We start from the raw sequence: 144,179 nt of genomic DNA on the forward strand, positions 1-144,179 counted from the left end.
AAGCATCCCAGAACAGCAGTTATTTGCATATTCTTGTATTATATTGTTATCTGTGGGTGACTTCTGGAAATAAAAATAAACAGAAGTTGATCCCAAAGGCCCAATGTGTCATGATAAAGGGGGCTAATGTTATTATTAGGTAGGATTACATCTTTTGCAAGTGACAAAATACATAGAAAGCTTAAGTTAAAATGACACTTAATGGCTACCATAACTGAGAAGTCCAAGGGATGATTTTATTATAAGGGTATTTACTTCAATGTTTGAATGACGCTGTTTTTAATTTCTTTGTCTCCATCTCCCTGCTTCGTCTATTGATGACTCCTCAAATGGTCTTATGTTTCATGATGATAAGATGGTTGGAGGCTCACAAGCTCAAGTGTAATGAGAGAGAGTGTGAATTTGTTCTACAGAAGTCTCAGCAAACTCACTCACTGGCTCTGATTGTGTCACCTGAGCCAACTATTTTGGTGAGTGGAATGCTATGCTCTGACTAATCAGGTCAGAGGTTTACCTCTTGGGAGAGTCATTTCCACTGAGAAGCTCAAAGACTTATCATATAAAGATAATGAAAGATGAGCCTTCAGAAGGAAGTCAGGTATAGATCTCAGGAAAAAGACATAGAACACATAGCTAATAGCAAAATTCATAGAGGCTCAAGACTTTTTTGTTTTATTTCGAGATTAGAAGGGCCATTGTTTGTTTTTAAGCTGCATAGTGACATGAACAGGTTTGAATTTTAAAAAACCAGGGAACAGGAGGGTGGAATAGGTCCTGCCTAGTGGGTTGGTACCAGTGGGAGGGGGGAGGAGTGGGAAAAGGGCATGAGAGGGTGAATATGGTGCAAATACTGTGAACACATTTATGTAAGTGGAAAATTGATACCTGTTAAAACTACTCCAGGAGGGGATGAAGGGAATGATGGAGGAGGTGAATTCAACTATGACATATTTGATATGTTATAAGAGCTTTTGTAAATGCCACAATGTACCCCCACCCAGCACAACAATAAAAAAATAAAATAAAGAAAATTTTTTTCTTTATTATTTGTTTCTCCCCCCTGCCCCCACCCCCTCCCTTACCACCCACTCCACCCCTTCCCTCTCCCCCCCACCCCCACAATATCCAGCAGAAACTATTTTGCCCTTATTTCTAATTTTGTTGTAGAGAGAGTATAAGCAATAATAGGAAGGAACAAGGGTTTTTGCTGGTTGAGATAAGGATAGCTATACAGGGAGTTGACTCACATTAATTTCCTGTGTGTGTGTGTTACCTTCTAGGTTAATTCTTTTTGATCTCACCTTTTCTCTAGTTCCTGGTCCCCTTTTCCTATTGGCCTCAGTTGCTTTAAGGTATCTGCTTTAGTTTCTCTGCGTTAAGGGCAACAAATGCTAGCTAATTTTTTAGGTGTCTTACCTATCCTCACCCCTCCCTTGTGTGCTCTCGCTTTTATCATGTGCTCATAGTCTAATCCCATTGTTGTGTTTGCCCTTGATCTAATGTCCACATATGAGGGAGAACATACGATTTTTGGTCTTTTGGGCCAGGCTAACCTCACTCAGAATGATGTTCTCCAATTCCATCCATTTACCAGCGAATAATAACATTTCGTTCTTCTTCATGGCTGCATACAATTCCATTGTGTATAGATACCACATTTTCTTAATTTTTAAAAAGGAAGTATTCAGCCCAGTGTGGAGGATGGATTGAAAGGGTGTGGCTAGAGGCAATGGGTCAGCTATAAAGTTTGTTTTTTTTAACTGATCTAGGGGAGTGATGATGAATATATGGATCAAGCTTTGGCATTGCGAGTGCAGAGATATAACGAATTAGAGATGCAATTAGGGGATAGAACCGTAGGAATTTTATGCTGAGAAGAATTTGGTAGGGAGAGGAAAGAGGACATCTAGAGTGCACCTTAGACTTTGGGCTACAGTGGCAGCATGGGTAGTGTTGCCACTTACTGCATGTGGAGCAACGAAAGGAAAGGGAGGAAGATAAAAAACAAAAAGAGAGCTTATAGCTAGAATTTATTTATGTTCATGATCTTTTTCACAGAGTGGTACAGAAAAAGTATATTTAGGGTTCATAGGATCTATTTTGTCCATAAGCAACACTATTCACAGTGATAAAAGATGCGGATCCCCTGGTGCCTGAGTGGACCCAGAAAGCCTGTGTGGTGAATGTGTAGCTCAGGCACACACGATTTTGTATTTACCTCACCCTTGCCCTTTTTGTTTGTTTTGCCATTTTCTTCTCACCTGATTCTTATTGTTTCATTCTGTATTCTGTGTATCTTTATAAGATGCTTTAAATTCTTCTACAACAAGATGATTCATAGTCAATAAATATCACTTAATACATATTCATTATAAGTGCATCCTTATAAAGAGGGATTAGAATGAGACTAATTGGATTTTTTAAAACAAAATTGGTCTTCCATTTTCTTTATACAAATATCCATATAAGTTCCATCAATTATTCCTGCTACTTTTTTAAAGAATAAAAGACACCAGCATTTGCTTAAGATTTTCTTTTTAATATCCAAACTGCTTTTCATTTCCTTCCAGCTGTGTAGTCTCCATCACTACCTCACCAGATATTTCAAAAGTAAATTTATCTCTTGGCCTAAGACCAATGGACAAACCTTCAGTTTAAAAACTACTCAAAACAGGCTTTGTACTGAAGAAACATTTAAAAGAAAAGCAAATTCTGTGCAAAAAAATGAATTCATTATAGCTCACAATCAGAAAATTTTAGTTACACGATAACCGTGTTGGTCATGATTGTCTACATAACTTCTCATTCCAATTCCTCTAACAAATTCCATTGCTCCAAAGGGCCTATATTTTCATATATCTCAGATTAGCTGCTGGTGTTGGCTGTATAATGTGGAAGTCTACCTTCCGCTGTTATCTGTAGGCGGGTGACTATTTCAGATCACCTCTGTGCTCTCATCTTGGTCTAATCTAATCCTCATTGCTTTTGGTTTGCTAGACCCATGACCTGACTCAGGAGAGCAACAAGTAGACAGAGTATGGCAGGCAGAAGACGACAGTGGAGCAAGGTCGGTCTGAAAGTCAGGAGAGTCACTGCAAATGTCACCTCTAATAATAGTAGCATCCAGTCCTGGAAACTCAAGAGCTCCACACTTTATTGTCAAGAAGGTCCCCACTCCTCAGGCTGGCCTTTATGGCTTTTACAAATTCGGTCCATTGATTCCTGTCCTGAGTCTCTGTTTGCACTTTCCATACCTTGTCTACATTGTTACCTCTGACTCTATGTCCTTTCCCCAACTTGGGCCACTCTAAGTCTCATCGCTTAAGGCCCAGAGGACAGAGATTTCCCTAACCTTTCTCTGTCACTTCAGAATTTGGAAGCAAACATTTCCTCTTCTTTCATAGCATTTTGTCTGGTTTTGTTAGTTTAGCATTTGGCATATTTTAGCATGTTCTTTTCCATAATGTCAGTAATTTTATATGTGTGCGTGTCATTTCTTGTATCCTTAGAAATTTGGTGGCAGAGGCTATGCCACATTCATCTTGATGTTACTCTATCTTCACAGAATACAGCGTGATGTTTTACACATAGCAAACATTAAAATAATTATTAAATTAATGTGTAAAGAGAGGGATACATAGAAGGAGCATAGGAAGATACCAAAAGAGAAAGACAGTGGAATGACTACCATGAACCAAGGGAATGGTAGAAGAGACAGAATCCTGGGTGAGGTTAATGGAGGAAGTTCAGTTCAGTGGATAACAAAGTGACAACATAGATGAGAGAGCAGATTAGGGAGGTGTAAGACTTGGAAGGAACAACTATTTACCCAGATTTTTGGCCTCTCTCCCTTCTGCTGTTCAGCTCACTCATAGAACAGTGGATATGTGCTTTGCTTCATTTGAATTTAAGATCAGGAATTCATGAGAAACAATGTCTTACAATTTTAAAATAGTGCCCTTTTTCTGTGAGAAAGCTGTTAGGACAAATATTTGTCCTGGAAAACCATCAAGCCAAATAATTTAGGAGAATGATCCATTGGCCATTTCTTTCCATTTCCATCACCCCTCCCAGGTCTCCTCTCTCTCTGTTTTTTTTTTTTTTTTTACCTCCTAAATGGAAATAACAGTGATATGTTGAAGGTGGGAATAGGAGAATGCAGAAGTTGAATTCCTTCTTGGCTTTGTATCTATCACACCCACTTTAACACACACTCCTAGGTATGCCTATGTGTAAATCCCTTCTGATCCCAAGTCCATACAGGTCCTGTGTGCCCCTAGCATGGAATCAATTTTTTTTTTTTTGCCATCGTGTTTTGTCACATTGATTGGTGGCTGTGTTCACCACACTGGTTTGTATGAAGGTAAGGTGTGTGTCTTAACTCATTATTCAATCTGACTCAGTGCCATAGTGTCTAGTCCATGCAGTCCTTTAAAGAGTTTTTGAGTGAATATACATAAGCAGGAAGGAATGAATAATAAAACAAAGAAATTTATCACTTTATTTTAATTTGTTTAAAAATATTCAGCATCTTATACCTGTTTTTTGAATTATATATAGCCTTTTGAGAATTGTCAAAGACTTTGTCTGGGATTTTATGATTCTCTTAAATAACAAACAAAAATATAATTTTATGAAGATTTAATGAGGCATTATCATGGCCAGCTGGTATTATCACTAAGGGCATTTAGTAAAAAATTGTTAACACTGTCTTTAATTTGTTTAAATATTTATAAACATTATTTTCAAGAGAATGCATATCTGGAGTTACTTTATATTGTTCATTTTGGTGTAGCTTCAACTGCTTGGTGGCTTATCTTGTTTTGATAAATTCTTCCATAACTGTCTGTAAATGATCGGGAATCTGAGTAGGAGTCTCTTTGGATCTCCTTCCTACTTGATCCACCTTCCAGCACCCCAGATGAAATTAAAGTGTTAGAACATTACAGAGGTCTTGGAACATTTAGGTCCACCGTCTGATCACAGTTCATCATCTTCTGATATGGAGTCTAGGTAATCCGTGTCAACATAGAGGAGAAATCCAGAGAATAAGCTGTCTGCCCAACCTGGGTCTGAGAAGAGGCCATTCTGGTCATTGAAGAAGATCTCCAGCCAGACTTCATCTTCTGGCTGCAGGTAGATGACTGTGGACCCAGAAGCCACATCATGGTTCCCCGTGTTGGCATCGAAGGTCCTTATCCGGTATTGTCCATTGTGGACCAGCCCTATTGCAAGGTGCTTATTGGCCAATGTGATATCATAAGAAAAGTAATAAATGCCTGGGAAAGCACAGATGAACTTCCCCGTGGCAGGGTTGTAGTGCTCCCCCTCGTTGAAGAGGACCTTGTTAAATATTATTGGTAGTCTTTCTTCTGGGTAGCTGGTTGTGATGCCAACAGAAAAGGCTGATTTGAGAACGATGCTTCCACATCTGCACATTCCAGGCAGTCCTGGGTCCCCTTGGTCTCCTCGGTCTCCCTTTGGTCCAGGAGGCCCAACTGGACCTACTTCTCCTTTCTCTCCCTCTGGTCCCATGGGTCCTTTCTTCCCAGTCTCTCCTTGATCCCCTTTCTCTCCAGCAAGACCCAAGGGTCCAGTCTTACCTCTTAGACCTTCAAAAAGAGATTATAGTTGAATGAATAGCTTCTTGAAAGAATCACAATCAGCATACTTACACAGTCTCAGCACACCCAAGCTTTGTCTTTCCATCAACCTTGAGAACATACTACTAAATGATAAATCCTTTTAAAAAATCAATGATGTAGTAAAGATGAAAATAGATTATTTTAAATCAGAATTTCATTAGGTCCTGACTAATTAAAATAATTAACTATCATTTTGACGATGGATTATCTGCTGCTCAATTATGCACATCCAGGTACTGGTCACTATGGGAATAATTCAATGAGAAGGATGATTTTGTTCCCCACAGTGGATTCATAAGGACAAATACACCAAACAAATCTTTAGAGACTATTTAGTTTCATGCCCCATTCTATTTCTGTTAGTATAAAACACACAATTAGGTGTGCTTACATTTATCAACAATTTTCTATGTACCAGGAATACCATTAACTCTTTTATTTGCATGTGTTCCTTATTTAAATCTCACAATGACTTTATGAACTAAGAGTTACCATTACTTCCTTGCAGATGAGGAAATTGAACCAAGGAGAAGTTATTTTGTTTAAGAGGACAGGATGAAGGCTGGAGGCATGGCTCAAGTGGCAGAGTGCCTACCTAACAAGCATGAGGCCCTGAGTTCAACCCTCAGTACCACCCCCCCAAAAAAAAAAAAACAAGAGGACGATGATTAGTGAGTGATGGAGCTGCAATCTGAACTTATGCCTCCCTTACTTGGTTGCCTTCCTTGCCATATTGATGGCTTAATATGCTATAATAAAAAAATGATGATTGCCAGCACCATGCAGTAATTTATTTTTTGGAAGAGTAAACCTCATTCTAGATAGGTGAAGAAACATGCTTCTGTAGTAAGGTTAGGACTAAAATCCAATCCTTCCTAGTCTAATTTTATGGTAAGAGGCCATAAAAATGCCTCTTACCTTTGGGGCTGGACTCAAAAATCCCAGTTCTGGTGGGGTCTGCACTATATGGTTTTATCCTTTTAGGAAAGGCCATTAATTTCTCTGGGTTTCCTTATATACAGAAAAGACATAGTAACTGTGAAAGGATTTCAGCAAATTTGGTCACCACACAGGATTATTTTTGGATGTCCAAATCTTATTTTTGCAGATCAACTAGACGCCAAATGCAGAGAAAAGGTGAGTTTGGTGAGAGTAATAAACAAAATATGCTTATTTTTAAGCAGCAATGACTGAGTATCATAAAAAGGATGTTTCATTTTTTATGACTAAATCCATTTAATAAATAGTACTTGTATAAAGATACTTTCCCAAAGGTATCTAAATTATTAGTAACCTGTAATGTACTAATTACTAATGTAATTTGTAGTCAGGGAAATATACTGCTGATGCATAGCTTCACTTTTAACTATGTTTTTGTTCTCAAGAAATTTTATTAAGCTAAGTCTTTTTATCTTTAGATTGCTTTGATATTATTTATTTAAAAGTTGCACGTAAGTCAATGTGTGAATGTGATAATTTGACCCTTTTTTCAGTTAATTGGCAAAGTAATCATGGAGAGTTCTGGGTCATGTAAATTTTAGGAGAATTGAAGCTTTACTGTTAAAATATCAGCACTATGTTTTGATAATTTTGGAAAGTAGTTGTTTAATAATTTATGACACATACTGATCACTAATAGTGAATGTCACCCTTTCTTGGTGAGCTAGGATCAGTGTTCTTACTGATCTCTGTCCTGTCCTCTAGCTGCAGATGTTTTTTTGCTGCTAAATTGAAACTCTACTAGTCCCAGCAAGAACACATTCTGATACTTATTTCTTGAAATAAGGTCAAAAGAGTCTGAAATTTCCTTTTTTTGGGTAGAAATAGCATATGAATACTATTTGTTGTTAAATTTACTGCAGAATCAAAGACTGCAATTCCTAAATTGGTATTTTATCTTCAGTAGGAGCTTAACTTTTCTGTCTTCTTTTTTTCTTTTTTGACTGCACTGGGGTTTGAACTCAGGACTTTGCACTTTCTAGGCAGGCACTCTACCACTTGAGCTACTCCGCCAGCCTTTTCTGTCTTCTTCATTGATCTTTGACACATTAATAAAGTCATTTTGGTCTCAGTAACTATAAATAAGACTCAAGTCTTACTGCCTCTGTGATTTTGGGGAAGGCATTCCTTGCCTGGTTTCAAATGCTCCATTTGGAGTGTGGAGAAATTGGACTTAATCTACTCCAAACTTAGTGTCAAAGAAGTCAACAGTGACTCTGCAGTCTAGGATAAAACCTGTTTCAGCCATGGATTAGTTACTGAATCTGAAGAAGAAGCTTGATCTCTCTGGCTTTAGCTTCCCAGACCTTGAAGTGAAGATTTGGACTAGATTGCTTGAGGGCACAAAAAAAATTCATTGAGACCAAATAAGAAGCACAGGAATGCAAATTAAAAAAAACCAGGGATAATCACAACACATTGATTTTTTATGATAATACTTACTTAATGTGCTGAACTGCTGAGTGATAGATAGTCATGGACTAATCATTTATATTAATTCTTCCTTTGTGCATAAAGAATTTGTCCATAAGCTAAGGGCCTACACATTAAGACTAGGACGAAGGAACGAATCATTCTCCATCTCCTTAGTCAGATATACGCTTGAATAGAGAATTAAGGGTCAGTCTATGATTAAGTAGTACAGCTTTGACAGAATTTTCCATGAACTGTATTTACCCAGGTTACCTGTTCAGTGTCATTGTACCCTTCCTTCCTTCCTTCCCTTCTTCCTTCCTTCCTTCCTTCCCTCCCTCCTTCCTTCCTTCCTTCCCTTCCCCCTTCCTTTCTTCCCTCTCTCCTTCCTTCCTCCCTTTGTTCTCTCCCTCCCTCCTTCCTTCCTTACTTCCTTCCTCCCTCCCTCCTTCCTTCCTTCCCTCCTTCCCTTCCCCCTTCCTTCCTTCCCTCCCTCCTTCCTTCCTTCCCTCCTTCCCTTCCCCCTTCCTTCCTTCCCTCCCTCCTTCCTTCCTTCCCTCCTTCCCTTCCCCCTTCCTTCCGTCCCTCCCTCCTTCCTTCCTTTCCTCCTTCCCTTCCCCCTTCCTTTCTTCCCTCTCTCCTTCCTTCCTCCCTTTGTTCTCTCCCTCCCTCCCTCCTTCCTTCCTTCCTTCCTTCCCTTCTTCCTTCCTTCCTTCCCTCCCTCCTTCCTTCCTTCCTCCTTCCCTTCCCCCTTCCTTTCTTCCCTCTCTCCTTCCTTCCTGCCTTTGTTCTCTCCCTCCCTCCTTCCTTCCTTCCTCCCTTCCTCCCTCCCTCCTTCCTTCCTTCCTCCTTCCCTCCCTTCTTTCTTCCTCCCTCCTTCTTTCCTTCCTTCCTTCCTTCCTCCACCCATCCACCTATGGATTTATGCATGCATGCATGTGTAGACCATTTAATATTTAGTGACCATCCACTATATGCCAGCCACTGTAGTAGGGACTAAGAGTGACATTGGCTTGCATGACAACTTCCTCCTCTTCAAGTTTGCTGTTACTACTTATTGCTTTGTGCTCTGTAAATATTGGTCACAGCTATACTCATTAATACCTACATCTATATATTAAACTGAAGTGAGGAATCATTTTATGAGATAGTTCTAGTGATATTTAAGATATTTATGGGGACACACATTCAGATTTAATTAAATGTCAATAATATGCTATAATAATAATTACTACAGAGCAGTGAGAGTGATATTTTTATGGAAAATTGATAATTTGGTGTAATGAACTCTACATATCAAGTTTAGGGCAGGGAAGATGATTCTTCCTGGACTTGGTTGGGATGGCTATGGTGGGTGGGTTCACTAAGGGCACACAAGTGAAAAGATCAATGCCATTAAAGGGAAAACAGACCAGAGGCTCCAAGTCCTGGTGTGCTCACTTGCAGCCGCACTGAAAACGTGTCCCCAGAGCCCAAGGGAATAGTTCCTGCAAGTTTCTGTGTTAGGTTTGCTTCTCCTCACTGATCCCGTAGTCATTCTACCCTTTTCTTTCTGAGCTGTTATATATCTTGATATATATGTGTATATAGGATTTAAATAATTTCAAGTTGGGAAATTCACTTTAATTTTGGATCTCATTTTTTTACCCATAGCTTTATTCTTATTGCTAATTGAAATTATTGCTAATTATAATGGTATATATTAAATATTTTATAAATATTACAAATATTATAAGGTTCCTGGACTGGGGCTGTGTCTGAAGTGGCAAGAATGCCTGCCTGCTAAGTACAAAGCTCCAAATTCAAACCCCAGGACTGCCAAAATAAAATGAAATAGAATAAAGTAAAACAAAACAAAACGAAGAATAAAACAGAAGTGCCTGATGTGTAGCAATAGCTTTCACTGGGGGCTGTGAACTCAGCCACTCTACTTGGGCCACAGCCTTACTCCTTTTGCTTTTTCAGATAGGGTCTTGTGTTTTTGCGTGGACCGACCTCGAACCTTGACTCTCTTTTCTCTGTCTCTGGGATTATATAGAAGCACCCAGCAATGATCTAAACAGACGTCATCATTATGCCATACACATGACCTCCCCTGCACAAATGTCTCATTCTCAAGGCAAGCAGTGTCTTGTTGATGATTGTGTTTACAGTGTCTAGGGCGTGTTCTCAAGCAGGGACAATTTTGCACTGCCTACTTCCTGTGCAAGGGACAGACAGCAATGCTGAAGACATTTTTGGATGTCACAGTGGAGAGGGGTGCCACTGATGTCTAGGGTGATGCACCAAACATCTTTTAGGGCACAGAATATCCACTCCACAGTAAATAACTATCCAGCCCCAATGGTCTTTAGTGAGAAGTTAAGACGCGTTGGCGCAGAACAAAACAGCTCTGAATGACTATTGCTTGGATGTGTGGGGTAGAGTTGGCCCCACATGAGGTTAAAACCATAGCAATTCTGAACAACTAATTCAATCTGAAGTGACACTAGAATTATCTCATGAAAAGGATTAATAATTTTTAGTTTACTATATGGCTTTGGGTAGTCAAATTTTATCTGTGACCCATATTTGCAGATCAAAATATAAGGACCACTAATATTTGTGAAGTGCTTACTATATGGCAGTTATACTTGGAGTATAACTCCAAGTTATACTTGGAGTGTTTTGCATGCCTTATTGCTCTTACACCTCACAATTGCCCTTACTATCACCAATTTACAAATGAGGAAACTGAGGCTTAAAAAGGCTATTTGCTTAAGGATACTAAGTTAAGTAATTGGAGTCAAAACTTCATCCTAAATCTTTCTGACTCCAGTGCTTGCTATATTGTTACTTCCAGACACTGTAAATTAAAAGTGTCGGTAATATATAACTGCAATCCTGGTGTTGTTACCAAATTTCAAGGATATTCAATAATTGTGGCTCAGTGATAACTTGTATTCATAAACAGATGCCTTTGAAAAATGATGATTATGCTCTGAATTCAAGGGTCTTTATCTGATGCTGAACCTGGAGGCTCTTTATCTAATACAGAGCAACGTTCATAGATCCAGCAGCTATTGACTTGCCAAATGTTTTCTGCATGGGAAATTCGTATCTGATTAACATCTGATGATCTGAATATTTATTATAATATTGTCCCACAGTAAATCAGGTGTGATGACTAGATAGAGGCACAGTTCTTAGATCTATTGATTTGTTTCCTTCCTGTCTTTTGTCTCAAGTTTTGCACTTAGAAACTTGTTTTCAAAGATTGATTCCAAATTCCTTCCTCTTTTAGAGTTAACACAGCCGCTGTAGAATTTCAATTCGGTTTACTCTAAAGGACTTGCAGAGTCTGGCAACCTTCCCGGGCCAACTTATATGTTGGAGAGCAAGTGAAAATTACCAGAGGTTTAGGGGATAATTGTGTTATTGTAAAGGCCTATGAGAAATCTAAGTTTTGGCTGCTACAGGACAGGTAGGAAAGTGGTGAGCCAGAAAAGCTCATCACTGTACCCTGCTATTTTCATTTCATCTGAGAAAAATAAAATCTAGGAGCCCCTCAGTATCTTCATGCAGGATATCTGCTCCGAGCAGGATGAAACTGGACATCAGGTTTCCCATTCCTGCCTCTGCTCAGTCAGCACATCTTTCCTCCTGTCCATCTGCCCATTTGTCTCTCCATGCACGCACACACCCAGCCATTGTCTGGAGCTGGAAGAACCCAGTGGTTCTAAACATTGGATGTTTGATTCTAGCTCTGGCAGTCAGGAGCAGTGCACGTCCATCCAGGACCGTCTCCAGTAATCCATTTAATCACAGCATGGTTCATTCTTCTCGCCTTCCTTATGTAATAACGTCCACCCGAAAGGGCTGTCACTACAGTGGAGTGAAGATAGAGGCAGTGTCTGAAGATAGTAAGGGCTCAATAAATTGTTATGATTAATGGTGAAGTAGAGAAGGGATTTACAGAGCAATTCGCAGTAGAAGAAGAAACAAAGAAGGGAGTGGTTTTTAAGGTGGGGGAGGAAGCAGGGATGCTTTATGGAACTTCAGTCATTACCTGCAGTGCCCTTTTCACCCTTTTCTCCTTTCCTGCCGTCTCTACCGTCTCTTCCTGGAAAGCCGATGCGACCATGGGGTCCAGGGGAACCGTTTGCTCCAGGGGGTCCTGGAGGTCCAGGTAAGCCAGGGATGCTACAGATATACCTCGGGGAGTAGTTCTCTCCTTTGGCCTGATTGCCTCGCGGTTGTCCACTTGCACAAATGGCGAAACTTGTAACATAGAGCAAGACAAACATCTTTGGTTCTGGAAGAGAAACACATAGACATAAATGCATCCTCTCAGGGTGGGGGGTGTCATGATTTGTTCAGTCTAAACATGAAGATGGTCATTTATACAAGTCACTTCAGTGTTTCCCCTCAAAATCCCATTGACATCTATTAATGCAGTATTGATACAGCGTCTTCAGTGTCCTACCCAGGGATTGATGTAGAGGACTGATGAAAGCAATTTCAAAATAAATCTGTTGCATTCATTCTGCAAGAATCAATGATAGACTTTGAAAAAGGACCATTTCTTTTTGCAAAAGTAATGCGTTTTTAAAAAAAAATTGAAGATTAGAGATGCAAGTGAATAAGATAAATATTGGTGCTATGGTCACCACCCAGAGATAATTGCAGCTGAATATATACATCCTTTCAGTCTTTTTTGTTTATGTTATTGAGAAAAGTTATATCATGCCATGCTTACATTTTTTCCTTAATTTTTTTCACTTAGCATTACATTATAAATGTTTTGTTATGTTAAAAATCATTCATACTACTAAAATTATTGCATTCTTTGTGTATGTAATCACCCATTATAGACATTTATTTCCAGTGTTCTGCAACATAAATACCATGCTTGATAGACATCATTGTAACTAATCCTTGTATGCTCCCATGATCACTTTTTAAAAGTTCATGGGCTTTTTGAAACTGGAAAAAGGGAGAGGCATTTTTAGGAAAGCCATGTTTTTCACTTGATAACTATGTGTGATGCCAATTAGTGTTAAGTGGAGTACCGTGCATGTCCAGAGGGGAATCTCAAACTTTAATTTAAAATCTGCAGGATATAATGCCGTGGTGTCCCATTAAGCCACTAGCACTGGGGGTCAATTAAAGAGCCGTATGACATTCAGCCATGTATGGCGCCACATACTCTGAGAGAAGCAGGCAGCAGTCCTCTTCAGCTCTCATCTAATAGAATGGGTTCTCCCTCCACAGAGCCCAGCAGTCGCCAATACTGGGTCATCAATTTATTAGCATGACATCCTGGCACATAGGCAGAGGGTGGAGGAGGTCTGGCATAGGCTGGAGATACCTCATTTTTTTTTTTTTTTTAGGGTAATGGACCTTAGGATAAACAGCTCCTTGAATGGAAGCACATGTACAAGTGGTTCTGTGGTTGTGTAAATGAGTAGTTTTTGGATGGTTGGACCTATGTTTTAATAAGAAATCTGTACAATGCTGATCTGGACTATATACTCCCAAGGGAAATATTTATAAAATATGTGAAAAGCAATCAGATAGAATTTCTTTTTTTTTGACAACCACTGCAGAAAATTAAACAGGTACACTACACTGCTTTTATGATTCCCAAGAAGAAATTGCAAAATGTTGAAGTTAGACTTAGAATTGTGCCAGAGCATAGGAATGACAAACTGAGGAAAATGCAGAGTGCTCATGAGATTTTGAAATAAGTCTGATTCCTAGAAATCTTATTAGTGAAAAGTTAAAGCAACTTATCCAAATAGAGGCTCTAAATCCTTGACCAAATCTCAGTTACTAGTACCCTACAAATTAACAAGAAGCATCAGGGTCTGTCTGCTGGACTGGACATATAACACTATACTAGTCTAGTTTTTTCTACTATAATGAAATATTTGAGGCAAGGTACTTAAAAGAAAAGAGGTTTATTTAACTCACAGTTTTGGAGGCTGAGAATCCAAACCATATGCCGCTGACTCTGGCAAGGGCCCCTTTGTCTGCAACATGTGGCAAGAGAGAAAGCAGAGCAAAAAAAAAGTGGCCTGTCTTGCTACTTTCTAGTAGACTCTATCCCCTAAAGCTCCCACCACCTCTTAATACACCCAAACTGGGGACCAAGCTTCTAAGTGTATCCCTTGGGGGATACACTTAATCCCTAACCAAACCAGGGCAAACCCAATCTCAAAATTATTGATCCTATTATTCACGTGGGATTCAGGTACTTTCTGACAAGCACCATGGCTCTTATAATGCTACTAACCCTTCCAAAGAAGCCTCAGATGAAAGAAAATGGCAAGAATATTCTATCACACTCCTTGCCACAGTTAAAACTGGATGCATTGATTAAATTGCTAGTTCCTCTTTCTCAGAAAAGGCTGATTGGGGGAGACTTTGAGAAGGGTTGCAAAAGTGGAGACATGCTCAGAGAAGCTACTCAGAAGGAGATGTTTAGCTCACATGGGATAGAAGGCTGTGGGCAGAGGACAGGAGGTGTTTCTGTGAGGGCCATGAAATTATCTGGAGAGAAAGAAGTTTGGGCTGTGTCAGCTGGAGGAGGTGTGAGGGCACAACAATGCCAGACGTCAGGGGAACAGTCTGGAAGAAGAGTGTGGTAAGGGTCTATCTGAGGGTGGACAGAGGAAGCAGAAGTTTTAATGATGTGATTGGAAGAAAGTATGTAACAGGGGCCCAAGGAAGGAATAAATTAAAACTGAGAGGATTTGTCATGAATGAATGGATTGCTTTTTTGTTGATGAATGCATAAGAACATTGTCTGTATGATGGTCTAAATGCTGCAAGCATCCTCAATTGGAACTTTTTGAAAGGCACACAGAATTATTGTCCATTACCATTCCTCACCACACAGAACAACGTGTGGTGATATTGGGTGCTGTTATGTTGTATGGTAGTGATTGCTCAAGCCTGGGACTCAGTTCAGTAGACAGGGGCGTGTGGTGTACAATGGAAAACCACAGCGGCTCCCTCCCCAAATGGTTCTCATTTCACTTAAGAGCCTAAATCTTCTCGTTACTTGGTACCATGGCCCTCCTTACTTTCCTGACTTCATCTTCTATCTTCCCATCTTCTTGCTGCCAGTCACATTCCTTGGTTTTCCTCAAGACACTGGGTGTGCTCTGCCTTAGGGTCTTCACACATCTAAAACACTCTTCACCAACATGACCATCTGATTCCCTTTCTCCCCTCCCTTTCTTTTGTTAATTTATTTTTGGTGGTACTGGAATTTGAACTCAGGGCTTGATAGGCAAGCACTTTACCACTTATGCCACACCCTCAGCCTTTTTTTTGCCCCAGTTATTTTTCATATAGGGTCTCGAGCTTTTTGCCTCATACTGGCTTCAGATTGTGATCCTCACACCTCTGCCTCCTACATAGCTGGGATTGCATATCAACACACCTGGCTTTTTTTGAGATACGGTCTTGGTAACTTTTGCTCAGGCTGCCTCAAACTATGATCCTCCTTTGTCTACCTTCTGCATAACTGGAGGTGCCAGCATGCCCTGCCTCCTCCCTTCTTTCTTGAAGACTGCTCAAATGACATCTTGTCATTGATTCCAATCTGCCTTTTCCATCCTCTGACTATCCCCTTCCTGCTCCATTTTTCTCAGACATCCCTAACTCACTAGATTATCCCAGCTATGATAATTTTTAATAGCTATAAAAGATACAATTTGCACACTATAAAATTAACCAAAGTATGCAATTCAATGCGTGCAACTATAGAATATTTTAAAACCCCCCCAAAGAAAACTTACATCCATTAGCAGTCACTTCTCACACAATATGCTTTAAAGCATGGAATTGAATTATGCAAATTTATGTAGAATATGTTCTAAAAGGTACTTTTTCCATTTCTGTGCTTCTTCAGAGTTAGAAAACCAAAGCTTTTGCCCGGAATTCCAAGATGGCGGCTAGAGGTAGGAAGCAGAAAGCGACCCTCCTATAGTGAAATCTTGGAGAGACGCTGGAGACACACTTTGCAGGCATAATCACCGAGAAAAGGCATAACTTTGACTCCTCCACATCTCCAGCCGGCGCAGAGAATCTCCACTTCACGTTAAACGGAGAACCGAGGAGGCCCCCGGGGCCGCCAGTGGCCGGCGCCCATACGGCTTGGGAAGACGCGGACCAGGTGAGCTTCGCGGTACCGCGGTTCCCCCACAGACAAGCCTGGGCCAGAGCAGCATAGCCCCCTGGACAGACTGACCTCCACCCGGGAAAAAAAGAGAAACTGAGTACTAAGCAATAAGAACAGTTAAGACACGCTGGAAAGAGGGTGGGGCGCCCTGAGCGCTGAAGATTGGGGGAAGGGAATCCTTCCCGGGACTGTAAATAAACGAGCCTGGCGGGCCGGAGAGGCTCTGGCGGGAGTGGGGCGCGCCCAGCAACCAGGAGCGGGGACGCTTGTGAGAGGAGGGAAGACCCACTTCCCACGTGAACTGTAAATAAACACGCAGGCCTGACAACGCGGGGCAGTGTCGCCTTTCCCAGTGCTTGGAAAGGGAAAAGCCTGTAGCAGAGGCCACCCTCCCCCGCACAGGAGAACTCTGAGCAAACAAAGCCTGTGGGACCAGGTGAGTGCTAATCTCACCCCAGAGATCTGCATAAATAACGCCGCCAGCTACAGGCTGAGAGCAGCAGGCAGGCAAGCCACAGTTGCAGACACCACTCTCAGAACTGCCTCCAGACGCTTTTTTTTTTCTTTTTCTCCCTACCTTTGATGAGAGAACAACCGAATTACACCTGCAAGCCGAAAAACTTACTGAAACTGTATTGCATTTGAACTGGGGACACTTGGTGGGGCTTTTTTTTTTTTTTTCTTCTGTGTGTGTGTGAGTGTAGTTTTGTTCTACTTTATGCATCCCCTTTGATGAGACAACTACAGAACAACATCTGAGGCACCAACTCCAGGACTGGAGATTGAGACGGACATCCAAATTATTAAGACTGAAATTGCATTGCATATAAACTTGGAAGTTTTTTGGTTTTTTGGTTTTTTTTGTTTTTTTTAATTTTCTATTTTCCATTTTATTTTAATTCATTTTTATAAATAGATATTACTTTCATATACTTATTTTTTATTTTTTTTATCTTTGATTTTCAATCCTCTCTCTGTCACTCTATTGTCTGTTCAGCTTACTGTCCATTAGTACACTAACACTCCCTGTTTATACCTTTGAAACTCTCTTGTCTGATACCTTGTTCTGCTTTCTCCCTCTTGTCTGTATATTTGTTTTCCCCTTTTCTTTAACTTCTTGCTTTCCATCTCAGCTCACTCTTCCATTCTCAATATTACCATTGTTATTATTACAAGCTAGAAAATACTTAATTACACACAGTACAGGGACAGTAACAACACCAAGGACAATGACAGGAAGACAGAAAAAACAAGGAAACCAGTTTCCCCACAGCAAAAAATTAGTACAGGAACCAGAGGGGAATGAAGAGAACAGAAACTCAGAGCCAGACTCCAATAAAATGAAGATAAACTATGCCAAAGGACCCAATGAAGCCTACAAGAATAATTTAAAAGAAGACATACTACAAGTACTCAATGAGAATTTTATAGAGATGATACTGGATAGGGTCAACCAAAATGTACAGGAGACACTCAAGAAATTCCAAGACAATAAAAATAGAGAATTTGAAAAAGCAAAAGAAGAAATAAAGGAAACCATAGAAGCACTGTATAAACACCAAAATGAAAGAGAGAACACAATGAATAAATGGATAAATGAACTCAGGACAAAAATAGACAACAATAAAGAAGAAAACAGCCAGGATATGGAAAACCTCAGAAAAAAGAACGAAACAGAACTGCAAAACAAAACGGAAGGCCAATCCAGCAGAATAGAACAAACAGAAGACAGAATCTCAGAACTTGAAGATGAAATGGTAATTAAAGGAAAAACTGAAGAACTACTAATTAAACAACTCAAGACCTGTGAAAAGAAAATGCAAGAACTCACCGACTCCATCAAAAGATCAAACTTGAGAATCATGGGCATCGAAGAAGGAGAAGAGGTGCAAGCGAAGGGAATGCGTAATATATTCAACAAAATAATAACGGAAAATTTCCCAAATCTAGAGAAAGATATTCCCATACAAATGCAAGAGGCCTCCAGGACACCAAACAGACCAGATCAAAATAGAACTACTCCACGACATATCATCATTAAAACAACAAGTTCAGAAACTAAGGAAAGAATATTGAAGGCTGCAAGAGAGAAAAAACAAATAACATACAAAGGTAAACCCATCAAAATCACAGCAGACTTCTCAACAGAAACATTAAAAGCAAGAAGAGCGTGGGGTGAGATCTTCCGGGCACTGAATGAAAATAACTTCAACCCCAGGATACTCTACCCAGCAAAGCTATCATTCAAAATAGATGGAGCAATAAAAGTCTTCCATGATAAGCAGAAACTAAAACAATATGTGACCACAAAGCCACCGTTACAAAAGATTCTGCAAGGGATCCTGCACACAGAAAGTGACACCCAACTTAACCATGAAAAGGCAGGCAGCACCAAACCACAGGATAAGAAAAAGCAAGACAGTAGAGAGTAACATCAAGTTAGGTACACACAATCAAACCTTCAAACAACTAAGATAACTAAATGGCAGGAATCACCACATACCTATCAGTACTAACACTTAATGTTAATGGACTTAATTCACCCATCAAAAGACACCGTTTGACAAAATGGATTAAAAAAGAAGATCCAACAATTTGTTGCTTACAGGAGACTCATCTCACCGACAGAAATAAGCATATGCTTAGGATGAAAGGCTGGAAGAAGATTTACCAAGCCAATGGCCCCCGAAAACAAGCAGGAGTAGCAATACTTATCTCTGACAAAGTAGACTTCAAACCTACATTGATCAAACGAGATAAAGAAGGACATTCCATACTAATAAAAGGGGAAATAGACCAAAAGGAAATAATAATCATCAATCTGTACGCACCCAATGTCAACGCACCCAATTTCATCAAACATACCCTGAAAGACCTAAAAGCATATATAAACGCCAACACAGTGGTTGTGGGAGACTTTAACACTCCATTATCATCAATAGATAGGTCATCCAAACAAAAACTCAATAAAGAAATCCAAGATCTAAAATATGCAATAGATCAAGTGGACCTAGTAGATGTCTACAGAACATGTCATCCAACCTCTACACAATATACATTCTTCTCAGCAGCCCATGGAACCTTCTCCAAAATAGATCATATCCTAGGGCACAAAGCAAGCCTCAGCAAATATAAGAAAATAGAAATAATACCATGCATACTATCTGACCACAATGAAGTAAAAGTAGAACTCAACAACAAAAGTAAAGACAAAAAACATGCAAACAGCTGGAAACTAAATAACTCATTACTTAATGAAGAATGGATCATCGATGCAATAAAAGAGGAAATTAAAAAGTTCCTAGAAGTCAATGAAAATGAAAACACAACCTACCAGAACCTATGGGACACAGCTAAGGCAGTCTTGAGAGGAAAGTTTATAGCCATGAGTGCATATATTAAAAAGATTGAAAGATCCCAAATCAATGACCTAATGATACATCTCAAACTCCTAGAAAAACAAGAACAAGCAAATCCCAAAACAAATAGAAGGAGAGAAATAATAAAAATAAGAGCTGAAATCAACGAAATAGAAACCAAAAAAACCATACAAAGAATTAATGAAACAAAAAGTTGGTTCTTTGAAAAAATAAACAAGATCGATAGACCCCTGGCAAACCTGACTAAAATGAGGAGAGAAAAAACCCAAATTAGTAGAATCAGGAATGCAAAAGGGGAGATAACAACAAACACCATGGAAGTCCAGGAAATCATCAGAGACTACTTTGAGAACCTATATTCAAATAAATTTGAAAATCTAAAAGAAATGGACAGATTTCTAGATACATATGATCATCCAAAACTGAACCAAGAGGAAATTAATCACCTGAATAGACCTATAACACAAAATGAAATTGAAGCAGCAATCAAGAGTCTCCCCAAAAAGAAAAGTCCAGGACCTGATGGATTCTCTGCTGAATTCTATCAGACCTTTAAAGAAGAACTGATACCAACCCTCCTTAAACTGTTCCATGAAATAGAAAGGGAAGGAAAACTGCCAAACACGTTTTATGAAGCCACTATTACACTTATCCCAAAACCAGGCAAAGACACCTCCAAAAAGGAGAACTATAGGCCAATCTCCTTAATGAACATTGATGCAAAAATCCTCAACAAAATAATGGCAAATCGAATTCAGCAACACATCAAAAAGATTATTCACCACGACCAGGTAGGCTTCATCCCAGGGATGCAGGGGTGGTTCAACATATGAAAATCAATAAACGTAATAAGCCACATTAACAGAAGCAAAGACAAAAACCACTTGATCATCTCAATAGATGCAGAAAAAGCCTTTGATAAGATCCAACACCACTTCATGATAAAAGCTCTAAGAAAACTAGGAATAGAAGGAAAGTTCCTCAACATTATAAAAGCTATATATGACAAACCTACAGCCAGCATTATACTTAACGGAGAAAAATTAAAACCATTCCCTCTAAAATCAGGAACCAGACAAGGATGCCCACTATCTCCACTCCCATTCAACATAGTACTGGAATTCCTAGCCAGAGCAATTAGGCAAGAAGAAGGAATAAAAGGAATACAAATAGGTAAAGAAACTGTCAAAATATCCCTATTTGCAGACGACATGATCCTATACCTTAAAGACCCAAAAAACTCTACTCAGAAGCTTCTAGACATCATCAATAGCTATAGCAAGGTAGCAGGATATAAAATCAACATAGAAAAATCATTAGCATTTCTATACACTAACAATGAGCAAACGGAAAAAGAATGTATGAAAACAATTCCATTTACAATAGCCTCAAAAAAAATCAAATACCTAGGTGTAAACCTAACAAAAGATGTGAAAGACCGCTACAAGGAAAACTATACACTTCTGAAGAAAGAGATTGAGGAAGACTATAGAAAGTGGAGAGATCTCCCATGCTCATGGATTGGTAGAATCAACATAGTAAAAATGTCTATACTCCCAAAAGTAATGTACATGTTTAATGCAATTCCCATCAAAATTCCAATGACATTCATCAAAGAGATTGAAAAATCTACTGTTAAATTTATATGGAAACACAAGAGGCCACGAATAGCCAAGGCAATACTCAGTCAAAAGAACAATGCAGGAGGTATCACAATACCTGACTTCAAACTATATTACAAAGCAATAATAATAAAAACAGCATGGTACTGGCACAAAAACAGACATGAAGACCAGTGGAACAGAATAGAGGATCCAGATATGAAGCCACACAACTATAAGCAACTTATCTTTGACAAAGGAGCTAAAAATATACGATGGAGAAATAGCAGCCTCTTCAACAAAAACTGCTGGGAAAACTGGTTAGCAGTCTGCAAAAAACTGAAACTAGATCCATGTATATCACCCTATACCAAGATTAACTCAAAATGGATCAAGGATCTGAATATCAGACCCCAAACTCTTAAGTTGATACAAGAAAGAGTAGGAAATACTCTGGAGTTAGTAGGTATAGGTAAGAACTTTCTCAATGAAACCCCAGCAGCACAGCAACTAAGAGATAGCATAGATAAATGGGACCTCATAAAACTAAAAAGCTTCTGTTCATCAAAAGAAATGGTCTCTAAACTGAAGAGAACACCCACAGAGTGGGAGAAAATATTTGCCAACTATACATCAGACAAAGGACTGATAACCAGAATATACAGGGAACTTAAAAAACTAAATTCTCCCAAAACTAATGAACCAATAAAGAAATGGGCAGGTGAACTAAACAGAACTTTCTCAAAAGAAGAAATTCAAATGGCCAGAAAACACATGAAAAAATGCTCACCATCTCTAGCAATAAAGGAAATGCAAATTAAAACCACGCTAAGATTCCACCTCACCCCTGTTAGAATAGCCATCATCAGCAACACCACCAACAACAGGTGTTGGCGAGGATGCGGGGAAAAAGGAACCCTCTTACACTGTTGGTGGGAATGTAGACTAGTACAACCACTCTGGAAAAAAATTTGGAGGCTACTTAAAAAGCTGGACATCAATCTCCCATTTGATCCAGCAATACCACTCTTGGGGATATACCCAAAAGACTGTTACTCCAGAGGCACCTGCACATCCATGTTTATTGCGGCACTATTCACAATAGCCAAGTTACGGAAACAGCCAAGATGCCGAGCACTGACGAATGGATTAAGAAAATGTGGTATCTATACACAATGGAATTTTATGCAGCCATGAAGAAGAACGAAATGCTATCAATCGCTGGTAAATGGATGGAATTGGAGCACATCATTCTGAGTGAGGTTAGCCTGGCTCAAAAAACTAAAAATCGTATGTTCTCCCTCATATGTGGACATTAGATCAAGAGCAAACACAACAAGGGGATTGGACTATGAGCACATGATAAAAGCGAGAGCACACAAGGGAGGAGTGAGGATAGGTAAGACACCTAAAAAACTAGCTAGCATTTGTTGCCCTTAACGCAGAGAAACTAAAGCAGATACCTTAAAGCAACTGAGGCCAATAGGAAAAGGGGAACAGGTACTAGAGAAAAGGTTAGATCAAAAAGAATTAACCTAGAAGGTAACACCCACGCACAGGAAATCAATGTGAGTCAATGCCCTGTATAGCTATCCTTATCTCAACCAGCAAAAACCCTTGTTCCTTCCTATTATTGCTTATACTCTCTACAACAAAATTAGAAATAAGGGCAAAATAGTTTCTGCTGGGTATTGGGGGGGGAGAGGAAGGGGGCAGAGTGGGTGGTAAGGGAGGGGGTGGGGGCAGGGGGGAGAAATGAACCAAGCCTTGTATGCACATATGAATAATAAAAGAAAAATGAAAAAAAAAAGTTGACAGCCTAAAAAAAAAAAAAAAAAAAAAAAAAAGAAAACCAAAGCTTTGGAAACAATGCTAATCTTAAAACAAGTCTATCATGGATGTTAATTGTAAATGACTTTCTATTCTACTTTTCTGTAGGGATAACAATATAGCAGATTTTTAGCTTTTAAAAACACATATTTAAAAAATATATGTATATACCAGAGCATTCATGTTAATGTGTGATTTGAAGATTTAAGGCAGGGATGTAGTATATAATATTTTGTAATTTTTTTGGCCATTGACTGTTTTATTCTTGCTATACCAACCATGGAAAACACTTGAAGAAGTACTGATTAAGAAATACTGAGTAAGCCAAAGCAAAGATTAAACTCCTAGAAAATGTTTTCATAGGTTGAGATCCCTTTAAAATAGTTAAAAACATAGAAATATGTTTTTTCTTCTAAAAATAAAAGATGTTGATGGGAATGTAAAATGATGCAACCTCTGTGGAAAACATTACAGTGATTCCTCAAAAAAATTGACTTTAGAATTACCATGTGATCTAGCAAACAGATGCTTGCACACCCATGCCCACAGTGTTATTCACAATAGCTGAGAGATAGAAGTAACTCAAGTGTTCGTTGACAGGTAAGTAGATAAACAAAGCATGATATATCTCCACAATGGAGTATTATTGAGTGCAAACAGGAAGCATATTTTGTTTCATGCTACAACATGGATGAACCTTCAAGGCATTATGCTATATAAATCAGTCAGTTACAAAAGGTCAATATGTGTGATTCCTCTTATCTGACATTCCTAGACTAGCCACATTCATAGAGGCAGAAATTCTATAGTTTTCTGTGGACTCATCCAAACAGTCATAAAATGGCATAGCCAGGATTTGAACTGACTTATTTTATTTTATTTTATTTTTTTTGTCTCCAAACACTAGAGTTTTCCCCTGCATCATGTCAGGGAAACTATCACATATTACCTCATGACAAAGAGCTGTACTTGATTATTAATTCAAGTTGAAAATGTACTTTGCCTGGAAATCATTAAGAAGTGGATAGGTGACCAGGGAGAGCCAAAACAAGACATCTCCTTGGCCTCTAATGTGGAGATTTCACAATAGCAGGCTTTGTTCTCTGGCTGCACCAAGAGGGGCACTGAGCTTGGAGCATGATGCAGATCTCAGCTGTCCACACCCCAGTTCCTTCTGTGATGCTGCTTCTCAGTTCCTTGCCTTTGGGGTTTCCCTTGTCTTCTGCAGAACTGATTTTCCTGTTTGAACTACCTCCCTTCTTCTGGCATACACAGGTCACCTCAAGGCCACACGTTCACCTGATGGCTATTTGCCTGTTCATTTCCCCAGAAGAATGTAAGCTCTGTATCACTGACGTATAGGAAAGAGAATGGGCTATGGCAGAGACCCAAGAAAGGTCAAATGAGGACAAATACATGTTCATCCGTATCTGTTATTATCAACAGTTCAAGATTTATATAGGTTTGGCTTTTTTTATGTAAAGTACTATGATAGAACAACAGTAAAAAAAATTCTGACATTTGCAAAACATTTTCTAGTCTACAGAGCAATGCTAAGTCCATATCATCCTCCTAAAAACTCTTTCATGGTAGATTATGCAGGAAACCAAGGTCTAGGGACCAGAGTCCATGGTTGACAACTAGTAGCAGACCAGAGTCTTGGACCCAGGCCTTCCATTTCCTGGGTTCTTCCTATAAAACCACCTGTTTAGTAAGCTAAAAATCCACACGATGGAAGACAGGCCATTGCCTCTATATTTGCCAAAATTTTTAAAAAGAGAGTAAACACCATACCGTGCTCTGGGACAGTGCGTGGCTGCAGGATTCTCAATGCACAAGACACTGAGGAACTTTCATAAGCGCTCAGAGAAAAACTTGCTTTGGTACCAGAGAGAATAGCAGGTCCAAGTTCTCAAAGATTTCCAAGTAGTTGTGCTAAAAATAATCTTCTCATTTGTCCCCAAAGAGCCAGAGGCCCTGGAAGTTACTCATCCCGTGCGACTCCACTCAGTAGACCAGTAAAAATGATGGTTTTGTTTGGGATACACTTTAAGTGCTTGCTTTCCTTGCCTGGTAAGTTTAGAAACTTCTCCATCTCTGCGTGCCGTGGCCTCTTCTTCAGATTTGTTTATTTAATTTTTTCACTCTTCATTTGTTTTTCCATTGTGTGGATGGATCAGGAAAAAAATTGCTCACTGAGTAGAAATTAGTTGTTTAACTTGGAGAAAAGAATAGTTTCCTATTCTTGAATTTTTGAGGTAGAATCTTTAGATTCTAGACATAGGATGGTGTTTCATGGATTAACAAAGAACTCTGTCTTGATTTTTACTAAATGTGGCAGGAAAATGGCCCTTCATGCTATGTGCTGCAAGAAGAAAGAAGGCTATGAGTACTGTCCTGATGCTTTCTTTGTTCTTTGCTGAATGGGTAAATGATTGAGTACTTTTAGACTAATATGCCTTTGTTCCAATAGAGATCTGATCGTAACAACTCAAAAGGCAGAATGATTATCCAAACCCATCTTTGATGCAATCAATTTCTTTGTTTCCTTCTGATATGTGTTTCTTATATCTCCTTGGCAACAGCAATATATAATTCATGATGTCACTTATGAAGATTAAGTGACTGAAAAAAATCTTGTTTTTAATCTTACTTTTCCCCTCATTCTTCTCTAATTGAAAGAACTGTTCTCTGAGTTGGGAGTGTGAATGCTGTCTGCGCGTAGGACCAAAGATTTCAGTGGGCTCCCCATTCTGATAAGCTTTATTGTCTGATCTGGAGAAAATGATCTTTTGAATTTTTTGCTTTTCAAAATCCGAATGCTATCCTGGCACGGTGAAACAATGTCTTAAGCGTAGAAGCTAATCACTTTCTCTTTCTAAGTGAGAATAGAATTTTACCATGTAGAGTTTCACAACTGATGGATTCTTCTTTTCCTCCCCCCCACTTCTCCTCCTCTTCTTCCTACATTTTCCTCTTTTGGTGGTGCTGGGGTCTGAACTCAGGGCCTCATTCTTGCTAGACAGGTGCCCAACTGCTTGAGTCATGCTCTCAGCAGTTTTGAACTTTAGCAATTCTTTGTCTAGAGTCTCCTGTTTTGTGCCCAGGGCCTCAGACTCTGATCCTTCTGCCTATGCCTCCCTTGTACTAGGATTGCAGGTGTGAATCCACTGCCTGCAGCTTGCTTGTTGAGATGGATGTCACTAACTTTTTGCTCAGGTTGGCCTCCAACTTCAATCCTCCCAATCTCCACCTCCCAAGTAGCTGAGATTACAGGTGTGAGGTACCATGTCCTGTATGCTGACTTTTGTCATTAAAAGGACTTCTCTTATTTTTTCTTTGGAATAGAAAAATGTCGCCAGGGAACTTGGGTGAATTTTTTTGATCAATAACAGGATAGGTGTGTTCTCTTCCTTCTGCCTTCATTTGGCCAAGGGTTGGTATAAATTATGGATACTCATATTTATGTCCTTGTGTCATTCATACCTCCTCTAATTTCCTTTTAATATTGTTTACTGAATTAAAAATAAAAAATTTAAAAATTTAAAAATATTTTTTGATTAACATGTAGTAATTAATGAAGTATTGGGGTACAATGTGATATACAGTGAGCACTGATTAAATCCAACCTTCCTTTGTCCACCCTCCCCTTGTTCTAACATGTGCCAACCTCTATTATCATGATTCCATATTTGTGTTTACTACACTTTTGGCAATAAGATTTCTTGTATCATTAAAGTATTACAGTTATTTTTTCTGTTCTACAATATTCAATTTTTCCCTTTTTAAAAACTGGTTTTCATTTCAGATAACAATACAATCTGTGTCTTCCTGGATTTACTTTTTCTATACACAGGGAATGAATTTTTGAAACCGTATTGTAAAACATTCAGACCTCAGATGTGGATAAAATTCTTCAATGTCTATTTCCCTCAGTTATTTTCACACTTACTTTAGAAGCAGTGATGAAAATTGGTGGGTAGAACAACATGCTGAAGGGAGCATTGGTTTAGTGCCAAAGGTCAGATTCTCATTTTTACTGCCAATCACTACAAGGCCAAGGTCTTATGCTGTCTTTCCTACGCTGGTGGTTTCCCTCTCAGCATGTGTTTTTGTTTTCCTGTAGTTTTCACTCACTTTTCAACTGAAGTGAACTCAGTCAAATCTGCTCAGTGATCTCAGAACAACTAACAGTGTACTAGTAAGCTAGCTTTCAAAAAGTAAAAAATAAAGTTTAGAATTGTAGCTTTTGTAGGTTCTTGTTTGTAATAATTCACTATGGCCAATTTCAAGGTACCAACCTGACATTTACTGAATGCAATGTTGTGAAGCTATGTGTAGAATTGGCCCTTGCTGGCTGTTATAAACTGGCTCAGCATATAACTGATCTCTCTCTTTCTCTCTCTCTCTCTCTCTCTCACGCGCACACACACACACACACACACACACACACACACACACGGGCATGCACCATTTTTCTAGAGTTATTTTTAAGAAGACGGCTCTCGCTTCTCTATACTGAGCACAAACAGTGGGTTAAGACATTACAAGCATTGCTTCTTCAATCCACACACCCTGCGGAGGAGGGTGATTTTCTTTTCCTCCTTTTGTAGATAAGCAATGTAGGCAACTAGATGCATGGTTAGCATATCTCACACCTCACCTCTATCCATGTATTTCCTTCCTAGGTTGTTGCTAACTTTAGGAGACCAGGTTTCTGCATCCAGACAATTTGCAACTAGGCAGACTGCACAGCACTTTCTTCCTCCTCTTCCATACAGGTGCACTGAGTTCTCTTAGGAATCCAATCTTTTCTTTGTAGCCCCAGAGCCTTGCTTATGTCATGTCTTGTGGCTTCAAGTCCCAGCTAATCACATCCTCCCCATGCCTATCTCTCCATCAGTTTGCCTATATCTTCCTTATGCATGAGTTTCTCCAGAAAGTCTCTTCCTGGTTCTCTCAGTCAGGTACAAGTCTCCCCTGGAACACTCCTAACATGTTATGCACTGTAGCTCACTGATTCTGAACTGGATCTGCTGAATTAGCACACTAGGGGATTGAGACCAGGCATCTGTATATTTTCAAAGCTCTGTGGGTGATTCTGATGCAGCTAGGCTTTGGGGATTTTTGCTCTGTCTACAAATGATGTCCTCTCAGTATTTCTAGACAAGAGAGTTTCAATGGTGCACAACTGGTTTCTCTGTTACTCATCTTGTTCTTTTATTAATTACTTCATCATGTATTTGTTGAGTTGTTACTTTATGACAGATGCAGAATGCTTGATTTTAGAGCAAACATAAAGAGATTCCTTCTAGGTGCAAAAATCTAGTGGGAAAGATAGACATCCATTAAATAGTCACAGAGCTGTGTTTGATAGGATGTTAACTGGGAATTCCCATCATCTTGGAATTTCAGTTGAGGAACCAAAGCAGAGAAAAATGGGTGATCAGTGCCCACACATCTGCTCAGGACTTGTTAAGAATTAGCCGGATCTTACAGTAACAATCATTCATTTTCAATCCATGTAACAAAAAGCTAGAAATTCAAAAGAGATTAATTCTTGAGGAGAGCCATTGAGATGGAGAATTGCTAGCTGATAGGGAATGCTGAAGTGTCTCTCTCTTCCTTCCTATGAGTTGAGGGAAAGGAGGAGTGTCCCTCTCCTACCCAAGTGACAAGGACCCCAAGAGAAATCACTGAAAAGATCAGAAGTGCCTTCGAGAGGAAATGCCTTTCCATGGAATGTTACTGAGCTGTGAGCTGAGAGCTGTGAGGTTGTCCTAGGATGAGAGAGAGAGATGATAAAAAGGCGGTGGGGGAGCTTGACCCTTGCTGTGGATGTGATGGTAGACACTAAGGAACTCTGAAGGTGGAGGCTGACTAGAGACAAGAGACAGGGCATGGGTAGCCATGGAGAGGCAAGTGTCCTAGGGAATCGATGGCACTGAGGAAGGCTGCTGGGACTGGGCCATTCAGATAGGGTCTTTTGAGTCAACATGGAGTCCTTCCAGGGTGAGGAAGCCAGTGAAATGTCACCGAACACAGAAGTTGAGCGAGTATGGGGGTCATGCAAGCTATCATCTGGGTTGTGGATCACCTACACCAGAAAACAGGGCAGCATGGGAGCCCACAAGCCACTGGAGACAGCTAGCACTTGATACCTAGGACCCACAGCAGGCTTTGGCAGGCAAGAAAGAATCATACAGGTGGCACTTGTTAAATATTTGATCACTTTTTTCTAATTCTCTTACCCTCTGACCTGACTCTAGAGGTGCCAAGAGTGGAAGGGTACAATATGTCTGGAACTGAAGCCATAGAGAGTGGACAGACTTTAGATTAGATGTGAAATATCTAAAAATGAGTCACATGAACTGATGAAATTGTTCATGAAGTCACTAGAAGCTAAAGAATTTGCCTGAGATGTCATGAAAGGGCAGGGAAGAAAGATCCAACAAAATTTGAGTGGAATGATTGATGGGAGAAAAATGAAGTTGTTTCTTATGTGAAAGACAGATTCATTTGTTTAATCAACTGAATAAACTAATTTAGAGTGTTTTGAAGGAACAGATAGAGTGCTATGGTGTGTTTCATAGGAAGGCCAGTTGGTCAGAGAATACTTGCCTAAAGAATGACATCTGACCTGAAATAGAGACAAGAGTGGGCATTGATCAGGCAGAGGAGCTGGAAACACTTCCAGCCTGACAGAATGCCATGTGCAAAGGCCCTAAGGTAGAAGAGGATGATGCAGAATAAGGCTACTGAGAAGAATCAAAGAAGAACATAAGCTTGGAGGGAAGATGTGCGTGGATCAAGCAGGGCTCTGTGAGCCATGGAAGGTTCTAGTCTTTATTTTTGGGCAGGTAGGAGCCCCCCAAGGGCTTTGAGCAGTGTGTCTACACTGTTGACTCTCCTTCGACCCTGATTTACAATTACCTGATGTGAGTAGAGGTGGTGCCTGCTGCCACTTTCCTGGTTTTTCAAGGTAACTTCAATAAGTGAAAGGATTCAGTTTGGCTTCTGAACTGACCCTGCCTTTATTGTAGGGAAAGAGGTAGGCTCTCATGAGAAAAGGGGTTTGCATATTTTTTAAAAAGGCAATGTACCCACTCATCGAATGACAAATGTTATTGACTCTTGCTATGTGTCAGGAATTGCCCCAGGCCTTGGAGTCACAGACTTGAGAGAGGAAGATAGGATCCCACTTTTGAATCCACTGGGGAAGTCATCTGCCTGATTTCTCCGGTCTATAAATGAGGAAGCAGATGGAGTGAGAATTGACTTGCTCATATTTATCATGCTTCGATGGTAAGCTGGAACCAGAACTCATGATGCCCAGGTTCTCTTTCCATTCAGAATGGCCTCTCACCAAGACCTGACTCCTAACTTCACACTTTGGCATTTCTGATATACCCTTTTACCTATTATTGTGAATAATGGAGAACTAACACTATAGCATTATTCTAGATCCTTGTCCAAAGCATCACTTTTTATATTTTAAGGAAGAATAAAATAAAGAAACTTTAAATAAAATAAAGCCGGACACCGGTGACTCACTCCTGTAATCCTAGCTATTCAGGAGGCAGAGATTGGGAGGATCGTGGTTTGAAGCCAGCCAGGGCAAATAATTCACAAGACCCTATCTTGAAAAAACCCACCACAAAGAAGCACTGGTGGAGTGGCTCAAGGTGTAGGCCCTGAGTTCAAACCCCAGTACTGCAAAATAATAATAATAATAATAATAATAAAATAGAGTAAGAAACTTTAAAGTAAGACACTTAAAAAGGCCATGTGTGGCCATGTGTGGCTGAAGACTGCACTCCTAGCTACTTAGAAGGAGATAAGAAAGATCACAATTTGAGGCCAGCATGGGTAAAAAGTTCATGAGACCAAATTTCAACCAGTGGCTGGGCTTGGTGGTACACACCTGTTATCCTAGCTATGCAGGGAAGCACAAATAGGAGAATCTCAGTCTAAGCTGGCCCCAGCATAAAGTAAGACAATATATCAAAAATAACTACAACAAAAAGGGCTGACAGGGTGACTCAAGGGGTAGACTGCCTGTCTAGCAAGCACAAGGCCCTGATTTCAAACCCCGCCCCCCAGTTCCTCAAAAACAAAGACAAAACTTAAAAAAGAATTATAGAAAAATTCAAGCATACACAAAGGTAGAGATAAACAGACGATGAGTGCATGTACCCACCCACCAGCTTCAATGGTTACCCAAGGGCACCTCCATTCTTTTGGTCTCCTTTTCTCCCCACCCTTGTATATTTCCAAGAAAATTTCAGACATCATATCATGTAGTCCACAACTACTTTTATAAAACCTAGGGATTTTTATCATCTTGGATAATAATAAAAGTGATTGATACCGTGTCACTCCCTTGGCCCTTGAGACTTTTTAACCAAAAACTTTTACATAGGTCAAAAATATCTTTAAAATGTTCCTTGCAAACCATGGCTTTGTGCACTGAAAATTCTGAAATGTGACTTTATGGGGCCGTCAAGATTTTTCAGTGAAATTTTCTGATTGCATGAAGAACTTTCTGATGATTTAATATAGAAATTCCAAGGAGATTTGGTTTCATTCCAGGCCTATCAGTGGGCCATGGATTCTGGGAAGGAATGTGGTGCAGAGCTTGTCTTCAGTTCCCCAACATGTTGAGGATGGGTGATGCTACCGTCGAGTGTTTTAATTTTTTACTTTACTAACAAAACCCATCATACTCTTTCAAGATCATTTAGGAGACTCTAGAGAACTGACAGTATTTTTAAAATGCTAGATTATCTTGGAATCCTAGAAGGCAAAGGCTAACAGGGTAATCTTTGGGAGCCAAATGGTTGATGGTCACAGAATTGAGCATATCAGCTCTAGAGTGTGTCTTAGAAGGCTGGGCATTGTGACTCCCATCCTCACTTCTGTACACAAAGAAAATAGAGACAGGGTGAAAACTTGTACAGAATAAAAGTCAGGAGGACAGAGCACAAGAAATTAACTCTTTATTTATTCTTCCCCAAGGATGGTGGGATGAACTATATGTTAGGCGAAATTGAGAAGCATAAGTAGGCATATTCAGCTCAATTGACTGGAGATAAAAATCTTCCCAATTCCAGGAAATCTGCATTTAAGAATTCCTTTGTCATTACATCTAAGCAAATAGTAAGTTTATTCAGATACAATTTACAAAATGTGAAATTTACTCTTTTTATGTGTATGGTTTGAGTTTTGCTTGATGCATACAGTTGTATAATCACTAAAATAAATGGAATCATCCAGTATGTGTGCTTTTGAAACTGTCTTCATTACTGCTTTTGAGTATCATTCTCTCATTGTTGAGTGGTATTCCACTATATGGTTGCACCACAGTTGGCTTAGTCTCTCATTGGATGGACCTTTGGTTTGTTTCCAATTTTTGATTATTCTGAATTAAAATTGAAATAAACATTCATGGGTAGGTTTTTGTGTGACCCTTATGATTCCATTTCTGTTGAGTAAATACCTAAGAGTGGAGTCTCTAGGTAATATTTTGTTTACTTAACTTTATCTTGAGCTTATTTACTGTTACAGGAAACTGCTAAACTTTTAAAAAAGAAACTGCCATTGTGAATTTTCAGCAGCAATGTGTGACATCTTAGTTACACCACATCCTTGTCATTCCCTGGTGTTATCAGTTTTGTTTTCAAAGTTCTGCCCTTCGTGTTGGTGTGATGTGGTATCACATGTGATTTTTAATCTGTACTTACCTAAACACCTTGAGGATCTCTTCATGCGATTATTTTCTACAAATTGATCTTTTTTGGTAAAGTATCAGTTCACATCTCTTGCACATATTCAGTTGTTTATGTAAGAATTCTTTACATACTGTAGATACATTTCAGATACGTGTTTTGCAAATATTTCCCTAGGCCTAAAACTTGACTTTTTAGTTTCTCAACAATATCTTTTTAAGAGAAGTGTTTACTTTAAGTGTAATTCATTAACTTTTTTCTTTTATAGTTAGTGATTTTGTATTCAACCTAGGACATTTTTGCCAAACCAAGGCCACCAGTGCTTCCTCTGAGAAGATTTTTTACTTTGAAGTTTTAAAATTGAGGTCTACAATCATTTAAAGTTGAGTTTTTTTTTTTCCATATTGGGAAGTTGCCTATACAAATGGACAGTGGTCAGCCACATAAAAATGGGACTCTGACTCATGACCTTTCCAGGAAACTAATGCTTCTCTTCAACAACTAACCCCAAAAGCCATCCTGCTTTAAGTCCTGCTTATAGAAAGTCAGGCTGCTACCTATGGTAATGATCCAAGAAGCCAAATAATAACATCTGTAACAATCATCCCCAAATAGTCAGGACTTGATTAAGAACTGACAGCCTCCTTAGTTTTTGTCCCCACTTCCAATGTAAGTCCAACCAGAGAAAACCAGATCTGTGCCTCAGAATGCCTCACCTCTAGTCAGCTGCCTCCAGCTTCCCAACACCCATAGCCTCCATCGGATACAACTCAAGTCTTCTCATTTTCCTTGACATGTTCATTCTCCTCCGTCACCTTTGAGGTTCTGACCAAACACACATGAGGCCTGTGCTCCCTTCCACAGCAAGCTCTGAATAAAGAGCCGTTCCTTGTTTGCATTTGGTGGGTCTTTCTTTATCTCCCAGACAAGATGTCAATATGTCCTTTGTTTCATTTCTGTTTGTGTAAATCTCTATTAAGAAGATGAATACAATTTATTGGGGCCCCTGATACATGTGAGAAAGTCAACCTCTACTTTTAAAGGTTTTGCAGCCAAGCAGGGGAAGCCAGATTTTTGCATGAGTTACATCTGCTCAGACCTACATACAGGAATGTACACCTTGTAAAGAGCACCTTTGAGCAATAATCCTGCCTTATTCATCTGTATATCACTCATAGGCAGCCAAGGAATTGAATCCAGAAGTGTTCAATATATGCTGGTTGAGTTAATGAATAATTTTAATTAAATGCCAAGATACAAACAGGAAAATTAGTCTTTAATGTATGTTGATTGGGCTCTGGAGGCAAGCACGGGTGAATATGTACTAACAGTCAAGGAAATACCTCTTTCTGCTTCCCTGAAGAATCTTCCTGACTTTCTACTATGTTGTCTCCTACCTCTTAACCATTCTGTCCTCTTGCAGGCTTTTGCTTTCAAGTCCAACCTTTAGTCTCTCGCTAAAGTGTACCTAAATAGCAGATGTTTAATAAATGAATTAATCATACCACTTTCCTGTGTAAAATCATTCTAATATTTAAAATATGCTCTGCTTTCATTTGATCCTAAGGAAAAACAAATCCACGATCACAAAAAAAAAAATGTGCAAAGGTGTTGAGAATCTACTTGCTGGCACTTGCCAAATTTTATAAATATACTCATTGTACATATAAATTTAGACCTTATTCATAGGCAGTGCCTATGTTAAAGTGTTGATTGAAACTAGATGCCTGACTTGAAAATATTTTGACTGAATTTTCAGTTGGATTTTAATTGAATAAAATCATTCACAACAACGATCATAGTCATAATGATAATGAAGATGGTAGCTAACTTATATTTAATGCTCATATGTGCCAGACACTCTGTCAGCACCTGACATTTGTTTTTATTTTCCCAACAGTTCCATGAAGTATGCCACATCTTAATCTATATGAGGACAAGGAACAAGGACTTGTTCAGCATTAGATCAGTGTGTTGATCATCACGTGACCATTTTGGGAATATTATTACCATTGCACATTTACATAAACTACAGCTTCAGGAGGGTAAGAACCTTGTCCCAAGATACATAGTTGGTAATTGTTGGTGCAAAAGATGAGAAAATGTGGTTTCAAGTGGAACATTCTAAGGTCCCAAGTTTCCATGACAATTGCTTTTCCTAAAATGTCCAGCTAGACTGTGGGTAGAACACAAACAGCCAAAAAACCTTGCTGGGATTTTCATTCTGGCCAGGACCCAGTGGATTCATGGGAGATGAGGCAAAGAGAAAGGAGGAGGCCAGCCGGGCAAGTCTGGTTTTAGCTTGGCACCTGTGGGTAATACCTCCCATGAAGGAAACACGAGAAGCTAAAAGGGAGTTGGGACCTGAGATCTCATCTGTAGCTGAGAGAGGAAATAGGCAACTCCTGACAGCTAGCTAACAATAACCTTCAGCTTGTTAAGAATGAAAAGGACCTGGCTCTAGGGCCCCTCATTACACAGAACTTGGCCAAAGGGCTGATACACAAGGAAAACTCAAGATGGTGCAAACGGAAAGAAGGATTGTTTGTGGCATTGGTTGGAATGGTGAGACCCACCTTAGTCTTGGACTCCCAGAGTACACTGGCAGCCAGAAACCTGCTCTCACTTCCAGCTGGCAATGGGCTGCTTATCCGTTGGTGGGCAGGCATGGTCACTGCAGTGTCCACATGTGGCCTCTTGGACACTGGCCAGTGGATCAAGACAGGGGTCTATCTGAAGGGCTGAAGCTGCAGCCAAGAAGTCTTTGAGAGACTAATTGGGACTCCTTATTAGAAGGCAGCATAATAAATAACATCCATTTAACAAGTACTTCTATATGCTAGCTACATACAGGTAATCCTGACCACATAACGAGATAGGTCTTATCAACTTTTTATTGTAGATGTGGAAACTGAGGCCTCCAAGTGGAAGAATTTGCCCAAGAGTGATAGATTTGGCATTCAAACCCAGACTTGTCTGAGCTCCCAAAATGAGCCCTTAGTTTAAAATGAGGATAGTGATAGTGCATAGATCCTTAGACTGTTGAAAAGACTAATTGAAATAATTTACAGAAAGTGGGTCACATGTGTCCTAGCACCTAGTAGGTGCTTAATAAATCTTAGGTGGGCTAATATTGTTAGCATTATTACACTGCAGCTCTGACTGCTTTCTCTGCTACTTGCCATTGTCTGTCCTGTGTTTTTTTGTGTCTCATTTTTGCAACTGAAAATCATTTAGAGGACCATCAGTGGTACCAGGGAGACCAGAGGCCCAGTGGCAACAAGACCATTCAATGATGCAAACTTCCTCACCTGACAGTTTTGTGACCTTACAATGATAGTGATAACAAGACTAGCAATACTGATTGATTACATTTATTGATTAGTAGGTACTCAACCTAAACTTACTTCTTTCTAGGCATCTCAGGTCTATTCCAGTGTTTTGGTGTGTTTCAATGTCTATTCAGACAGAGGAAGACCCATGTTCCCTGTTTTGATTCTTGATGAAAACATGTGAGGCATTCTGGGGAGGAAGCCTGTGGATAGGAGCCAACTGTAGTGTCAAGAGCTACCTTGGGGGAGGGGCAAGATGGTGGATTGTTGATATCATTATATCAGCAGTGATTAACTACCCTGAAAAAGGAGGATCTGAGGATCCCAAAAGGCACCCATAGGGTCCATAACCAGTAAGAAGCAAAGCCCTCTCCAAATCCACAAATAGTGAAGCAACTAACCCTGGGAAGAACAACTCGCAGCTCAACACTGCTGATCCCATGCCCCTGAAGTTTCTGTGCAGTTCCAGGCTCCATTTCTCAGAGTGCTTTGTGGTAACTCCTATTTCCCAGTACACACAGGAACTCATAACTCCATGCTCCCCTTTACTACATGATCTGCTGCCTTCACCCTGAAACACCCGGGAAACTGGCACCCCTGGGTAAGCAGGACCCATGGTTCTGCTGCTCCGTGGGTAACAGAAGGTGCAAGCCAGCAGACTTGGTTCCCTGAGCTGGCAGCAGCACCACTGTACTGTGCTCCCTGAAGCCCATGCAGCAATCAGGCCCCAGAACTCCTGCTGCCCACAAGCTTGGTTCTTCTGAGCCAGCAATCCTGCCCCAGAACTCCTGCCACCTGCAGGCTTGGCTCTCCCAAGCTGGCAGCAGCACCACTGTACTGTGCGCCTGGAAGCCCTGACCAGCAATCATGTCCCAGAACTCCTTCTGCCCTCAGGCTTGATTTCCCTGAGCTGGGAGCAGCTATCATGGCTCCTGGTAGCATTCACTTGCAAGTAGGCCCCTGGGCTCCCACTACCCAAAGGCTTGGTTCCCCCCTGCCTACAGCATTACTGCACTGCTCTCCTGGAGCCCAAGCCTGGAAAGCAGGCTCCAGAATGCCCACTGCCTGAAGGCTTGATTCCCCCATGCCTGCCGTAGCTTCCATGGTTCCTGGAAACCCATACCCCATTGCAAGTAGACCCTAGGGCTTCTGCTGCCTGTGGGCACCATACAATTCAAGCCTGCTGCCTTTACTGCCCCATGGGTACACTCAACTTGCTACTCAGTGCCAGGAGCTTGTTACCACACACATAAATGAACTCCAGCCTTGAGGCTTTGCTATTCTGCTGATGCCAGGGGGCTTCCCTCCTCACAGAGCATTGGAGCCTGGCTCTCCCTTCTGTCCCTGACAGCAAGAGAGCCCTTTTTCCTTCTTCACAGAGCAAGAACACCAGATTACCCACTGAGGGGAGGAAAACTATAACCTGCTACTCTGCAGATGGTACCAGTAGCCCTGTTTGACAAGGTACACAGACATCCAGTGTTTCACACTGTGCCTCCCTTCAGTAGAGCCAAGTCTCTCCTGTCCAAGAGCTGGAATTCTAGCTCCTCCATTGAGTGGCAATGTTGGTGCTAGGAGGCCTACTCCCCACAGTGTACAGAGACCCAGCGCGCCCCACTGTGACTGCAGGAGAGCCCCCATGTCCCAACAAAGAGCAGGAACTCCAACCACATCACTGAGGAAAGAGAAGAAGTAATCAACACCACAAGAACCCTGCAAGGGGTAACATATCAAGCATACACCTCTCTGAGGAACACTGCTGAGAAGCACCAGGAGAAAAAAATTCAAAACCTCAACTACAGGGGCATAAGGGATCAAAACCCTAAGCAAAAAGAACTCCACATGCGTAAATCTCAATGCAGAATGAAACAGCAAGACAACCACTCTCCATCAAAACCCAATTCCACCACTAAGGATCCAAACACCTGTGTAGAGAAACAACTAAAAAACAATGAATTTCAAAAAACAATAGTAAAAAATGATTAATGACCACAAAGAAGAAGCACAAAAGTTAGTATTTGACTTCACAGAGAACGTTAATAAATAATTAAATGAGCTCAAAGAGAATACAGACAAACTGATGAATAAAATTAAGAAGACTATCCAGGATATAAAAGAGGAAATCAATAAAGATATGGAAACCCTGAAAAATAATCAGTCTGAAATAGACAACTCAATATCCCAAATAAATATCACAACTGAAAGCTTGGCCAACAGATTGGAGCAAGTTGAAAATAGAGTATCATGAATGGAAGACAAAATAGAGGATTTAGACCAAACACTAAATGATCATAAAAGAATCCTAAGAAAATACGAATGGAACATGCAAGATATCTGGGACACCATGAAAAGACCAAGCCCATGAATCATGGGTGCAGAAGAAGGAGAGAATGTACAAACTAAAGGCACTGACAATCTATTCAATAGAATAATAGCTGAAAACTTCCCTAACCTTGAGAAAGAAATTCCAGGTGCAGGAAGCTTACAGTACACCAAACCATCTGGACCAAAAAAGAAACACCCCCAGACACATCATAGTCAAAACCCTCAGCACATAGAACAAAGAAAGAATTCTGAAAGCTGCAAAAGAGAGAAGACAAGTCATATATAAAGGCAAACCCGTTAGAATAGCAGCAGATTTCTCAACTCAAACTCTAAATGCAAGAAGGTCATAGAAAGACATAATTCAGGCCTTGAAAGAAAGCAACTGTCAAACTAGATTTGTCTATCCAGCAAAACTATCCTCCCTATTTGAAGGAGAAGTTAAAACTTCCCACAACAAGGAAAAAACTAAAGGAATTTGTGACCACTAAGCCAGCACTACAGAAGACACTTAAAGGACTTTTACATATGGAAGAAGAAATTAGAGTGAGACATGAAGACTCAAGAAAGAATAAACCCTTTTGAGCAAGCAGACAAATAGACAAGGAATAAGTATAACTAAACAACAGTGTAATAAAACTGACTGGAAACATGCAACTCTGAGTATTAACACTGAATATAAATGGCCTCTGCCCCAATCAAAAGACACGGCATCTAATACCCAACTAATACCCAACTATCATTAATAGATAGTGTTGGGTCTGGGGGATCAGAAGACAAAAATGAGCCAGTTCCTCCACCCCCAAGAGAACTGTGAGCCCTACATCCTGTAAAGGGAAATGCAGTTTCATAAGTTATAGCCCCCGGGGATGCCTCAAAATGCCACAAGATTGATAAGCAGGAGGCACAGAACTGTGTATATGTTCCTGCAAAGATATGTTAAGAGTCCACTTCACTCCTGACTCCTGCCACCTCCCCTCCCCAACAGAGTGTGTTCCTACAAAGATATATCAAAAGGCCACTCCACCCCTGACTCCTAACTCCCCTCCCCAACAAAAAGGACCAAATAGAAAACTCTCCCTCCGTGAATGATGGGGAGCTACCAATTTTCTGGGCTCCCTATCTGCCTGGAAGGGCAGCTTTTCCTTCTTTTCTAATAAATTCTACTTGTGTGCTGACCTTGTTGTCTTGCGAGTCAATTCACTGCCTCACTGGCCAATTGTTTGGCTAGTAAAGGCAAGGACCTTCGACACTGGCCTGCAATAATAGGTCATCCAGACAAAAGATTAGCAAAAAACTTCAGAGTTACTCCACACATTAGACCAAATAGACATGGTTGATATCTACAGAGTATTTCACTCAACAAGTAGGCAATACACCTTCTTTTCTGCAGCTCATGGAACTTTCTCCAAAATAGATCATATCACAGGGCACAAATTCAAGAAAATTGAAATAACCCCCTGCATCATATCAGACCACAACGGAATAAAGATAGACCTCAAGGACAAAAGAAACCCCAGAAAATATTCAAACACCTGGAGACTGAACAAGCCAGTGCTAAAAAACCAATGGGTGACTGAAGTAATAAGAGAAGAAATCAAAAAGTTCCTAGAATCCAGTGTAAATGAAAATACAACCTATCAGAATCTGTGGGACACAGAAAAAGGCTAAACTAAGGGGAAAGTTTACAGCAATAAGTACCTACATTAAAAAAACAGAGACCTCTCAAATAAACTGTCTAATGATGTACCTTAAGCTCCTAGAAAAACAAGAAGAAACCAAACCCAGGACCAGCAGATGGAGAGAAATAATAAAGATCGGGGCCAAGATCAATCAGATCGAAACCAAACATACTATACAAAGAGTCAATGAGACAAAAAGTTGTTTCTTTGAAAAGATGAATAAGATTGACAAACCCTCGGCCAAAATGACAAAAATGGAGGAGGAAGAAGACCCAAATTAATAAAATCAGAGATGAAAAAGGAGGCATAACCAACAACACTAATGAAATTCAAAGAATCACTAGAGAGTTCTTTGAAAACTTATATTCAAGTGAACGGGAAAATCTAGATAAAATGGATAAATTCCTAGACATACATATCCAACAAAAATTGAACCAAGAAGATATTAACCACCTAAATAGTCTTATTACATGCAATGAAATTGAAGCAGTAATAGAGTCTCCCTACAAAGAAGAGCCCAGGACCTGATGGATTCATGGCTAATTTTACCAAACCTTTAAAGAACTAACATCAATACTCCTCAAGCTTTTCCAGGAAATAGAAAGGGAAGGAACACTACTAAACTCATTCTGTGAAGCCAGCATTACATGCATTCCAAAACCTGGTAAAGTCATAACCGGAAAAGAGAATTATAGACCAATATCTTTAATGAATATAGATGCAAAGATTCTCAACAAAGTACTGGCAAACAGCATCCAACAACACGTCAAAAAGATCATACACCATGACCAAGTTGGTTTCATTCCAGGCATGCAAGGATGACTCAACATACATAAATCCATAAACATAATACAGCTTATAAACAGAAGCAAGAACAAAAACCACACGATCCACTCAATACATGCAAAAAAAGCCTTTGACAAAATCCAACATCCTTTCATGATAAATGTTCTGAAGAAACTGGAAATAGAAGGAATGTTCCTCAACATAATAAAGGCTATATATGACACACCTAGAGCCAACATCCTGTTAAATGGAGAACAACTGAAACTGTTCCCATTAAAGTCAGGAAAGAGACAGGGCTGTCTGCTTTCTCCACTCCTATTCAGTAGGAATTCTTAGCCAGACTCATAAGACAAGAGTAAGAAATAAAAGGGATTCAAATAGGGAAGGAAAAAGTCAAACTAGCCATATTTGCAGATGACATGGCCCCATACCTAAAGTACCCAAAAAACTCTACCAAAAAACTACTAGAAATCATAAACTCTTTTGGCAAAGTTGCAGGATACAAAATTAACATACAGAAATCAGTAGCTTTTCTATGTCCCAACAATGCACACACTGAGAAAGAAATCAGGGAAACAATCCCATTTACAATAGCCTCAAAAACAATACAGTATCTTGGAATAAATTTAATGAAAGAAACCAAAGACCTTTGTTTAAGGAAAACTATAAACCACTGATGGAGAAATCGAAGAAGGCATCAGAAGATGGAAAGACCTTCCATGCTGTGGATCAGTAGACTCAGCATTGTGAAAATGGCCATATTACCAAAAGCAATCTACATGTTCATCGCATTTCCTATCCAAATTCCAATGACATTCTGCACAGAAATAGAAAAAATAGTAGTGAATACATATGGAAACACAAAAGACCTCAATTAGCTAAAGCAATTCTGAGCAAGAAGTCCAATGCTGGAGGCATCACAGTACCTGACTTCAAACTATACTACAGAGCCATACCAATAAAAACAGCACAGTATTGGCACAAAACAGACAGGAAAACCAATGGATCAGAATAGACGATCCAGACATAAACCCACTTATCTATAGCCAACTGCTCTTTGACAAAGTTGCCCAAAACCCATGGTGGAGAAAAGACAGCCTCTTCAACAAATGCTGCTGGGAAAACTGGATATCCACATGCAGAAGACTGAAACTAGATCCCTTTCTTTCACTATGTACCAAAATAAACTCAAAATGGATCAAAGACCTTAACATAAGGCCTGAAACTTTGAAACAACTCCAAGAAGCAGTAGGAAATACACTGGAACAGATAGGTATAGGGAACAACTTCCTAAGTAGAATTCAAAAGGCTCAGCATCTAAGAGAAACAATGAACAAGTGGGACTGCATCAAACTAAGGAGCTTCTGCACAGCAAAGGAAACAGTCACCACACTCAAGAGACTGCCCACAGAATGGGAGAAAATCTTTGCCAGATACTCATCCAATAAGGGACTAATATCCAGAATCTACAAGGGAAATCAAAAAACTCATCCCTCCAAAGAATCAACACCCAAATGAAGAAATGGGCACATGAATGAAACATGGAATTCTCAAAGGAAGAGGTACAAATGGCCAGTAAATGCATGAAGAAGTGTTTTAAAAGAGATGCAAATCAAAACAACACTTACATTTCATCTCACCCCAGTTAGAATGGCTAGAATCAAGAGCAATAATAACAACAAATACTGGCAAGGCTGTGGTGAAATAGGAACCCTTATACACTGCTTGTGGGAATGCAAGTTAGTACAACCACTATGGAGAGTAGTATGGAAATTCCTCAAAAAAACAGAGATAGAGCTGCCATTTGATCCAGTGATGCCACTCCTGGGCATCTACCCAAAAGAACATAAGACAGGATTCAATAGATACATCTGTATACCGATGGTCATTACAGCACTATTCACAATAGCCAAGTCCTAGAAACAACCTAGATGCTCCACAATTGATGAATGGATTAAAAAATTGTGGTATATATACACAATGAAGTATTATTCAGCCACAAGGAATAATGACATGCTGTTTGAAAATAAATGGATGCAGTTGGAGAACATCATATTAAATAAAGTTAACCAGGATCAGAAACACAAAAGTTACATGATTTCTCTCATATGTGGAAAACAGATCCAAAGATAAACATGCACACAAAAACAAGCATGATCATATACAAACTCAGAAGTAGGACATGGAACTCAGAGAAAGAGGAAAATGAAAAGAAAATGATAGAGCATCAGTAATATCACATAACATAAGATGTGAAGGTAGACGATATAAGAATGTGTATTGAAAGATGGTGGGCAGAAAGTAAAGGGGTAAGGGAGAGCAATCAAAGGGATTAAACAGCCCAAAGTAAAGCACATCCATACTGGGCATACATTGAGACACTCCTTTGAGCATTAACTTAAATATTGATAATGAAAACCAGGACTGTAAAATAGGTACAGTGTGTGTGGGGTGTGGGAGCCATACTAGTAGGGGAGTGTGAAGGAAGAGATTAAGGTGACAGTATATGGTTGATGGACTTCATATACCTATAAGAAATAGAACTCAAAAACCTCTTGTAATTGCTTTGGGTGGGGTGGGGAGGGGGCTGAAGGGAAAAGACAATGGGGGAAATGTAAATAATATACAATATAAGTCTGATTGGAATTGTCACTTCAGATCCCCTCCCTGTATAATAATATATCCTAATAAAAATTATAACAATAAAAAACAGAACTACCTTAGACCCAATCAATGGAAACATTTAGCAGCAGGTGTTATCTCTTACATAAACATATTCTTACAGTCAAAACAATGTCCTCCACAAACTGTCTTATTGGAGAGAGAGCTGGAAATCCAGCAGTGACCCCCAGTCACAGTGTTGGGGAAGAAGTCTGAGCACTGCTGCTTGGCAAAAGAAGACAAATGCAATGCCTTCTCTCTTCTGTCTCTTGTGGTGGCTGGTGGAGTAAGAATACTGGCTTTGAAGGTCAACGTTATCATTGTCTAGCCATGTAGCCTTGGGCAAATGACTCTGGTCATCACCCCTTTGGAATCATAATATTCTCTTTCATAAATTGAAATTTAAAAATTCTCAAACCAAGTGAAATCTCATTGGCTGATACATTTGTGCTACACAAGAAATGTCAGTTTCTGTTGGTGAGGGGAAGGAATGTTTTTCATTGTTGTTGAGGTGTTGGAGACCAAACCTAGGGCCTTGTGCATGCTAGGCAAGTGCACCACCCCAGATATCAAGGAGCAGCTTTAATTCAGAGACACTCATCTATGCTCTTATTAAGAAATGTGCCTTTGTAGGCATTTTAATTGGGCCCCAGATGTATACTTTTAGGACAGTTGCATCCATGTAGTCAGGAAAACTCTCCCTAAGAAAATGACATCTAAGCAATTCCTGGGAACCTGAAAGATGACTTTTGAGGTGTCTAAGAAGATGACTTTTGAGGTCGTTCAGAATGGGCTTTCCAGGTAGAGAATAAGAGCCTGGCATTGGAAGGAAACCAGGTACCTTGGGGAAAGTGAGAGGAAGCTGGTGAGGCAGAGGGAGAAGGGAGAAATGGTGAGAGATGGTAGAGGGTAGAGGTCATGACAGAAACGGACTCAGAATGTGCTGAAAGCCCATTGGGAATCTTGGATTTGATCTTAATGAAAATAAGGAGCCAGCGAAGAGTATGTTTGTGAGTAAGGAGGTCATACATGGATTTTTGGAAAGATCTTGGACTGCTATTTGGAGAAAGGACTGGAGGAAGCAAGGATGAAGGGATTCTGGTAAATAGCCCTTTTGGGCAAGGATTGGTAAGAAAACCACCCAACCACTGGCCATGCTTCTACTATCACAGATCTGCATCGGACAGTCACAGGCTTGGTTTGCTTGATTGTGTGTGTGTGTGTGTGTGCGTGCGTGTTTGTGTTTCTTCCTAATGTTTTATTTTTCCTATTAGTAAGTTTTTTGATTAGAATACACATGCTAATTTCACCCCAGCACTTACCTTCACGCTCAGCATGCCCAGTATAATTGTCTTAGAGAATTACAGTTGAAATGTAAGCTCATTAAAGAAAATTCATAAAGTAGAAAAGGTAGAAAAATAAAAGTCAAATTATTTATAGTTTTATCTTTCAATAACCACTGTTACCATTTTAGTTTATTTCTCTTTGTTATTTTTGTCGTGTGTGTATACATACATCTTTTATTCAAAGACTTTTAATATTACCTGTGTACGGTTGCTGCTTGACTTTCCTTTTGTCTAATATTTGATCATAAACATTTTTCCTTATTATTATTTGGAACCATTACTGGCCAAATGATATCCATGAAATAGTTGTTCTGTAATTAATGTAATCCTTTCTCCTTCTATTACTGGACCATGAAGCTTTTTCCATTTTCTCCTGTTCTAAATGAGATTACACTGACTTTTTGTACATAAGCCCTTCTCCTTATTTAGGATTATTTCTTTAGGATAGATTCCCGGAAATGGAATTACTGGGTCAAAAGGTTTGTATTTTTTATGTCTCTTTTGGTATGTTGTCAAGCTTCTTTCCAGAAGGCTGTGTGAATTTACACTGCCCCAACCCTGAGTAAAAACAACATTCAGGGAATGTGCATCCTCAAGGCTCCCTTTGTTTCTGGCACACAGACACAGCCACATAATTGATTTGAAAGGCACTTTAAAGGCCAGTGAAGCTGATTCCCACTGTGGAGAGAGCATCAAACCTTATCCCACAGCGGGGTTGGGTGACTTCTCACAAGTCATCTTATACAAGTGACCCAAAAGCTGCACAACCTCCGCCGGGGGCTAAGCTTTCGTCATTGTTAGTCTTCCGGAACTCATACCCTGCCTGACTCATTGTAAATGCTCAGTTTGCATTGCCGAAATTGGATATAGGTGATGAAACATACCGCCTGGAGTGATGTAATTATTTCATTGCCTTCATGATTGACAGCTCTGTGGGACACTGGGTGGCTTCGTGCTGGAATGGAACAGTCACTCTCTGATATGGCCAGGGCTCAAGGGCAAAAGAAGCACGCGCGCGCGTGCGCGCACACACACACACACACACACACACACACACACACTTCCCTGTGGTCAAGGAGTTAGGAGACCAGGGGAGAAGTCACTTGACCAGGGAGTAGTCATATGACTAGGGAGGAGTGACATGATCAGGAAGACGGAATTTATTTCATCTTTCTCATTCAGGACGTTAGGCCCTCCTGCCCTTCCTCTCCTCGCTCTACCCTGATCCAGACCTATTTGTGGCCTTAATTTGGCTGTTTGTGCACTCTGGCCTTCCCTTGCCCATAGGCTATCTAAAACCTACTTTTCTAGGCTTTTAACTTCAGGGAGTTTAGTCATTCCACCGAAGTTTATCTAGTATCTCCTAAGTCCCAGTGACTGGCCATTTGCTGAGGGTGAGAGTTGACCATATCAATCCTGGTGCGTATACACACTTAGTTCTCTCTGGGATTTGCTTGTGTTGCTCTCTTTCAACCTGCAAGGTCTCCCTTTCTAATTCTTCCCCTGGCCCAACCTCTTACTCATTCAATCTTTATTAATTTTCAAGTACACGCCTAGGCATTGGTCAGTATGTTGAATAGACCTGATGAGGCCTGTAGTCTGAGGTGGACTAGGGGCTGGACAGCAGTAGAGACTTCTGCTGGTTTGCTGTGGGCAAGGCTCTAAGCTGAGTGCTTTATCCACATTGACTCACTCAATTTTCCTTTAACCATAGAAGGAAGTTGCTATTACAGCATTATTCCCATTGTTTAGATGGAAAAACTGAGCAAGAGAGGTAAGTCAGTTGCTTGAGGTCAAACAGTCTGAGTGCTCTCACCCTTTGTATTTCACCATCTCTTTTCAGGAAGCAACCATACAAACTAAAGAGGGAGAAATGCTATGAAGGAAAAGAAAGGGGGGGATGACTTCAGCCTGGGGGGCTTGAGGAGGGTCACTTTAAGGAAGGGACATTTAGGAGATACTTGAGGAAGACTTAGCCACAGAAAGGCAGAAGATGAGCCTTCCAGAAAAGGAGGTCAGCATGTGAGTGGGACCTGGGACCGGAGAGGATGCTGGGAATTCTAGGAACTGAAGAGGCAGAAGGTTGGAGTGTATTGGACAAAGTAGCCTAGAAGAGGCTTTTCTCTAGACTATGAACTGCCTATTCTTTTTAAATTGTTTTACTCTCTCTTGTACCTTTACCCCTACCATGGTGATTGTCATATAGTATGTGCTTGATAAACAGTTCAAAAATTTGTTGACTCAGTCACTTGCTGTGGACCAGTCACCGCACACAGTTTTCTTTAATGTGTGCACTAGCTTATGAACTGTGCTTCAAGTCCATATGAGGTGGTTACTGCTCCCCCCCCATTTTATAGATAAGGAATCAAGGGCATAACAAGGTCAACTGCTTTAGCACACTCATTAAGCTATGAAATGCGATAGCCATGGCTTGAATCCAGGTGTGCTGGCAATGAAGACTGTGTGTGAGCATCTGGCTGTATTGCATAGTACCTGTACCTCCCAGTGGGCTGGTGCATTAGAGGAGCAGGGTCCTGAGTTAGAAACCAGAGCACAAGCAAGTATGCGCAGAACTCAGTCCATCTTGGTAGATATGTACAATGGAATAATATTTAGCTGCAGAAAAGAATGGGCTAGAGATATGTGGTACAAGTAACATGGAAGCATCTCAAAAGCATGATGCTAAGTAAAAGACAAGAAATGCCACGAGCTAGATGTGTCTTTTTATATGAAATGTCTCTAGGTCCATCCTAGAGACAGAAAGTGAATTAGTAGGTGTCAAGGACTGGCTGGAGTGTGACATAGTACCTATAATAAGTATGGGGTTTTCTGTTAGGAGGATGAAAGTACTTTGGAACTTGTATAGGTGGTAGCCACACAACATTGTTAAAATATTAAAATCCACTGAATTGTACACTTTAAGATGGTTCATTCTCCACTATGTGACTTTCACATCAATAAAAAGAAAACAATAAAGAATGCATAGGAATGAAATACTCTAGATTCAGGCTAATGGTTAACTAAGTGTCAAAAAGGGTGAAATATGGGGCTTTAGCTAACCCTGTAATTTAAAAAAATAATTGTAGCATAAAACATCTGAAGCACAAAACATAGGTGGGCTTGATTTGGGAGGCTCAGGTGAAGACCACACCCAAGATTACAGAGGGAGCAAAGCAGAGCTGAGATTCTAACACTGTCTTACCTGGCACAGAGCCTGTACTTACTCCAGTGCCTCTAACCCTGGACAAAGCTTAGCTTGTAGAAGGTGCTGGATAAATACTTATTCAATTAAGTAATGAGTGATAGCAAAATGAAATAATTTAAGTGACTTATTATTTTGGTTAAGATGTTTTGAATTGAAAGCCATGGGGAAATACAGATTGATTGAGGAAATATAAAGTGGTGCTGTGAAAAATATTGATAGCTATTTGCAAAGAGTCTGAAAATTGAGCAAGTCCTTTGTCCTGACACTTTCAGTCTTAGGATTTAATTTTTAGAAAACAATTAAAAGTCAAAGTGTATATATAAGGATGTTGATCATGTGAAACTCCATCTTTTGATTGTTAGAAATTATTTCTTCTAAATTAGTGATTATGTCAATGGCACATCAACAAATGGATTGTTTACAGTCATTAAATATCTATGTGCTGTAAGGACATTTAATGGCAAAAGCAAATACTTATACTGCTTAAGAGAAAATGTAAACTACCAAATGGTATCTCTAGTTTGGAAAATTCATTCTGGTTTAAAAATAATACATGCATCAGATAAAAGGTAGTGTGTCTATTTTGCTGTGTGGAGGAGTTAAGGATAGTATGTATTTGCAATTTTCATTTCTATTGTGTTTCCCTTTTCCTGCAAGGAGCAATGGTAAACACATTCTTGTTAGTCTTAGAAGTCAATCAATGTTGCATGAAAACAGAACAAATCCACTCTACCCACTCTATAGATAAAATCCTCGGCAAGTGAAAAGAAATGTGCACTTCCTCAAAGAAATAAAGATCCAGTAATATAAAAGACTATTTTGGGACATTTTTTCATGATGTGTTTCCTCTTCCTCTTCCTTCCCTTTTTTCTCTTTTGATCCTTCAGTGTACAATTCTAGCATCTTCTCTGGCTGGAATCAGACTTAGATATTTGGTTAATGTCCCAAATACTCTTTTTCTATGCTTTCTCAATGAGAAATTTGAAAGCAAGGATGCTTGGATTTTAGACATCTGGGAGTGGCCAAGATTTTGGACTGTTTTGTGAAAAGATGTATTTGTTAAGTTGAGCAAGTGTGAAACAAATGCTTTCAGCGTGTCAATTAATCTAAGTGGCCTGAGTGCTGTAAAGGTTCTCTCACTCGTGTTTTATGATGTTTGGTTTCATAAAAATATATTTGGTTTCAAGGCATTGGCTCCTGTTCTCTGTTGACTAGGAACAAATTTGGAGCATGGAAGGCATTTTGAATTTTATCCCAAACCTAGCTTGTTTTTTAATCATCATTTGGAACTCTATGATGACTATGACTAAAACATTTTGTGAGTTCATGAAAACATTTATTTTGTCGGACAAAAATAAAACCACTAGAATCAGGAGTAAATGACACCTTGTTTTGTCAAAGGAGTCCTGGTGGAGGGTATCAATGATGCATTTAGAAGACTCTGACCCTTATCACAATGAGGAGAAATGGAGATACTCTAAATTTAGGTCACAGATTATAAAATGCAAAGGAGGCAAAACAAAAGGATTTTCTAGTTAAGTTGGGGAACTTCAGCCTGATTTATAACAGCTGTGATGCAGGCAGAGTTCTCTTTTGAACACACTGGAGTTGAAGTTACTAATGTGCTCAATGGCATAAATTTTGTATGTACCCCCAAAAGCCACATTAGAACATTCCTTAGCTTTAATCATGGGGCAAGCTTGTGTTATAATGCTTAGTGCAAAAGCCTTCCACAAAAATATGTGTGTATGATTTTGTAAGGGGAAAGATAAGAAGTAAGAAAAAAACCCTCCTATATTAAAGACAAAAATATAAACCAGAGAGAAATATATGAAAATGTTAATTGTGTTTTGTTATGATCCTGAAACTAGGTTTGTTACTTTCTCCTTTTCTCTGTTTTTGAAAATTTTAATGATTGTGCATTATTTTTTATAATAAAAGATTCACTCGCTCAACCAATACCAATTATGAAGTTTACAGATTTAAAGATGATTAAATCACTTCTCTGCCTCAAAGGAGCTTGTGGCGCTCTAGGAGAGAGACAAGTAGGTTAAGAAGCATGTAGTTGTTTTGAGAGAGCTATACTTGAGGTCCAGATGTGAGCTGAAAAGCCAGTGGCCATTATCTTTGTGTGCAGAGAGTCAAAATTTAGAACAATGAAATTCATATTATTATATTGACAATATTCCATGTGCCTGAAAGGAAGTATCATCTCTTGAACTCTAGCCTGTTTTCTTTAGCTACATGTGTGTTTGAGAGGATGGGGCCTAAAAAACTGAGACACCCACTTTGTAGGGGCTGAATTAGGAGCACAGAATTAGGGTTGTCACTTTGCAATTTGTCAATTTGAGAAATGTAACAAATGTCTCTGAACCTTATCTCTACAGAGACTGTAACTTGGTGCTGTTTTGAATTCTACTGTACTAATATGCAGTTACCTTGTTCCCTCACTTACTTTAAACAGATAATTGTCCTTTTTAACTTTAACTGAAGCATAATCCTTTTAAGAGATGCTGAGCAGTAAAAAGCTCAACAAATAAGTTAGCAATCAGATTTTAAAAACAACACAAGCTCTAGATTAGGTCTCAAGGGATTTTCCAAAGAGGTTGTGCATACACTTGGATTCAGTGCTGTTTATTTTGGCTGTTGAGACATTTTCTCGGAGTGTTTGTTAATTTTTAGCATCCATCCTATCCATGATGCAAATGCTTTGGCTTGCTCAGGTTGGTGACTTCTGGGTCAGGAGAGTGTTATTCACTTGTTACACAAACATTTATTCAATGCTGCTCTGTGCCTGTCCTCCACTCAGAGCTGGTGTGACCAGAGTCACTAGCATGTGAGATCCTTACCTGTGTGGGGAGGTAGATGATAAATGCACAGACTGCCAGGTAACCATGGAGATGGGTGACAGAGGCACATGTTGTGATGGACATGTGCATGCAGTGGACAGCCTCCTGTTGATGTACATGTCCTTGGCTTGGTTTCTTTCCTTTGTTTCCCTTTCCTCTCCTTTTTTCTCCTTCCTTCCCTCACTTCCTCCCCGTCCCTCTGCCTCCCTCCCTCCCTGCCTTTCTGCCTCCCTCCTTCATTTATTAATTTATGAGGCAGAGTCTCACTGTGTAGCCCAGGCCTGGCCTCTGATTGCTATCCTCCTGCCTGTGGCTCCTGACTGCTGGGATGACAGGCATGTGCCTCCCATACCTGGCTGCTTGGTGTCTTTAGAAGATACTGTTCCTTTTGATCAAATTCGGTGTCAGTGGTCTTGACAGGGTGGACAATTCCTAGGCTTTGGAGTCAGAGCTGCCCAGGTCTTGGTCACAGGCCTGGTTAAGTTACATAACTAGCCTGCATTGCATTTTTCTCCTCTGTTTTGGGGAAAAGGCTGCTCCCTGCTAGGGTTGTCAAGAGAAGGAAATGGATTAAGGTATGTGAAATGGCACCCTTTAGAAGTTCAAACACTGAGAGGGCTGACACATGTCTTCTTTATTCTCTCTGTGCCTCCTCTGTTGACTCTTCTGGGACTACTGGAATGCTAACTTTACAATTTTCCCTTCCTGCAAAGTCTCCAGGAAAGTAGCTCTGCATGCATATTTCTGTCTTTTCAGGCTATCTTTAACTTTATTCACTCCTTGGGTGTAATAGGCTGCATAATTGCCTCCCAAAGATGTCACATCCAATCCCCAGCATATGACCTTACATGACAAAGAGGATTGCAGGTGTGGTTAAGATAAGAATCTTAACAAGGGGAGGCCATCCTGGATGGTTCAGGTGGTCTCAGTGATCACAGGGGTTCTTGTGAGAAGGAGGCAGGAGAGTCAGAGTTGCAGAAAGAAGGTGACATGAAGATGAAGTGGAGAAAGGATGAGAGACAGATGCAGCACTGATGGCTTTGAAGATGGATGGGGGAGTCATATATCAAGAAGGGTGGGCAGCCTGTGGAATATGAAAGACTTCTCCCCAAGAGCCTTTAACAAGGACAGAGCCCCAGGAACCCATTTCAGACCTCTGACCTCTAGCATTGTTGGATAATAATGGTGTTGTTTTAAGTCACTAAGTTTGTGTTAATTTGTTACGGCAGCAATAGAAAACCAATATATCAGGTGAAACCACACACCCTGCCTGAGCAAGGTATCTGCAGGCAATGGCAAGGACAGGGTTTCTGGCACTGGTTAAGATGATTTCTGAAGCCACCATAGGTGGGTTTGAAGACCACCTCCTACTGTGTGATTGTGAGAAAACAACATGCCTCAGTGTGCTTGCTATTAAATGGGCTGAAAGTTAATACATGCTCAGAATTTCTAAGAACATTGGCACATTGTAGACCATTAACAAATGTCAATGGTTCTTAATATAAATAAGTTCTTATTGAAATGAATTTACTATCTCTCTGGAATAATGGAAGATGAACAATCACTATCAAGTAATGGGTAGAAACTCAGTAGATACTTGTTGAATGAGTCAAAGGATCATTTTAGTTGTATACATATTCATTTGCACTGTGGGAATTTCCTTCGCTGGTGTGTGTTGGGGGGGCAATTGCTATTTATTTTTCTTCCTGTTCACATGTGGAACAAGGCATGCAATATGGATGACAGGAACTGGATGCTTTTCAAACTCTGTTTTGTCTCTTGGTTGTAATTCACAATTGATATTGAAGCTTTCGCAGCCAAATAAAGTGTCGGTCTGTGACCCTTTGCAATTCTGTTTGTCTTTAAGAGATCACAGGCTGCCTTGTTGCTGCTTTGTGAAAAGTTATTCCACTGACAGCTCTGAAAACCAAGAAGAAAGTGCATTTATATGAAATATTTTTGATTTATCTAGTTATGGTAATACTGTTCTCTAACGTAGTTTTTAGAAGACTTGCCATTTGTCTTCTAAAAGTTCCTTCTTGCCTAAGGAACTGATTTGTGATTCAATAAAAACATCCACATACAAAGATATTAGGTGCAGCATTACTAAAAATAGAATTTGGGATAAATTCTAACGTTAAGGAATAGTAGAATGGCTAAGTGTGTGGTGACAGAGTCACTCAGTGGAGCAATATGGAGCTAGTTCCAAGTGTAGTTACAATGACTGCTCATAATAAGAAAGATATTTGCAATATGCCATTAGGAGAAAAATTCAGAGACAAAATTGTGTTCAGAGCTATGATAATTAAAGTTCACATATTAACAACTTAGCAGAAAATATGCCAAAGTACTGACATCCACTGTGTTAAGGTGGCAGAATTGTGAATTATCTTTTCCTTCTCTCTATTTTCCAAATATTTTGCAATATAGTTATTTACATCTCTAAGGGAAAATTAGTTAAATGAAAACATAAAGTAATAAGCCAAACCTTCAAAACAGTGTGGAAGACATCCAAGAAAATTACGAATGTGCACATTTATAACTCTAAATTAAAATGCCTAAGGAATTCTAATTTCCTTGATGGCTCTGATGGCAGGAAAGTTGGGGCGAGAAATTCTGGCCATTAGCACTTAGCAGGGCATGTGGAAACTATTTTAACACATGTGCTTTCTGCTGTTAAGCCAACTGATTTTGTTTCAGTGAAATAAAAGAGAGTTTGGCATTATGATCACTTCAGTAACCTCCACCCTAGAACTAGGGCATGGAGGGAAAAAAGTAATCCTGTCTATAATTTATTGAGAGCTTGCTATGTGTCACACTCTGTGTGGAATGTTTGCACATATCATGTTAATTTAGCCTTGCAACTCTGTTAAGTAGCTCTTATTATATGGATTTTATAGAGAACATGCCCCTGAAAGTAAACAGAACATGCATAGGGTCTTGTGCTCATTGAGGAAGAAGCAGGTTCAAACCCTGGGATGCTGGGGTCTACAGCTCTCTATCTCACCCAGAAAGTCCAGCTGCCCAGCCTGTCTGAGTCCCAGGTTGATTCTGTATGATGTTCTGTTCTGAAGAGGTCTAAGAGCGTCTCACTGGACTTATGTTCCCAACCATGGTTATGCAGTGCAAAATGATTTCTGAAAAATTTATACAACAAAAAGTATATATAGTGAAACTAGTTCTTTCTTCCACATCATCTCTCACCTCCCAGCTTTCCTTCCCCGAGAACACCAGTATAAATGGGGGGTGGAGATTAGATAAATACAGACAGGTACAAGGGACCTATTCCCAACATCTAATGACTTAGAATCTCCTAATCCATCTAGGAGCGCAGATTTTCAACAAGCTTCCCAGATAATTTGGACAAGGGACCATTGCTCTGGTGATATGGTGAGGCCCCAATGAATAAAACAAATGAACAAAAAGCAAATTCACTTCATTTATGGCAACAGTATTTCAGTTACATATAGCTTTTCAGGGATATAAATGTTGGATAAAAGGAGATGATTGTTTTCTAGTTTTTGCCAAATCCAACAATTTTAGAGAGTTCGACATTTTAATTGGAGACGTCTCTGAGCAGAAGTAGAATTGGAACCTGATCCGGGCAGTCCACCTATCTTTGAACCCTAATAGGAGTATCGGAGGGAGCATTGGCAGGGAAAGGCTGGGTGTCTTTGTCTGCTCAGATTGCTATAACACCCTCATGACCTCATCTAACTCTAGTCATTTTTCAAAGGCCGCTTCTCCCAATGCCATCATATTGAGGGTTCACACTTTAACATATGCACTTTGGGGAATGCAGACATTCAGTTTATAACACTGGATTTCTACTTCACTCTGCTAAGGACTCTGCGTGCACTTGGACTATTTAACTTCCCTTCTGGGGATATGACATAAACTGTTTGGACCAGCCCAGCAGTATTCAAAGTGCTCCCTTTGGGAGGCCAGAGCCTTCTTTGGGGTTCAGATGGAGGGGGTGTGGATTGCTGAGCAGACAGATTTCTAGCTCAATAATAGTTTAGCCTCCCCATAATTCCATAAGAGCATCTGCACAGACACACCCACACACATACACACCCAATTTATTTATTTATATGTAGTTTTAATTAAACTACAGACTGTTGAGCTTTCACCAGTTTTTCCACTAACACTCCTTGTCTTTTTCAAGATCCAATTCAGGGTCCCACATTGCACTTTGTGTCTTATTTGATTTTGCCCCTGATTACAACTTTTAGTCAAAGCAATGGCTTCTAAACAATGGCAAAAGGAGATGTTTGCTGCAAGGGCTCAAGGCTGACACTGCAGAAGAGGATTATCTATAGACCAGGTGAACTACAAGGTCTTTGAAGTCAAGCTGAGTGGGTCTTTTAGCCACTTGAGGATATCAGACCAGTCCCAGAGCCTCCCTGAACCTCAGGATTCTCATCTGTAAAGTGGAAGAATTACACCTAATTTGCAAATTCTGAGGATGAAGTGAGTTTGTCACAGGGCACAATTCTTAGGAGTATTCTGGGTACAGTAGCTGGTTCCCAGGTCCATCTGTGCTCCTGTCTCTCAAGTTAAGGGATGCCCAGACCTCATCATGGCTGTATTGTTGGTGCTACCCTTGTGATATTCTTGTCCCATGCTTGACTGAGCCTTTTGAACACTTGCATGTGTCTGGAATAATATTTAATAGCAGCTTGTTCTCCTGTTCTAAGCAGAGATTGTCCGATATATAGTGTTTGATCATACTGTTAACATTTAAAACACGTACCCTAATTCAGTTCTTCCAAATTGGAGAAAATTTGCACAATTAAAATATGCTAATCAGAGCAAAATTAGACTGTGTGAGTAATAAAAGAAAGAAAATAGAACTCAGCTGTAATCAGACCACCCAGAAACAACCTTGTTATCATTTCAGGATCTACATCTGCAAAGATACATATTTTCTCTCCTTTTTAAAAAATGTTGCACTGTTCCATATATTGCCTTTTGTGCATCCTATTGTCCCTTAATACATCTGATCAATTTTCATTTAAGAGCATGTAATTTTGCAACATAATTTAAAAATTATATCAGATGGATATATTGGAATTGTTTTCACTAGTTCCCCATTGTTGGATGGTATGGTTGTTTTTAATTTTTGTTTTTGCCAATAAAATTGCACTAAGCATCCCTCTAGTGAAATCTCTGTGCACTGTTTTCCAATTAGGAAGTTTGAAGCTGGCAGCTGTCATGGTAGCCCCACCCTCTTTTCTTCTAACTTTCCTTTCCAGAATCCCTTGCTCAGTTTGTGCCTGTGTGTCTTCTAGGTGTGTTGGATGCTCCCCTGAGGACATCAAGCACATGTAGTTCACTTTCATTTCCTCCTCTGTGGGGAGCCCTCAGTGTGTTTCTGCCCCCAGTCGGTTACCCAGAATTTGTGCCTCGATTTCTGGTTCTGTTTGAATATTTGCTATCTGTCTTCTTAGTACTGGTCTGTCCCTCAGTCATTCAACAGAGAGCCACTGAACACCTGCTATGTTGCAAAGAATAGATCTGAATGCTGGGAAAACAGTGAAAAATAGCACACATAGAAGTCCTGCTCTCAGATAGCCTGACACCAGTGGCTCATGGCTATAATCCTAGCCACTTGAAGGCTGAGATCAAGAGGATCATGGTTTGAAGCCAGCCTGGGGAACTGTGAGGGGAATTTGTGAGACCCCCATCTCAACCAGTAACTAGACTAGGTGCTCGCCTGTTATCGCAAGCTACTTGGAAGGCTAAGGTCAGGAACATCACATTGTGAGGCCAACCTAGGCACAAAGAATTGTGAGACTCCATCTCAATGGAAGAAAGCTGGGTGTGGTGGTGTGCACCTGTCATCCCAGTGATGGTGGGAAGCATAAAATAGGAAGACTGAAGTTCTGGACAAAAAGCAAGACCCTATCTCCCAAAAAACCAGGGCAAAAAGGGCTGGAGTGTGGCTTACGTGATAGAGTACCTGCCTCTTAAGCTTGAAGCTCTGAGTTCAAACACCAGTACTGCCCTCCCCACCCTCCCCAAAAAAGTCCTGCCTTCAGAGAGTGGCATTGTGGAGTGGTGGGTAGACAGCTAACAAGAGCAAACACAGTGACAATTTTTGAGTAGCATAAGTGCTATAAAGACTAGAAAGCCGTTAGCAGGGCAGTGAAGCCTGGGGAGAGAATGGATGGCTAGTTAAGAGGGGATCAGAGGTTTCTTTGAGGAAGCGACCTTTGAGTAGACATCTAAAGGCTGCACAGGTGAGACAGTGAATGTGGGGGGATGAGAGGTCTCTGCAGAGGCTGACAGCTGAAGGGCACAAGCAGGAACAGTCACAGCAGCAAAGAGAACAAGATAGCAGAAGTGAGGCTGTCAGAGACCAGAGGGGCTGGACAGGGACCAGGGAGAAGTTTAAATTTTATTTGAAGGTCAGTGGGAGCATCTTGAAGGAAGTAAGTCAGGGGTATGGCCTGATTTTTATTTTTAAGAGATTATGCTGCTCAATTTTAATTTCAACTAAATTACTCAGATTGCAAATCCTCAGCAGGGAGAATGACAACTCTTCAACAGACATTGGTGGGGAGGAAGCATCAGGGTTTTCTGAATTTGAGTTTTCTGAGCTTTCCAGATCTCTTTCTGTGGCACATACTCTATTAAATTGATGGCTATTCCCCACCACCACCTTTGCTACCAGAATCCTGAATTTGTTGGGTAGCAATATATACCTGTCTTTATCTTCACTTAGCAGCATCCTTCCTACTTGGGAGGCATCTATTTGACAGGAGTCTAGCCAATCGGTTTTGAGCAGACACTTTGTGGGGAATTCTAAAAGGACTTTGCTTTCTTGATGAAAAGACACAGACCCATTTAGCACATCCTGTCTCCTCCTCTGCTCTATCTCGTACAGATGTGCTGTCTGAAGTGCAGAGCCCTGTTGATGTCAGGGGATGACAAGCGTGAGCATAAACAACTTGCTGAGGATGAGACAGGGGGAAGAGAGAAGCAGGCAGTGTCCCTAATGCTTTAACCATCAGCTGAACAAATGCTGGCGACCACCTGGCTTTTGTTACATGAAGAAATAAAAATGCTATGAGTTTTAGGCTCTGTGACTCAGAGCCTTACTCTTTTGTTTGCAAGTCACAGCGTTCCTAACCGACACACTTATCCATGAGGGAAAGTGGGAACTAGCTCCATTAGTAATTCTATGAAAGATTATGCAAATCCTTGAAGTTCTGAATATCTCAGTGTGCATTAAAATTGAACAATTACTGAACCCAACTGGAGAAGCCTGTGGGTTGTGGAGCGAGGATTCAAGATTTCCGATGCTATGGGGATGTGCCATTAAATCGCCACCTAATATAACAGTGGTTTCCATAGTGCTGTGTGGATATCCTTCACTAGGGATGAGCCACCCTGAAGGCCTTGGTGCACAGATTGCTTGGCTCCCATGACCTTGTTCTGACTAAGAATGCTAAGTACACTCTCCTCTGATTATGAAGTTCAAAGTCCAAAGAATACATCAAAAATCAAAGAACCTATTATTTAAGTGATCCTGGTCATTAACTCATGCAAATACCTTTGGGTTTGAAATTACTGAGGTGGGTTTCCCTGCCATAATCTCTCTGAAATATAATCTATCCCAGCAGCATAATAGACACCGCCTATATTCTAGGCACTTTATGAAGAACTTTATAAACATTAGTCATTTAATCTTCATGATTTACAGACAAGATTATTTTCTTAGTGAAAAAAAGATCCAGAATATTTAAATGATTTTCCCAAAGTTATAAAGCTAGGTAAGAACTGGTTCTCGGGTACAGCTGGTTCAAGAACTCTTGAGCTTTTTTGGGCTCCTTGGGCCCTCTGTGTTACATGAAACCATCTAGCAGACTGCTTGCTGCTTCTATAAATTGCTCCAAAAGAGCTACACACAGTTTGAGTTTTTGTACCATCCAGAAAGCACTTGAATGGTCACCTTCCAAAAGACATGTCCACCCCAAATCTGTGAATGTGACCTTTGGAAATAGCACCTATGCGCAAGCAATTAAGGATGTTGAGATGAGTTTGCCCAGGATTAGAACACATCCTAAACCCAATGTGTCCCCAGAGAGAAGAAAAGGGGAAAAGTCACAGAAAAGAAGTCAACGTGAAGATGAGGCAGAGAGTGGTGTGAGGCACCCACAGTCTAAGGACCTCCATGATTGCTGGCAGCCACCAGAAGCTGGGAGGCAGGCAGAGGAGGAATTGCTTCCTCACAGTCCCCAGAAGGAACCAACCTTGCCAAAACCTTGGTTGTGAACTTTAGCCTCCAGAACTGTGAGAGTATAAATTTCTGGTCTGGCAATTTGTTCTGGCAGCCCTAGGACACTAATACAGAATTCCTAGTGTAAGAGGAGGAGCTAGGATGACAGCATCACTCAGGTTTGAGTTTTGTTTTGTTTTGTTGGTGGCAGTGCAGGTTGAACTCAGGGCCTCACACTTGCTAGGCAGGCGCTCTACCACGTGAGCCCCTCCACCAACCCAGCGCTCAGGTTTGGGATGTAGGGCTTGTGGGGCGAGCCAAGAGCTCGGACAGGCCGATTTTCAAGGGCTGATATTATCTGTAGGAGAGTGTTTACTCCAGTGAGACTGTGTTGACTATTTGTGGAAATGTAGCTGCTTATAAAAATTTTAGAGTTTCAGGAAAAAAGCCAAGTAAAAATAAAACAAACTTCCACCTCTTAAAAACCATTTTGTCCATATTTGAAGAATATCAGTCAAGAGTCTCTCTAGGCACATATTTAGCTAAAAGTCTTGGTGGGTACGATTTTACAAAAATAGTTTCAAAGATATGCGTGTTATTTTTATGAAGATTATTAAATGTAAGTCTACTTGAATTTACCAGAAGAAAAACAATCTAGAAAAAGGCAGAAGGAATTGCTGAACTTCTGATCACTATTTGTGCCTGACAAGAGATACTGGTTCCTGAAAGATAACTCCTAGATCAATATGCGATCATAAAAAAAATTTAAGGATTTAAAAAAAAAGAATTTTGCTCTTTAAAAACATTACACTTATAGCAAAAAGAATCTACAAATAGCTCACCCAATGATCTAAGTAAAATATAATAACAGAACTGTTCACCCAAAGATTACAGATACAGCCCTCAAACATAGTGTAACTTCAGGGTCATGCCTACCACACCCAATTCATCCCTTTCCCCCCACAGGCAGACTCTCTCAACCAAAGACAAACAACATTTATGTTTCCTAAACAACAAAAATGTCATCTTTTCCTTGTTCATCCTCATTTGTTTGCCACTGCCTTCCCCTCCCCATGGCTAGGAGGGGAAACAGATTTTTATAGGAATATTCTGATTGCTTCTGTGTGTGGTATGGAGCACTGTGTATATGCCCACCATGCATTTCTGGTTCTTTCCTCTTCTGAGCCATAGGGAAGACTCACTTTTTATTTTCTCCTTCCCCTCAATTAGGCCTGGTTTGGCCGATGAACTACTTGGATGGTAAAAAGTGGGTAAAGGTAACATGAATCACTGACATCCTCTTCGTTCCTGCCACAGTGAGCTCTGAAGCCTCATGCTGTGATGGTGACATTGGAAGACAGTAAAGGAGGCTGACCTTGATACCCAGGGGATACAGGTCCCAGCTGGTTCACCATGAGCATGTGACATCAATATGTAAACCTTTGTTGTTTGAAGCCACTGGGATTTGGATTTGTTGGTCATTGTTGTTTAACCCAGCCTTCTTCACTAACACAGGGTAAGAAAAGCCAATCGTTCCTGGAACAACCACAAGGAAGCCTGGGAATGGAGGTGCTAGTGAGGGCTGGCTGGAAGGTATGGATCAGAGCAGGCTGTTCATCACTTATGCAGGACATGGACTGGATCCTATTGTTTCCTCAAATGCTGGAGGGGAAGTGTTGTCTCCACAATTAGGGTCTCATTGCAGAAGGCCTCAGATTTCTTGTGTTTACCAGAAGGAAAAAAAAAAAAACAATTGTACCTAATTATTTTCTGCTTCTCCCTCTGCTTCTTTTCCTACAAATATATCTTCTTGTGCACTAAATTGAATGCTGTTGACAGCATTATTTATTACCTCTAAACAAACTTGGCTGATTTATAATAGATTACACTGATGATCTATATCCCTCAAAGAGTCAAGGGAGCTGCTATCTTCCGGTCTCATTGCACTTTATAGTTCATAAATGTTTTCTCTTTTTCATTCTTCAGTCAAGGTTTTTTTCCTCTTTACAGATAAAAAAAAAAGTGAGTACAATCCAAAGCATTCTTGAAAAATAAAACCTTGAATCTCTGATATTTTATAGCACTAGTGACAAAGGAATATGTCTTAGCTCCAGTCCCCTTTTCCTAAAATGCAGTCTGCATATTAGAGCCACAGTGATATCCCCTTTCAGAACCACACAAAGTAGGCTTAAGTCCTGCCCTGCCATTCATAATGGTGTGATCTCGGAAAGTCACATAGAAAATGTGAAAATAGCAGTAGCCTTTTTAATCCCATAAAGCTATTGGGAAGAGCGGAGGAGATAACGTGTGAGAAAGACTCTGGGACAGGGCCTCGTCCAAGTGGGCACTCAGTACACCATACTTGAGAGCACCTCGTGAATTCTGCTGAATGTGCTCATTCATGAACTCAATGTCTACATACCAACCATTCTGCACACACTGTGGTTTACGGTTATGCAAAACATAGGAAAGGAGGTGACAGTTGAGTTAAACAATTAAAGTGAGATTTACCTCTGTGATTACCAGAGTCTGAGATTACAGTAGCTGACATGTGGGGCTTACTATGAGTTCAAGCATTGGGCTTGGTCTTCATGTGGGTCACATTCTTTAATCCAAACAACTCCACACATTACTGTTATCATTCACATTCCAGGCAGGGGGCAACCAAGGCTTAGATCTACGAAGGAACTGGCCCAGGCCACAAAGCAGTAGAGTTGGACTAAGCCCTGCAGGCAGGATGACTCGAATGCAAGGTTTATTCAGGTTCTGTTGGATTCCCAGACATACACAACACTGTTGGAAGCCTGCTGCTGCCTCAGGATGGATGGTTGTGAAAGGCACTTCAGAGAAAGGCATGCCTGAGTTCAGCTTTGTGGTTTGAGTAGGGACATCCACTCAGAGAGTTCTGAGTAGTAAAGAAAGACCTATGCTGGGTAACTGCACAGTTGATGATGGAACACAGAATTTCTGAAGGTCATTGTTAGAGGACACAACTTGAATAGTGGGCAGGAATCTGATCAAGATGCTTATATTTGGTCTGAGTGTGGTTGTATATGCCTATAATCCCAGCACCTGGGAAGTAGGAGGATCACATTTTGAGGCCAACTGGTCAAAGTTAGCTACAGAATCTATCTGACAAACAAACTAAAAACAAAAAGACTGGGTGTATGGCTCAAATGGTAGAGCACTTGCCTAGCAAACACCAGTCCCTGAGTCCAATACCCAGTAGTACTTTAAGAAAGGACTCTTGGCAGAGTTCACAGCCTAGCACATATTGAGATCTTCTTGTCTTCAGATACTAAGTCCTTGGAGATGAGATTCAAGGTACTGTGTTCAAGCCTTGTGTGACCCAGACCATTTGTGCCCAGTCACTGTGGCTCCTGTGGAGATATCCCTAGCTGCTGGAAGCAGTTGCCTCAGGTTAGATTGTTACGAAGGCCATATCAGAGGAAGTTTGCCTGTGATTAGCCCTTAATTTGAGTCACAGATTTATACAAAGAGGAGCCTTGAACCTGGGCCCAGAAGGTTGCAGAGCATGCAGGTATCTGAGAAGAGTTCACTGGGGAAGAACAGCCTGCAAGGGCTCTTTGTGCCTCCGGGTCTGTAGCCACCCTGATCTATGGCCTTAGAGCCACCTCTGAACCCATTCCTGGCTGCAACGGGAAGTTCTCATCCACACTGACTGCTGTCCCTGGTTGCCTGAGTCCCTTCCTTCCTTGTCTAGGAGCCTGTCCTGGGTTCCTACATGTGTGGGCTTCCACAAGACCCAGAGATGGAAAGCCCCAGGAGCAATCCCAAACAATGAGGGACACAGCTCTCACTCTGAGAGGGACTGAGCCCCAGTTACTCACAGTGTTGATCTGTGCAACGACACATCCTTGTTTGGCCTATTAACCCTTCTCTGTTTCACTTTTTACTCCCTGCTTTATGCTCACAGATAATCTGCCTCCAAGTCTCTGTCTTAGGCCTTGCGTTGGGAAAAAGAAAACGCGATACTCTGGTTGGTGCTCAGTAAATACTGGCTAAACACATGCAATTTACTCACCTTTCCCAGATCACGATTGCTCTGGGACTTCTAAGAAAAGGTAGTGCACAACTGAGTCACCTCCCCCCACTTGGCCTTCAGATGGGGGTTCTGCTGTCCTCTCTGATGCTTTTCATGGTCCACTGTGTCAGTTGCTGTCAAACCCCTGCCCCTGTCATTCAGAGGCACTGTTCCCCTGCCATCTGCACACAGCCAGCCCATCTCCAACTCCATGCCCATCCCTGTCCCCATCTCCATCATCTCCATCCCCTCATCTCCACCATCTCCACCCCCATCACCCCCATCTGCATCACCTCCTCTCCATCATCTCCATCTCCATCCCCATCCACACTTCCATCTCCATTTGTATCATTGTCATCTCCATCCCCACCTCTATTGGCATCATCTCCATCTCTGTCCCTGTCCCCACCTGCATCATCTCCTCTCCATCATCTCCATCTATGTCATCTCCATCTCCATCCCAATCCACATCTCCATCTCCAACCATATCATTGCCATTTCCATCCCCATCTCCACTTATATCATCTGCATCTCTGTCCCTGTCCCCATCTCCATCATTCCCATCTGCATCATCTCCATCTGTGTCATCTCCATCTCCATCCCTATCACCCCCATCTGCATCACCTCCTCTGCATCATCTCCATATCCATCTCCATCCCCATCCACTCCTCCATCTCCATCCATATCATTATCATCTCCATCCCCATCTCCATTTGTATAATCTCCATCTCTGTCCCTGTCCCCATCCCCATCCTTCCATCTGCCTCAACTCCATCACCACCATCTCCATCATCTCCATCGCCATCCTTGTCTCCATCTCCATCATCTCCATCTCCATCATCCCCATTAGCATGATCTCCATCTCCATTGCTATACCCATCTCCATCCTCTCCATCGTCTCCATCAGCATCACCTCCATCTCTATCTCAATTGTTTGCAACTCTGTTTCTGTCTCCATCTCCATACTCAACTCCATTTTGCCTTATCTCTGTCTCCCTCCATCTGCATCTCCACCATCTCTTCTCCATCTCACCCACCTCCATCTCCATCCCCATCCCCATTTCCATCTCTATCCCTGTCATTGGGTATCAATGTCATTGGATATCTCCAGGGGGGAAATTCAAGCATGATATATTTGATACACTGTAAGAACCTTTGTAAATGCCACACTGTATCCCCCAGCATAGCAATAAAAAAGAAAAAAAAAAGAACATTAACTTACAAAAATAAATAAATAATAAATAATTTCCATCTCTCTCCATCTCCATCTTTGTTTCCATCTCTGTCTCTACCCCATCCCAACTCCATCCACATCTCCCCCATCTCCACCATCCCTTTTCCATTCTCACCCCATCTCTATATCCCCCATCTCTACCATCCCAACTCCCTTCCATCTCAATCCTCACCCCCATCTCCATCTCTTTTCATCTGCATCTCTGTATCCCTCTCTCCCTCTGCCTCCCTCTCCATTTCCATCTCCACCATCTTCTAGCTAGTCCTGACCCAGGCCGCTTAGAGAAGGCACAGAGAAGTGAGCTCCTTTACCCCAGGTTGCACAGCAAGGAAGTTACCTGGAGCAGTGGTTCTCAAATTCATGCGTTCTCAGAATTCTCAGGGAGCCTCTTGAAGCCAGAGATGCCTACCCATCTCTGACATATTCAGAATCAGGATCTTTTCTTGGATTGGGGCTCAGGTGTGTGGATGTGTGCATTTAACACTCTCCCATGTGATCCTGAGATAGGCAAGGGTTGGGAACTTCTGGTCTAGAATGTTTCAATTTGAGTTTTCCCAGGGAGCTTGTTTGTGTCATCCTGCTGAGATTGGCAGCTCAGGGCCTCTGGTCCTGACCGCATGGGAGGGTCCTGTTGAATGGCCTCTGGGGAGAAGTGTTGGATCCAGTTGCTCCAAGTGAGAGGGACTGTGAACCAGCTTGTCTATTTCTAGCCTTTTACTGAAAGTGTGTGATGACTTCCTTGTGGGGGACAGTACCCCATGCTCTCTTCTGTTCTTTCCACCTGGAAATTCCTCTTGGAATTTCACCTTTGCTTCTTTTTACGTTGTAATTACTGGTGTGTATGGGCTGGAGGTGGGGAAGGAAATAGGACTACAGAGAGGCAAAGCAGATTCACATGAAATGCAGTCTAATGCCTTCTGCCACACTCCCTATTCCGGTACTACAGGTGTCCCCAGAGGGGCTGAACTGGGGTCCAGAAGGATGTGGGAAGGTGTGTCCATTCACTCTTGAAGCACGGAGGATAGCAAGTGAGGCAATGCAGTCAGTGTCTCCTAGATGTGCAGAGGCATCAGACCATGGATCCAGTGACCACTAATCTCAATCCTAACAGGAAACAGAACAATGTTGTCTGATGTCTAGGTAAGTGAAGGGGGGGTGGGCAGGGATTCAAGAGAAGAGCATTTTCATCTGACTTGTTCTCTATGGCACATTCCTAAGATTATCTGTTCTCTCTCTCTCTCTTTCTCTCTCTTTAAATTGAGACAGGGTCTCACTATGTAGCCCAGGCTGGTCCCAACACTTGATTCTCCTGCTTCGACCTGTCCATTGCTGGGATCACGGGTGTGCACCACCATGCCTGGCTCAGATTTTCCATTCTTTTTGGCCTTACTAATATATTCTCTAACAAATACATTCAAATAGTATCAGACAGTCCAAGGCTAAAGGAATATTCTAGAACACCTGATTAAGTCCTACTGAAAGTAAATCCAGACTAAGGACTTAGACACTCACGAAGCTTTCGCTCCCTCCCTTGGCTGTTCCTCCCTCCTTCCTGCCCAGATCCATGAGACCCAGATTGCAATGTCAATGGAAAGAACACAGGTTCTAGAGTCAGCCAGACCCGATTTCAAATTTCGTATTTTCTCCTCATGCATCAGCTTTTTGATCCAGAAAATGGGAATAAGAATACCTTCCACTCCAGGTGGCTTTGAGGCCAGTAACAATGCTTATGGAACATTTAGAATCCCCCAGTGCTGGATCTTTATCAACCATTCAATTCTCACAGTAACCCTGTGGGATAAGGACTATCATTATTCACTATGCAGATGAGGAAAACTGAGGAAGCCAGAGGCTCAATAACTCGCCCAAAGTCACACAGCTAGGAAGGGACAAATCTGTAACTCTCAGTACTACTGTTTTAATTCGTTCTTGCAAATGGCAACTCTGAATACAGAGGGTCACTTGTACTGGTGATGTTAACAAAACAGAACAAATCCCTTTTTATCCTGTGGTGTCAGCTACCCAAATAGGAGTACATCTTCCCTCTTACTCTCTTTCCTCTTGATTCCCGCTTTCAGCCCAAGCTAGAGTCCCTCATCATCCATAAAAGCTTTTATGATATTTGTATAAATGTTTATTATTCATAAGGCATATTTGCATGCTACCTCATTTGATTTTTAATAATGCTCCCTAGACGTATGAGATTGAGCAAATGTTTCATTACTTCCCCTTAGAGATGGGGACAGTCCCATAGTTAGGACAGATGTTCAGTTCTCTTCTGATTGGTGTGAGTTGCTGGGACTCGAGTTACTATGACTGGGTGCAGGTACTGGCTTTTGCTATTTATTTCCTTTCTTGGAAGAGCCTCATGGTTTTCCCTTTGGGGACCTTTGTTTCTTCTCTTCTCTCAGAATTTATGGTTCAGGCAGGGTCCCACCTCCAGTGTTTCCAGGCTTTTCCACTGTCTGGCCATAATGATGAATTTAGGAGGGCTAGTGACTGAGGGAGGCCACTGAGACTGGGCCCTTGAGGTCTACTCAACTCCAGGAGCCAGTGTTCTTCTCTAGTGAGATTGCCAAGCTATGAGATGCAGACCTGGAGTTGCTAGTCTCACTGCAAGGAGGGACTTGAATAAGACTGAAGCCAACTTAGAGAAAAGTAGAACCACAGGATAGGAAAATCAGTGTTCAGAGTGCGTGCTTAGAGTGCCTGGATTTAACTGAACCTGCACCCATATGTTAGTCCTATGCAGAACTTCCTGAAGAAGTTCTCCCCCTTCCTTGCTTTGAGACATTTTGAATTGGGTACTCTGTCACTTTTAATGGAAACAGTGCTAACCAGGGGAGTCCCCAGATGAATTGCCTCTTGAAGAGGGGTGGTAAGAAATGGCTAATTGTTTTCCTATTTTCATGAGAGTTCTGGGCACTGAATAGGTACCCATAAATACTTGTCAAGTCCTTATTCACAAATTCAATGGAATATTGGGTAGTCATTGGGAATTTTGATCTATTGGTGAAAAATTCTTACAAACTGGAAAAATAATTTTTTTTGATATGTCCAAGGAAATTCGGAATAACTTTTCTCCAGTTCTTCCCAGAAGAAACCAAGAAAGCAAGAAAATTTCCCACTGAGACCAACTATAATTTACATGGATTTGCACTGGAGAAAGTCATATTTTATTTTTAGTACTGTTTATTCAAATTCTTTACTAAGACTCTTACGTAATCATGAAGATCTAATCTTTCTGAACTGTAAGGGAGACCATACTTCTTCCCATACTGCTTCATGAACTCCTTCCTGCTCACAAAAATGGATCTATAAGTTTTAGGGAAATCACTGATGTCATGGCCAGTTTATATATTTACTTGGTAGGCTTCATTCCCCGACCATCCGTCAAACTCTTAAGTTTTGCTGGGATGGCATTTTGCACCTGTGACTAATTTCTATAATCCATTAACATAAAGTGAAGTCTTCCTAGGGTGGCTTGATTTAATTAGTTGAAAGAACTTAAGAGTAGAACTGAGATTGAAGAAGAAATTCCATTATTAACCACAGCACCGTCTTTTGTCTGACAGTCCCATCCTACCCTTCCTGGAAGCTCCCCTACATATTTCCAATTTCTAGCTAGCCCAACATTAGCAAAATCCAAATTGCTGCCATTTGTCTCTTTATTTGTCTTCCACTGGTTCTGTTCCTCTGGTTGAGCAGTGTTGTATACAATTGACCCACTGTCATGTTTGTGAAACTGTAGGCAGAACCGATGTGTAGGGTTATATAGGGGGAGAAGAAATTCTATAATCTTCATAGTCCCAAAGGACTGCTGGCACATCACAAAGAATAGCACTGTGGATGAAGGATGAAGATGCTAATATAACACTTCAGGTTCTCCATAACCTTCCTCTACCTCAGCCTCACTTTCTGCCTCCTCCTCACATTTTATGGGGTGAGATCACCAGTGCACCTGTGCCTCTTAAGATAGTGCATAGAAATCTCTAAGAGCAAAGATGACACCCTAGATATTTCTGGGTTCTCCAGATAAGACTCCTCATTTCCCTACCTCCAATCCTCCATGGACAGGAGTGAAGAGACACTGTGGATTTGTGATTTCCACCTCACTTTTTCCTCTCACAGCCTCACCAGCACCCCCTGCTGTGATACCATCAGGGCTGTCTTACCACACCTTGAATCTGGCACATGTCCTTTAAGGCTCCCCAGGTCATTGCTCATCCTGTGGACTGTCATGCCCTGTGGCCATTTTCCTGACACCAGAGATTCCTTCTGATTGCCCCTTAGGACTCAGAGCCACTCATCACGAAGTCCCCTGTATCCCCGCCCTCTCTTGGCATGTCCTTTACCTTCTGGTTCTGACTGAAGCTGGTTCTTCCATCTTCTCCTGCAGCCCACTTAGCTGGTGGCTGTTTTCTACTCCTCACTCCTCATTCCACCAAGTAGGTGATCGTGCTCCTTTTTGCAATTTTTGAACCATCTGTCTTCCATTATCAAAATACCTACTGTCATAGATAGAGCTTCCATTTTGTGGATGTAGACAGATAATACAAAGAGAAACAAGCAAAACAAGAAGCACGATGGATGATGATACATGTGATGGAGAAAATAAAGAGAGGAAGGGGTGAGTGGACTAGTAGATGACTTCAACCAGGAGTGGCGAATGGTATAGATGGATGACATGAGATTTGATAATTAACCTAATGGCTACAAAGGTTGGTATTTGATTGGGACATGTAGTTCCTTTTGCATTGATGTGACAAATATATAAGTAAAACAACTTCAAGAGAAGAATTACTTCTTTTGGCTCATGATTTCAGAAGGTTTGGTCTATGTTCACTTGGCTCCATATGCATGGGTAGAACATCATGAAGTGTGTTGAAGTTGTCCCCCTTTTGGGGACAGAAAGCAGAGGGTGACAGGAAGGGGCTATGGCAAGATATACCCTTTAAAGACATGCCCCTGGTCACCCACTTCCTCCAACCAGGCCCCACCTCTCAAAATAATGTTGCCCAGCTGAGGAACAAGCATTTGACACATAAGCCTGTGAGGCACACTTCATATTCAAACCGTAAAAGGACCCAAGATCTCTTACCTCTAGGTATTCCATTAGCTAGTTTCTATATAAGCCCCTGCCATAAGGTCCTTAAAAAGTACCATGATCAAGAGACAAGGCCTAGCAGAGAAACATCTTTTAGCATATGAAGCTTTGGCCACAAACTCCTGAGTAGGACCCCAGAATCCTAGTGAGCCAACCTGGGACAAGGATGCTCTCCTGGCTCCCTGGGTGACACTCCTCTGATTGCCAGGAAAGGCAAGTTCAGGGAAAAGAAGGCAAATAGACAACTTTTTCCTTGGCCTTGCAGATTTGGTTTGGATCATAACAGTCTGGCTGGTAAAATAAAATGACATAATTTGAATAGTCTTTAGTCAAATTAATTTCATTTTATTACCATGCTGTGATATAATTTGTCAGTCTTCAATCAAAACAATTTAATGTAAGATATAAGCTGTAAGGTAGATGTTTGTCATGCTGTTCATGTATGTCCATTTGATCTGGGGCTGTGAATTCTTCATCATCTGAACCCACTATTGCTGAAATTGCCTAGCTGGTCTGCTAAGAATGGGAGCAAGACAATGGACTCCACCTACCCCGGTTTCCCCAGTTATTTTCTAAATAGTCAAAATGGACTTTAAGAGTTCATTTTAGAACCTGTCAGTCACCTTCTTGCTGAAAACCCTGCAACAGTGTCCCTTCTGTCTACAGATGAAGGTCAAACTCTTTCCAAGACCATAGATGATCTTCTCCCATTTACTTCTGACCTCATGTCTGTGCCTCAGGTGACCCATGCCAGACACTGGTATCCTTGTGGTTTCTAGAACAAGCAAAGCACAGTCCATCCATCCTGCCTTCTCTCCTGCTTGTTATTCCTCAGCCCAGAACACTCTGTTCCAGTTGCTGAACACAGAAGCTCATTCCTTTCTGCTTGATGCTGCCCTTCTGTGGCTCCAGCCTTTTGTGATCCACCTGTCTAAAGCAGCATGCCTGCCCGTTTCTATTCCTTAGGCCACTTCCTTCTTCATGGTCCTTCTGTAATATATATCTTTGTGCTTTGTTTGCCTGTTTACCCCTCAACTGGACTCTAAGGGCCTGGAAGGAGGAACTTGTTGGTTTTGATCACAGCTCTGTGCCAGGTGCCTACTATTGTAAGCATTTAATCCCTTAATCCTGGCTTCCCGTTATTGTTTTGGTCTTGTGGGTGACCAGAATTTCTAAAATATAAGCCAAAGAGAAAGGAGATCAGTCCTTAGTTTTAAGAGATGGGATGGAAGTGTTGGGGGCGGGGAGAGATAGCACAAAAGAGAGAGGGAGAGAGACACAAAGAGAGAGACACAGAGACAGAGAGAGAGAGAGAGAGAGAGAGAGAGAGAGAGAGAGAGAGAGAGAGAGAACCAGTGTGCAGTGTTCATGGTACTTCAAGCTCTAACCCATGTTTGCACAAGAGAATTCTTCTCTCAGAAGCCTTGAAAGAGTAGCTGAATCTGAGCCTGGTCCACCTGCATTCTTGCTCCTCCCCTTTGTGTTTAGGTGAGGGGTTGTAAGGCAAAGGCAAGGAAAATCTTGAGGCTCCCACTCTGGAGGCCACTACCTGCTGTGGTCTGTCTGCCAGCTGCCCTCAAGCTTGACCTTGAAATGCCCCTAAACCAGCCCTATGGTTTCAAATAATCAAAGGAAGACAGTGTAAATCTGAAACATTTGAAGCCAAGAAACCTGATTTGGCTCAGGAAAACCATCCTTATTAAAATCTTCAAAGGCCTAACATAAAAATGGTCCATGTTTTAGATTATGTCCCTCTCATTTGTCATGTCTGGGGCCATTTTTACAACACTGAGCACAAAAACTCTGGAGTTTTGTTTTCTTTCTACATACACCTCTTGCTGGTGAGGCTCCAGAACTCTCCAGGCTATAGGGCATGAAATGTGTGTGTGGCCAAAGGGCTTCTCTGAGAGTATGTGTCTGGGCCAGGTTATTTTCAAAGCAGAGCTGAGTTTGGAGAGGTTCTTATAGTTCAGAGTTTAAAAATAAAAATTTCATAAAGGCTCATGTGTTTCACTTAAAAGGCAAAATATGTGGGTGGTGTCCTGTGCTATTTTTTTATGAGTTTTTTGTAGATAAACATTTGCTATAAATTTCAATCTGTCAAGAGGGAAAGATGTGAAAGCACTGGACTGGATCCTCTCAGTACACATTTAATCAGCTCACTGTCCTTATCTTAAGCAACCACTCCATTTCCAACCTCCTAGAGAAAAAAAAAGCACTCTCACAGTTCCCTCAATTTCCCTACAAACCCTAATTTAGTCACATCCCTATTCATCCTCACTTGCTTCTCCATTGTGTCAGAAGACACAGGTTATCAGTCAAGACGTGTGATGGTCCAATACCAAGTGCTCTACCTGGGTGGCCTTTTTGACTTACCTTTTGCCTCTCCAAGATAGCTAGACCAATCACTTTCCCTCATTCTTTGACATCTTTAAGTTCTACTATAGGCTCAGTGTTTCCAACCAACACAAATGCTCAAGGTTATTTCCTTGACTTGGCTCCCTTGACACATCTATAACATCCATTCCTCTTTGTCTTTTGAAAGGAAGCAGATCTGGCTTGTTAAAGACCCTTGTCCCTTCCTGTCATTGCCTATACTCTCTCTACAACAAAATTAGAGATAAGGGCAAAATAGTTTCTGCTGGGTATTGAGGGAGGGGGAGGAGTGCGTGGTAAGGGAGGGGGTGGGGGCGGGGGGAGAAATGAACCAAGCCTTGTATGCACATATGAATAATAAATGAAAAAAAAATTATAAACTATAATGCTTCTCTATATCCTTAGCCACTTCCTCATTATTGAAGCAAGTAATTTCCAAATTTTCATTAAAAAATGAACTGTGGTAGATGACTTTTGCATATTTTTCTCCATGACAGCAAGTTATGATGTCAAATGATAGAAAATTTAGCATCCTGAAAAAGAGGTGTTTATTTATCAAGATTGAGACTACTTGGAGGTGTGACTCAAGCAGAAGAGTGCCTGCTTTATGAGTACGTGCTTTGCAAGTGGGAAGCCCTGAGTTCAAACCCTAGTCCTACCCCCAAAAAATAGATAAATAAAATTTTTTTAAAAAAGAAAAAAATAAAAAAGACACCTTGCAGGATCAGTAAGGGGCAAAGAAAGCAAATCGGCTCCTTCCAAAGTTACTACAGAGCTTGTTACCTAAAAGCATTCAAATGTACCTGGTCAACAATGTTTGCCTTCAATTTGTGCCACCAATTTGTGTCATCTATTTTCTTTGGAGTAGGTGGTAATGACTATTTCCAAACTATACCATTGAAGGCACAAATCTAGATAGATTTTCCAGTTTTCTTTGGTTTCCCAAATGTTCTAGCTAAGACCAAGTAGATGTTGGAGATTGACCATTGAGGGTGAGAGGCATGAGGCATATGTATTGCACAAGTACCCGAATGGGAGGGGTTAAATAAGGGTAATGGAGGATATAAATTGTTTCTGTTTTCTTCCCAGTGACTGGTTTTGAGGATTTATGGAGAAAACTGTTAATGTTGGACAATGAGAGCAATATTTCCGGGAAAACTTTTTAGATATTCCAGTAAAAACCTGAGTCTCTGGGTACAAACACAATACTTTGGGAGCCAGATGCTCAACCTGGGGAGACATCTTTCTTTCCATCTCTGCCCCAAAGTTAACAAGTCTGGCTGCATGAAGACAATGAACTTTGGGGAAGATGGGCAACTGCATCCTTTACGTGCAGTTTTCATTGAAGATGGACACCTTTAGGGTCCACGATTTGCACCATTGGCTATGACTCAGACTATAATTTGGGTAGTGAATGTAGTGAATGCAGTTTTGTATTTCATGAACACGTGTAGGCACAATACAGAGACAGTGAGAAATACTTGAGAGAGGTTGCTAAGTGACAGGTGAGAATGTGATATTGAATTGCTGTGATTTCCTGACAAGCCCGAGGAATTGCATGTTTTCTTTTGGAGATTTTTGTCCGTTTTGATCACCCCTGACTTTGTAGGTATGAATAATATTTTTCAGTGAACATGAAAAGTGAATTTGGCTGCATTCTGTACAGAGCGCAGCCTGTGCAAAGCAGGATGCTTCATTTGAGCAGATGAAAAGTAGAATCCAAGCAAGATTCCACTAAGGCCAGACTGAGGGCATGGAAGGGCCCTCACAAGAAAGCTTGTCTATAAAAATAAGGTCAGAAATCAGATGGGAGTTAGAGAAAAGTACGGGATTCATTATGAGGAACAGCATGTCACAAACTACTCTAATAGATGGGAAATCCCAAAATAACCATGAATATATTATGCTTTGCTTTGGATGAGGCTTCTACTTATAACAGATTCATATCTCAATGATTTTCACATCAACAGGTGAGATGGGTTCCCACCAAAAGGAATGAACAGGTATGTTTGTTCCTTTTTTTATTTAAGAAAAGAAAGAAATCATCTGTGAACAAGAGCTTGTGACCTTCACTTGTGTTGTAGATATTTTTCACTTTACCATATATTGCAAAAATGAGATTTTGGCTAATGGATAGATTTTTGAGTATGTGAATCTATGTGCCGCTTTTGGTTTGTTTGTTTCCCCTCTTTTAAATTTTGCAGTGGAGACGATGAGGTGATAAGCTTTAAGCATCCATCTTTGACTAGAAAGGTCGGAGTGACATGAGGAGGTAATTAAAATGGAAGGAAACCCAATTGAAAACCTTGATTCACGGGTTAAGACGAGGAAAATGTTTTGAAACAGCTGAGTGCCTCTGTGAAGGTTTTATTTCACATCCCAGCAACACAGAACAAATTACACAAATTCTGGGAATTATATCCATTGGTAACAAACATTGAAGTCACTTTTTAAAATGTCACCAAATGGCTCTGTTGACTCTGTTTTGTAACAGGTCACAAGCAGATGGCATTCTGAAGCACATGATACATCTTGGAAAACAAAATCACTTAGACATTTTTGTCTGGTTTGCTAAGATAAAGTGATGAAGCCCCAAATGAAAGGAGCTAGGCGTGCAATGACAGAAAGCTATGCACCATTCAGTGGATTTGCTTTAATTTCTAGTAAAGAGTTGATTCTTCAACTGTGAACTCTGCTTGATTTGGGTTTCAGGAAAGTTTATAAACCTGCTGAATAAAAGGTACAAAGAAAGGGAGAACTACCATTTCTTGAGTACCTACTATGCGCAAGACTTCATACAGTATCCAGAAAATTTGTATAGTTGATTTAATTCTAAAGCATACGATGGGTAATACTGTTGCTGTCATTTAAAATATTTAGTAATATTAAGAAGTTAAGGTCCAGCGGTACCTCATACCTTGTTAGATACACAGCTAGAATTCAGACCTTGTTTTGACACCTGAATCTATGTTTTTCTTCCCATTTTATCTTTAAGTAGGATCCTAAACCTACTCACTCTTATTGCTTATTCTAAAAATGTTTTTGTGTTTATAAGAGTGGTTAAATATTAAAATAGTGCACCTAGTAAATGTTTATGTAATGCAGTTTTATTTATGTTTCAAATAAATTAATTGTTTTTAGAAATAGGAATTCCTGGCACATTTTGACAAGGGCTCACTCAAAACCCATTCCAACTCACATCTCCCTTGCCTCTTTTTCTATATCAAAGATGGGAAAGCAAAATCTATAGATTTCCAGATTCCCTTTAAGTTAGGGATGGCCATGTTACATACACCATTCAACAGACAGGATGCTGCTGTCCTGGAAGAGACAAATTATAGGGCAAAGTTTGACAAGGAAAAGGCTTTTTCTTTCCTTCATGGAATATGAACTTAGCACTGGAGGTGCAGCAGCTATATTGACACCATGAAAATGAAAGCCACATGCTAACATTGGTAGAGCAAGAATAGACAAGGAGACTGGTTTCCTGATGACATCTTTGAACAGCTGCACCATCTCTGGACCACCTACCTCTCAGCAACTTGTTATGTGAGAAAAATAAACCCCTTGGCTATTAAAGGAACTGGGTTTTCTGATACTTATGGGCAAATACGATCCCATAATAGAACTTTCAAAGACATTTCTGTTTTCTAACACAGTCCTACTTTCATATCAGTTTTTGTCCTAATTTGTATTTCCAAACATTGGAAATTTGACAATAGGTTCTTTGGAATGGTGCTCATTTTGTTGGGCACGACTAGGACAGAGTTGTGTCCCCTCCTTGGTTGTGGGAAAACAGTCAGAATAGTTGTTATTTAAGAGACTGTGACCCACCCAGAGGTCTAGAGAGAAAGAGGACATCACTTCAGCTGAAGATATTGGCCTGAGGATAGTGGCAGTGAGGATAGGAGGGCTGGGCTGCATGTGTCCCACCATTTTGATTTGCATGATGTAAACTGGCCTTTGATTGAAAAGACAAGAAAGGAACTTGGGGAATCATTTCATCTATCTTTTTACCTTGGGGAAGGACCACACTGAAGTGATACCAGGCGGATATGATAACCAGTCTGGTTTTAATAGACCTCCAAGGAACACAATTCCTCAGCTTCTTTCCTCGAGAGGCCATTACAACATCTAAAAATTTGAAGTAAATTCTTTGTTTACTAAAATAGAATGTGTATTGCATGTGAAAAACAAGACCCTTTATTTTTGTAAGGCAGATGGTAGAGCAGAAAGTAAGCAGGTTGTCGAGTTGGATAGTCCTAGGTTAAGTTTTAGTTTTGCTACTTATCAGCTAGCAAACTTTCTGTGATTTAACTTCCGTGAGCCTTCATCCTTCATCTATACAGGAAGCAGGGAAATAGCTCCTCCACTCTCTAAGGTCCTGGTGAGGACCTAATGTCCATAAAATGCTGGGAAGAGCATTTGCCATAAAAGTGCATAGTAGCAATTCCCTTCCCTCTCCCTGCCTACTGGACAGCAGCTCACCACCAGTCTGTGGTTGAAATCTTAGTAGAACTCTAAGGAACACCACAGAATTGCTCTGTAACTTTCTGTACTACAGGCTAACTTACTCCAATCTCCTAACAGCATCCTCTTTACTCTTAGTTTTCAGTCTTTGAATTTTAATTTAGGAACTTGTTTGCAAAATAATTTTAAAAAAATCTATTTTGCCATTTGGGGATGTTACATTTTTATAAAGAAAATCAGTACTCAAAAATCAAAAAACATTGAGCTGTACATTTTAGAATTCTCATTCTAGGCTGTGGATCTATAAATGAAGTTTACATTATGGTGACAAAGGCAAAATGCAGCACTAAGATAATCATCTGGGTCCTCACAGCCAAGAATATCCTGGCTGCAATAGTTGGTTAATTAAAAGACAAAGACTCCTCTGGTGCAGGTTTTCTGTCTTATGATCTTCACTTTGGTAGACTCTGTCTCAGACCCAAGTGAGGTCTGCTGCACCATTTTCAAAAAGGAAACATTCCAGACCATGGATTGTTTTTAAAAGCTGTATACACGACTCTTGGCTAAGAGTATTGGATCTCTGACTTCTGGCAACTTTGCATGTTGGCTCCACTAACATATGCACAATTTTAGACTTGAAGCCACACATGAAGTCATTGTGAAGCCACACAACTCATCCCTAAATATCTGCCATGTGGTTCTTCTTGTTTTCTCCAACAATGTAATTGTGATGATTAAAGTTTTTAAGAAAAATCATTAATGAATCTTCATTTACTTAGGACCAAATAATGTATCTTCGATGAGGAAGAACATTTCTTAAAAGCCCAGAAAATGCAATGAAAGAAGGAAACCACTACTGTAGTAGATCTTGGTTCAGAGACTTTTTTTTTCTTCTTTTCATACAATTGCTCACCACACATGATACTAAGAAAGAGAAAGAAAATTCCAAAATGAATTTCAGGGTTGAAAGTAGTCCTATAGATTTGCTCTGGCTCTGCAGTCTGCAGCTGATGAGACAGGTCTAGAAAAAGCTTCAATGACTGGTTTAGTGTCACATGACTAATTAGTTAGTGGTATATGTTCTTCATAGTACTTAGTCTCTGAAGTTAAATTCTGGTTTATGATTCTGTGGTTTATGAGTTCTTTGAAAGTGCAAAATCCAAGAGACTTCAGCTCTTATTCACTGTTATATCTGGAAGAATGATCGGTACATGGTACCTGTTCAGTGAATACTTGTGGATTGAATAGACCAGACATGAAGAGGGCAGGAACTCATCTTTATTAGTCACCCATCATGCTAGGGTACTGTAATACATTGTTTATGTCTGTTACACAAACTAAGGAGGTAAGTTATCTGCTTGGAGTCTTGAAGCCAAAAAAGTTGTGAAGTTGCCGGCTATACATCAGACAAGGGACTAATAGCCAGAAAATACAGGGATCTCAAAAAAACAACTCTCAGAAAAATCAATGACCTAATGAAGAAATAGGTAAATGAATTGAACAGAGCCTTTTGAAAGGAAGATGTCCAAATGGCTAAAAAGCACATGAAAAAAATGTTTACCATCCCTGGCCATAAAGGAAATGCAAATCAAAACCATGTTAAGATTCCACCTCACTCTTGTCAGAATAGCTACCACCAAGAAAACAAACAACAAATGTTGGTGAGGAGGCAGGGAAAAAGGGACCCTCATCAATGCTGGTGGAAAAGTAAATTAGTACAACCACTATGGAAAACAGTATGGAGGCTCTTCAAAAAACAAAAAATAGAGCTGCCATATGATTCAGCAATACCATTTCTAGTGATATGTCTGAGGGAATGTGAGTTGGATTTCAACAAAGGCACCTGCATACCCCTGTTTATTGCAGCACTGTTCATAATAGCTAAGCTATGGAAACAGCCAAGATGCCCCACTACTGATGAATGGATTAACAAATGTGGTATTTATATACAATGGAATTTTACTCAGCCACAAAGAAGAATGAAATTTTGTTATTTGCAAGTAAATGGATGGAACTGAAGAACATCTTAAGTGAAGTTAGTCAGACTCAGAAGGTCAAAAGCCACGTTCTTTCTCATATGTAGAATATAGACCTAATACAAATATAGCAATATTATGAAAAACTGGTCACACTAAGGGGAAGTCACATACAAGAGGGGAAGGGTAAAATAAGGAAACTAAGAAGATGAATATGGTTGATACACTCTCTCTATACAAGAATGAATATAAAATTCTTAAACTGGCTGAAACCACCATAAGGGACTAAGGTAGAATGAAGAAAAATAAAGGAAATGAACCAACTGTGGTTATAATCCATATATGTATGGAAAGATTACAAGGAAACTATCTGTGCAGTTATCTTTTTCTCAAACAAGCAAAAATGTCATTTTTTCCCTTTTTTCTTTTACAAAATTGGAGAACAGGGGGGCAGAACAGGTCCTGCTCAGGGAGGTGGTTGGTACCAGTAGGAGGGGTTAGGTGGTGGGAAAAGGGGGTAGGAAGGTGAATATGATACAAAAACGTGTTCACATGTATGTGCAATGCAAAAATGATACCTTTATTGAAACCATTCCAGGAACAGGGGATAGGGAGGTGGAAGAGGTGAGTTCAAGTATGATATATTTGATACATCATAAGAACTTTTGTAAATGCTACCATATACCCCCATCTAGCACAACAGCACCAAAAATAATAAAAGAAAAACATAAAAATTAAAAAAGTGAAGAGATAATTCATGGATTCCCTTCAGATCCTGCTGTTGGTTACCCCAGATATTTACAGTGCCCAATGGTTCCTGTTCTGTGACACCCTCCATGACCTCTTTCCTAGACATCAACACTTCCCAGATTTTAAGCATATGTTTTGGCATCCTTTATTTTGGATTTTCTCCCTCTGCACCACAGTAGTCTGCAGAGAAGTCACCCTGAGTACATTTTATTCAGCACAGTAAAGATCATCTGTTGCTGGCTTCTCTGTATAAAGCTTATTGAGTAAATTTTTCAAACTATAGCTACTGTATCTTACATTCTTCTAATATGTTGACAAACTCTATTGAGTTGCACTGATTTGCAATAAAAAGCCTAGAAGACAAAGAAAGCTACTCATCTGTGGATCATTGAAGCCTGATGCAATCAAAAAGATTGATGACAAAAACTTCAGATAGTCACAGAGATTAGAAGGTGACGTGTCAAAAGATGAAGAAGGTACTGAGCTATAAATAGGACAGTAAATAACCCTGAAATACTATAGTTTCTGATATAGGACAAGGCACAGATTTACATGAAGAGAAAATGTTAAATCTCTTGTCCTTCTCAAAGCTTTTTCACCTTCTTCAGGTGAAGGTCCTACTGGATACAGCAGTCTTCACTTTTTCCCAGATTGTAGAACTGGCTAAGGACAGTGACAGTCAAACTTTGGCACACATTAGCGTATCTGGAGAATTTACTAACAAGGGGGCCCAGGTACCTGCTTTAGGTAATGAGGTGCTCTGGCAGGCATGGAGTTGGGTCCTTGCCAATAGTGACTTTGTCAGCACTGGCAACCTCACATTTCCTCATTCACAGATTGACAAGAGAAGGAAAGGACATGGGTCATGGAGAGGGCAAAGGATTTGGAATTTGAAAACCTGTGGTTGGAACCCAGCCCTGTTAATTTCTAAGTGTGTGGCTTTGGGTGAGTTTCCTTATGTCTTTGAGTTTTCAGTTTCTTTGTCCTGAAATAATCGAAGGTGATAATGTTTATCTAGAAGCTGTGAGTTCTGGGTAAAGGAATGCACGTGAAAGAATCCAACAACAAAAGAGAAGGAGGCCCTGATTAAAAAGTGGACTTTCTCCATTCTGATCAAAGCAGACATTTTCTTCCAAATCCCAAGCTTCCCTGCTGTATACCTGTGTGGCCACGGCTGGCCACCTCGCTGGTCTTATTTTTCTCATATATGAAAGAGAAAAAGCAATGCTTACATGAACTCTCAATCTTTACTTGAATGCTGCTGCCACAGCCTCTATTTTATAGTGAGGACACTGAGCAAAGAGGACTTAAGTTACCAATCCAGGACCACATAGGCACTCTGGTTTCAGACACTCTAGTCCTTGGCAATGACTCTTGCTCTCCACAGAGCAGGTGAGACATAGGCAGCCAAGGGCCCAGAACTTGGCAAATGCACAGTAAATATTTCCCAATACATGAACAATGTCCTTTCACATTCCAAACTTATCTCCGTCTATTTTATGAGATGCCACACTGCACATCTCAAGCAGAGCAGTCAGCATTTAACACTATTGCTCATGAAAACGAAAGCTTGCTGAGGCTGCTCAAAAACTACATGTTTACCCTAAAAGGGAGCATTTGGTTTGTTTTGCTGTCAGCACATTCGGCATACAAGATCTATTTATGAGGGAAAGGTGAAAGGCTAGAGATCACCTCAGTCTAAAACAGAGATGATTTGCTCACTGGAGGGCTGCATGGGAACTGGACTGTGATGAATTCCCAAATAACTAAAACCCCTTCCCACCCAGAGCCTTTTGAACCTTGAAAGAGCCTTAAATGTGTGCTGACAATTACTGATGCATTAAGAATGAGAATGGTCTCATTGTCACGGGATATCCTTGTGTGAGCCAAAATTACTCAGAGAGAAAAAAGGAAGTCAGATACTATCAACTAGAGTGAAAAGCAGCCATTTCTGTTCATTTGGGAGCATTTCAGGGAGTCTGAGGCATACAATTTAGGCCGAGGGTGTGGGACCTTGTTATTTAAATCACATGTGAGGCCACATTAGGAGGTACATAGTCTGGTGATGGGACAAGGGGTGAAATCTTGGGATATATGCCCCTTGCAACCATAGAATGCATGATGAAGGAGTCTGAGAAAGGACAATTGGATTCTGGGGAAGCTGTAGGGTCTTAGTTAATCAAAAACAGTGTCATTTCCTTTAAATTTGTTAAATTCCTTCAATTACTTCCCAGTCATTAACCAAAATCTGATTTAAAACATCTGTAGAAAAACATGCTATTATAGCTCACTGTTTATGAAATTATACAATCTGTTCCCATAATTACTAAGAACTCATAGTTTTGGCACCAAAGTTTAGATACTAATAGTCCTATACCAGTAGGTTCTATATTGTAATGATTGTATTGTGCCCAACAGCCATGTGAGGTGGTGAGCACATTTGTTTAATCATAAAATAGACAATAAATAAATCAGCACCCTTAACTAAAAATAAATTGAGCACAGGATTTATACCACCACAAAGAAATCGCAACAAACAGTATTGTCTTCTAATAAAATCCTACAATGTATCAAAATGAAGGCAGCATCTTAAACTTGAGTTATGTAAGGTGCAGACTCAATGACAATTCTGTTTTGCAGTGGGACGGCAAGGAGCCAGCTCTGCTTGCGCCCCTCTGGTCGGTGCTATGCTGCTCTCCTGCACCAATCTATAGCTCGAAAGCAGCAGCATCGCCAAGTCAGGGGCTTTTCTAAACAAATCCTGCCCAAGGAAAGGCAAGTCTGAGGACTTTTACTTTCTCTCTTCAGCAGATGCGTACCCCAGAGATGTTTTACTGACTAAGCCTCAGTCAGTAAACACCTCCAAACATCAGAGAAACACACACTGAGAAACACCACCAAGAGCCAAAGGACTCATCTCTAGGAGGAAAAAAGCAAGACGATGGCAGGGATCAGAGAGAGAGTTGTTTACTTACAGTGCCCGAAAGACTTTCCAACAGCTGGGCTCTTTGAACTCAGTGCGTGCAGATGTGGAGCTTTTGCTTGAAATCCCCTTTCCTTTGGCAGCAAGGAGCACTCATAACTCTTTGTGGCTTTAGATTGATAAGTAATTTCCTGATTTGCTTTCAAAGGCGTACTCCCAGACTGTGCACGGTGGTAACAGAGAGAGTGTGCAATGAGCCGTGGCCTCCCCAGATCTGATGGTCTGTTCAAGCCTCACAAACAAAATGAAATATCCTTCTTTATCTGTTGGCTTGGTTCCAAATCATATTTGGGAAATGGCACATAGAACTTGACAGCGTTCTAAAAGTGTACTAATCTCATCTTTCCTACTAGGGAAAAGAGGGCACCTTTGACTGAGGTTTTCCAAGATAAGTTGTAATCATTTCTTACCAGCTACTTAAGAGGATGCTCTTTCATAATAATAGTGATCCTTGCTTGGTAATCATAGCTGGGTGAGCACAGTGAAATGGATGCAATTGAACTATATGATGGAGTTCGTCAGCCTGGCCTTGTTTACATGTTTCTTTTCTCCTTTTCATTCTTGTATTCCATTCAATATTATTTTCTTTACTCAAAAAGCCACCGAGCAACTTTTGGGTTGAGATGGAGAGTGCTGGTCAGGGAATGGGACAGGAGGTGGAGAAAATGTTTGATCTTGCAAACCCAGGTCAGGTCAGATGAAAGGATCTAGGGCATGTCTGGGAATTTGCTGCAGAATCTGGATCTGGAACCAGATAAATCAAAGCTTGGCCACTGCCTAGAATACTTATTGGCCAAGGAGTCCTGTGGAGTCAATTAAACATTCCAAATCAGTTTCCGTCCTCGGGATGAATCCCTCATTTTGCTGTGGTGAAGGTCTTTGGGGGTGATGAAGTCATGAGGATGGAGCTCACATGAATGGGATTAGTGACTTACATGATATCACTTTTGCTCCTCTGTCATTTGAGGACGTGGTGTTTGTGTTCTCTGAAGATGCAGCAACAAGGTGATACCTTGGAAGCAAAGACCAGATCTCACCAGCCACTGAACCTACTTTCACCTTGTTCTTGGACCTCCTAGCCTACAGAACTGAGAAATGGATTTCTATTGTTTCTAAATTCCCAGTTCTGTAACATTTTGCAAATCATTGCTATTGGACTAAGACAGTGATGTTTTCCAGCACCTAACACAGAAAATACCACTGGTGGGTATTTTCCATATCCCATTACATCCATGGCTTTGGCTCACATCTCTTAGAGCCAGGGCTCCTGAATTCTGCATAACCTTTTCCTTTTAAAGAGCACATTTTGCCTTTCTTCCTCTGTCATCCACATCTTGGGTCTTCTTTCCCCATGTTTGCCATTATTACTTTTCTTTGCTACAGTTCAAGTTGTCCTTCTATTTCTCATATAACAGTAAAAATTAAAAAAAAATTGCTTGACCACATAGAAAAACATCCAGAGTTTTGACACTGATGGAGCCATCACTATCCTTGAAGTTGTGACAAATACCTTTAATAAATTCATTGTTTAAATGTCATTTCAGTTAAGATTTTTACGCTATCATCTATAAGAACAGTTTCCTAATTAAGCTTTGTCTTAGTCAGCTTAGGCTGCCACAAGAATTTTTGGGGTAAGTAATTCAGTTCGTAAGCCAGCCAAGAGAAAATGAGAAAAGAAAGCTCACATTGGCTAAACCTACTAGGTTCTTTTCTCACTGAGTCCTTAAAATGACTTTGAGAGGTTAGTAGCAATGTTTTCACAGTCACGAGGCTATGTGAGTTGTGATGACCAGAATCCCATTCTTTGCACGACATACTCTGCCCCCATCTTTCCTTCTCTCTTAGTCTCTCATCTACGACTCTCTATTTCCCCTTCACTAATTCCCAACTCAGTTGCCTTGAGGGGTTCATTGCTATGCTGTGGTGACATGTACCATGAGAAGGAAAAGGGAGTAGAAAGAAGCCCTGTGGATTTCCTCAGAGTCCCCACTGAGCTGAAGCTGACAGCCATTGAAAGTCTGCCTGGAATGTCCCCTCCTTGCTCTCTTCCCCATCCTCCCTCAGATAAATCCTTTCCATTGGTTTGAATGCAACTCACCTGATTCTTCTCTAGGAAATCTTTCTTTGACTTGTCTTCACTCTTCCTTGTGATATTTTCTTTTACTACCTATACTTTTTCTTCATAAAATTTCTCCTTTTATAAAACTTCAGACTGTTGCTTCATCATTATAGCAGTTATAACAGTACTGATATATTTCCAAGCAAATGTGCACAATGTGTCTCTCCTCACTGGTCTGTGAGCTCCCCGAAGGCAGAGATGTTTTGTTCACTGAGTCTGTCAACCATCAGAACACTAACATGAGTGCTGAGAGGGGAGACAGGGAGGATTAGGTAAGGACAAACCAGAGAAGACAGATAGTAGAAAGGTAATGTAATTCACCAGTAGCAGTGGGACTAGCAAACATACCTGAGAGCAAGGTCTGATTGGGCCCTTTTATTGAGTCCTCTGAATACCACCTAATGTAGTCATCCCATTCTACTTTGCACAGGGATGATAGAGCTGGCTAATCAAGGATGAATCTTTTCAAGTACATAGAGGCAAATGAAGGACTATTCTTGGGCCTCATCTTCTGGCCTGTGGTCAACCTCCAGATGCCTACAAGGGCAGCACAGCCCAGCCTCTACACAATGGGGCTGCCTTATTTTTATCTCATCAGCCTCAGTCTCCTAGAAAGAGAGGAAGTAATACTGTGATGGAAGAGGGTGTAAAGAAGAAGAGGAGCCTGCCAGGAGAAATTCCTACCAGGGAGTGACATTTTCAGCTGAAGACTCCGTGTACAAAGACATGGAATGAGAGTATACTGGGCTTGCCATGCCAAAGAGCACAAAGTTTTGGTAGACTGCAGGGAAATGTGGTAAATGAAGTGAAAGTACGAGACAAATGTAAGTGTTTTCATCCTTGTTGGGAGGACTGGCAAGAAAGTGCACGTGCAATTGGTTAATAAACTGAGAAAAATCTTTTAAAATATTTTTATTATAGATTTTTTTGGATGAAGGTAATGAGAATATTAGACTAAGGAAATATTCTGGGAAATTGAATTATATAAATTTCTTTAATTTATAAACTGAAAAAAATTAATTTTCTTCTAATCTCATTTTAAGGTCTACATTATAAATTTACAGAGTCTGTTAAATATCAGTGAGTTAGGATATATGTTTTCAACTTAGCAACATCCCTGGCCTGTCTCTCTCTCTCTCTCTCTCTCTTTCTCTCTCTCTCTGACTGGAAAAGCCTCTACATTTCTTAGAATCCTTTGAAGGCAGAATTTACAAGGATGTAAAAGACAGACAGGAAATGGAGGGAATTCTTAAAAAAACATTTTCATTAGTATATGATAGTTATACAGGGGGTCTTGTGACATTCCCACCTGTGCCTATATTGTACCCCGGTTTGGTTCATCCCTTCCATTATTCTCCTTTCTTTCCCCACTTCTCTTCTTTAAAAGACTTTGACAGGTTTCAATGTTCTATGTTCATGCATGTGTAGAAAATACCTCAACCTTATTCACCCTCATTCATTCTCTTCATTTACTTTCCTCCTCCCACTATTACCCTCCTGTTAAAATGAGCTGTTTTACACTCCTGTCCTTCATTGTTTAAGTGTCTGTTCATTGTTCAGTGGAGTTTTGCCTTGGTAGGACATTGGTTTTTGATGGCTGCTGCAGACAAAAGTGTTTTCAGTTAGCTGATGAGAGGTTTGCAGGAGCTTCAGGGTGGGGTTCTTGAATCACACTGTTCAGTGTGTGTTCCTAGCAACTTTATGCTTCTGGGCTTATAACAAAACACTGTTTTTTTCTCCCATTGTTGTTCCATGGTTCCCTTAAAACAAACTTCTTATTTAAAAACAATTACAGATTCCTGGGAAGTTGCAAAAAACAAAAACAAACATATTGCAACAAAAAGTCTAATTAGCTTCCCTCAGTGATGACACCTTCTATCTCTGTAACACAATAGCAAAAGTAGAAGTTGATAACAGTACAACTGTTAACTAAACTACATTTTAAATTCAGTTTTCATACCAATTGATTTGTGTGTGTATAGCTCAATACAATTTGATCCCACTTATAGATTCTCCACAGTTCTTTCAGTATTTCTTTCTTAAGGCTTTTATTTCTTGTCTCAAATTCCTACCTAGAGTGATGTTTGTTATCCTATGTGAATACTAACTGATTTTCTTGTGTGTCTCACATTTGAAACCTTCCAGTCCAGTTTTGTTGCTTATATTCCATTTCATTTACTCATTTACTCAACTAAAATATTTCTCACTGATATTTTTCCTTATCTTCCTCCATTTTCTTTGTTCAAGGCATCCTGAAATTATATGTAAATCACCACAACAAATTTTTAACATGTCTTGGTCTTTTAGGTGCTCCACCTAAAAGCCATCTGCTATGGTTTGAAACTTATGTTAAAATTTGACAGTCATTGTGGCAGTGTTGGGTCTTTAAGATGTGATCATGCCATTAAGATTGATTAGTGCACTTCTTGTGGGTCTGGATTAGTTACTTCCAGTTGCTACAAAGGAGCCCAGCTCCTTGTCTCCATCCTTTACCAACCCACTTGCCCTCTCAACTTCTGCCATGTTATGCAAAAACAGCATGAAGCCCTAACCATATGGAATCACCAGAAATTGAACTTCTCAGCCTCTACAACTGTGAGCCTAATAAACTTCTTTTCTTTATGAATTACTTAGTCTTAGATATTTTATTATAGCAAGAGAAAATGGATTAGGTCATTGCACTAATTGTAGTGTAGTAAGAAAGGGGAGGCCAGAAAAGAAACAGACAGGCTGGTGTTCTGACAACGAGACAAGGGGAGGGGATGGCAAAGCAGAGACAGAAAACTTAAAGAATTGAAACATGAAGGTCACATAGCACTACGGAAATGAAATAGCCAATAAAGTCACATGCAGCCATGTGTGGATTGAGTTTTGCCTTTTGCTTCTGTAACTTGCTTGCAAGGGTATATAAGGTAAGACCCTTTTGTTCTCGGGGCTCAGCCTTTGGACACGAGTCCGCTGGGTCTGTGTGTCCAATAAACGTTGCTTCCTGTTAATCTGACTCAGAGACTCCTATCTCAGCTCATAATTTCCCGCAACAGTAGTAGATTAAAAATACAATACTATCTTAATAATTCTTAAATAATGGCAAGATATTAATAGCTAATGATAATAGGAAACAAAAAATAACAAGCATGGCTATTATATTAGAGAAGAAAAATTATCATTATTGACAGATAATAAAATTGTATACCTAAACAATGCAAGGAATTATTTTTGAATATTAGGGATCAAATCTAGGGCCTTCAGCATGCTAAGCAAGACCTCTACCAGTGACCTATGGCCTAAGTTTAATGCAAGCAAATTTAAAAATAGCTATAAGGAATAATATATGTTCAGGAAGAAATACAAGGAACCCACTAAAATCAGGCATAATCCAATTAACACAACAAAATTCACCACTATAAAATACATATATGAAAATACTTTTCTTGTATAACAAACAAGCAAACAAAAAACATCTAAAATCCAAAATGATAGTGTTTCCTCTGCAGAGGAAGGAAGTTCTCCTCTTCCTAAGTCTATTTTTTGCCCCCATCACTGAACCCTTAATTAGCTTAACTTGTGTGCAGAAATTGACAAAATTTTGGGAACAGACTTTTTTCCCTTCTTAGAAGTTTCCAGCCACAAGTGATTCTTTGTCCCTTCCAAATTAAGACACATTTCTTCTCAAAGTGCACTAGGCTGCAGAGATGCCTCCTGGCTCCTACTTTTTAATCCCAGGATGGAATCCAGCACCATGCACATGTTAGAGTATTCTCTCCCTGAGTTACAACCCAAGCCCCTCCCCGTTCCTTTGTTATTACCTCTAAAGCAGTGCAACAACCTGAAATCATGTATTTCAGAAGGTGATCTTGGCTGTACATTCCTTATTTAGTTGGCTTTCCCAGAATAATAAACTGTCTTCTCTAAAGAACTATACAAGTCTCCCCTCTCTTAAACAATGGAACTAAGAACAGAATCATGGTTGACATTTGGATGTCAGAGCACATATTGATTCTTCTGAGCATTATCTTAATGGGTCCTTACCATTGTGTCAGTGGAAAAGTCATTTATCCAAAATCTCAAGGATACTAAACAGTATTAACAAGATGCAAACCACATGGTGAGGCTCCAAGTCCTTCCTCACTGCTGCTCCAGTATACTGCTTTTCTTGTGGCAGCAATAGATTTCTTCCTAATAAGATTTTATAAACATTAGTGTCTGAAAATCAGCTTGACCCTCAGGACACTGATATGCATGAGTCTCTATGAGCTGCATTGGCTACTCCAGCTCAGTTTGTCTAATTTAAAAAAGTCAAAAATACCAGGTAAATAAATGGTGTGGGTGGTGCTATGCAATTACAGAACTTGTGAAAATGAAATGGGAAGACCAATTTTTTGGAAACCCCAATTCAGTGAAAGTCCCACATATATGAACCTGACTTGTTGGAAAACCTTGTCATGAGGGGATATTTGGATATGCTTCCAAAGTGGAGTTAATTCTTTAAAACTTTACACTTTACTAAGGGCAACAAAATACTTGCCATTTTCAAGAGTATAATTTAGTAGACTGATTTCTCCAATAATAGTTCTCTTTTGAAGACTGAAAATTCCTTTCTAATTTTAAGACTTTGACTGAAGACATTTAAACACAGGGCTGGCTTCAAAGCATAGTTTGTGACCAAGAAGCACTTCCTGGTTCACAGGGCTTAATTCATGATAATATTGATTCAGTAGAAGAAAGGGGTCCCAAATCTCAGTAGTTTGCATTATTAATAGAGCTATCTCCTATGTAAATATTTAAACCAAAATGTCCCTTAACCAATTCCCAATCCCCCATCTCATAGTCATTGCTGTTTTTTTTTTTTAATTTTTGCCCTTCCTCTTCAGATTTTCCATTCTTCACATTCAGCATCATGACCAAATTGCCTCCGCAAACCCACAGTAACTGCACATGCACTTCTTGTCCTAATCGACAATTTAGCTGTCACACGGTAGATTATTCAGGATAAGCACATTTACTGAGGCCAGCTTGTTTGAGTTAAACAACACATAACAGCTACGTTGGAGATTGCAAACAAAATCTAATTCACATGTTATCTGAAAGGTAAATATGTAGCCAAAAAACGAAAATAAAAGAGAAAGAAGACACACTAGAGAGGGAAGGAAGAATGATCAGAAAAAATGGAGGAGTGAGGAAGGAGAGAAGGAAAAAAGAGAAGAAAGAAAAGGGGAGTAAAAGAGACAGTGAAAGAAAAAGAAAAAGCCTGGCATGGTGGTGCATGTCTATAATCCCAGCTATTTGGGTAGTAGAGGCAGCAGGATCATGAGTTCAAGGCCAGCTCTAGCAAAATTAGCAAAAACCCTGTCTAAAACACAAAACCGAAGAAACCTTGAATGGTTGGAGGCATGGCTTAAGTGGTAGAGTCGTTGCCTAGCAAGCACAAGGCCCTAGGTTCAATCCCCAGCACTACAAAGAAAGAAAGAAAGAAAAGAGAGAGGGAGGGAAGAAAGGAAGAGAGAGAGAAAGAGAGAGAGAAAGCTGAGGGTGTAGACAAAGTGAAGGGATAGGTAGGTCCTGAAACTCCAAACAAAAAAGACATTTTCCCAGTGGGACTCCACAGGATTGGATGTACCACATCGCACATTACTCTATAGATGTTGCAACCAATAAACTGAAGTAAGACTTCAACTGTCACAAAGATTTACATTTGTAAGTGCCAGTTTGGGGCAGGGTGCCTAGTTTTCCTGGTTTGTCTGGGACTGAGAAGCCTCCCCAAACCTCGGGGCATCTTATCTCTGGGTAAAGTAATAAGTCTTATGTCATATGTCCTTTGAGCATGTACAGGAAAGTCTAACTCGTGTTAGCCCATCTTTCATGTGCTAACACTACAGTGGTGGACATTTTTTTCTGTCTCCCCAGCACCCCAATATGCTTTGTGTAGCTCCTTCCTTATCCTATGTGGTTCAAGCTCGACTGACGTGTAGTAATCTTCACAACTGCTGCCTCCTCCAAGGCGAGCAAGACGAGCAGGCTAGGTTAGTCCCTATGAGGCTGTGAGAAACATCTGACAACAATGGTTAGTGGAGTTACAACAATGTAACACAAGAAAGGCAGCCTTTGGCAGTCAAATTAAGACTATCATTGGTCATTTACTCCACTAGGTATGACAAAGTCAACAATCACAGAAAGAAGTAGGGAGGGAGGGAAGAGAGACTGGGGGTGGGGTGGGGGGGGGAGGAATCTGTGGATCTGCCATCCAGGAAGGTAGCTCTACTCCAAGATTGCTCAATTCCATGAACTAGAAGAGCGTTCTCTTTTATCTTAAGTTAGTTTACGCTGGGTGCCTGTCGTGTGCAACCAAAATAGTTGTGACTATTAGAAATACAAGAACTCTTTTATTCTGGACCCCATCCTGTGAGATACATGTGGGTTCAACCATATGAAATTGCCAATATTGAACTTACTTTAGCTGTAAATTTGGAAATTTCACTTGGCTCAATTTATTTGTTTCCATTTCACAGGCCAGGAAAAAATGTGGTGATAAGTACTAGACCTAATTTTATACATTTATTATATGGAAGACCTGGGAATAAAATCCTGACCTGTTTAATTTTAAGGTACACAAGTATATTTCTAGAATTTATGATGCCTTAAAAAGAAATCTCTTGAGATATTTTAGCTAATATTAGATTTTTGAGTCTTACTTTACATATATACTTATACATGGTACCAAAACATGTTTGCTGCCTAAATTCATGTTTCACAGGCTGTTTTGTGAAGTCAGATACCTGAGCATGTAAACAAGATAGAAAATGATATTCTGCTCTGGTGTGAAGTGTACATTTTGGCAGAGATGAAGTTCCAGACAATGATATGTCAGATTTCCAAATTTACTCCAACTCAGGTTTTCACAGACAACCAAGAGGCATTAGTCTTGCCTCACAAAGGTGAGATCTTCGTCCATCCTACTTGCCATGCAGAGAGACTCTTTAGCCATTTTCCATTACTGAAGCCCTACGCATTTATGATGGAGGGGTCAGTGAGACAGCATTCTGGAATTTTCTTTCGTCATCCTCCTCCCCCATACGCTCAGCTACTGATCCATGAAAGGGTGCTTGCCCAGGAAATACTTCTTTTTCATGATGCTGCTCTATACAAGTTATAAAAATCTCAGATTATGATTTTAGGCAGTTTGCAGATCACTTTTAAGCATTTTTTTTTTTTTGGTGGCATGGGGTCTCATGCTTGCAAGACACTTGCTCTACCACGTGAGCCCTATTTTTAAGCATCTTGTATGTGAGGTTATTATAATTCAGGGTGGTCTGTTAATTTTAACTAATTCTAGGAACAAGTCTTGTTACAATATTAATAATACTGCAATGTAAGTGCTTTGGGATAATTTCGTGAGCATTTTTTTCCCATGAATTTCATTCCATGGCTAAATGGTGGCAGACTCTAGCTATCAACTATCACTGCAATAATGCTGAAGCATAGTAAAAAAATTCTGAGATTCCAGCAGCTCATAAAACACACATTTCTTTTCTTGCTTATTGTAGATATGAAACTTACATACACAAGTTGTACAACTGGTAAATGATACAGTTGAAATTCATTCATTTAACAGGTATCATTGAGTTCCCACAACTGCCAAGTATAATGACTGATAAACTACCAAAGCAAACACCACTGGTGTCTTAGATGATGATGTAAAAAGTGAATATAATGTCAGTATGGCTTGGGAGACTCAACCAAAGGACAGAACGCAGAAGGAAAGATTTTATATGCTTCAGTTAGCAAGTGGTGCCATGCTTACCCAGCTAGGATTGAGGGACATGGGTAACACTGGCCAGAGCAGTAGCCATAGCTGGATCACAACAAGATCGATTAGACAATGCAAATGAAAGATTTCAAGTAGAGACCAGTTCTGCCCTTCTAATTTCATTTGAAAGTGAGGAGAAAGAGAAGGAAACATTTGAAACCATTTTTGAATGTCTACTCTGTGCCAGGCATTGTCTTATAAGAAAAATCCACATAGCAATCTTCTGAGAAAAGTGCATCTTATTTCATATTTTACAGCTCTCTAGACATCACTTTTTAAGTTGAATGCAAGAAGAGGGTTATTTCACAGCAATGTCTTGGGTTCTGCCTAACAGAGAATGGCTTTCAGAAATGGTAGTTTTCCTGGCAGATTCTGTTAGTTGCTGCTCTATGTCCATTCCCTCACTCTTTATTACTAACAGAGAGTCTGTTTGCATGGGGAAGTGATATCATTAGGTAAATGTACACCTTCCCAGAGTCCCCTGCATCCATGTGACCTACCCAGTGTGGAAAATGCTGGAAGAGGTTGCTGGGAAAAGAGAAACCATTGATGCCACCTGTTTAGGTTTCATTCTTTGTAGTTTGTCATGGATTCAGAATGATATTTAGGGAGAGTAGACATTTTGTGGTAGCATTGGAGAGTACTGTATATCGAGGTGCAGATGGGTACAAAGTTTGGGTCTCTGGTGACAATGTGAAGTTACCTGGGGCTGAGTGTTTGTGTTCCCCCGCCATTTGTTTTTTGGATCCCTCATCCCCCAAATCATGATAACTGAGGTGGGGCCTTTGGGTGGCACCTTCATGAGTAGAATTTGTGTCCTTATAAGAAGAAATGTGAGAGAGATTTTCTCTGTCTGTCTCTCTCTCTCTCTCTGCCATGTGAGAATATTGCAAGAAGGTGGCTGTCTGCAACCAGGAGGTGGGCCTTGCCAGACATGAGATCTGTTGGTGCCTTGATCTCAGACTCTCCATTTTCTAAAGCTGAGAAATAAACCAAGAATAAGCTGAGAAGTTGGTTTAGGTCACCAATTTCATGATCTCTTGTTATAGTATTTCAAACTAAGACAGAATCCATGGCACCAACCCTTGACTCCATATCTCCACAATTATTTATCTTTATGAGTGAAAAGCAAACTCCTATTTGGCCAGACCATTGAAGCATGAAACCAAACACATTCCTTACTGACACTCCTTTGTGATTCTGTGCTAGACTCACTATGTAATACCACCAGACTTGTGTATAATACTTCATGTTGCAAAAGTGTTGGCATCTTTTTAAAACAAATTTTCTGGAATAGTTCATTTCATTTTTCTTTTTAGATGAGGCATCATTTAGCTATAGTATAATAAAATTCTGATTGAACCAAGCACCAATTAAAGATTTTTTTTTTTTTGTGGTTGTACTGGGGCTTGAACTCAGGGCTTTATGCTTGCTAGGTAGGCACTCCACCACTTGAGGCACTATACCAGCCCTGATTAAACATTTTTTTAAAAAACCAATCCTCCATTGGTTTGCATTCTTTAGTCCTGTAACTTTAGCAGTGAAGTTTGGTAGGAAAAAAAAGTACAAAGTTCAAAGCAGGCGATCAGGTTCAAATTCCCACTAAATCACTTCCTATCTGAGTGGTTTTGGTCAAGTCTGTATCTTTCCATGTTTTGGGTTTCTACAAACATAAGGAAGATGACAGTGATGTTAATGATTAAAAACAGTACCTACTTACAGAGTCGATGTGAAGAGTAAGCTAGGTGATATGTGTGAAAGCATTCTGTAAACAACAAAATACTGTGCAAGTTTTGTTACTCTTTAAAGGTGAAGAGATGCCAAGTGTGAAAGAACTTCAAGCTCGTTCAGTGCCTTTTGGCATTGATGCATGGTCTGGAGGTGTGATGCTGACCTGCTGAATCACATGTGGGCTATAAATGCTTTGTTGAAAGTTAGTAATAAAGTGATTCATGGTTATAATTGTTTTTTGCAAACATAGGTGCCAATCACTAATGGGAGTGTGAAGGTGAGAAGGAAGGAAATTATTTTTGGATCATTGCTATGAACAAGACAGCATTTGTGTTTTCATGACTAGAGTTATATTGCATACAAAGGGTAGCATGGCTTAGGCACGTGGACTAGGGTAAGGGAAGCTGGGGTCTGACTAGGCTTGAAGGAGCGATCTGGGATTTGAAATTAGTTGATTAGTTCTTCAAAAAAGGAGAGTCTTTATAATCAAAAGTTAAGGAGTCCTAGGCCTATTTATCTACAGGGAAAGAGGGACCAGGACTTCCCTGTCATTGAAAGCTCTTATGTCACCCATTTGTCAGATAATATAGTAAGTGTAGGCATTTTGCTGGCACTGTGCTAAACAATTTAAACTAGTCACTCTTGAATACCTGCAATAGCCCTATGAAGTGTAGGCATTACACTTATTGTCATTTTACAGATAAGAAGACTGAGTCATAGAGAGGTTTATTGTCATTTTACAGATAAGAAGACTGAGTCATAGAGAGGTTAAGTGACTTCTTCAAAGTTATTCAACAGGATTAGAAATCAGGGCAGATTGGCCCCCATTCTTGCACTTTACCAAGGTGCAAGACACCTTGAGGGAAGAAATAAAGCAAAACATGTGTCGGATGGTTGGGTGGTGAATCTGGAGAAATCAGCTTCTTAAGAAACTAAAAGAGTGCACCTATTTTCTTGGGGGATGGCTGAACTGCTGAAGATCTTCTTGGCTTTTTAGGGAACTAAATGTAACCATCTACTCATACAGCAAGGTCTCTCTTTAGTCTAATGTGAGATTTAGGGACTTAGGAGGACATCTGGAATTTATTTATGTCATTTGGGTCTTGAAATTCAATATTAAATTCTTATAATGAAAGAGACAGAAAAGTCAGACTAGACCATATTCTTGAAATCAGACTACATGGGCACATGTTTGCAAACTGGGCTCTAATGTCTGGCTAAAATATTGCTCTAAATTGCCAGGGTTATTCCTCTCCAAGGGAAAACACATATCTGGAATCATTTTTGTCCTCTGCATACAAGGCAATGGAAGGGATTATATTTCAGGTTTTTAAAAAAACCCCCAGATAAACGTGCTGTTTACGATTGTCATAAACAACATAAGTGATTAATTTGAGATGTCAGCACAATGACAATTAGAGAAACATCACCTTGAAAATCCTGGGTGTTTGTCATTTAAAGTGCAATAGATAAATTATAATTTTTTTTGTTGTATATTTTATTTATTCCTAATTCTCAATAAATGTGTAGAATTTAACTGGATATCTGGTTGTCTTTAACAATTCAATGTTTTATGGGAAAAATATTAATGATTAAACCTTTAGGTTCTGTCTGGATTCAGGAATAGGTATGATATGTAAAAGCCTTAACATTTGTGTTACAGTTAAATTCAACGTAATAATGACTAAGACTAAGAATAACTGTAATGATCTTAAAATATTTAAGAAAGACTGGGGCTGCGGCATGTTTTATTTTTGAGCAATGACTCACAATTAAAACATTTTATATTTCCATCCAGGGTTTTTGTAAGTACGTGTGTATTTATATGCATGCATGTATACTTACAAATCATCTCAAAACAATATTTATCTTTACTACATTTAGTATTTTCTAGTATATTCTTTTATATTATATTCTGTTGTTCACTTATTTTAATGCTGTTCTCCAACTATTAAACTGATTTCACAACTAAAAAAAAAAGAAAATTCTGATCCTGGGAGATGGAATGGACTTCAGAAACAAGCAACCTGGGGCTAGTTTTGTTATTTTGTTGCTTGTATTAATTTGGACAATCTCCCTAAGCCAGTTTCTTACTCTAGAGGATATTGTAAGGGAAGATATCAGGTAGAAAACAGTGGTACAAATTTGGGGAATTTTAGGTGGTTTATTGTGGCTAAAGCAGAAGGACTTGTAAAGGCTTTAGGAAATGATACCCAAGAGGTAAGATCACAGACAGTCTGTGTCCTAAGCCAGGTATCCCCGAGAGCGATAGGGAGCTACCAAAAATTGTTTCAATCTTCATCTTTTTAAACACTAAACAGAGTTGTTCTTTTTTATTACAAATGTAATAGCTTATTGTAGAAAACAACAGATATGGAGAAATACTTTAAATTGAATCAACCTTAGAGAGTGTCATGGCTTTACTATAAACTGTCCTCTTCCAGCTCTTGTGTTGAAGACTTGGTCCCCAGCTGGTTGTGCTACTTTGGAGGTGGTAGATGATAGGAAGTGGGGCTTAGCTGGAGGAAGTAGGTCACTGGAGGTGTGTCCTGGAAAGGTACACCTTGTTCCAGGCCCTTCCCTGTCTTTCTGCTTCCATGCTGTCATGAGGACACTTTCTTCTACCATGCCCTGTCACCATGATGCTCTGCCTCATCACGTCAGGCCCATAGCAATGGGGTCAGCCAATCATGCACTGAAATCTCTAGAGCTGTCAGCCAAAATAATTATTTTCTTCCATAAGCTGTTTTTCCCAGGTATTTGTCATAGAACTAAAAACTGATTAACATAGAGAATTAGTCTCAGAGAAGTGGGGTCATTGTTGTGACTACTTGAGAGTGTGGTTTGGAAGCCTTTGTTGTTTTGTGGGAGGAATTTGGAAAAGTTTGAAGAAACAGGCGAGAGCTTAATGGGTGATTCTGGTGGGAGTTCAGACCAGATTGCCAAAAGGAGAGTGGAGAGTAAAAGTGCATGTGACATTTTTGATGCAAATGAAGCCATTCGTGTTACATTGTGGCAAAGAACTTACCTACATTTCACCTTTGTGGGAGGCTGTGTCTAAAGTTGATGGACTAGTTAAACTGGCAGAGGGAGGAAATTTAGACAGTCCTGCATTCAGATTATTGACTTGATTATTGCTAACTGCTATTAGCCAGATTTATAGTATGAAGGGAGTAAAAACCACATTAAAAATGTGCAATTTTGGCAGAAAAGAAGTGTGTATAAAATTCAGGCTAAGGAAAGTGGCTGCTAAAGACACTAGCACCACAAGAAAGAAGCCAAATACTTTGTACCAGGTCAATAGGAAAGGTGAAAGCAACTCGTGCAAAGGACTGATATCATTTGAAAGACTGCTGTGAGAAGAGGGCTCTTGGACTCTCCATTTGCACAGGGCCATCTAGGAAAAATTTTCCCCAGGTTTGGCCACTTAGGCACTCAGAGGCTACTGTGACTGTGGTCTATGGTGGCCTGGATATTGCTCAAGCTGGTTGAAGACCTTGGGGTTATCCATGTGTTACTAATTTTATAGATATGTGAATGCAAGAGTTAGGGGTCATGGAGGTTTCCACCCAGATTTCAAAGGAAACCCTGCTGTGGCGGGGCAGGCAATGTGTAATAGGGAAGTTGCTGAAAGGGCAATGCTTTGAGCTGTGAGGGTGAAACCTAAGGTGCAATGAAGATCCCAGAAAGTTGGAGATGCCAGGCAAGTGGAACACCTGCCAAGAAAAGCTGTAGGCATTGAGCGAAGCCAGCCCAAGACAGGGCTGCAGCTGGACACACACTCGGGGCGGGGCTGCTAGAGCTCTTAGGAGCTCACATCATGCCACCATATGCTCTAGATAATGGAAATAGAGCTAGAGGATTTAGTGTTTGTCTTGCTGCTTTCCAGCCTCACTTTCTTTGGATCCTTCTCCTTCATTTTTGTTTTTTGGCAGTACCGGGGCCTTATACATGAGAGGCAGGTACTTTACCACTCGAGCCACACCCCCAGCTCTGCTCCTCCCTTTTGAAATGGGAATGTCTACTCTGTGCCATTACATGTTGCTATGAAATTTGTTTTTGATTTTACAGGGTCTTGCAGCTAACAGTTCGCCTTGAGTCTTAGAGGAGTCTTTGGACTTGGACTGTTGAACAACATTATAACTGTCAAGATTTTGGGGACTCTTGGAGATGGACTAATAGATTTTGTATTATGAGATTGAAATGAAGCATTGGGGAGGACCAAGAACAGAATATTATAGTTCAAATATTATCCCCCACAAGTGCATGGCTGGTGGGAGGAAGTGGTAGAGAGTAGGAAGTGGCACCTCGTTGGAGGAAGTAAGTCATTGGGGATGTTCCCTGGAAAGCTATACCTTGTCTCAGGCTCCTTCTTGTCTCTCTGCCAAGATGTGAGTAGTTTTCCTCTACTATGTCCTGTAACCATGATATCAGGTCTGCCTCACCATCTCAGGCCCATACCAATGGAGCTAGTTGACCATGGACTGAAATCTCTGAGACCATGAGCCAAAGTAAATATTTCCTCCTTTAAACAATTTCCTCAGATATTTTTCACAGTGATGAAAGTGACTAATATATACCCTCTGGGGATTTTTGTACCATAGATGAATATTTTAATGACAATATAACCAGATTGTACTGATTCTTCTATAATCTTTTTCTGTTATGGTTAAATAAATATCTTCTTAAGTCAATACAGGACTGCTTACACTGTTATTTTTAATGGCTACATAGTATTCAGTGGCTTTACAGATGTGCCATAATTTCTTTAGCGTTGTTCTAATTTTCAATTTAAATTCTTCCCACATGTTAAAACAATAAATAACCTCACAGGAAACATGTTTGTAACTAAGTTTCAACTCAGGTGTGTGATTATTTCCTTATAAATATTAAGACATGGAAAAAGATTGTCTTAAAGAATTCATAATCTGTGCAGGCAAATTACTGTGCAGAAAGATTGTGTGAATTAGTTGTCCTGCCTGCAGAGTTTGAAGTACTCATTTTAACGTAGAGCCTAAGCAGGATATGACAGTCAACTTTGACAGATTAGAGCATACCTCAAGCAAGTGACCAAGATGTTGAAATTGGGGCAATTATGAGGAAAAATCAGAGAGTAGAATGTCAAAGGTGGGAAGTTGGTGTCTTGGAAGAGGGAACTGGCAGGATCTTCAAATATTTGAAAGACTACCCTGTGGAAGAAGGGTGACTAAGTTCTGTGTAGTTCAGAAGGACATAGCTAAGATCAATTTATAGAAGTTCCAGAAAGTCTGACTTGCCTGAGTGAATCTGGAGGACATTATAGTGTATAAAATAAACCAGAAACAGAAAGACAAAACCCACATGTTCTCACTCATATGTAGAAGATAAAAAGTTGATTTCATAGAAGAGGAGAGCAAAATATTGATTACCAGAGACTGAGAAGGATAGAAAGGAGAGGGGGAGACAGAATGGTATTGAGCAGGGTAGGTTAATAGGTAAAAAATATGATTACACAAAAGGATTACATCCTAGTATTCTATAGCACAGCGGAGTGACAATAGTTAATAATTTATTGTATATTTCAAATAACTAGAAAAGAGAACTTTGAATATTCCTAACACAAGAAGATGATAAACGTTTGAAGTCAGGAATATGCTAATTAACCAAATTTGATCAATGCCCATTGTTGCTCTGTATTGAAATATTACACTGCACCCCATGGATATGTATAATTTTTACTTGTCAGTTAAAAATAACAAAAGAAAAAATTTTAAATCCTATTAAGAAAGGAAGTCTACTTTAATCAGAAGACTTTTTCAATTTAACACTGAAATATGCAAGTGGCTTGTGTAGTATCTCAGAAAAGCATCTCAGGAATAGCACCATTCAGAATATTGTCCTTCCAAAGTAAAATAAAAACAGCAACTTTGCAGTTGAATATATTATTTTCTTTTGACACCATTGGTGTCCTTTAGGCTACTCAATACTTACAGATCTTGGATAAAAATCTAGCTATGACTTCATTGGAGACCAGGAAGTGTGTGAATGTCTTTTAGACTGAGTCTTCATTATTCACTGATTTCATAATTGCAAATTCACCTATTGGTTAAAATGTATTTGTGATTTCCAAATCAGTACTCGTGCTCTTTGATGCTTATTTGCAGGTATGCAAAGCTGAGGTTAAAGATGACGGTGTTTGGCCTTTTGCTTTTAGTCTACAAGTGTTCTTTTTTGAAGTGAATTTGGTGTCATGCCTCTGGCATTTTTTGTGCTTTTCTTGGTGATTTTACTGTTTAAAATGTCCATCCCTTAGCATGGAAGTGCTCTTTGGTGTTCAGGAGGGCAAGAAGGCCAGCTAGCTGGCTCACCAAATGGAAGCCTTTGAAGGCCATTGCTAAAGGCCTCTCAATGGATGAGGCCAAATCCAAGCATGGCAGGGCCCCTGGACTGCAGAGATAAAGCCTCTTTCCATTTCTAACCCTGACTGAACAAGTGAGAGACTATCAACATGCCTCCCTGCTCTGGCTAGGGAGCCTCTCCTTTTCTTTTCACTGTGCTGGTTGAGACTGGGAATAGGTACTAGTACTTGCTTGTGTTTATCATACACTATGAAGATGTGCTTTTGGGCAAAGAGCCATTCTTCAGAAGGCAAAGAAGCTCACTGTACCTGTGTCTCTGGGCCTAAAAACTCTCCTTGACAATGGAGATTCTCCTTGACAATGCTGGGAGTGGACTGTTCACCAGAAGTTTTCTATGGTCCCTTCAATGCTGACATATACATATATACATACACACATCTCTGTGTGTGTGTGTGCTCACCTTTCTATTTCTTATATTAGCATTTCCTTTGCCCATTCCTTTTTGTGGGCTTAGTGCATAGATGTGTGGGGTTATGGTATCACACCCTGTTGAGAGTAGTTAGGATAAGCACCTCTAGTTGCAAGGCAAGAAGGGACTGGGGTGCCACATGTCCCACAACTTCCTAGACAGTTCTATATTATGTCAACCCAAATGTTGGAGGCATGAAGCAATGTTCATCCCTCCACACTCAACTAATTCCCAAAGATTCTTCTAGGGCCAAAAACATAATTTATGGGCTCAGTACAAAATTTAAAAATGTGAGAACCCTTTGTTTGAAAAGCAAGAGAAAATTCTTTTCCTTTTTTGTTGTAGTGTTTTCTAGTTGTTATTTTATGTGGCTCCCTTAGTCATGGGGAAGCTGGGTGGAGCTGAGTAGCTGGTGTTCTTTTTGGGGGAGGCACATGAACTCTTATTTCTGGATTCAATTGCACCCCCTGCTTGGCTCCATTCTTACTGATTTATGACCCTGTTCACTGCTGTGTCAACTCCTTGTTTTAAGTAAGGTACTGTCATATCTACTATTTCATCAGCTTGTCATGTTTCTACGATTATTCTGAGATGAGCAAACTTGTCCAAGGTCACATGGCTAAGAAGTAAACTCAGGTTTAATTTTAATTCCCCAACACAGCCTCCTTAAATGTTTACATGAACCCTTTCCTAACCAAAGTGAGTCCCACTTAGGATATTCCCAACTGATTTCTGCAGATTGCTCTGAAAACAACCAGAGTCCATTGGGGCCTCCTGTGCATTTTTGAGTAGGGATGATATGAGGCCGCATGTCTGCAGAAAATCTTCTTTAAGTTTTAGCAATATTCAGGTGTACCCTTCACATACTGTTGTTTCTGCTTGAGGGCCCATAATTTAAATTTATGACATACAATATTGGGAAAAATCTCATTTTCCCCCCACTGTGTTTTCCTTCTCATCTCCATCTCTCTGTTTCCTGAGGTTCACATGTGGGTAGTGGGGGGCCTCCTTTATTACGTGTTCTCCCTTGGAAGATTTCCTGGAATCCACTCAATGTCCTAATGACATTTCCACATCAAAGGACAGGGAGATTTAGATCATTCAATGTGAACTCCATCAGGCAGAGCATGGGGTAACCTAAAGAAGCTGCTTCATCTGCATAGTTTCCTGACATCCAGGAAAGAGCACAGCAGAGCTTAAATGACAAGCACTGCTTCACACAGCCCTGACATTCAGAAAGCATGGAATTCTGAGGGAAATCCCCCATCTGGCCTCCCACTTCCAATCCCTCCCCACATCGCATCAGCTTGATCTCCGTGAACTCTGGTTCCCACATGTCTCTCCCTCCTGCTGAATGTTTGATGCATTCCCATTTCCTTCATAATAAGTCAGAATCACCTCTCCCATATTTCTATCACTTCACAATTTGAACCTTATCTAACCTTTCTTCAATGTTTATCTTATGACTTTCCTTCAAGAACATTCCTCCCTGACTAAAGAGGGATACTTGGCCTTCACCAAGGGCTCCATGGGTGAATCTTTTCTTTCTTGTTCCTGACTGTCTGTTGGGCTCCTCTCCTTTCTTCAATTTCCTGTCCATCTTTCTCCCTTGTGAAGTCTGAGATCTCTCCACCACACTTTTCCTGGTTGGTAAGTGAATTTTGATGAGGATTAAGTGTGCACAATTAACCTTCCCCAAAACCATCTTCCGCAACCAGCTATAGAGGAGACTATGGTGCCTTTTGTCAGATCCATGAGCACTGTGGTCTGCCGTATAGAAGTTTTAGACTCATATGGAACATCTACTTCCACTTTCCAAGGGCTGGAATGGATCAAGGCCTATGGATTCACTGTACAACATCATCTTGTTCTGTTTACTTTCTAAGATTTATTCATTTACTGATTCAAACACATTTTGGACAAATAAGAGTTGCAATCTCATGCTCCAACTTGGATCCTACACTGACCATCTTGTACTGTTGTTTCATCTTCCTCAGCCTCTTTCACTTTCTTGGTAAAAGAGGAATGATACCAACCCAAGTGAGTCATTGGGAGGACCACATAAGATAATGGTTGTCTGAATCTCGTTAGGACTGAGGGCACAAGTCAGACACACAAGCTCTCTAAGAAAAGTGCTCAGTTCTCCTTTCTTCCAATGACATCAAGCTCTCTAAGAAAAGTGCTCAGTTCTCCTTTCTTCCAATGACTTCTGTAATCAGGGACATCATGAACAGAGGCCTCGGCTAAATCACCAGAAGCTCCCTGGGCCAGTTTGGTCTGAGACATGAGCTCTATTTGAAATGTTTGAATTACATGGCTTCTCTCATATTTTTGTTAGAAGAACTTTTGAAGAAAACCTGAAAATATGAACTGATCCTCCCTTTTATAGACATTTTGGCAATTTTCCTATCCAAACTTTAGTTTGGACAGTCTCTGTTATGGTCTTACCCAACCTTATTCTCAAATAATCTAACTTTGTCCTAGAATGAATTTATAAACTAGTCAAAAAATATAGTATTAAAATATTTTTTTAAGATAACATAAAATGTGGTCAGCTCATTCAAGGAGATATGCACCAGCAATTTCCAGAATTTGAGGTTTTTCATTGGAAAAAGAAGTGAGATTTTGCTCATTCTTATCTCTCATTGCAAAGGAATACTAATGTGTACAGTCTGCAGACCAAGTGCAAATTATGTCACTGACACAGACTATGCAGCAATTTGGAGCTAATATATTTTTATTAGATTTTAATCTCTTCTAAGTTAATATTCCAGAAATCAAAGCTGTCTTCTGGGTCATATACACCTGGATATATTAGGAGGAAAATATTGCTTACAAGTGGGCAATAATCAGTTTTCGGGCAATCAGGGATGTAGAGATTCGGTTTCTACTAGAGAAGATGGCCAAATGAGCTGGCACAAGTGGGATGATTTGGCAGACAGAAGTCAGCAAGGGAAGGAGGAAGGAGTGGGCAGATGGTAGAGATGAGTGGTGGAGTGAGTGGTCATTCCTATCCAAATCTCCACTTCCCAGAGCTCCAGACACTGTATTTTCTGATTAGCATCAGTTATGGTCAGTCCCAATTCTGGTTGCTCCTCCACCACTTTCCTGGGCTTCTATGTCAGTGATGGTAAAGATCTTTCACCCTCCTGCCTCTCTCTGAAATGATTTGGTATTTAATCAAATCCTTCTGCAATACAAAGCGTAGCAGCAGCCTCGGATAAATTTTCACTTTCCCTCATTTTGTTTGGAGGCACAGGAGCTGGGCATATCTTTCAGGGCATAGTTTTGTTATTTTGCAGGTTTTGAAAATGGAGGCACACAGCTCTCTGAGGATTGAATGTGTGCTTTATATGCAAAGTGGCAGGGTAAAAAGAGCATGGGCCTTGGGTTCATACGGACCCAAGACTGAGTCTTAGTTTTGCCACTTACTGACTTTGGGTTAACTCCTGTACCTCTCTGAATCTCATTTACTCATCTGAAAATTTTCCTTGACTGTAAAATGGGAGGTAGCCACTTCACAAGATTTTCATGAGGATAATCAAGTGACAATTTTGGCACGGCAGGAAATTTAATAAATGGAATATGTGATAAGGTGCAAAGGGCAGACATTTGGTCAAGATCGTCTGATGAATCTACTGGATTTTCCGACTAAGTGGCTAATTTAAATTGCCAACTTAGCAGGTGTGGTTAAGTTAGTTTTGGCCCACATATGCTTAGGTCTCTCATATTCTAAGGGTAAATTGTATTCTAAAATTAAATCATTATTTTTGTTAACTCCTTGAGCTGTCTTACCTTCTTCTGGTTCCCACCACATTTATTGAGGGATTAAGCCACACTTGCTATAGCTCTTTCCTAGCTATAACCTCTTCCTTTTCATAGCCTGACTTCTATTTTTTCAAATTTCCTGAAAGGGCCCTATAGAGTCTAGAAAGTGATCCATATCCTCATCATGTGTAGGACCTCTGGAGCTTTCTATACCATTGGCTATGACCCTAGAACAGTGATTCTCCACTTTGGCTGCCCATTAGCATCACCTGGGGAGCTTTAAAAAATTATATCTGCCTGGTGCCACCCAAGAGCCTCTGATGTAATGGTCTTGGGTGCAGCTTGGGCTTGCAGGTTTTTCCAGGCTTCCTCATTGATCTTTAATGTGCAACCAGGATTGAGAAGTACAGCAGAAACACTTGCCCTCCTTCATTTATGTGATGTTGCCAAGGTCTGTTTCTCCCCCATGTCCAGCACTTCTGAATCTCTTTTAGATCTCACTAAAAAGGTTTGCTCAAAATGTTTTTCATAGTCAAGGATGAAAATCTTATAATTAGGGCAATTTATATTTGGAGTTGCTACCATGGTCTTGTTCAAAAAAATCTGCAATTTTTGTTTAATTAGAAAGTTTATTGAATTCATGTTCACACTGGATGGAGAGAAAAGGGAAGAAGAAGGGAGGAAGGAAGGAGGGGAGGAAGAGAGAAAAGAAAATCTAATGCTCTATGAGTCAATCAACACCTTATATATTAGTTTCTGTCCATTCCCATAGCAGAAAAAGGAATTTTAAATTAACTATGATTTATAAAGGATCATATTATTTAATTTAATCCTCACAGAAATTCTAACAAGATGGACACTCATCTTTATTATTTTTACAACAAAGAGATGGTAATTGGCTAATGGCACGAGCCAGAAAATGACAGAGTGAGGGTTTCTCCATGATATCATGTACCCACAGCCATCCTGTGCTTTCCTGCCTTTTTGGATTAATTACTAAGGAATTAACACTAAATTTTAGAAAATTACCTCCCAAGTCCTACTGAAGGGAGATATTCAAAATTTACAATTAGTCTCAGAGAGAAGATGAAGAAAATGGGTTAAGGAAGGATGAAGTAAACAAGTGTTTTTAGGGAAAAATGGAAAAGAATTCTGAAGAACGTTTTCTTTCTTTATCTGATGCTTTTCTTCCATAAATCACCCAACATCAGCTCAAACCTGCATTTAGTAAGCTTTCTGATTAACTAAGAATTACAGATTTCTCTTAGCAACACCATAGCAACAGCTTCAGCTATAAATCGCTGTCATTTAAGGCTTGCATTGTTGACTACACAAAACATCATTCTAAACAGGATCGGAGTGAGGTTCTAACACAATACAGCACTGGATTTGCAGTGAGAGATTAGTATATTTCTGAAAATAAAACTGAGTCATGTTCTAAGGCAGAATCCAGGTCAGGGTAAAAGAAAGGAAATTCATTTTCTCTCCACCCTGTACACACTGAGAATACAGGGTCATTTTAAGTCTGAAAAGACTGGGGTTTTGCTGCCAGGAAGTGAAATTTCATGCTCAATCATAGTAACCAGAATCCTTCTTGTGGTTCACATATTTTGTTTCTCCTTCTCTTCATGGCTTTGATCTTTCTGTGTCTGCTTTATTTTGCATATTTCTTTCAATTTGCCTGAAATCATGTGTAGAAGGGGCCAACTGGTGTTTGCGGAGTTTATGCCATGGAACAGGTGCTGTGCTAGACACTTTAGTTACCTGGGGGCAGAGAAGCCACAGGTGATAAAGTGTAAATGAAAACAAAGAAATATAATTTAGATGAGTGCAGGGAGGCTGGAGAAGAAGGCATGAAAGAAATGAGAGGAGAAAGGACTTTGGAGAAGGTGATTCCGGGAAGGAGAGAGAGATGTGGGAACAGCAGAGGAAGAGAGAAATAGAACTTGTGATGGAAAGTGAGAACAGAGAGATGGTGCAGAAACAAAGAAAAACACATGGCACAAAGAATGGGATAGAAAGACAGCAATGGGCTGAATGAAGTGGGCTGAGTGAGAGGAGGACTGGCACAGGAGAGGCCAGTTCTTTAGGGAGGGATAGAAGGATATGGAGATTGAAATTATCAAGAGAGAACAGGGAAATCATTGTTCATCCCATTGTCCACCTTGGAGAAAATGGACAGCAAGATATTTTACATTTGTTCTTCCAGTCCTGTTGGCAAAAGACATAAGAATACTGGCTCTTTTGCTCTGCAGATTATATGTTCATTTATTTATGTGTCCCTTTTAACTAACAGTGAGGCTCTGGACCCCATTTGTAAAATAGGGACAGAATACTGTGGGACTGGGGGGATAAAATGAGTGCTAATCTTCTGCTGTATGCCTGTGGAGTGAGTATGCTCTGAATCTACTGTCCCTGCTAGGGTAACACCTATGTGAATGCATGTTTCTTCAGGACGTATTTGTCGAATGTCAAAGGCTCTTGGGATTTCTCACACAGCAAGAAAATGGGATTTTTAAAATGTCTTTAGATTATAGTGAGTTCAACCCCATGAAAATTCCACTTCTATAGGTCAAATACAGAGCAAATATTTTAAAAATAGGAACATTTTATGTAAACATCCACATATAAGGGTTTTCTTGGAAAATAATGAACTTCTGGCAATGCTAGGCCACATTTTTCCATGGATGCCATCCACTGGAGCAGGTGGAGACTGCCCACCTCAGGTTGAACCTGTGATGCTATAAATCTCTCAGGTCTCACCCACACTTATTCACTCATGCATTTTCTGCTTTGTCCTGTAGATTAGCTCCTGACTTAGTGTGCTGCCTAGTGCTCTGCTAATGTATTACTGACAATGTTATCCCTAAAAAGTGGTTATGTTTTCTTTGTTGGACAAGCATTAGGGAAGCATTGGTGAATTGTATGAGCAAATGTCAGCACAAATCATCCCAAACCAAATATTCAAGCCCTTGGATAGAGCAGTCTCCCCTTATTTATAGGGGATACATCTTAAGACCTCCAGTGGATGCCCCAAACTTCAGATTGCATTTTATATATGTATGTATATAATGCTTTTTCCTATACTACATACCTTTGATATATTTTAATTTTTAGGCATAGTAAGAGATCAGTGACACTAATAATAAGAAACTGTATATAGTAATGTACTGTAATGAAAGTTTGTACTTTGGGAGCATTATTAAGTAGAATAAGGGTTTCACTGTGATACCACAATAGTCAATCTGATGATTGAAAGAACTAGTTGACTAATAGGCAGCATATACAGTGTAGATTCACTGGACAAAGGGATATTTCAGGCCCCAGACAGAACAAAGAAGTATAGTATGAGATTTCATTACATTACTTCAAATGGTACATCATTTAAAACTTACAAATAATTAATTTCTGGAATTTTCTATTTAGTATTTTTGGACCGTGGATGACTGAAGAACATGGTTGGACTGCAGTAAAACTGTGTAAAGTGTAACCAAAGATAAGGGGACATGATTGTAATCAAAGCAAGTCAGGGAGAGCCAGTCTGGATTTTGCTTATCACTCTGCTTTGACACACCATGGAAATACTTTCAGCTTGGTTAAAATTCTCTTCCTTGACATGTTCACTGACATGCAAGTCTATTCACTGTGTCCCTAGTGTGTTTGCATTTCCCTTGCTTATGTTTTTGTTTTTAATCTCAAATGAGTTGTCAATTTGTCCAGAGAGGAGAAACCCTAACAAAGAGGCTAAGGGGAAGACTAGCTAGCTAGCCAAAAGGATTAGGCTTGTAGCCATAGCTAGCATTTGTATTTCACCTTCTAGCCTACACATATTTTTTAATATAGCATCTCACTTAACACATCCTGTGAGTCTAGTAGAGTAGGTATATATTATTCACATTTTCAAGGATGAGCAAACAGAGGCTCAGAGAATTCAAATAACTTGCCTATCATCACACAGCCAGGAAAAGTTAGAGTTGAAGCTGTCATGCAAAAAGATCATAGTTCCAGATTCTTCAATGTTTTTTAGTCAAGAAAAACAAGTGAACAAAAGAAAAACAAAACCATACCATGGATGAAAACAAGTTTTGCTGTACCTGAGTTCAAGAATAATCTCAACATTTTAGTTGATCTTTTTGTGAGATGTGTTTACTGGCAAAGCTGATGAAATTTTAGCATTAATAAAAACATGGTATATAAATCAGAGAGAGAGAGAGAAAGAAACTATTCCCTGGTACATTGGGCTGTCAGACAATATGCAAAGTAGTAGTTAGGAATAGCTATTGGGAAAGATCTTATTTTCCGTTGATCTCTATACTCTCTTGTTAACTCCAATACAGGGCCCTAGGTAGCCATTTTGCATCCCAAGACATCAAGATGGAGGTGGTTTGAGACTTGAAAGTCACTGGGGATCTGGTGATCCAGTCTGGACAGCTACTTCAAGAGGGGCATGCTCATCCCAGGTGCTGAACCACAGAGCATCGGGAAAGTCATCCTTGTGAGTGATGAGGCATCCTGGGAGAGTTGAGGGAGACAGACGAGTATTTATAACACCAGAGGAAAGATGACTTTTTTTGTACCACATCTAAAAGCAGAGCAAGGACCAATCATGAGATATTAACAAGGACCAGATTCCAGCCTAATAAAGAACTTTCTGGTGACCCTTGGTATTTTTCAAGGGAAGGGTGGCCTTATTAAGTAATAATGTTTTGTTGCTGTTGGCATTAGAACTGAAGGTGAGATCTACAGCTTGCACACATTTTATTTATTTATTTACTGGGGTTTGAACTTACAGACTGGTGCTTGCTAAGCAGGTGCTCTATCACGGAGCCACGCTCCTAGCCTTATAGTTTGAATAAATTTTAAAAGTCTATTTGGATACAATTCCAGCTCAGTATCAGGGACAAATGGAGTGCAAACCACTTTTGCTATATGTAAGAGCCTGGCACATAAATTGTCTTCAGGAAACAAGAGTTTATTTTTATACTTCCAGATTACATAGGAATCACATAAAGTTGCAATTTTTGGTAGGTAATAAAATGGTTGAGAGTTATATGATTTAACATAATTCACAAAAGGCAAAGGAATGGACTCTGATTCTTTAACTCTATGTCAAGTTCTGACTGCCCCAGAAACTGAGTTTGTGGTATATGGAACAGAGTGGAAGGGATGAAGATAGACGAGAACACTCAAAAGACATGTGTTCAAAGGCATCCTGCATCCTGCCTTGGTCCGTTGTATTAGATCAAGTCATTTACACAGAACAGAGATTTATTTGTTACAATTGTGGAAGTGGAGAAGTCTCAGACTGAGAGTCCCACATCAGGCAAAGGTCTTCGTAATGTATCACGTCAGGACACAAGGGCAAGGCGGTGCTTATGGAAGAGAACTCACATCATCAATCCTGTGACAGTGGGCATGATTCCATTCATGAAGGTGGATGCAGCCCATTAGGCTCCAACTCTCAACACTGTTGCATTGGGTATTAAGTTTCCAACACTTGCTTTTTGGAGACACATTCAAATCATACCATGAAATATGAATTTTATTGTGAAGAAAAATAAGAAAATGCTAGTGACCCTGGAAGTTGATAGAGACACTATAATAAATGGGCTGATGATACTGATACATTCAAAGAATCCCTTAAGTAATATTCCATTGGTGTCAAATTTGGTTTTACAGTGGAATGGGATACAATTACTTTATAAAGTCTTTTATAGGCTTGGGGGTGTGGCTTAAATGGTAGAATGCCTGCCTAGCAAGTACAAGGTCCTGAGTTCAAACACTAGTACTACCAAAAAAAGAAAACTAAAAAAGTCTTTTATAAATAAATAATGTTGCAAAAGAGAATCTGAAAAACATTACTTGCCAATAAAAAAGAATAAGCAGTTTGGGGAATGTTAGCCATTGGTAAGCCTTACAATGTTTTAATGATAGCTCTCAAATCTTGTCTGAGAACATCTGTTAGCAAGCGTTTTATGGCAACTGTACTAGATTTGGTTTTACATTATTGGTACAACATGAAGGCCTAAAACTGAAAATATTTGATACTACTTTATAATTAGCATTTCATCTGTTATGATAACTTCCTTCTCTTGACTTAGAGGCAGAAGACAGGCAAACATGGATTGGTGATTGAACTCTCTTCTATATCTGTGGCCTTGAACAAAATGTTTTTCCTGACTGTCCTCTCTCACATAGAATTGACTCTCCTGACCATGCAGATGAGCTATGAGACAGTAATGAACTATTCTTTGGGCTTATTATTTTATCCAGCAGAATTGCATTATGTTTATGGTACAAAAACTCCATGTAAAATAAATTTTGTTGGGAAACAATAACTGAAAAATTAGGAGCAGAGCTGTGAATTGGTTAACAGAAAATAAGGACTCCTTGGGATTCTGGGTGACAGCATGGAAAAGGTGTGGGTTTTGGAATCTGGCAGAACATGAATTTAAATAACCGGTTCATCTCTTACTATTTGATGGTCTTTAGTTAAGCTACTTGCCTCTCCTTGTCTAAAAGTGGAGACACGCAACACAGGGATATAGGAGGTACTTAATGCAAAGACTTTATTAATCTGATTATAAGAAACACCACCTCTGGTGCCAAACTGGGTAACTTAGAGGAAGTTGATAATCATTGAGTATCTAGTATTCAATCACTTTCTAAAATGTTAATTTACACATTGTTCTCCACTGCCCAGTAATCATTTCATGAATGTTGCCTGGCCCTTTGTATTTCCTTCTTTCAATAGTTTTGCAGAGCAGGAAGAAGTTTCTTGAAAATAATATTTCATACTTTCTTTTCAGAGATTTCCAGCTCCAAAGTATATGTTGGCAAGGGGGAAACAAAGGAATTTTTTGATGGGAGATTTTCTAAGACTTGGAAAGACTGGGATTGGAGCACCTGTGAGAAGTAGACTTGCTTATGCCCAGCCAAACCCCAGAGGACAGGGCTGCCTGCTAATGTTTCCTATCAGGTTCTTCTTAGTGCCTCTCAGTCCCTAGCCAGTGTTTGAAAGCGGAATCCACAAACATTAAAGGAACAGGCAAGTCATAAGAGTGGGTGTAACTGATGAGAAAGCAAACCGCACAGGATCTTTTCCTGACTCTGGTGCTGGAGGTCATGGAGGTAGGGGCTCTGATCATTTCTGAAACTAAAGTTCCTGCTGGCATGGACTCCCAAGAGTCCATTTAAGTTAAACAAAGTATAGGAATGTGATATCTTTTGAAGCCTATGATTGCAAATTAAGGTTCAGACCTGCCACAGGCACTGTCAGGCACTGGAGAACCTAAAGATTAATTAACCCCTGCTCTTAAATGCATTTCATCAATGTGGAAGCAGCAAGAGATCAGAAGACACCTATGTGGTTACTGGCATTTAAAACACTACGAAATTCTGACATGGTACAAGCTGGAGTGCCCGGTCATAAGAGATGGTTGAATTTTGCAAAAGGCAGCCAGCCAGGGAGATGAACGAGAGTTTCTCCTGAAGGGATATATTAAAATGCACCCTCCCCCAGTTGTTGCATACCAATGCCATTATTATGTAATTGCTATAGCTGTAAGCTCATAAAACTTTTGTAGACCCTCAAGTCGTTTTGGAAATTTGCCTGCTTGATATGAAAGAGTTTCTCTGGAACTTGATGAGCCAGTAGGGAACTGTATAGTTAATGATTTCCATAAAAGTGCTTCAGATGTTATCTACATAGAGTTTGAACGCTGGGAGCACCTTCAAAGGTCAAATGGCTCCTTCCACTCTCCCCATTTTCCACCCCCTCCGATTTTACAGAATTGAAACTGAGGCTCACTTGGAGTAGGGACTTGGTGAGGCTTCAGGATTGCTCTTTTGAAGGAACCAGCCTCATAGACTGGATCAAGTGTGCCCCTCTTCCCCTTTTGCTGTACTGGGTATTGAACCCAGGGCCTCATGCTTGCTAGGCAAGTGCTCTACCATTTGAGCCATGTCCCCAGGCCCTTTTGTCTTATATTTTGTTTTTGAGATAGGGTCTCCTTAATTTTGGTGGGCTTTCAATTTTCAATCCTCCTGTCTCTGCCTCCTGAGTAGCTGGGATTACAGGCATGCCCCACCATGTACCCCACCCCACCTGGCTTTTCCTTCCTCCACTTAACTGCTACATGAGTCCCAGCTGCTACCCTCTTACCTGGGCAAACTTGGCTTCCTAACAGGAAGTTTAGTCTCTGCCCCTGTAGTACTATTCATATCATGTTACTTTCTTGTTTATAAACCTTTAATGATTATTCCGTGAAACAAAATTCAAACATTGTGGTTTGGCATTCAAAGTTTTCAATGATTCCAACCAAGTGTTCCTAGCTCATCTCTCTCTGCAATCTCAGCCTGCACTTTGTTCTGCCAGGACAGCTCTCTTTCCACTCCCTATCCTGCTTTCTCCTGTGCATTTGCTAAAATTCTCCTCTCTGCCTGGAATGCTCCCCCCACCAATCCTTCCTTATCCTTTAGGGCTATCTCTCTTGAGGGGTCTTCCCTGATGAGGGATACACAGCATTGGATGGACCTAACTTCAAGATCTTATTTAACCACTTAGGTTCTGAAAGACTCAGGCAGGTTACTGAGTTTCTCATTTCTCTCAGCTGTGGAATGAGGAAATCTACTCTCACGTGGCAGGCTGGCTGTAAATTATAAATGGGCTAATCATATTGTGAGGGACTTAGGATGGTTTCCTGTACATGGCAGAAGTCAGAGGGTGAAGGATAATTCTGATTTGCCTCATTACTGGGGTTTCCTCTTCTTTGAGCCTCTGTTACCTTTTGTTTTATAATTATCTAATTTTGCATTTTGGACATTGGAATGCATGTTTTATGTTCCTCATTCAGTAGATAACACTTTGAAAGTGAGACCATGATTTCTTCAGGCATCTCAATTTTGCACTATCCTCAAACTGTAGGCAAAGGTTGACTTTTCAAATGCTGAATTTCTGACAAAAATTTTATTTTACTGTCCTCTTTCTTTTCCATCTAAAAGTTGAAAATGGTGTTAAAAAAGGTAATTTTGTTAGATATGTGAATCCCTACTTGGGGGCTTCCTACAAATATGGAAGATAATTTGTAAAGTGGCTAGTGAAGATTGGTACATTTCAATTGAATCCTTGGAAGTCTGCTGTCCTTCAAAGACATTTGGCCTTGACTCACCAGGACAGCTCATTCTCACTATTTTCTAGCATGTATCTATGATCTGTGTGATACTCCTTGGGGGGAAAATAGTTTCCTAGTCAAATGAATTTGGAAAACATTAGAATCTAATGACCTATTAATGGAGAGTCAGAGGACACATTAACCAGTCAAAAATGTATGAGAGATCCTGCAACAAAAAAGCCAGTTTTGAATAGTTAATAATAGCTGGCCTCCATTAAGATCTCATGCCAGGCACTTTGGTGATGCAATAGACTCTCACAGGGATTCTCTAATTTATTACTCAGAATACCCCCTCTAAAATGGATATATTTGCTATCTTAGCTAATGTTGATGAAACAATGCTTAAATGAGTCCAATTTCTCATAGCTGTTAAGAGTGGAGGGATTTGAAAGCAGACATTTATGAAGACAGAGCTCTGGTCCACCAAGGTTCACAACTTTACACGTCCCCAAATTCTCCTGACCAGGAAATTCTTTGGATTATGCTTTTGTTAAGCACCCATGAAACCCGTGTGCCTTGGAACTCACTTTGGGCAACAGAGTCACCTAACTCTCATGCTACTTGGTTTATGGAAATAGTCATGATCTTTACACCTCTGTTCCTTTTCATACCTGCCTCTGCCTGTGTACATCCCATCCCTCTTGGCTCTCTCATGGTAGGTGGCTCATCTTTCAAGGTCTATTCAAATGCAACTCTATGGGATGCTTTCTTTAATTTCAGTAGGCTGATTTTCAAAGTACTTCTTGGTGTTCTTTGCACTGCTGCCGTTGGTCTATCTTTGTCAAGAACCCTGTTCAAAGAGCCTTGCTAAAGTGTCTGGCACAGAGTGGACCTTAGATGAAGACTTACTGATTAGACAGTGGTGACTCTTTCCTAGCCCCTGTCAATGACCCCTGAACTTGACTCACCAGATGCACTCCACTGACTTGGGGCCTGTGCTGTAGCCCAGGACCTGGACTAAGCCTGGTTTACACTCATAGCCAGTTGGACAGATGGCCACCGCCTCTTTGGCATTTCAGTTCTTAACACTTGCCTACTTTGTCCCTAGCAGAAGCTGAATCTTTCTTCCAGCCTCCCAGAGTCAAGGAAGGACAATTAGGTCACACTGGGCTTCTCTCATCAGCACCCTTTTTGGGACAACTCTGTTCTGTCCTTTCCAGAGCACTGTCCAGGTTTCATTACAAAGACCTAGTGGCTGCGCCTCCGATGAGTCAGTTGGCTTGGGGCTTTGTTAGCAACCCTAATCGTCTTTTGTTTTTGTCTTCATCAGGGCCTTCTTGCGCTCAGGGGCGGTGTCTGGCGGGTTTGGCTTCCAGAGATGCCGCCAGCCTCCATGGGAACCCGCGATGGATGGGACGACGTCATGTCACAGGCGCATTTCTAGGCCCCACCCATCCCCAGGGTGCTCTCAGACACCAGGCAACTGCTGGCCATCAGGCTCTCTGGCTGCCTGTGATGAGGTCATGGGTGGGGCCCAGAGACCCCCTCCAGATAGGGTGGGGGTTTAACCAACTGGCCTGGGGGTGGGGGATTGGAAGGACTCAGAAGGAGGATATGGTTAATAGTCTTGCTTGTCCAATACACTGTTCTCTCTCCTAAAGTTATGTGGATCACTGTGGATAGTGTGGAGGGAGAAAAGGATGCAGGAAAATTCAGAAAGGAGAGGACAGTGAATTGGCTGTCTGGGTCACCTCATTAACAGTTATGGATGGAGGGAGGCAACTAACAAATGGTATCTCTTGACTACCTTGCAATGAGCTGATCGAGCTGCCTTCTGACTTTTTTATAATAAAGTCCTTCCTCTGACCTTAATCACTGAGATCACAAAGCAGGGAAAGCCACTGTAATTCCCCTTATGTAACTAAAATTTGACACAGAGGGGAAAAAATATCCCAGAAACAGAGTGACGGCTGGTACAAGTAACTAGAGTCTTTCCAGACCTAAGAGCAGCATCACTGGGCAGTACTTCCCGCCCCCCCCCCCCCAGGCCTAACAGGCTTAACTGTGAATGGGTTTTGCAGACTGAGGTCACCTACACATCCCAAACCACTCAAGCTCAGTCAACCCCACAGTTTTTTTAACCTCTGCCTGTGAGCACATATGTGCACGTGTAGGAATGAACATGGGGTTCTGTTAAAAATCTTAGTCTGCCAGAAGAATTTGTAGATCTCAGTGGATAGCTGGTTTTTTGCACCTGGAATTGTGCCTTGCAAAGATGGGAACACTGATAACAGAGTTTCTTAGGGAAATTTATACAAAGTTCTCCACTTTTACGTGCCCCTCCACCACAAACCACAAGATATTTCTCATATGCCCCAAACCAAGGAAATAACTTAGACTTCTGCTCCCTACCTGTTTATAAGGCACAATTGAGAGGTCAAAGTCACCCTACTTAGATAACAACAATTGTCAACAGATGGTGACTTGAATTAACGAATATTGATTTCAACTTTTTTTTCCCTTCAAGAATGTATGATATTTGTAACATCCTTCCATGTTCATTACAAGAAAAGTCAAATGATTTATTTAACTTTAAAAATGTTCTCTATAAAACACATTTATTAAGTCATAGTAAGCATGATTAAAGGAAATTTAGGAAGGATATAAAAACCTACGGGAAAGTTTTCTGAGTTAGAAGAATCATGGCTCCAGGACATGAATTTCACGTAACAGGAAAGGAAAAATGCAATAAATTAGCCCATCACCACACCAGTGAAGGTGGGGTTCATCAGATGGGGGATTTTAAAAGCCCCACATTTTCTACAAGTGGCATTTTTAGTATAGTCGGAGATATTTTACGGAGACTCATGCGCCAAGCAGAATAGAAAGTTAGGAGAAAGTACTGCTGCTGAGGTTTTCCAACCTCTGATTTATCATTTGTTGACATTCTTTCCACAAGTTCCCCCATATCTTTACAAGTAGCTGTCTTAAGCTCTTCCAGTAAATATTTTGATGTAGTCCAAACAGGATGAAAAAAGAGAAAAATCTATAATGAAAATAGTAGCTTACCTTTTCTGGGCATTGCAGGGTTCAAACTTTTTCCCCAAACCTGAAGCTTTCTTGCTTTGGTTCTCCCATGAATTCAGAAATCATTAAAAAAAATAAAGCAGAAATATGTTTATTATTCAGAGCTGCTCCAAAACAATGCAAAAAATAACCTTATGAAAAATAAAATGCTCGTCTGAACATGCGAATGCGTTTGAAGCTTGGAGTTCATGCTGTTGTACGAAGTTTTGCAACTGTCCTTCTCAGTTTAAACAACCTCCCACTCCTTCTCCCAGGCACTTGCCAACTTCTATAATTTAAAGCAACTGCGATCCTTCCCATAATACTCACATTTCAAAGAGCTTAATATATACACTCGTTAGGAATGAGGAGGAGTGGGCAATTTTTTTCTGCAAAGTCCAGACTGAGGCAAGTGAAAAGCAAAGGTCTCAGGTATGCAAACAGCTCTCATTCTATCTTGTGTCCATTACGTTCGAGTTGCTTTTCCCTTTTAAAGTGATACCTAAAGACCAAATGGCATCATTTCCCTGCATGAAATAAAACCACTTTAGTCTATGCCTCAACTTAGGAAACAGGGGTATTACAGGGATTTTGCCTACACCAGAATTATTAGTATGCAACTTGTCCTTAATTTATCTGTTCAAAACCTTCAAATAATTGTACATGAAGTTTTCATAAAATGGGAAAATACTTAAAATGATGTTATTTTCATTGGTCTGATTTAAGCTTCATTCCGTATGTGAATCATAAATGCTAGGAAAGACACTTATTTTGCAAATTCCATGTAGTTGAATAAATCTTCTGACATTTTAGTCTGCAAATGTGTTAAAAATTTTGCTATTTCTATTCCTTCTCTATACACCACACACACACACACACACACACACACACACACACACACACACACGAACATTTGTGAACTCAAATTATCACTAGCCTTTAAAGGGTGATTCACTGAAAACACTGATTTTAAAAAGATTTTATGGTATATATTAAAATAGGTCTTGCTCAATAACTAGTAAATAAATGAATTTATTGGCTATGTAAGGAACAATTACCAGTTTTTGACAATTTTGGTTTTCATATGTGTTCCCAGTAGGGATGTACCCATGTCCCTAATATGTCATAGCTTGTATAGAAATAAACATAGAAATAAACATAAACATAAGACTTACTTATGAGTCACTAAGATTGAGGGATGTTTGTCACAGCAGCTAGCATGACTTTTCCTGACTAATACTGAAATTGGTCATGGATATGTATGCTGCCCTGTTAACTTGGTGGCATTAGTCTCATAGTCAACAGAAGAATGGCAAAGGAACTAATCCTAGAGACTTGGAGAGATGAAGTTTGCTGCTGCAAATATTTTGTGAGCCTGACAATTATGATAACATATGCTAAGTACCTTGAAGTTTAAGGGGAAAGGATGGGATAAAAACAGTAGCTGTATTGGTTATTATTGACTGCATTTAGCCAGGTGTTTCAAGAATGAGATGAACCCAGGATAGAAATGGCTAAATTATAAACATAAACAAAAGGGAATAAGGATAGGGGACACACATTTGATGATTTGTAAGAACCTACCAATTTCTTGAGGGGCTAAAAAAAGCTATTTTGTTAAAGTTGTAACAATTTTATAAGTCTGCACTCAAAATTTGTTTCAAGACTGAAAACAACTTCCATTAGCAGGAGCTGAGTTGTAGGCCTGCATAGAGGCAGACTGCCTAACGCCCACACCTCTATGATGGACAGGGAGGAGAATGGAATGGAGAGGAAGGGGGGATCTCAGAAGGAAGAACTGGCGGCTGCAGAGAACAAGGGACTCCTCTCCCCATTCCATGACAGACCCACAACCCTCCTCCAATCCCTGAGGGTTTTACTATCCACCTGGTCAACCAAGGTATTGGTGGCTGCTGTGTTTCCCTTTTTATTGTAGTTATGCTATTGCTTTTACACAAATTGTATAGTGTATGTACTAGAGAGAGGGACAAAGAGAGACAGAGAGAGACAGAGACAGAGAGACAGATAAAGAGACTGAGAGAAATATGCCTGATCTGTTTTGTTCATAGAGAATTTTCATTTTAGTTCATATGTTGCTGGATCAAGGGACAGTCGACTTATGATTAAAAATTCATACAATCCAAAAGTCCCTGCTTTGGACTTGGAGATGAATGCATTGATTAGGTGGAATTCAAGGTTGTTTTCTCTGGGGACAGATAGGTGTGCTCAGTGGTGGAAGGAGGGAGGGAAGTAGACAGTTGGTAACTAGAAGGTGAGCTGTGACAGATACTTTTAGTGTTTACTGATGTCTAAATATTACTCTTCATTTCCTAACTTGCTTGCAAGGAGGTTGACTGTGAAGTTGACTTTTAGCCAATGGGATGTGAGCAGAAGTAATTGGGGTAATTCTGAGCCAAGATAGCAGGAGATGGTGTGCCTACTCCATATTCCCTCTCTCTACTCTATCAATGTAGCAAGAAGCAAAGGACTCAGAGAAGGGGTAGAGAAGAAGACACAGAGAAGCACTGCCTAGGATCAGGCAAGATCTCCCAGGATTCCTGACCTACATCAGACTTTATGGGGTAGTATACGGGTTATATTGTGTTTCTCCACTGAGCATTGGAGTAGATTTGTCAGAGTTAGCTCAAGCCAATTGTTCTTACTAATAGAGCTTGAACATTGGATGATTAAGGAGGTTATCTATATCATCTATATCTATATCTCTATCATCTATATATCTATCTATCTATATCTCACCTTGCAGAGCAGGGCCTGACATAATAAGTGCTCAAAAATGATAGTTATTAAAAAAACCCTTATTGTTGTATGAATGGCATATAAGACGCTATACAAATTTAATGCATGTATTTGATGAGTTTTGAGGAAAGTAAATACCTGTGAAACCATTATTATGTTCAATGCATAAACACACCCATCTCTTCTAAAAGTTTCCTCTTAAAAATAAAGTTTTCACTAGCTTTATTTTAGTTATTTATTAATCTATGTATCTATCTATTCTATTCTATTTTTTTGGCAAATTTTTATTGTCATTTTATTTTTATTTTTTTGGTGGAACTGGGGTTTAAACTCTGGGCTTCACACTTGCAAAGCAGGTGCTCTACTACTTGAACCACACCTCCAGTCCATTTTGCTCTGGTTATTTTGGAGATGGGGTTTCATGAACTATTTGCCCAGGCTAGCTTAGAATTGTAATCCTCCCAATCTCAGCCCCCCAGGTAACAAGGATGACAGGCATGAGCCACCAGCTTTTAGTGATTTTTAAATAATAGTGTTGTTAACTATAATGTCTATGATGTACAGTAGAACTCTAGGTTTTGTTCATCTAATATAACTAAACTTTGTGCCCTTTAAAAGCTGTTTTTATATTAATCATGAATCCCCATTTTCTTACTCTTGCAAAGATAATTTACAACTAAGTGCCAGTTGTAAATACTTCCACAAACTTAAAATTTATGAATCATTTACTACTGGAGTAAAAGAATTTTCTTAAGAAAAATAGACGTTAAAAACAAAATTCATTCTCCATCTTTCAAAATGTAAACAAGTATTAGGAAAATCATCTGATCAGTTATTGTCAAATTTCATAAGCGACCTTCAACGCAAAGGATAAAGGAAATTATAAACTCCACCTTGGAAGTTAAGTACCCTCCTTAGCATTTAATTCTTATAAACTCTACTTATCTAAACATTGGTTTAACTATGTCCAGAATGCTCTTCAGTGGAGGTAGGGTAAGTGTCCTATTAATGCTAGTTGAGAGATAGTTTTCTTAAAAATTGCCCCTTTACTCAGGCTATGTAGTTTTCTTGCTGGCTTTGGGCTCTGAACAAAGGCACGGAGGTCCTAGCTCATACATTTTTGTTTCTATCTCAGATATTTAGAACACTTCCACTAGAAACACAGATTCCTTCATTCCACAATCCCTTTAAAGAGGGTCAAACATTTTTCTCTTCTACCATTTTGAAGTAACCGGGATAGTAGTTACAATAATTCATTGAGCTTTAAACATCAATTAAGCACTGTTTAACATGCACTATAAAATATATTAACTCATTTTATTTTCTCAACAGTCCTGTGAGCAGATACCAACACTATCCTCAATTTACAAGCCAGGAATCTGAAGCACACAGAGGATAAGAGGCTAGCTCATGGCCACAAAACCAGTAAGAAGTCAATCTGAGATTTGAACTAAGCTATCTGGTTCTAGCAATTCAAGCTGTTCTTCTGGTGAAAACATCTTCTCAAGGCCAAATGAAGAGAATATTTGTAAACGATGTATTTTACTTAGCATTGATTGCTGGATGGAGATTTGAGATAAGTACTGAAAGATATTTAAAGTACAGCAGGTTGTTATTCTTGGAAAGCATTACTTCTGTGTCTGAATGAAATCATAAAGCTTGAACATTTTTCATATGTTAAACTTCATGCTCTCGTGGTTAGCTTCATTTCTGTTCTTTTGATTGTATATAGCAGCCAAGTTTCACATTGTATCTTGAAACCCAGGTGGCTTCATCTGGATTTTATAATAAAGTCTTTGCTGAACTCTATCAAGCATGTGAAGACATCAAGGAAGAGCCAAAGAGAGACAAACTTTGTTGGGAAACTCCATTTTTCTTTTGGAAGGTGTTAAAGTTTAGAGATTGTAATTAGACAAAATGATCTTTATTTAGAGTAGTGGGGAAGGGCCAACCCCAGTGTCACATCAAGGTGAAACCATTCAGGAAGTACAACTTTCCTCCATGTCAGCTACACATTGGATGCCTTCTGGGTGCTGGGTGCTAACGAACATGGAAGATACAGAAGGGACAGAAATTATTTGAGGTCACAGTCTTTGACACACCTTTCATGGATTTTGGTCATGATGAGTGCTATAGTTTGAATTTTGGAAGTGGCACTATTGGGAGATGGTGGAACCTCTAAGAGATGGGACCTAGTGTGAGGTCTCTAGGTTATTGGGGTGTATGCCACAGGGGATTGTAGGACTCCAGGCCCCTCTCCTTTCCTTTTCTTTTTGCTGTCTGGTCACAGCACAAGCAGTTTTGCTTCTTTACACATTCCTATCATGGTATGGTGCTTTACCACAGACACCACCTCTGAACAGGGACAGTTAGTTATAGAATGAAACCTCCAAAACTATGAGCCAACATAACCTTATAAGTTTAGTATCTCAAATATTTTGTTATAGTAATAGGAAACGAATAAGTGAGCAAATAGGACGTTACCTTTTAAATGCTTTGGTGATTTAGGTTATCAGATCAACTTATTGCAGAGAGTTAAAACTAGAAGAGGAGACTAGAAAATATCTGTTTGTAGATTGTAGGATCATAGATTTGGAAGAAGGCTGGAAAGTATTCTAATTCACTCTCACTCTATTCATTATCATCCTCACAGCCTGGACAGATGGCTACACCACTTCTGTTCAGCTGTTCCCAGGAACAGGGGATATGACTTCACAAGGAACTAAAATAATACTCTGAGCAGCAGTTCATACCACTCTACTTTCCACATATAAGAGCTTGTCATAGACTCAAAGGTAGATTATCCTTCTCTTCTCCCCACAAACTTCATCTTCCTTTCTTAAAGTTCAATGATTCCAGCTTTTTCAACTGTTCTTCATGCAGTATCATTTCAATTATCTTACCAAGTTGGTTGGCTGCCCTACAGGAAGCCAATATCCAATTAATGGCTGAGTGACTCATGAGCAGCATGGTAAGGTGACCAAGAAATCCAGTCTGAGTTACAGCCTCTACTCTGGGATCAGCCTTGAGAAGAGACTTTCACACTCTTTACCTCTGAATAAGTGGGCACCTGTGTCACAGCATTCTGAGGCATCCTAGGCCCTTGACTAGGAACCATCTGCATGACTTTCTCCCTCTCCTTCTTCTTTGGTGGTCCTGAGGGCTGAACTCAAGACCTCATGCATGATAGGCAGGTATTTTACAACTTGTGCCAGGCCACCCTTCCTTTGTGCTTTGGTTATTTTTGAGACAAGGTCTCACTTCATGCCCAGGCCAGCCTGGAGGACTGCAGTTCTAGTTATGCCTCTTGTGTAGCTGAGATGACAGGCCTGTGCCACTGCACTCAGTCATTGTTTGAAATGGAGCCTTGCAACCCTTCACCATGGCTGGCTTTGAACCTCAATTCCCCTAATCTTTGTCTCCCAAGTGGCTAGGATTACAGGTGTGAGCTACTGCACCAGGCCTAAGATCTTCTTTCTTGAGTCAGTTATTCACCATTTAGAATTGTTAGGACCAAGGCAGCTTTCCCTTGGCATCATTCTTTCCTAATGCTGTTTGATTCTCACTTCCTGGAAATAATGAATTCCCTTCAAATTTAGTATCTCTAAAGCAAAACTGTTTTCTTTTAAATCCACTCTTCCTGAGTAGTTTAGTTTCATCATAAATACCATAATCCTCTCAAATGCTTGGGACTTTGAACATGTTATTGGTTTTATTTCCTCTCCTTTCCCAAAACATTCCATCATTAAATTTTGAACACCCTTTCTTTATTATATGTCCAAAACCAATATCCTCGGGTACTTCTTTTATTACAATTTCTGTTATCTCAGTGTAACCCTGGAGTATTGTGTGTGGAATCATACTTTGAAAAGTTCTATAGAAAGGGACATATAGCAAAATAAATTTGGAGGATTGTAGTTATTTAGGGAATCTCCAAAAAGGGTGTATCAATTGTTAGTTTCTTACAATAGTGAACATTCATTATTTCTTACAAATCTGTGGGCTGTTTGGGCATTTCTTTTGATTTTTTGGCAGTTCTGGAGTTTGAATTCAGGGACTCAAGCTTTCTAGGCAGGTGCTCTACCACTTGAGTTACACCCTCAGCTCCACTTCTGTTGACCTTGACTGTGCTAGGCTAAGCTGTTCTCTGGTCTTCACTAACTTCTATGTCCATTAGTCTTGTGGCTGTAGGTGTATCAACCATGTTCTCGTTTGGAGGAATTGGCCCTGCACCTTGCATCTCATCTTCTAGCAGGACACTCTCATGCTCAAGCCAGATTCAGTATGAAAAAGTCTACTAATGTCTTAGTCTATCTTTTGTTGCTTTTATCTTTTGGTACTTCATAAAATACCTTCCAGGTACACAGTAGCCACCCTTGGAATACTGACTTGGAATACTGGAAGGTATTTTATGAAGTACCCAGAAGGTAGTCAGAAGGTCCATAAAACATGGAACCAGTGTCTTGGTGAGGGCTTTCTGGCTACATCACAATTTGGAGGAGAAATAAGAAGGGAACAGGTGCATGAAGAAGGGGACAAATGTGGGGTAGGCTTGCTTTAAATAACCCATTCTCATGAGAATTAGCTGGGGTCCCATGAGAACTAACCCATTCTCATGAGAATTAGCTGGGGTCCCATGAGAACTACACAAATCTTTTCTAAGAGTGATAACCTCAATGACATAATTGTCTTGCACTAGCTCCCACCTTTCAGAAGTTCCAAGACTGCAGTATTACCACATTGGGACAAAACTTCCAGTACTTGAAGCTTTGCAAGACATGCTCAAACTGTAGAATACAAATGTAAGAAAGTTTGAGACATTGGTGCTATGGATGTGTTCAGTCTTCTACTAAGGGTTAAAATATCCTGTGTTATCTAAAAACACACTTGATTCAGAGAATGCTTATTTTTGAGAAACACATTATGATAGAAATATCATGCAAAGCACACTCTGAAAAAAGCTGTGCTAAGTTAATGGGACTTGTGGAGAGAAGAGAACATTCTTGTCCCTCTGTTCACATCGCATCTTCAGCCCACAGAAAAGAAAGAGCTAGTACTACTGCCTCTCTTTTTCAAAATTTTCTTTTCTTTGCCTTCTTTTCCCCCACCAGAGAAAGAGTTATAATTTGCTTGGTCCAAAACTTAAATTCACTGGACACTGCTCACTAGTGAGTAGGTCACAACCTTGAATATTTGGGCCTTCATTGGGTGAATTCTCTGCCCCTTCTGTGGTAGATAGGGAATTACGTATCTTCTCGGGGGAAAATCTATTTGTCTACCTTTTTCATTCTTGTTCTTAGGTGAGATAGATTTTTCAGTTTCCTGTTTTCATGAGGTCACAAGCAAATCATCTCCCCACAGTTCTTTCTGTTTTAGACTTTTGGTCTACATAGTTGATCAAGAAGTGGTGGTCAGCAGGAACTAGAGAAGAGGTGAGATCAAAAAGAATTAACCTAGAAGGTAACACACACGCACAGGAAATCAATGTGAGTCAATGCCCTGTATAGCTATCCTTATCTCAACCAGCAAAAACCCTTGTTCCTTCCTATTATTGCTTATACTCTCTCTTCAACAAAATTAGAGATAAGGGCAAAATAGTTTCTGCTGGGTATTGAGGGGGGGAGAGGGAGGGGGCAGAGTGGGTGGTAAGGGAGGGGGTGGGGGCAGGGGGGAGAAATGACCCAAGCCTTGTATGTACATATGAATAATAAAATTAAAAAAAAAGAATTAAAAATGAAAGGTAAAATACGTCCTGTGAAGGTGGGTACCCATGGGAACAGTGAGGGTGCACGGAAAGGATAAAGAAGAGTTAATATGATGGATGAATTTATATATATACATACATGAAATAGAATAATGAAAACTTTTGTCATTGTTTTAAGTAGGGGGGTGGATGATGGAGATAGATGGTGGGGGGAACCTAGCAAATGCATAATGTAAGCATATTAAAAAATGTCATAAAGAATACCCCTGCACAACTAATTATACTAATAAAAGTGCTTTGATTAAAAAAAAAAGAAATGGTGGTCAGAATTAGCTTTACCACTTGGTGGTAGGCAGCTAGAGTAGAAATGCTTATTTCTATTTCAAAGCATAAGCTTTGTACTTTAACTCTAGGCTCAGAGATCAGTTCTTCTCTCACCAGAGGGTATATTAATGGGCACTCTCAACTATTAATAAAAACATGACTTTATTCCTCACTTGACTATACTGCATCTTGCATGTGTAGCTCTCTTGGTAGAGTAAAGCATTGTGTTCAAGAACACTCACTTCTTACAAGCTGCAGTTCTTTACCTCACTCATGGGTGTTAACCACTTTCTGTTTCATGTCATACTTCTTCACACATATGCCTTTTTTTCTGTACTAAAGTATAAGTTCCTCAATGGTTAGATCATGTCTTAAACGTCCTTGTAACTTTGTAGTATACTGAGTGCCTCTCACATAATATCTTGTTTTATGTGTCTACTTAAAAAAAACACCAAATGAAGACACATAAGTTTGAAATCATTTGACAGCTTATTTTGTGCAAATGTGGTCAGACTTATGAAGCAAATTTAAGGTATATGTGCATGTTTTATCCATTTTGAAATAATCATTAAGTGCTACCAATATAACACATGAGACAGAATGCTCACATATTATAAACAGCATTAAGCAAAGAGATACATATGAGAAAATGTAATGATTACATTCTAATAGTAGTATAGTAGTTTATTGCCAAAATGAAAAAGGAAATGGGATGAAAGTCAAGAAAACATTTTTTTCTTGGATTTGGTTTCAGGGATGGTCAGAATCCTTGGCTTAACTTTATTTAGTTTTCATATATAAACTTATTCCTGATTATGGGGTGAGAATCTTTTATTTCACAAAGGGTCAAAATAGAATGTTAAACAAACTTGTGAGAGGGTAAGTCTTCAAAATCATTGTAGAGCTAGCCAAATCTTGACATCATGTATTTTTACTGATAATAGGGGCTCTTTTAAATTTACATCAGACTTTATTGGTGTAAGCATTATTCTTCAAACCAAAAATCTGGACTGTATTTGAAAGAAAGCTAATAGTACAATAATATGAAGCATTTAGTAGGGTATACGTTTTAATGTTTTCAAAATTTACTATAATTTAGCATAATGTGATGAAGTCTTCTTGGGTAAATTCTGCTATTGGGATTTGACTTTATCAACACAAATCTAACCTCAAACATATCAAAAACAAATGGAGATTTTTAGGAAGTTTCATGAGGAGATGAAAGCAAAGGGTACATAAGACACTGCAAGGGTTTGGACATGTTTTGGATGTCCTACAAGGGTCCATATATTGGAGGCTTGGTTCCCAGGATGGTGGTGTTGAGAGGTGGGTGGGAACTTTTAAGAGGAGGTCTTTGAGTCATTAGGGGCATGCCCTTGAGAAGGATTAAGGTAGTTCTTGTGCAACCCCTTGATCGTTTTCAAGAGAAGGCATTATTTAAGGGAGCAAATTGGGATCCTGTCCTCTTTTCTTCTTTCTGCATCACTGTATGATCCTTCTTTCCACACAAATTCCACCGTTATTCATGAGGTCCTCACCAGATGCTGGCACTCTTGAATCTCTGGAACTATAAATTAAAGAATACTATACATATGTATATATATATATACATATAATACATATTAAATAAAGAAAAAATATATATTAGGCTGTCTCAGGTATTTTGCCATGGTAATGAAAAACTGACTTATATGCACAAAATTTGATCCAAAATTTTAATGACAGGTTATTATGGACTGAATTGTGTCTTCCCTCAACTCATGTGTTGAAGCCCTAATTGTCAATGGGATAACATTTGGAAATGGGATCTTTGTGAGGTAATTAAGTTTAGGTGAGGCTATTAGAATGAACCTTAATGATGGGATGCAAGTGCCCTCATAAAAAATACTAGAGAGCTTACTTCTGCTTACTTGACATGTGAGGACACAGAGAGGAGGCAGTCAGTGGCAAACCAGGAAGAGATCCCTCATTAAGGAACTGAATCAGTGAGCACCATGATCTTGGACCTCTCAGATTCCAGAAGAGTGAAAATTAAATTCATGTTGCTTAAGTCACTTAGTCTGCAGTATTTTGTCATGGTGCCCATGTAGACTAGTACATGGTACTATCGATAATCACACCAGAACACTAGATGTAAAACAGCACTTTTCTTTGTGCACTAGAATATAGGGAAACTCTACCCATTAAATTTCTCTTTGTTCTTGGGTCCAAGTCTCCTCTCTTCCAACTTTAGCAAGTGTCTTAAGTAATCAAGTCATGGGGAAATGCAAATCAAAAATACTGTGAAGTAATACTGCACCCCTCTCATGGCTAAACTGTAAAAGACTGACAATGCCAGGAGTTGACAAGTGTGTGGTACATCTATAACTTTTCTGCAACACTAGTGGAAACTTAAGTGGTATAACCACAATACAGCGCTGATTGGTATTTTCATATAAAATTAAATTATGCTCATCATAAAACCCATAAATTCTATTCTTAAAGTTTTTAAAATCAAGATAAATGAAAGAATATGTCTATGAGAAGTTAATATAAAAATATTCGTAATAGCCTAGGTCATGTTAGCAAAAAATTGGAAATAAAAAATCCATCTGTAAGTGAACAGACAACTTTAGTATATCCATATAATATCTACACGATAGAACACTAGGTAGTAAGAAAACGGAAACAACCTAAATGTCCATTAATAAATGAATGAATAAACAAATTGTGGTAAATCTCTACAAAAGAATGCTATTCAGAAAAAGGCTGCGATCCTTTGTATGCTACATGGATGCATTAGAAACACTAAGAAACCAGATACAAAAGAAAACAGACAGTAATGATTTAATTATGTGAAATTCTAGAATAGGCAAAATCAGCCAATCCTGACACAGCCTATCTGTGATTGTCTGGAGAAAGAGTGGGGTAACGGCTGGAAGCTAGGGGGCACCAGGGAAACTTTTGGAGTTACTGGAACATTCTATATCTTGGTTGTGATGGGGTTACAATGGTAGACAGATGTCACAACTCTTTGAATTGTACGCATTTTATCATATGTGAAATAAGACTGAATTAGAAAGAAAAATATTCTTATTTTCTTCAATTATCTTGAGGATTCTGATCTTTCCCTTCAGCTTGCGTATGTATTTCAGAAGAGCCAATGCCAAATATTTGGCAAAACTATGACTATTGATCTTCAAATATGCCTTTGGATGTCTTTTGTTCATTGTTCTACAAATATATTTCTGATAAGTATTAAAAAGCCTTGGAATGGGCTGTGTCTTGGTAGTTGTTTTGAATTATTACCTGTAAACTGGTCTTATTTTATATATTTATTTTAATTGTTTACTAATCTAGGCACAAAGTTTTAAACTAAAAATTCTAGAAGTTTTGTTGGCTCCTGTCACTCCGTTCTTGGAACTATTATCCTGGCTCACCTTTACCCTTCCATCGTCCTGGATTTAAATGCCACATAATAATAAAAATCCAGCCTAGAAGTAACTGAGCACCAACTTCAGTGATGATTGGTCATTAAATTATCCTAACTATAAGCTGCCAACATAACTCGGAGGGTGGAGACTGGCATGTGGTGACCAGCTGCTCAGACTCCATTAAAAAAAATAAAAGACTATAAAGCCTTCCAGATGAAACAAAGAGTGCAGGTGGCATCATTTAACTTGATGGCTTGACTCATCGGGCTTTCCATTTGAGTTGTTAAAATGTTGAAGGAGAAGGTGGATGGTAGACTGAGCGGTTTGGTCCAGTGTTTTCAGCAGGAGGTGTCCACACTGTTACCAAACCCAGTTGCCCTCCAGGCATGAGGTGGGATGGTACAAAAAGTTTACAACACAGAGTTCCTCCAGGCTGCCTCTTCTTGGCCCACTCTGCTGCCACCAGCTTTCCTGGCTTTTGCTTAGTGATTAGCTCTGGCTGTCCTCTCAGACTGGTGGCCTAAAAGGAGAGCCTGGGGCCATCAGAGCTAAGAGTTGTATTCACTTGATGTTTTCCAGGTATCCAGTCCCTCCTTTCATGTGTTCCCCTTACATCTTTCTTCTGACTATAGGGCAGTGTCCTTGAACAGAAGGGTTAGGGAAATATTTTATTCCAACCGAGGTTTCCCAAAAGTCATCCTCAGAATGATCAGAGCTAGTACACAGTGTTCCCAATGATGGTGGCTGATGCCAGTTATAGAACCTGTGTTTCCTGTCTTCGAGAATACTCACATTACTCCCAGGGTATAAGTGAGGCATTTCAGAGTAAAGGCCTGTGATCCAAGAATGTATCCTCAAAAGTGATTTAAATTCTATCTATTTAGATTGACTCATAAATAGCAAACAGCTTTGCTATTTATTTGGAAGGGTTTCCAGGGCCTCTTAGTCAGTCATAGTCACCCTATGCTGCCAGATCCTGAAGTGCCCAGCTGCTGTCTGACTGTTGACATGCTACTCTAGTGAAGATAGCATTAGCTGGACTTGTTCAGCTGTGAGCATACCTGTCACACAACATCAAATACTCCCTCCCTCCGCCGTTACTGAAAAAAATATTGAGTCATTCTATGGGTTTCTTGCTACTCAGTAAAAATGAACCAAATACCAGAGTTGCTTTTCTAGTAAACTGGCCTTTTGAAATGTGTACAAGTGTTACTTGGAGTATGTAGAGAGGGAGGGGACATGCTTGATTTAATCAGGAGCTTGGGTTCAAATGCCAGCTATTCTGTTCACTTGCCATGTAACTTTGGGCAGGACAGTGAGGCTGAGTCTCAACTTCTCCATCCTCATAAAGGAGTATCACCCACCATACCTAAGCCATTTGGGGAATTTAATGAGACAATGCATAGACAAGTGCAACCTCCACTGAACAGTTATGAGGGTTTCTTGTGCCATACATTTAAAAAACTGATAGTATGAATGAATCCATGACTCTAAACTCTATAATATGGAACTTAATTGGAAGGACTTGTGTGGGCAAAATTCAATGACCTTTCAGATTCTTAAAGATGTCCCATGCCCATCCTGAAACCTGTGAATATGGTAAGGTATGACTCTTGTGATGTCTTATTATATGACACAGTTGACCTTACCTGGGAGGAAAATGATGTAGGGTTGGGGTGATCTGATCACATGAGCCCTTGCTAACAGAGTTTCCTCCAGCCAGCAGGAATACTGGGTGTCAGAGAGAAACTGAAACAAAGGTTTGAATCAAGTGCACTCAGTACACACTGTGATCTTGCACATGGAGGAGACCACATGAGAAAGGAATGTGGACAACCTCTAGGGGCTAAGAGTGAACCAGTTCATAATAGGCAAAGAAAAAACCCTCAGTCCAGAGCGTTAATGAAAATAAATTATGTCAACAGCTGTAATGATCTTGAAGCATCGTCTGCTGCACTTCCAACAATAGCTGGTTGACACTGGGCCCCCTCTGATTTCATACTTGTAAGACTCTGAGGATGGAATCCAGCTAATCCTCACTGCAATTCTCATCTACCCCCAATTCTGATCTACAGAAATGTGAGCTAATGAACAGATGTAGTTTGCATAAGTTTGTGATAATTTGTTACACAGATAAGAGAAAATGAATATACCTGAGGTTCTTGCCAGGGTGATTCTTGCTCAGTAGACCTGGGTTAGAGTCTGGGTTCTACAATTTTAACAAGCCCCAAGGTGATACCAGTGCTGCTGGTCCAGGGATTAAAGTTTGGGTAGCAAGACTAAAACATAAGCATCGCATATGAAGTCAGTTGCTATGACTTGGATAAATGTTCCCTAAAAGTATATGTGTTAAAGGAATTTGTCATTATGGTGGGACTATTGGGAGGTGGTGGAGTCTTTTGCACCTATTGGGAGGTCACTGAGGGTGCATCTTCATAGGAGATTGTGTGAGTGGTCTTTTTCTTCCTGTTTCTCTTTTTTGCTTCCTGGTTCATGAGGTGAGAAGCTTGCGCTCCCTATGATGTACTATTTTGCCACAGGCCCAAAGCCATGGGGCCACTCAATATTGAACTGGAACCTCCAAAACTGGAGCCAAAATAAACATTTTTTCTTTATGAATTAATTGTCTCAAGTATTTTTTTTATTATGATGAAAGCCAACTAATACATCAGTCAACTCTGTTTTTCCACCAATAATAACCCATTTTGGAAATAAGTGAAATTTTGTTAAGCACTTTTTCCTAGGGAGGTTTTGTAGTTTCCCTATTTCACAAAATTCAGTTTTCTCTCCAGAGCATAATGTGATGGAATGGAGAGAGCCAGGGCTTGAATGCCTTCCTCACAGGGTGTGATGGACAGGTTTATGTGTCAACTTGGAGAGGTTCTGGTGCCCATTTGTTTGGCTAAACCCTACTCTAGATACTGAAAAGACATTTTGTAGATATAGTCAACATCTGTGATCAGTTGACTTTAAGCTTTGTGAGTGGCCCTCATTCAGTCAGCTGAAAGCCTTAACAGGAAAAAAGGATTTGGGACTATTTGTATATATTTATATATACACACACCCCATAGATAACTTTGGGATGGGTCCCAAGTCTAAATACAAATTTATTATGTTTCATGTATACTTTATATATATACACAGTTTGAAATATTTTTAGTGCAGCTGCTTCTTGATTGCAACCTGTCACATGAGTTCAGATATGAGATTTTCTGTTTTTTGGTGTCATGTCAGCACTCAAAAAGTTTCCAACTTTGGAGCATTTAGGAGCTGGGATTTTTGGATTAGGGATGTTCACCCTATATTAATAAATGTTCATTACTATTTTAATTTGTATTGCTCCACACCATAGTCAAAGGGATTAGGGGATGTATGACATGCAGAATTCATTGTGGATCCCAGTACTTCATTGCTTTTGTTTGGTCACATCTGTTGGTGATGTGCATAATTCCCTTCCTTATTCATGGAGTAGGTGGCGGGGGATATTTAGCAGGTTTCAATAATTGCAAATGATGGCGATGATTAACTTTGCCATAAGCAGCCAATAGAGGAATCAGGTTATACTGACTCTGCAAAGGAAGCCTGAGGGTAAGTGTTGGGACAGGGTGGGCAGGAAGAAAGCACTTCTCTTGGAATAGTGCTAAGCACCATCATGATAACGATGTTCTTTGAAGTCACTGTTTCTGATTGGGCACATCTGCCTCCTTAATGGGCTTGTCAACAGCTTTGCAAAGCAAAGAAACCAGGGTTAGTTGGCAGTTCTGGATATAGACAAAGCAATTATTTCATATAGGAAGAAACTGGAAGTGCCCAGATTGAAAAATACCAGTCTTCTGTGTGTATAGTTTTTGAAGTGTAAAGGTGATTTAATTCCCATGATCTCATCAAACTTTCACCAATAAAGCACTGCTCTCTCCATTTATAAATGAAGCACATGGTTGCACCAAGACTTTGGATTTCTCTGTACAAATTTACTTAGCAAGGCAAATATAGACCCTGGACTGAACCCAGTTCTGTCTGGTTTCAGGAATAGTCTCTTTTGCTCTGCAATAGCCATCTTGCTATATTATCAGCATATTCTAGGAGGTTGCCAAAAGTGCTGGCATCAGGTGATAACAGAAACTTTTCTTTCTAGGGTGAATAGAGAAACCTAATGATTGCTTAGAAACTCATGGGGCAAGGGGTCCTTGGGTGTTTGGAAATATTGTACTGTTACCAGGACAGAGATGGGAGTTGGCAAGGAAGATGGGGACTGGCAAATGCATTACTAAGGCTAAGGTTGTTAGAGCTCCAGAAACTAGGTCAGTTAAGAGGAGATTATGAATTTTTAATTGTAGACCAGATAAGAACTTTCATAATGAAATTAATTCTCTTAGTGGTAAAGTATATTAACATATACTGGAGAAGCTCCAACTTTAATGTTTTTGGGGATTAGGAAAAAAAGATAGATGAACTCACTTGCTTGGGAAAGGCCAGTAGAAAGAAAATGCTACTTGGTGAGTCTGGCCAACAAGTCATCTACAGATTGAATTCTTGAGAATGCAAATTTCCTATCCTTATTTCTGGAACAAAAGACTTATCTCCTTCCTAGGCTGAAGGTGAGGGTTCATGTTTTCTCTACCTGGGGAAGTTGGAAGAACATAAGCTCGAGCCCAGCTCTTCTCTCTAAGTGCCACGGGAAAGTAACCTGTGACAATGAGTAGATGCACATTGCTGAGAAATTTTGCCTAATACAAGAAAGGATTGAAGTAGATTGGGGCCTAGCAGTGGAAGCTCATCACCTGCATGGTACCAGTGCATGAAGTGGCCCAACTCTTGATTCTTTCTCCCCCCATGCCACTCTGTACTCTCTCCTCTGATCTCCAAGTTTGTATAGCTTTGTGGCAATCTTCTAAACTAGTTTGAATAGGGAATACACTGGAACCTATAGACATAGGCAGAAACTTCCTAAATAGAACCCCAATAGCTCAGCAGTTATGAGAAGGGATTGATAAATGGGACTACAAGAAACTAAAAAACTTCTGTACAGCAAAGGAAATGGTGAGCAGACTAAAGAGGCAGCCCACAGAATGGGAGAAAATCTTTACCAGGAAGCTCAAAAAACCCTGAACTCCCAAAGAATCAATGCCGCAGTGAAGAAATAGGAAAATGAACTGAACAGAACTTTTTCAAAGGAAGAAGAATAAATTTATTTAAAAAAATGAAGAAATGCTTGCCATCCCTGGCCATAAAAGAAAAGCAAATAAAAACCACATTAGGATTCCACCTCACTCCTGTTGGAATGACTTTGGTCAGGAACACAAACAGCAACAAATGTTGGTGAGGATGTGGGGACAAGGAACCCTCATACACGGTTGGTGGGAATGTAAATTAGTACAACTGCTACAGAAAGCAGTATGGAGGCTCCTTAAAAAACTACAAATAAAACTGCCATATGATCCAGCAATCCCACTATTACACATGTACGGAAAGGAATGTAAGCCAGGATAAAACAAAGGCACTTACACACTTATGTTTTTTGCAGCATTATTCACAATAGCAAAGCTATAGAGATAGCTCAGATGCCCCACAACTGAATGGATTAACAAAATGTGATATATATCTTTATCTATATCTATCTACTGATCTATCCATCTGTCTGTCTATGTAGACACATACACCCAGTGGAATATTATTCAGCTATAAAGAAGAATGACATTTTGTTGATCACAGGTAAATGAATGGAACTAGAGAACATCAAGTTAAGTGAAGTAAGCCAGGTTCAGAAAGACAAAGGTCACATGTTTTCTCTCATATGTGGGAGGTAGATCCAAATCCAAATACAAGCATTTAAATATATACCTATGTATACAGAACACATGTCCAATATTGGTACTGTTAGAGGAGACTAGGGGAGGAGGGAAAGAAGAGAGTGATAGTGAATAATATTGAAATACATTGCATTTGTATAGGAACAAGATATAATGAAACGCACTGAAAACTCCTGAAGGTAGTGAGAAAAGGGTAAAGAGGAATAATAGAGGGGTCAGACTGACTAAAGTACAATGTATCTATAGGAAAAATACCAAGGCAAAGCCACATGCACAGTGAATAGAACTTAAACAGTGAAGGGAAGAATGTAAAGCAGGTCATGTTAACAGGGAGGTACAGGAGGAGGAAGAGGGTAAAGCAGGGTGAATATGGATGGTGTATTTTATACACATGTATCAACATGGAACACTGAAACCTGTTAGAGTCATGGAGGGGAAGAGGGAGGACCATAGAGGGAATGAACTGAACCTGGACACATTATATGCATAAATGAAAATGTCACAATGAAACCAACCCCCTTTACAACTATTATAAACTAATACAAAAGTTTTAAAAATAAATAAATAAGCTAGTTTGCATTCCAAACCTTTATTAGTTCTAGCAATGTCTTATTTAGTTAGGGCTTCTCTAACAAAATGTCAAACACTAGGTGTCTTTTTAAAAAAATTTTGTTTTTATCATTTTTACATTTACTTACTTGTTATACATTGTTTGGGCCACCTCCCCTTCCTACCCATCACTCCTGGCTTCTGGGCAGAACGTGTTCCACCTTCTTGTTCTCCTATTTTGTTGAAGAGAAAACTTAAGAGATAAGAAGAAAAACATAGCGATTTGCTAGTTTGAGATAAAAATAGGTATACAGAGAGATTCCTAGCATTGCTTCCATGCACTTGTGTATTACAACCCACATTGGTTCATCTCTGTCAGATCTCTTCATTACTTCCTAGTCCCTTTCCCATAGTGGCCTCTGCCAGTTTAAGATTACTCTATTCACTTGCTTACAGTGGGCATATCAACCATATTCAAGGGTTAGGTTTCCTTCCCTTCCTCTATTCCTCCTGTGCACTTTCTCCCCTTAGCGTGTGACCCATGTCCAATAAAACTACGGCATTTGTTTGGGTCTATAATCCACAAATGAGGGAGAACATGGGATTTTTGGCCTTCTGAGTCTGGCTAACTTCACTTAAGACGATGTTCTCCAGCTCCAACCATTTACCTGCAAATGACAAAATTTCATTCTTTGTGGCTGAATAAAATTCCACTGTGTATAAATACATTTTCTTGATCCATTCTTTGGTAGTGGGGCATCTTGGCTGTTTCCATACCTCAGCTATTGTGAATAGTGCTGCAATAAGCATGGGTGTGCAGATGCCTTTGTAATAACTTGAGTCACATTCCTTCAGGTATATCCTTAGGTAGGTGTCATAAACAACACAGATTTATCACTCACAGTTCTGGAGACTGGAACTTTAGCATGGTTGGGTTCTTGTGAGGGTCCTCTTGTATTTCAGACTGTCAACTTCTCATTGTGTAATTCATGTGAAAGAAAGAGTGAGTGAACTCTCTGGTATCCCCTTACTCAGGGCTGTAAGCCCATTCATAGGGGTTTCTTTCTCATCACCTAATAACTATCTCCCAAAGGCCTCGCCTACTAATACCACTACATTAGAGGCTAGGAATTCAACATATAAATTGGGGGGACACAACATTTAACCCATTGCTAGTGTTGACTTATTTCTGGGAAAGATAGTAGAGGCAGCACCTGGGTAGGTGTCTGACAGGCACTTCCTATACTAGGTTGAATACAGTCATCCAAAATTTCTTGTCCACTGGAACCCACAGAATGTGACCTTGTTCAAAAATCAAGTCTTTTCAAATGTAACTAAATTAGGGCCCTTGATATGAGATCATCCTGTTATCCAGATGGGTCCTAAATCTGATGGCAAATGTCCTTGTAAGACATGAGAAGGCCATGTGGTAACGGAGGCAAAGATTGGAGTCTTGTGGTCATGAACTAGATACTGCCTGGAGCCACCAGAAGCCTGAAAATCTAACAAAGAGATTGTCCTCTTCTGCCTTCAGAGTAATATGGCTCTGACAACACCTTGACTTTGAACTTCTGGCCTTCAGAACTGTGAGAGAATACATTTCTGTTGCTTGAAGCCACAGAGTTTGTGGTAATTTGCTACAGCAGACCTAGGAAACTAGGACACCTCACCCGTGGTCACCACAGGCAGAAACATGGCCCTCCTGGGCAGGAGAGCATCATCTGGGGGTCATAATCCAGCTGAAAAAAGGTGAGCTTAATTCCCCCCCTGGACACCAGGGTTCAAATAGTGGGTGCACTGCTCACTGCCTGTGTGACCTTGGCCAAGTTACTTCGTATTTCTGTGCCTTGGTTTTCTCATCTGCAAACAGAGAATAATCATAAGACCTGTCTCAAACAGTGGACAGGAGAGGTCAGGTTATGCCAAGGTAACAGTGGTTTCTGTTGGCAGAGGCTTACATCTCTCTAACACTGATTTCACTGTGGGTTGGCTGTTCTGATGTACATGGTCAGAAGCTCATTATTACAACTGCTTACCTTCTTTCTAGAGAAAGTTAAAGAAACATTAGAGGCCAACCTCTAACTGTTATCATCCACGTGAAACACACTTGATCTTCCGAGCCTCAATTTCTCATTATGAAAAACTTGCAGGAGTGAGGCAAGGATAAATAGTGTGAGAAACTGCTTCCTTTCCCATTTTTTAAAAAAAATTAGCATATAATAGTTGTACAGAGCACTACACTATTATATTTATACGTGTGCTTACAATATATCTTAGATTTACTCCCTCCATTGTTCTCCCTCTTTTCCCCTTCCCCCTGCCTCAGAAGAATTTCAACAGATTTCATTCTTCTATTTTCATGTATGAATAAAAATACATTCACTCTCATTCACCCTTTCCTTATGCCCAATCCCTTCTACTGGACCTGTTTTATCCTCTTGTCCTTCATTTTTTTCACCTTTTAAGAAAGTGTTTATTAATAGTCCAAGTGGGTTTTACTTTGGCATTTCAGACTATATGTGTATATATATATATATATATATATATATATATATATATATATATATATATATAGCTTTAACAAGATTGGCCATTGGTTGGACCATCCAACAGTGCCCACCAAATATTTCTAGCTCTCCATCTTCCAAATACTTTTGGGACTCCCGGGATTGGGCAAGGTCATGTGACTAGTTATAGCCAATGAGTTGGGATCAAATGTAGGTGACTTCCAGGCTGAGCTGTTGATTGCCAGACCCTCTGAACTCTCTTTTGCTTCTCTTTTGCAATGTCCACATGCTGACTTCCCCTTAAGAAGCAGTTTCTCAATCTCATCTATATATGAATATAATAAAACATAATACACTGTAAGCTACTGAAAAACGGGACAGCATGGTGATAGAGAAAGGGTAAGAAATGGGAGGGGGTCAATCTGGGAGGACCTTCTCATAGGATAGAAAGGACGGGCTGGGTATGTGGTTTGTAGGCATGACAGAAGGGTCAACATCAGCAAAGCTTATCCTGGGTCCTTGGTCTTGGTATAGGCTCTAATGAAGACTGGCATGGGATCTCCAAGTTCCTTTCCTCTCCTAAGCTCTCTCTGTGCAATGAGCGATTAGGGAGACTCCTGTTGGAGTCTCTTCAACAGCAAGCAGTTCAGGGTGGATGAGTTTTTGGCCTTCTGTTGGAAGGAGGGGATCTTGAAGGAAGTGCAGGGGAAAGCAGGAGAAGCAAATCAGAGGTCAGAGCTACCCTCACACAGGAAGAGAGCCATCTGTCACATCTCTATATGTTTGCAATGGAGCCCTTGCTCAGAGAAGACAGAATTCTGCATTTCTAAGCAGAGTGATGCTGCAGTCCAAACATCCTGTGTCACCTGACCTGGTCAACTCTTCAAGGAAGCTCACACTTGGATCAATTTTTGCTCTCAATGAATAATTACTTTGTTTACAAAAGTTTTATTGAAGGACCAGGTGTGGTGGTACATACCTATAATCCCAGCTATACAACATGGGAGGTGGAGGTAGGAGGATCACGATCTAAGGCCAGCCTGCACAAAAACTTAAGACTCCATCTGAAAATAACAAAAGTCAAGAAGGCATGGGGTGTGGCTCAGGTGGCAGAGTGCCTGGCTAGAAGCAAAGGCCCTGAGTTAAAAACCAAAACCCAGGTACTGCCAAGACAAAATAAAAATTGTTATTGACTGGGCTTGAGTAATTTGGTTCTCAACTTTTTATTTTTCCTGAGAATAACTTTCCTCCATTTGCCTGAAGTCACATGGACGCTGATTAAGGGAGGGTGACTGTCTGTAAATGCTGATGAGTGGAGTGGGGTGTTGAGCCAAGAGGGAAAAATGGCTCAATTTCATTTTCTGTAAAAGATCTGCCAGAAAGAATCCCATTTTTATTAATCAAGAGACTATAATACCAGACTCTGATCTGGGAACCAGGGGTTTGGAAGTGATCAAAACAATCCCATGGGCCTTGTCTTCCTGGAGGTGGTGGAAAGAGAGTTTGGGAAACACCAGGCTGTACGTTGAAGTTTGTGAATGGTTGCAGACTTTTACATGCTGGAGAGAGAAGTATGGTAAACTTAGATTAAGCTAGAAGTTTGGAATTCTTTGACTGGTTCAACCTCACATAACCATGCCAAATCAAATCAAAGGGTTCTCTCTTTGAACTTTTAAATGAGAATGATTACTCATTTATTTGTCTTTGCTAAGTGGCAAACAGTTACCAGTCATTCAACCTTGGGGAAGATTGTAAATAGAGTGATGCACAAGATAAGAAAGGCTCTGCCCTTCCTTCTTCACCCAGAGAATGTTCCAGAGGAAAAGCAGACAGACCACAAAGAAGTGAGACTACGATCCACCAATTCTTAGATGAGCATCTTTACACTTCCAATGTGGAGATACATTTCAAGCTTAAAGTAAAGTTGCAATAAAGAGCTGGAAATGTATGCATGGATGCTCACACACAATGCATGCACACACGTTTAACAACCACATTATCCAAAACAAACAAACAAGAGAACAAGCAAAAGGGTGTGTTTTGTAGCATTTCCTGGTTTCCACAGTGTAGGTGTACATACTCCAACCATAGTAAATGTCAAGCTCCCAGTATGTAAATAACCAACATATATAAATAACCTCATTTATTTAATTTTACATTTCTATACCTAATTTTAATGATGGTTGTTTTGAACAATTGGCTTATAGACTGCTGGGCAATGCATGAGTCAATACAACCATCTCCCTGGCACACCATGGCCCTGCGTACACATGGATGTGTGCACACATATACCCATGGCCACGCCATTTGGAAGCATGAGTTTACAGTGATTGAAACCTCCAACACCAGTCCGGGCAGCTGTTTCTTGCCTTCTGGCATTCTGAATTTGGATGTTCTTTCTTCTTTAGTAAGGACCCCAAATCCCCAAAATAACATTTTATTTATTAAAATATTATTAAAATATTAAAATAACACATTATTTTTCGCCATAACACTGGGAAAAGTAAATCTTTCCAAAGGAGTTCCTCTCCAGCCCTCAACTCCACTCAAGACTAAGGGGATGTACACACTCACCCTCATGCCAGGTACTTGAATTAGTCACACTCTCCCTCCCGGCCAAGAGTGTGGCTTTTCTATTTATTCTAAGTTCATTTGGGTTTATTCACTTTAGTTTGTTTTCCGTTTTAGGTTTCCAAATCCTCCCTTCCATCCTTTGTTGACTTAATTTTATTTTTTAAATATGCAGAGCATAAACATTGCATCTGAAATTCAAATCAGTACAAAGTCATAGAATACACTCGGTCCTGTAGTCCTCCTACCCTTTCCTCTCCCCACTCCAGTATCCTCTGCTTTTTCTTTCTTGTATTTGTTTTTTTAAAAAGACAAATAACTAAATATTTCTGTTTCCCATCAAAGTTAGTGTACTATATAGATTTTTTTGCATTTTGCCATTGTCATTTAATATTATTTCTGGAAATCAGCCCCTGTCACTACCTAGAGCTAGTCTTCATTCTTTTTTTCATCTGTATAGTACCCCTATGGAATGTGTTCACTGTAGTTTACTCAACAAATATGCTGTATTTGGACTTTTATATAATTTCTAATATTTTCAGTTAGCAATGAAGCAACAGACAATTATGGGCATGTGTTCTTTCATATTATTGGACATGTATGTTTGGGGTAAATGCTTACATGTGAGATTGTTGGGCTGATGGAGAAATGCTTTATGTTATTTTTAGGGATTGCCAAGTGTTTCTCTATGGGGGCTGTGCTTGTTGTTTGGTACTCTCTCCAGCAATGTACGAGTGTGCCCATTTTTCTACAGCCTGTCAGAGCAGTGTGTTGGCAAGCTGTGGAATTCCTGTCGATATGATGGGCCCAAAATGCTAATTCAGTGTAGTCATAATTCATATTTCTCTTATTACAAATGCAATTAGACATACTTTCAGGTTTCAGGGTCATCTTTATGTTTGTGTGTAAGTTGTAGATGACTTTCCTGTCACATTTTTGACACCTCTGACATATGGGTATAACATTGATGACATCATAGTTTGGTTGGTAGCATTTTATTATTGTATGGGACATAATGATGCACCTTAGAAGTATTGGGATCTAAGTCTGGATGACATATGGACAATAAGTAAGAAAACACACCAGATTGTAATACATGCTTGAAAAGATAAATGAGGTAGTGCAGAGAGGAGGGGCCAGTACCCAACTGTGCAGATGCCATGGTTCTCACTTAGGTTGTCTCCACAGCCAAATGGAAGTGGAAAAGCAAGGTCAGTTGGACTCCAAATTACCCAACAATAGTCAGAACACCTGCTTCTCTTGATTCAGTTGATTGTGTCAATATTTGGGGCAACTAATATGCACCTAATGATGGAGAGTTAGCTATTTCCTTAGTAGAAATAATACATTCTATTTGAATTATGTTGACGGTATGCTTTTCTCTCCCATGTCATTATACCTTAAATTAAGAAGTTGAAAGAAATTGGATTTGACTTGAAATCCAGAGTCTTGGATTTGAGCCAAGTTTTTGCCTCATACTTCTTGTGAAGTTGGGAAATCTGTGGGGGTTTGGATGAGCTTCAGTTTCCTTTTCTAGAAGAGGGAGTTAAGCATTGCAGGGATGAAGAAAGTATGGGATGTAGCAGGCAAAGTTTTTGAACCTGAGAAGGAGCGTGCATGTGTCTCATGCTTTTACTGTACTTTTGGTTGCTTTACATCAGTATTGAATAAGATATGGATGGAAAGCAAGATTCCTGGCAAATCAAGGTTGTAAATACACAGAAATATCCTTACTGGGGGTTTTACTGGATAAGGACCATAGAGCTGTCAGACAAAATATAAGAAATAAAGTCAAATTTAATTTCAGATCATGTATAGATAATATATAATTTTTAGTGTAAGTACATATCAAATATTGTATAAGGCTTGTTTATACTAAAGTGATCTTTTCCTTTGGCTAAAATTCAACTCCGCATTATGTATTTTTATTTTCGAAATCTGCAAACCTATCATGGAAACAAGAGAACAAAGATTTCCAGGTGAAATGTCATATCCTTGGTCCAAGATGCTTAAAAAAATCGAATCCAATGTCTGTGAATAGATGTATGGGTAAACAAGAGGGCAATAACATATATTGTATTTCTTTAAGAAGCTATGTCAGAGTTAGAGCTGAAACTTCAGGGGAAAAATATGCAAACAATACAAGAGGAAAGTTGAAAGATAAGAAAATAGATTAATAAACTCTAAGCCAGGGCAGGAAATCACCTAGACATATTTTATTGAAGACTTTCCATTAAAGTACACACATATCTACATACACTTGTACACATACAATGGGATCTAGTCTTAAAAAAGAATGAAATTCTGATACTTGTTCCAACATGGACGAACCTTGAAGATATGCTAAGTGAATAAGCCTGACACAAAAGGGTGAATATTTCATGATTCCATTTATAACTGGTACTTAATATTCAAATTCACAGAGACAGGAAAGAGAATGGCAGTTGCAAGGAGTTGAAGGGGAATGGGGGAGTTATTGTTGAATGGCTATAGAATTTTGTTTGGATGATGAAAAAATTCTAGAGATGGAGGCGGTGATAGTTGCACAACAATATGTTGTGCTTAATCCCACTGAACTATGCATTCAAAAATGGTTAAAATAGTACATTTTATGTTATGTATATTTCGATCACAGTAGAAAGTTCAAAATTCCGGTGTAAATGTCTTCCCTCCCCTAATTCTTACTTTTTCCATCAAAATGAGGGAGGAGGCTCTGAAAGAGCCGTGAACTGTAATGCCATGCGTGGTTTGTTCTGGGGTTGATGTGGTATGGTTGAAAACCCAAGCTCTTCCCCATCCTCATTGCCATCTGCAACTGGGCTTCTAATTCTATAGAATTTGGATATGATCAGGAGTTTCTAGTTTTAATAAGTTTTTCAGGTGCATTTGAAGCAGCAGAAAAGGCTCATTCACTAGAAAAATCTAGACAATTTCACTTTCACAAAGGTTTCAGGAGCTGAAATAGCTAAGTGATATTACTGAATTCCTGTATTCACACTAAGCTTCCTCCTTCTGAAAGAAGCATCTTTAAATGTTGTAAAAAAAAAACCAATGAATTCAAAGCCATTGGAATTCAACCCAAACAGAAAATCAAAGACTTAAATAAAATATGTCTAGGCTGATTTCTTGCCCTTGCATAGATTTTATTAATTTACTTTTTCTTCTTTATCTTTTAACTTTCCTCTTGTATACATTGCATATTTTCCCCCTGAAGTTTTCAGCTTTAACTTTGAACTTAGCTCTTTGAGAAAAACCACCCCATACAATATTGATCTTTGTCTTACTTGTCTCTTTCATTAGGGGAAGAATGTAATTTCTAACTAGGTGTAAGTGTTAATCTGTAGGCTAAAAAGGACTTCAAATTATCTTTAGAGCAAAGGTCCAGAATATTTATTACCAGAAGAAGGAAAGAGCATCAAATATGTAGACTTTCAAAAGTCATTTTTCAGAGAAAAATGTCTGCCTATACTTCAGAACTCCAAAATTATCTCACTGATTTGTATTAAAATACTTAGTAAAAAATTACTAGGGATTTCTGTGGTCCAAAATGTGAAATCAAAGCAAGCTTCCCACCACCTGAGGTCTTCCTTCTTCGTTTTACAGGGTGCAAAAATGGCTGACTTTCCTGGGCTCCATACAAGGCTAATGAGGTCAGCCTGGGAGCAAAAATTCCAAAGTACTGTTAAATCTCTCATTGTCACAGTCAATTCAGGAAAATCCATTTACTAAGCGCTTAAATGACTTTGCTAAAGGAAGCCTATGATATAACTGTTTTATACTATTCAGAGTATCTAAAATAATTTTTTTCTCAAGCTAGGTAGTGAGGGAGCTAGGGGCATTTGTGATGAGTAAGAGTGTCAATTTTGGGTACAGATTTTGCTGAAATTCTGACTCTGCCTTTACTAAGTTTGTGATTTTAATGGAAATACTCAATGTCTTTGGAAACTACAGATAATACGTACATCTTGCTCTGTAGCTGGTACCAGAAGTGCAAAAGGTAGATAATATTTCCTCTA

The 144,179-nt window shown here is 39.9% G+C and overlaps 1 protein-coding gene across 4 annotated transcripts; it reads right to left on the minus strand.

Moving 5' to 3' along the window:
• Positions 1-4,260: 4,260 nt before the first annotated feature.
• Positions 4,261-116,958, minus strand: C1qtnf7 (C1q and TNF related 7). 4 transcript variants are annotated; one of them, XM_020171651.2, is made up of 4 exons: positions 116,532-116,958; positions 14,013-14,071; positions 12,106-12,351; positions 4,261-5,612 (listed from the first exon to the last, which is right to left on the minus strand). In XM_020171651.2, the coding sequence occupies exons 3-4, from the start codon at positions 12,341-12,343 to the stop codon at positions 4,981-4,983; spliced, it is 870 nt and encodes a 289-aa protein (XP_020027240.1). In that variant the 5' UTR covers positions 12,344-12,351; positions 14,013-14,071; positions 116,532-116,958; the 3' UTR covers positions 4,261-4,980. The 4 variants fall into 4 exon arrangements, with proteins under 4 accessions (XP_020027240.1, XP_020027239.1, XP_073898687.1 ...); XM_020171650.2 differs by lacking the exon at positions 14,013-14,071 and having other exon boundaries at positions 116,532-116,948; XM_074042586.1 differs by lacking the exons at positions 14,013-14,071; positions 116,532-116,958 and adding an exon at positions 82,113-83,593.
• Between the last annotated feature and the right edge of the window lie 27,221 nt (positions 116,959-144,179).

This window comes from Castor canadensis, chromosome 9 (assembly GCF_047511655.1).
Source record: "Castor canadensis chromosome 9, mCasCan1.hap1v2, whole genome shotgun sequence".
In the NCBI taxonomy this organism is placed as follows: domain Eukaryota; kingdom Metazoa; phylum Chordata; class Mammalia; order Rodentia; family Castoridae; genus Castor; species Castor canadensis.

Excerpts from the sequence above, each read along its gene's own strand:
- C1qtnf7 (XM_020171650.2), bottom strand. Across the intron at positions 5,613-12,105 it reads GGGTGAAAAGGGCACTGCAG|GTCTAAGAGGTAAGACTGGA; the intron begins GTAATGACTGAA and ends CTCTTTTTGAAG.